Genomic DNA, 137,954 nt, shown 5'->3' on the forward strand with positions numbered 1-137,954 from the left:
GGTTTATCGGTAAGGATAATTTACCCAAAGGAGGTAATAAGAGGTCAGATATAACCCTTCAGATCCTAAGATGTATTATGCACAGCAATCTATAATATTTTATGTTACCAGGAGGAGGTAAAAGGCTTATGAGGGATGGAATGACTAAAAATATAAAAATAAGAAATAATAAAAAAAAAAATAATAAAAATTAAAATTAAGAATTAAAATTGTGAACTGTTCCTTTAAATGCAGGTTAAATTCTTTAATGATGGCTTAAAACATTACAGCATTACAGGCAGAGTGATTAAATGGTAAAATGCTAGTATTCAAAAATGATAAAAATTAGAAAATAATAAAACCTATCAGTCTGTCCCTACTCTGCCTGTGAAATTTAGAGAAGTCCCAGTTTCACTTGTCCAGAGCGAAGCCGGGTCCTCTATCCGCCAGAGCTGTTGTTATACAAACAAAAAGGTCCGCCAAGGTCCTCCGTTGTACTAGTGTGGCGAGGCCGACAGTCAGAATTCAATCAGAGTGTGAGCTCCGGAGAAGGAGAATCTGCTAGAGTATTTGGTTTTCAACACACTCGGTCCTGCTCCGGTCCTTCAGGTGTTACGCTCCGCAGCGGGGAATGACCGATGTACTGCTCCAGGGAGCTCTTTTTATAGTTTGCAAAGGGGCTTTCCTTTACCCCCACCCTTTATTATCTAATTCATTACGTCAGGCATTGAATTCGATCTAGCTCTCAGTCAAGCATAGAATTCTATCTAATTCATTACATCACCCTGAGTTCGCATTCATGCTTGGGCATGTCCCTAAGGGCACCTGTTGTTATGTCTACTAGACATACTTATCACTCTCCTGCTCATACTGGACTCAAGGCCACTTCTTATTGTGGACTTATACAATTCTTTTCTATTTTCGTAACATAAAAATCTAGGCCTTTCTCAAAGTTAACATCTAGTACATATGGTATACAATTATCATTAGCCCACATGAATTATACAGTAAAAAATGTATATGGTGGCCTACTTCAGCAATCATTTCTGAGTAAGAATTATACAGTCAAATATTAATATGGTTTGGTTGCCTACTTCAGTATCAGTTTAACCGTTATCACTACGAGGTCCAACTAGATATGTTGACCTGGAGTCATACACTACCTTTATAATTTATTTTGTTAAGTTTTGCCTTTCGCACATACTTGAACTCATTTATCATTAACCTATTGTATATTTGACTCAACTTATCATAAATCAGTTACACACGTTTGAATCAACTTATCAGTTACACACTTTTGAATCAACTTATCATTAATCAGTGGTTATACACTTTTGATTCAACTTGTCATCAATCAGTTACACATCAAACTGGGTCATTTCATAGATCAAATCAAGGAAGGACACTTCTCCTCCATAGGCCATTCCTGCTGTGCTTAACTGGGTAACGTTGGGGATGGTGTTTAGGCCGGGAAAAGGCCATACTAATCTCGCCCTCGGCGACAGTTACAGGCAGAGTGTTAAAATGTTAAAATGATAACATTTAAAAACGATAAAACTTTGAAAATAATAAAAAAAACTATCAGTCTGTCCCTACTCTGCCTGTGAAATTTAGAGAAGTCCCAGTTTCACTCCGTCGAGCGTAGCCGGTGCCTCTTTACGCCATATCTGTTGTTGTACAAACAAAGGTCCGCCAAGGTCCTCCGTTGTACTCGAGTGGCGAGTCCGTCAGTCAGAATTCAATCAAGAGTGTGAGCTCCGGTCACGGAGAACTTCTCGGGTACTAAAGCATGAGAGCTCCTGTTTCCACTCCGGGGTAAAGTTTCCAACACGCTCCGTCCTGCTCCGGTCCTTCAGGTTTTGACGCTCCTCAGCGGGGAATGACCGTTGTACGTTGTACGGGGAGCTCTTTTTATACTCTTGCTAAAAGTCCTCCAATGCGACTTCCTTTTTGTCTGACACCTCTTATGTGGCTTCCTATTCGTGTAACACCAGAGTGCAGGTACACACTTAGTGGGTTTGTGCTTGAATATTCGTGTTAAACACAGTTTGAGTGTGTTTGTGTTTTGAGTGTTAGACACAGTGTGTGTGTTTGTAAGGTCATATGAAGTGATTTTTAGGGAAGTTCTTTTTAAGGAAGTGTCTCTGTCCCTCAACTCTCAGTGTCACAAGACATATAATAATACATTTGACCTTTATAACTACTTAGCAGTCAGGCATACAATTCGATCTAGAATCCAGTACATCACCCTGGGTTCATCGTGTTTCTATTAAACATTCTTATCACACTCATGCTTGATTATGTGCACAAGGGCACTTTTTGTTGGGAATTTCCACAACCTGACCTACTTCACTCCGTAGGCCTTACACAATTAACCCTTTTTATGCCGTGATAAAACTATGTATCATCAAAATTAAACTTCAGTCCTATGGTAGCCTACTTCAGTAATCATTCCTGAGTAAGATTACACAATCAAACATTAGTACATATGGTAGCCTACTTCAGTAATCATCCCTGAGTAAGATTACACAATCAAACATTAGTATTTCTATATTCTTAGTACCTTCCGTGTTAGTAAGCTGTCATCACAATGAGGCCCAGGCAGATATGTTGACCCGGGGTCATACACTCGCATTCTAATTTCTCTTATTTAGTTATACATATTTGAATCAACTTATCATTTATAAGCAGTCATTTCCAACTGCTAGGGTCATCCCGTAGAGTAGATCAAGGAAGGTCACTTCTGAGCCGTAGGCCATTTCTGGTGGAGAATTCAGCTGTAAAATCTCTGTGTCTAGAGTAAGGGTTGGCATTTGGTCATCCTCCGGTTGCACCGGTGATTGTGTCTTCGTACGGTTATTTAGGTACCTTTAGGTGCCTTTTGGCAAACTCCAAGCGGGCTGTCATGTGCTTTTTACTGAGGAATGGCTTCCGTAGGGCCACTCTACCATAAAGGCCTGATTGGTGGAGTACTGCAGAGATGGTTGTCCTTCTGGAAGGTTCTCCCATCTCCACAGAGGACCTCTGGAGGACCTCTGGAGCTCTGTCAGAGTGACCATTGGGTTCTTGGTCACCTCCCTGGTCACCTCCCTGACAATGGCCCTTCTCCCCCTATTGCTCAGTAGAGGCGGCTAGTTCTAGGAAGAGTCTTGGTGGTTCCAAACTTCTTTGATTTAAGAATGATGGAGGCTACTGTGTTCTTGGGTACCTTCAATACTGCAGAAATGTTTTTGTACCCTTCCCCAGATCTGTGCCTCGACACAACCCTGTCTCGGAGGTCAACGGACAATTCCTTCATAGCCTGGTTTTTGCTCTGACATGCACTGTCAACTGTGGGACATTATATAGACAGGTGTGTGCCATTCTAAATCATGTCCAATCAATTGAATTTACCACAGGTGGACTCCAACCAAGTCGTAGAAACATCTCAAGGATGATCAATGGAAACAGGATGCACCTGAGCTCAATTTCGAGTGTCATAGCAAAGGGTCTGAATACTTATGTAACTGTGATATTTCAGTTTTTTATTTTTAATAAATTAGCAAACATTTCTAAAAACCTGTTTTGGCTTTGTCATGATTAAAGAGGTCCTTGGACACAGAGGCGGACTCAGTAGTTGCGCTAAGGGCAAACCCTGTTTATTAATACTGTTCCTCGTTATCATTCGCACTCATGCATCCCTTGTCGACTTTCCAGTCGCAGCTTTCCAGCCCTCCCCCCGAAAGCAGAGGCACACACATCTTAAACCATTTCGTTAACGAGGCTTCATTCGCAACAGGTGTGCAACAACACCTCGCTTCCGCACCTTGGCCACGGTCCTGTAGCTCCCTCTACAGGCCGAACGCTGCATGTCCCCCCACAGGGGTATTGTGTGTAGATTGATGAGGGAAGAATGAATTTAATCCATTTTAGAGTGAGGCTGTAACATAACAAAATGTGGAAAAAGTTAAGGGGTCTGTGTCACGACTCCGCCTCCATGATCTCTGCCGGCGGTGACTAGCACACCTGTCGGCAATCTAGTCATCGACTCCCCACTACTTATACCCTGCACCTGCTGCTAGTCAATGCCAGATCATTTGCCATTCATAGTTTGTCCTTGTGCCACGCTTCCAGCTCCAGTACCCTGCTTGTCTGACTACTCACCTGCCTGCCTGACCCCTGCCTGTCTGCCTACCTGTCTGCCCCGCCTGTTCCTTTCTATTATACCTGTCTTATTAAATCTACTTGCTTTACACTTACCTGCTTGTCCCTAGTCTGCATTTGGGTTCGGTCTCTGATTCGACACAGTCTGAATACTTTCCGAATGCACTGTAAGGCGAGTCGATGCTCAATATCTGATATCCTGATACCTCTAATTAAGGGATGTGTTCTCACAGCTATAGCAAATGGCTCCATAGCTAGCAGAAAGAGCAACAGAGAGGCTGGGCACCCCTCTGTGTTCCACGAAACAGCTTTAAAGGTTGTGAGATCAAATTGTTGGTGGCCACTTCTGCAGAAGGGTCAGTATATAATATCTCTATCCATTTACGAAAATATTCACCAAAACCAAAGCGTTTCTACACATCAAATAAATAAGACCACTCAACCCTATCAAATGCTTTTTCAGCGTTCAGTGAAAGTATTGCTGTGTCAGGGGATCCTTCACATACATGAACAATCTTAAGCACACTCTAAAAAAAAAAAAACTGGCGGTTTTTCACAAATCCATTCTGGTCTTCATGTATGAGATGGAAGAACTTTATCAAGTCTTCGAGGTATAGTAATCAAAGCACTCCTAAGCGAGGTAGGGAGACATCCTTGCAGGAAGGATTCTGAGTACATGTCGAACAGTGGGCCTACTAGCTTGTCTTTGAATATCTTATCGATATCTATTAGTAATTTACACCAAGCCAGTAATTTGCCAGTTTTTTCACCTTGGTCATAAAAAGACTGTTTAAGCCTTGTTAAGATGTTTCGGGCCTTCAATGATGAGAGCTCCTCATATTGAGCTTTGAGAGTAAACAGTTATTGACTTACTGTCTCTGAATTATCAAAAAAAAGCCTCCCTCTCCAGTTCTTTAATCTTACTATCCAACTCCCTCATTTCTAGATTGAATCTATTAGATTTTGAACTGGTGTCACTCCCACAAAATGTATGACATTTTAATCTTGAAACCATTTAGGGTGAAGGGGCCATCGAGTGAATCCTTTGACTAATTGTGAGTCCTTGTAAAGCAGTGACACTGGACAGTGGTCGGACAGTACAATGCTATCAAAATCACACCCTACTACACTTGCAAGTACTGAACATGAGATTAAAAAATAATCTATCAGAGAGAGTAAGATTTAAATGATGAATAGCAGGAGTATTCCCTTTTACTTGGGTTCTGATTTCTCCATGGATCGCAAACCTACAAGTCCTGTATAAACTGCTGTATTTTCTTTCTTCTATTCTGTGAGTGAGAAGTGCCTAAACCCGAGGAGCAATCTAAAAGAGAATTACGAGTGCAATTGAAATCACCTGCCATCAATACTTTATCAAGGAGGGATGCAATCAGTAAAAAGAGATTCTCAAAGAATTTGGGGTTATCATCATTAGGCCCATAAACATTCACCAAGTTGATATGTTCATTCAAAAGAGTGCCCTGTATCAAAATATATCTACCAGCCTTATCAGTTTGTAACGAGATCCTTAGACACAGAGGCGGACGCAGTAGTTGTGATGAGGGAAACCCCGTTTATTCAAACTGTTTCTTCTTCTCATTCGTCTCTGGTTCTGGTCGACTTTTCAGTCTCTGGCTTTCCAGCCCTCTCCCCCGAAAGTAACAGTACGAGCACCTTGTCTCCCGGTGAAAATTCTCGCAGGTTAGTTCTCCTGTCGTAGAGGCGCTTTTGACGCTTCTGGGCTTGCTGCAAATGCTCGCGTGAGATGACCCCCTAGGGCGTGGAGCTTTGTGCGCAAGTCCAGGACGTACTGGATCTCATTTTTACTGTCGTTAGACCCTTCCTCCCAATTTTCTTTAAGAAGGTCTAGGACACCCCGGGGCTTACGCCCGTAGAGTAATTCAAATGGGGAAAACCCGGTGGAAGCTTGGGGAACTTCCCGTACCGCAAACAGCAGGGGATCTAGCCATTTATGCCAATTCCGACTATCCTCGTGCACAAACTTCCGGATCATTGATTTCAAGGTCTGATTGAACCGCTCACGAAGGCCATCCGTGGCCGGGTGGTAAACACTGGTTCGAATCGCCTTGATGTTCAACAACCCGTACAGTTCCTTGAGGGTGCGTGACATAAAATTAGTGCCCTGGTCGGTGAGAATCTCTTTCGGGATTCCCACCCGGGAGATCACTTGAAACAATGCCTGCGCTACACTCCTGGCAGAAATATTGCGCAGCGGTATTGCCTCGGGGTATCGGGTTGCGTAATCTATCAAGACCAACACAAATCGATATCCCTGTGTATACCGATCAAATGGCCCGATAATATCCATGGCAATGCGGTCGAATGGGTTCTCGACCAACGGTAAGGGCCGCAACGGGGCCCAGGGAATGGCTGGGGGATTTACCAGTTGACATTCGCGACAGGAAGCGCACCATCTACGCACCTCTGCCCGAATTCCCGGCTAATAAAATCGAGCCATTATACGGTTTAGTGTCTTATCATATCCTAAATGGCCCGCCATGGAGTTGAAATGAAACCAACAACTGGGTTACTTCCTCCTGACTATGTGAGTCACGACTCACTCGATATAACCTGTCGCTGATGATCGCAAAATAGGGGTGGGCGCGCACTGTGTCTGGCCGTACCAAAGTACCATCAATCACTATCACTTGGTCATAGGCTGATCGTAGGGTCTCGTCACGAGACTGCTCGAGGGGGAAGTCTCCTAGCAGCGGGTAGTTCGGCAGGGAAATCTCGGGTTGAGACCCCCCCGCCGGCTCCGGTGCATGTCTCCGCTGCATGTCCCCCCACACAGTTATAATATTCTCCACTTGAAATGGGACCGATGAATTATGAATAAGTCACCCAGTTCGCCAACGATACTGGATTAGTTAGTCTCCTGGAAGACAATGAGAAAGAACATGACCCGGTTATCAATTATTTTCTAGACTGGTGCGATAACTCTCGGCCAAATTTAAACAGAAAAAACAAAAGAACTGGTCATTGATTTTAGGAGAGGAAATGTACCTGAACCACCCCCATAGTAATTAAAGGGGAAAACATCGACATAATAGAGGAATACAAGTATCTTGGGCTCATTATTGACAATAAATTGTCCTGGGAACAGTGCACGGATGCGATTCACAAGAAAGGACAACAGAATTCATTTTTTAAGACGTCTCAATTTTTTTTAATGTAGATCGCACCATACTTCTTCTATTCTACAAGTCATTCATAGAAACCATACTCAGTTACTGCATCACCTGCTGGTTTGGGAATTCGAAAGTCACTCAGAGAAATAAACTGGGAAAATTCGTCAAAACATGCAGTAAAATCATTGGTCTGAAACTAGCGGACTTGTCAATCATATATGAGAAACGCATTGTACAAAAAGCCGACAAAATCATCTCAGATACTTCCCACCCAGTAGAGAAAGAATTTCAGCTCCTCCCTCCCGGTCGCAGGTTTTTAGTTCCAAACTTCAAAACTAACAGAGCAAGATACTCATTCATTCCTAAGTGACTTTGAACGTGGCATGGTTGTTGGTGCCAAACGGGCTGGTCTGAGTATTTTAGAAACTGCTGATCTTCTGGGATTTTCACGCACAACCATCTCTAGGGTTTACAGAGAATGGTCCGAAAAAAAGAAAATATCCAGTGAGCGGCAGTTGTCTGGGCGAAAATGCCTTGTTGATGCCAGAGGTCAGAGGAGAATGGCCAGACTGGTTCGAGATGATAGAAAGGCAACAGTAACTCATATAACCACTTGTTACAACCAAGGTATGCAGAAGACCATCTCTGAACGCACAACACGTTGAACCTTGAAGCAGATGGGCTACAAAGGGGGGTCCAACCCAGTACTAGCAAGGTGTACCTAATAAAGTGGCCGGTGAGTGTATCTGTGTTGAATATGTGTGTTGTGTTTGTTTGTGACGCTGCAAACAAATTTCCTCATGGAGGATAATAAAGTTTACTACTACTACTACACCCCTCGGGAATGAGAGGAAAAGCAGGATGAAAACACTTGCCCTGGCCATCTCCTACGTACCTTGAGTAGTTAGTCTGATAGTAAAGTAGTTTCTTGTAAATAAATAAATACAATAGAAGATTGGAGTTGTTTGAGCCTAGTAATAACTTGTTTTAGCTTAGGTAATTCTCTGTAATTTCAGGATCTAAATAAAATGTTTGTGTTTAACGTCATTCAACCGTAGATGTAAACAGAAATATGCAGCATAGTATATTCATGCGAGTCATTTAAGTAACCGCAAACAATGCAAACGTTGGTCTTTGAGACAAAGCAATGTGAAGAACCATCAAAACAAACAAACAAACCCACCAAAACATGTATGAAAAACCCTTTCCCAACAGAGAGTTCCCAAACAAAACGTCAACAACTCCCCCTCATCCTAATCGAAGGGTGCATTATGGTACACGACTGATCCAAAACACAAGGGAGCAGTCTAACGGAAGTGGGTCAAAACAAAATAGAGCTCTCTACCTGTCTTCCATCGGCAATTACCCAAAATACATATTGACATTATTATCAAAATTAGGCTATTTGCATTTACCCACTCAAAAATAAGTCTGAGAGAAAGAAATATATATATATATATACACACACACATACGTACAGTATATGAATGTACACACACATTAAATCATACAAATAGAATATAAAAAGGAAAGAAACAGCTTCCGTTTGTAGCCCTCAAAAGGAAGAACCAATGTACAATATCTCTGTGAATAGTTCCAACACCAATCCACATAGCAGTCATAGTTGAACATAAACAGCACAAACATCACCAGCTTTACCCAGAAAGAAAAAAGAGAAGATGCTATCCATCTCAGAATGGAAAACAATGCAAACAAAAAGAGAGATGAAAACGTCACTCAGTTGGGTCGCGTGGGCAAAACAAACAAACAACCAACGTCCATAACCCACAGGGTCACTTGCAGTCCCCAACGTCACTAAGGCCGTCCTTTGGAATAATGGTGGAATAATCCATACTGAATATCCAGGGATCTGAGTTGGCGCTTGACCCCATCAAAGCATTTCCTCTGGCGGTGTAGGTGTGCTGAAATATTGGGGAAAAACATGATTTCCTGGTCGTGGTGCATCACCCTCCCCTTGGCTCTAGCAGTATGCATGACTTGAAAGTTGAGAAACTTTTCTTTTTAATTAAGAATGATCGGGGCAGGATGCACAAACAAACACTGGGAGAAAAGGGTAAAATAAAAGTGGAGAAAACCAAGCTCCAATAAACACTTCACAAGTGGCATAACGAAGAACTAAGACAATGGTAACACGGACCGACTGGCAGACAGGGTAAACACGAACAGACGGGGAGAATCTCTGACAAGGACATGGGGAACACACAGGCTATATATACCAAACAGGGGACAGAACACACAGGTGAAACGAATCTGGGTAGATTGGGAAGCCACTGGCCCCGTACCGCCAGAGGAGGGCGCCAGAGTCACCAGACAGCAACCTCAGGCGTGACAATTCTGAAGTGTACAGAAGCATCTTGTCTGCTCGAATGCAAGCAAATGCCTCCAAATTCATTGGATGGCGCTTCATCATACAGTAAGACATACTGCCATAGCAACTAAGGAGCTTTGCAGAGCAAAAAAGTGGAAGGTTCTTAACTGGCCACGTCAATCTTCAGAATAGAACATGCATTTCATTTCCTGATGATAAGATTCTAAGCAAAAAGACCAAAAAACAAAGAACAACTGAAGATGGTTGCAGTACAGGCCTGGCAGAGCACCACCAGAGAATATACCCAGCATCTGGGGGAGGTCAATGGGTCGCAGACTTCAGGCAGTTATTGCATGCAAAGGATTGTTGACCAAATAGATTTTTTCCAATACTTTTGGAGCCCTGAAATAGGGGGAGTATGTTTAAAGAATGTTGCACTTTCTATATGGTGAACCCAATCTGAAAAAAACCCAAATTGAATTAAAGCTGAGAGTCTCTACTTTGACCCCACAGTAATTATTTGATTTCAAATCCAAACTGTTGGGGTACAGAGCTAAAATGAGATAAAATGCTTCTACCTTCAATGTGTCCATTATCGTCATTGATGGACGCCAGACACTCACACACACACAAAGATAGACACACACACTTATTCATGACGCTGATCAGGTACTTACTATTCAGGCTATTGGTCACCTGTCTTATAGCTCCCAGTCACTACACTGTGAATTTGCTGAGGAGAGAAAAAATACATAACACTGTCTTTTTGTCACACACACACATACTAAGAGGAAAAAAAAGACACACACTCAAAGATCAAACACATGACAGGGTGTGATTTCATCACACACCCAGCCCTACTAGAGAGAAGAACAAATGGAGCCAGCCCAACCTTCTCTCTCTCTCCTTTAAAACCACAAAAAAGGGAGTTCTACATTGAACAGTATAGTATAATGTATGTTCCAATAGTCAGCAACTCAACTGTGGGTGCCCTTTACATTCTCCTGTAAATTGAAAATAATAAGCTTTGGAATTGAATTCCAGTTTCAAAACACTTCCTGAATTGAAAGGAATTTGCACCAACCCTGTTCTAAAAGAATCAGTTACAGTTATGTCATAAGTTACTGTATGTATGCAATGTCATTTCTCTAATGCAACACTAAAAACGCTTTGAGGAACTAAACGGTCAATATCAATTTCAAGTTCAAAGTGGCAGTTCTTTGTTGTTTGATGTGACATCTAACATTCGACAACAGGATTGGATGACTGGCTACTCAAGTAGACGAGGAAACTCTCACACACACACAGAGGATGCATTACATAAAGCTCTCAGGTTACTGGCTGTAGGGCAACTGAGGAGGGTATGTCTATGTTGATTACTACATGGAGTCTTTGTGGAGGCAGGCATTCATCTGTTCACAACTTTACAGACACACACACACACACGCTTACTTGCTTATGGTAGTCCATCGTGGCCGATGGTGACTACTGTTTGTGGGTCCGTTGATGACTGTATAGTCCAATGCGGAATGCTCACTGTCTGCCACAGACAGGGCATATGAAGGCCTGACCCACTGGGTCCTTCTCTCCTCTGCTAGCTGCACTCCTTGGTGGCAGAATCCACGCCAGGTGGAGCGATCTGCAGAAGCAGCCTCCAGGCTGGTAGGGTTCATACCGCACTTCTTTAGGGAAGTCTTCAGTTGGTCCTTCAGCGGCTTGTTCTGACCTGTGGAGCGATGGCCCAGTTGTAACTGTCTGTACAAGATCTTCCATCAGCTGGCAGTTGGTGGTGGGTGATGGTCGCCTCTATGCTCCTACAGTTGGACAGTTGGATCTCTGAGTGCAACACACGGTCCTGCCAGGTCACTTTCAGGATGTGCTGGAGGCATTTCATTTGATCCGGTTCTGCACATCCTGGTCAATGCTGTAGTCTTCTGAAAGGATGCTTCCAAGGTACTTGAAGTGTGGTACGATGGCAAGTGGGGAATCTGAGATGGAGAATGCGGGTGGCTGCTGTGGGGGAACCAATGACCACTGGCATAGGACCTCTGTTTTAGGAATGTTGACAGAGAGCCCAATTCTGCTGTATGCTCTCAGCAGCTGTGAGAGTGGATTGTAGGTCTTCTGCTGAATGTGCCACAAGAGAGCAGTTGTCCACATACTGCAGCTTGAGCATGCGTACAGACTGAAGCTTTGTTGCAGCTTTGAGCCCCCTGATGTTGAAGAGGCTCCCATCCAACCTGAAGTCTAGGGTTACTCCGCTCTCATCTTCCATGTCCTGGTGCAACAGTGTTGTAACACACAGGAGGAAGATGTTGAAGAGGACTGGTGCAAGAACACAGCCTTGCCTCACACCAGAACCTCCTCCAAATTGGTCAGATTCTTGTCCACCTACTGTTACCCTGGCCATCATCCCATCGTGGAACTGTCGCAGGATGTTGACAAATTTCCTCGGGCAGCCATACTGCAGGAGGACATCACAGTGTACTTTGTCAAACGTTTTGGAGAGGTCCAAAAAGGCCATGAATAGATCTTGCTTTTGTTTATGGCAGTTTTCCTGCAGTTGGTGTGTGGTGAAAATCATGTCCACAGTGCTCTTGTTCTTCCTGAAGCCACACTGGAATTCCGGAAGCAGGTCTTCAGTGACGATGGTTATGAGTCTGCGGAGCATGATTTTCGCAAAGACTTTGCCAGCAACTGAAAGGAGCGATATATGCCCCTGTTGTTGCTGCATGGATCTGTCCCCCTTGTTTATATAAATGGTGACAATGTTTGCATCCCTCCATTGATGGGGGACACCATCTCTCTTGACACCATATCAGGGAGATGAACTGGTGGATTGCTCTGTGGCAGAGATAGCCCCCCCTGTTTCATGATCTCAGCAGGGATGGAGTCAGGTCCCGAAGCCTTGTTATTTTTTAAAGATTTTATGGCGGGGCAGACCTTAGGGAAGGCAGGTGGCAGGTCGAGGCTCTGGATGGTGGGGAGAGTTGGAAGCTCCTCCAGGACTGAGAAGTCAACTGGGTTTGGCTGGTTTAAAAGGGCCTCAAAATGTTCACCCCACCTCTGGACTATCTTAATTTGGTCCTTAATGAACCATCGGTACTTCTAAGGGGGAAGAGAGAACAAGTTCTAGGGCCATGGGTGGTCTTTACAGCATCATACAAATTATGCATGTTGTATCTGTCCGCATAGGATTGAATTTCATGTGCTTTGGAGACCAACCCCTCCTTCGGTCTTGCCATTGCCCTTTAAGGGCCTCAGAAGACGGGTTGTTGAGTGTAGCCTTATGTGCTGTGTGCATACTGTCGAGGAGCGTGGTGATGTGTGTGGAGTTCTCATCGAACCAGTCCTGGTGTTTCTTCCTGCTGTAGCCGATTGAATGGGCTGCTGCCTCAAAGTGATGCACTAGGGGAGGACCATTTGTCGTCAATGGTCGCCTCTGTGCCCAGGAGAGACTCAATGTTCTTTAGCTGTTCTGCTAACAGTAAGTTAGTTGTAAGTTGTTTCACACCTGTTTCCTGCAGCCTGGCGCAGTGCTGCCTTTTCTTGGCGGACTTCCTGAGGCGGAAAGCTGGGCGAACCCTCATTTTGAGCATAGTCATGATCATCCGATGATCCGTCCAGCACTCCGCCCCTCTCATGGGTTGTGTAGAAAGGACGTCCCTGACGAGTGCCTGACAATGATGTAGTCTAAGAGGTGCCAGTGCTTTGAATGTGGGTGCATCCAGGAGGTTTTGTACTTGATCTTCAATTCGAATATGGTGTTGGTGACCGTGAGTTTGTGTTCAGCACAAAGGCTTAGCAGGCTCAACCCATTTGCATTGGTATGGCCAATGCCGTGACGTCCAATAATTCCTTCCCAGATCTCACTGTCCTACCCCACTCTTGCGTCCCCCTACAGCAAGATTGTGTCATTCTTGGGGACTCTGTGGAGGGCCTCATCCAACACCTTGTAGAAGCGGTCCTTCACTTCATCTTCAGATGGAGTGAAACTTAATACATTTGGGATTGAGTGAGTGGTGAAGCCTGTTCTCCAGTCTAAGTAAGTTAGTTTAATCTTGTTTAAAGTCAACCTGCTGTTGGTACCTGTTTATTTTGCTGTGTCTATCCTGCCTTAAGCTCAAAACCTAGTTTCTATTGGAAGCCATCTGTTTGAAGTCAATTGCTGTGAAGTGCTGTCAATCTCCAGTGTGTCGCCGAGGGCGAGTCTAGTATGGCCTTTCCCCGGCCTGAACACCATTCCCAACGTTACCCAGTTAAGCACGGCAGGATTGGCCCAAGGTTCAAGTGGAACCGTCACCCTGTCAAAGGTTGGTGGAGTGCTGATACGGGGAAGCAACAAGGAGCAAGGACCTCAGGGGGCTCCGGTACTAGGGAAAGCAACCTTGATGAATCACCACGACACGGCGAGAAAGAGAAAAGGCTTAGCAGTTGGGGGCCTAACCGTAAGAGGACACAATCACCACGCTCTAAGAAGGGTAGCAATATGAAAACTATACCACCACGAATGGAGGATGAGGTCACTCAGACAAAGGAGAAAGAGAGGACGTCTGGGACCCAGAAGATGGCGCCAAAGGCTACGAACGCAACAGCCAACAAGCATGAGTTAAGGCCTCTTCAACAACACAGTGGACTAATCTGTGCCACTGGTTCTGAGACCGAGACTGCCGAGTCCGAGACCGAGGCCGCCGAAGCTAAGCCTGAGACTACCTACTATCGACGAAGCCTATTCTCAAGAGGCGTAGCAGTGTGGCGACTAGCGCGACTCGAACCTCCAAGAAGAAGGTGAAGTTCGTTGCTCCAGAGAGACCCACAGGAGGCCAAGGGGCGCATGAGAAGAGGGTGATTTCACCGCCACCGCCACCAACACCACAGGAGCCGTTAGACCTGGAGGATAAAGGTGTCGTCCGCCTTGACTCCCCGGAGCCACCGGAGGAGATCTCAACCAACGGCACCATACCCCGGGAAGAAGGTGACGAGCCCACCGACTGTGAGAAAATACAGCTGCCGCCCGGCTGGGTGATATTGGACGAAGCACCTTTTTCCCCCTACTCGCCTCTCACAACAACAGAGTTAGCCATCCTGGAGCCAATGGCTCAAGCTACGATTCCTGCTGATCCGATCCTACCAAACCTGATGAGGGACACCGTGGCTGCGGACACCGTGGCCGGTGATAGATCTTCGATCTATCACTGGTGCAACCGGAGGATGACCAAATGCCAACCCTTACTCTAGAAACGGAAACCTTACTACTGAGCTCTCCACCAGCGGCTGAGGAGATGCCCTGCAAGGTCAACTTCTTTGATCTACTCTACGAGCTGTCCCTACCACAGCTGGAGATGCCAACATTGGAGGAAGAGATGATGGAGTCGTTCATCAGCTCCACACTCCTGGATCCCTGAATGATAAGTTGATTCAAATAGGTGTAACTGCATAACTGCATAAGAGGAACTAGAATGTGAGTGTATGACCCCGTGTCAACATATCTGCTTAGGCCTCATTATGATGACGGCATGCTACCAATGAAAGTACTAAGAATATAAGAATACCAATGTTTGATTGTGTAATCTTACTCAGGGATGATTACTGAAGTATGATACTATATTACTGAAGTTTATTTTGGACGATACAAAGTTTTATCACTGCATAAAAGGGGTTATTGTGTAAGGCCTACGGGGTAAAGTAGGTCGGGTAGTGGGAATCCACAACAAGAAGTACTACTGTGTCCATAATCAAGTATGAAAATGATGAGAATGATTAAGAGTAACAATGTGAAGTATAGAGTGATTTACTGGTTTTGATCTATTGATATATTTGATTACTATACTGTTTTACTGTTTGGATGTATTATATTTATGAGGTCTTGTAACACTGAGAGTTGAGGGACAGAGAAAGTTCCTTAAAAGGACTTCCCTAAAAGCACTTCCTTATTTCTTTAGAAGCTTAGCCGCTTAGCGGCTAACCTAGAATGACTACTTAGCTACCTGCTTAGATTAGCCATGGTTCTGATCACCTGCTCAAATACACAAACAAAGATGATGTCATATGGGAGGAGTTTTGGATCAGAAACAGAGTCTAAGAAGAGCTTCCCGGAGCAGTACATCGGTCATTCCCCGCTGAGGAGCGTTAAAACCTGAAGGACCGGAGCAGGAAGGAGTGTGTTGGATACCTTACCCCGGGGTGAAACTGGAGCTCTCATAGTCTGGTGCCCGAGAGGTAGTCCGTGGCCGGAGCCCACACTCTGATCAAATCCTGACTCACGGTCTCGCCACTGGATTGCAACAGAGGATCAGGCAAAGCTGTCTCCAGGCGAGCTACACGAGACCGAAGGCTAAGCTGTCTCCAGGCGAGCTACATGAGACCAAAGGCTAAGCTGTCTCCAGGCGAGCTACACGAGACCGAAGGCTAAGCTGTCTCCAGGCGAGCTACACGAGACCAAAGGCTAAGCTGTCTCCAGGCGAGCTACACGAGATCGAAGGCTAAGCTGTCTCCAGGCGAGCTACACGAGATCGAAGGCTAAGCTGTCTCCAGGTGAGCTACACGAGACCAAAGGCTAAGCTGTTTCCAGACGAGCTACACGAGACCAAAGGCTAAGCTGTCTCCAGGCGAGCTACACGAGACTAAAGGCAAAGCTGTCTCCAGGCGAGCTACACGAGACCAAAGGCAAAGCTGTCTCCAGGCGAGCTGTACGAGACTCAAGGCAAAGCAGAGACCCTCGGCCAGGGGAGCATAGCGCTGGCCCTTTACCACAACCGTGGCGGAAAGAGGAACCGGCTTCACTCGACGGAGCGAAACTGGGACTTCTCTAAATTTCAGAGATAAGTAGATTAGGCAGAGTAGGGAAAGAGGTAAAGTTTTATTCTTTTCTGATTTTTATCATTTTTATTTTTATCATTTTAACATTTTAATACTCTGTCTGTAACCCATTTTTATGATAACTTAGCTACGCTGTAATGCTTTAAACCATTATTAAAAATCTAACCTGCATTTAAAGTAACAGTTTTCTAAACTCAATTTAAAATTGTTATTTTTATTGTATTATTCCATTCATCGTAAGTATTTTACCACCTCCTGGTGGCATAAAAGGTTATAGATTACTGTTCATATTTCATCATTGGATCTGAATGGTTATATCTAGCCCATTATTACCTCCTTTGGGTAAATTGTACTTACAGATAAACACCTTTCCGCAACCACACCAACTTGCACTCATATAAGATTAGAGCAGTCGTTAACCATAGAGGTTACCCACTGCTGTGTACGGTTTTCGGGTGAGTTTTCAGTTCAACTGAAGTGGGTAAAGGAAGTCAAGGGAGGAACTATGGGACGTGGACTGTTAACAGCGGAGTGAGTCTAATCGACACCAACCTACACAGGACCTTTTTGGGAGAAGCTCACAGGGTGAGACCCTGCAGGCTGAGGTCCATACCTGTTAGACAGAGGGTTGGTCCGGGGCACCTGTACAGGGCCTGAATTGCCGGGAGACATTTTTGGCGCCCAACGTGGGGCTCTCAGGAGAAGCTATAAGCCCGCATATCCAAGGAGCAGCACAGCTTTATCTTGTCAGCTCTTGACAAAGGACTGAAGAACTCAGGGGCCAGTGAGGGAGAACTCACTGTTGGAGGACAGTCTTGAGGAACGTCGACCCGGGAGAGGAAGAGAGAAGTAGTCGCTGGTGTTGAGCAAGGTAGACATTGCGAGCGAAAACAGCTGGGGTCTGAGAAACAGGCTCTGCAGCAGACCGCGGGTACACCCAGGAAGGGGTACCTTAGCAGACCGCGGTTTACACCCAGGAAGGGGTACCTTAGCAGAACAGCCCACAAAACCTCCACGGCCGGCCCAGTATTCACTGGGAAGGGGGAACAGACAGACTGAGACAGGAGAGCTCAGCCTGCTGTGTGTGTGTAAGACAAAAGGGAGCAAAAGGGGAAGTAGCCGTGACCAGGGCTTCTCTGTCCCGAAGAAAATAACCCAAAGCAGGGGAGAGAGCGAAAATACAGGTAACCACAAGAATACCGGGGAAAGTGAGTGAACTATCAGAAGGGTGATAAGCCATTCGAAATGAGCTACTGGACTAGACAATGAGACAAGTGGGAAGCTGCTGATCTATCCCAGCCGGCTGGGACATGTCGGAACGACAGCAGTATAGGACTGGTTGAAATGGTGGATAGAGGTATTAACTCAATACGGGGGGAGCACCCAATACAGGTTGGCCTGCCTGGCAAGTCCACACGTGAGGTGGGATCCCATGATAAAAATGGTATCCAACTCTTCAAAAGTGGAAAGGTTATTGAGAGAAGAGGCCACCAGGGCCGCTCCCAGATCAGCACACACGGAGGAACTAAGGAAAACTATCCACCACCTCGAACAGGACCTAAAGGGGCCAGGAGGTGCAGCCCTGTCTCCTGCACCACCTAAGACCAAGCCCCCACCCACCTTGCTGAAGTCCCTACTCACCCCAGCACGGGGTAATCCTACACCCAGACCAAGTGTGGACCTCACGGACTGGTTGAAGTACCTGTCCCAGGGTCTCAGACGAATTTCGTACAGGGATTTGATAGGGCAGCTTGAGAATCCGGACCCAGGAGCAGGAAAGGAGGCGAACCAACCCTCATGGGAAGAACTAGGAGCTAAGCCGAAGGTCCTACGAAGGGAACTACCAACAACCTCAGGGGACCGCTCAGATGGACACGACGGTGGGGATGTGCTCCAGGAGTCCCCAGAAGAAGCATACACTAGCCTGCCAAGTCTAACCCGAGGGCTACTGGCACCCCTGAAAGCACTGGGAGAGAACAATGTGCAAAAGCGGAAATTCTCAAGGGGGTCCCTATGCTACTATGTGGGAGACCTGTGGGAAATCCAAACAGACGGGCTGGTTGTAAGAACCAACCACCGACTCAAACCCGTAAGTAAGAAGTTTGAAAAAGAGCTCCACAAACGAGCTGGGGAAAAACATGTGCAAACAAGCAAGAAGCACCAGCGCAAACGAGAGAGGGCTAACTGTGCTGGAGAAAATTATCAAAGGATTGTTGATGGAGGATGCTTGCAGGCCCACACAGTGGTCTACAGTAGTGTGGGGCCGCTGGAGGAGCAAACCCCAGAGACCCTGGCCTACTTCGCCGTACTGTCGCAGAGGGCGAGTCTTGTATGGCCTTTACCCGGCCTCAACACCACACTCAGAGTTACCCAGGCTATAGTAATAAATCGGGATATGTGCTGTGGGTGTGTACCCCGGAGGAAATGCCAAAGGATGGGGGAGCCGGGGACACCTACCGTATTGTACCGGGGCCACTTGAGATGGACGGGGCACCGGTTGGGCTTAGTAAGCAGAGGGCATCCACTGAGGGAGAGAAATTACCCGTACACACCCAGGAGATGGAGCCAGACTCAGCTGAAAGCAAGGCCATAGATACTAAGCAGGTAAGCAGTGGACGAGAGTTGAGACCACGTCCAGCTTGGGTGCCACGACATTCTAGTGAACTGACCTCCACCACTGATACTGACACCGAGTCGACTGACTCTGGATCTGCTTCTGATGTTTCTGAATATAGGCCAGGGGCTAGGCCCAGCGGGCAAAGGTTAGATAAACGTATGGGTCGTTACATGCGTAAAATAGATAAATGTATGGGTTACAAACCTCCTGGGAAACTACCTAAAAGCCGGGGGGTTCAGGAAAGGAAGGTGGATACACCACCACCCCCACCAGGCTCACCAGCCTCCTTGGGCACGCCAGAGGATTTAATCAGACACCTCGTATACCACCCCGCCGAGGGGGAGGAAATGGAGAGTGTAGAACTGCCACCCGGCTGGGTGGTATTGGACGAAGTAACCTCCCGTCACGGTTCACCTGTCCAAAACAATGGGACTCGGGATACCCCGGTAGCGACTGGACCCCTTAGTGTGTCTCTTGCCTCTCTCCTCTGTCCTCTCTCTCCTGACCCGCCTCCCCCTCTCAAAAGTGGACTGTTTAAAATGGACAATATACTGTTGTGTCATTTGAGGCTGAGGTTCAGGCTGCGTTGCAGGACCCCATTCCCGAAAGAGAGGTTACTATAGAAGCGGAGACCTTAGAGGAGGCTATGCTGCAGACCCCCCCTCCCGAAGAAGACGTGTCTTGCGATATCGATCTCTCTGACATCTATGAGTTTTTCCTACCACAGCTGGATATGCCGGTCCTGGACATGGAAGACAGGATGGATCCGTTCATCAGCCCTACCTTCCCGGATCAATAGAATGATAAGTTGGCAAAAAATATATATATATATATCCATAATTGCTTATAGAAAGTATAATGATTTAGAAGTAGTGCAACTATGTACTTTGCCTACAGATAATGAGTTGATTCAACTATGTATAAACTGCTTAAACTGTTTAGAGATGACTAGGACTTGAGAGTATGACCCTGAGTCATCATATCTGCTTAGGCCTCATGTAAGAAGTGGGCCCGCTAACAAAGAAAGTGCTAGAAATAACCATGTTTAACGGTTTGATCTTGCTCAGAGTTGATCGCTGAGGCAAGGCAATACAGTCATGAGAAAAAGTTAGGACACCCCCCAAAATATTAAGTTATTCTCTTAAAAATATGGACATATCAATATGTTATCTTCTTTCTAACAATGTCTATAGATAAAGGGGATGTAATTGAACAAAAAACTATGAAAATGTAACTCTGTAATCATTTATTTAACGAAAAATTAACAATAATGCCAATTCCTACTGAGGAAAAAGTTAGGACACCCTATGCCCTAATAGCTAGTATTGCCCCCCTTGGCTGAAATAACCTCAATTAGACGTTTCTTATAACTGTCTACAGGTCTCTGACATCAATTGGGAGAAAGTTTTTCCCACTCCTCCTTGCAGAATTCTTTCAGCTGTGTGATGTTCGAGGGGTGTCTTGAATGCACAGCCAGTTTCAAATCAATCCACAGCATCTCAATAAGATTAAGATCCGGGCTTTGACTTGACCATTCCAGAACTCTCAATTTATTTTTCTTGAGCCATTCCTTGGTAGATTTACTGGAATGTTTTGGGTCATTGTCATGTTGCATGGTCCACATCTGCTTCAGCTTCAACTTTCGAACAGATGGTCTCACATTTTCCTCAAGCACCCTCTGAGACAATACAAAATTCATAGTGGATTCTATGATGGTGAGCTGACCAGGCCCTGCTGCAGAAAAGCAGCCCCAAACCATGACATTTCCACCCCCATGCTTCACAGTTGGTATGAGGTTCTTGTTCTCAAATGCTGTCTTGGTTTTGCGCCAAACATGTCTACTCTTACTGTGCCCAAATAGTTCAACTTTGGATTCATCTGTCCAAAGCACATTGTTCCAGAAGTTCTGGTCTTTCTCTAGGTGTTCTCTGGCAAACTTTAGTCTTGCCCTGATGTTTTTTTTTTACAGCAGGGGTTTCCTCCTTGCACACCTCCCATGTAATGCAAACTTGTTCAGTCTCTTTCTTATGGTGGATGCATGTACTTTGACATCAATTGTGGCAAGAGATACCTGTAGGTCTCGTGATGACATTCTGGGATTGTTGGAGACTTCTTTAAGCATCTTTCGGTCAGCTCTTAGGCTGAACTTGCTTGGGCGGCCTGACCTGGCCATGTTGGTGGTGGTTTTAAATGTTCTCCACTTGTAAATTATTTTCCGGACAGTGGAATGGCCAATTTCGAATAGTTTGGAGATCTTTTTATATCCCTTCCCAGACTCATATGCATCTACAATTTTTCTTCTGAAGGCCTCAGAGAGCTCTTTTGATCTCGCCATGGTGATGCAACTCACTTCAACAATCAAGAGCAAACCAAACTAAATATCTGAGGTTTAAATAGGACAGGCTCCTCCAAAATCCTCTGTAACGCTGTTCTAATCATTTGCACCTGATGTGGTGCTCTTTATTATAATTTTAGGCATTTTAAGTGGAACTAAATGTGGGGGTGTCCTAACTTTTTCCTCACAAGAAGATTGCATTTCTATTAATTACATTTTACCAATCATTTTTTAAATAATTTGTTTCAGTTGTATTTGTTTAGTTATATTACCTCAATTTTTCAATATTGTTCAAATGAATATCAAATGTCCATATGTTTGAATATGTTGAAGAAGACAAAGGTTTTCATAGGGTGTCCTAATTTTTTCTCATGACTGTATATCTTTGAAAAGTTGAAGTCATGTGTATAAAGTGCAACTACTGTAGGAAAGGAAATATGAAGTGAGACTCGTCGAAAGGTCAGGTCAGGTGATGGATAGTCCCTAACAGGAAAAGTACCATGGCGTCCGAAATCAAGTGTGAACATGTTAAGAGATGTGTGATGCTAATGATATAGAGAATAGAGTGATTTGCTGGTTTTAAGGCTTTTAAAATTATTGATTACTATATGGTCATACGGTAGGAGAGTGTGTTAGTAATAGGGCCTGGAAGCCATACTTGTTGGGGGAAGGGAAATGGCCTAACCACAGAGTTGCTACATTTGGAGCTGTAGCAGCCCCCACCTTCTGGTCTTGTGATCTCTGGAGAGGAAGCATTGCAGGCCTGCTGTGTGCCAACCAGAGATGCACACTATGCATAGTGTGTAATAAAATGTGTAATAGTGTAATAGATACACTGTAAACAAAGCATAGATGTACAACAAACAGAGATGTTCTACATGCAAAACATAGATATGTACTGGGCAAGCAGACATCGACACACAATGTTCAGACATAGACGCAATGTGCAGACATAGACGCAATGTGCAGTCATAGGCAAAAACACCCAAGATAGGGAGGTACCTTAGCCAGGGTATAAAACATGCTTTTTGGGGCATTTCGCTGGCGTGCACCCCGCTGAGGAGCGTATGAACCTGATGCATCAGAGCATCGTTGGAGACCAAGCCCGGAGCTCATACTCTGATCATATTCTGACTTACGGATTGCAACCGCTGAACAACTTTTGGAGACGAGTTTTCTTGACAAGTATTTGGAGATCATTTTAGTGACTAGACCACACTCTGAGAACTCCACAGTTCCTCTCTCAGCACGGGGCTGGACCCATAGCTATTGGGGCTGTGGCAGCGAGTAACACCGAGGAGCATTTATTATAGGTTTTCACACCGAGGAGCATTTATTATAGGTTTTCACACCGAGGAGCATTTATTACAGGTTTTGTTCTTTTCTAATTTTTATCGTTTTCAGAGGAGCACCTTTAGATATAGTATTATTATAGGAGTTTACATCAGATTCACGGATAATACTTGGACACAGGATTTCAGGATCATCGGGATTTCAGGATCATCCAGAGTTCCGGATCATCGAGATTTCAGGTTCGTCCAGAATTCAGGATTCTTTAATCAATTCCAAAGGAAAATAATTTTAGTAGTTTTTCTAGATTTCACTTGTCAGGGGCAAGGCTGAGGCATCAGAGCCTCTTGGCTGGGTAGAGGAAACTCGAGCTTACCACAAACATGGCGGATAGAGGAAACGGACCTAACTCGACGGGGTTTGGAATCGGAGCCTCTCCAAATCATCACTGAGCAATAGTAAGACAGATTGATAGGTTTTGTTCTTTTCTAATTTTTATCGTTTTTACTATTATCATGTTAACAGTTTAATCAAATTGTCTGTAACCCCATTTTATGATATTTTAGCTATGCTGTAATGCTTTGAATATTAATTAAACATCATATCCTGCATTTAAAGCAACAGTGTCACGAAATTTAATGGTTTATTATTTTTACTCTAAATTGTAGAACTCAGTATAAGTCACATTTCTCTTCCTGGTAATGTAAAAAGTTATAGGCTACTGTGCATGTGATATCATAGGATCTGAAAGGTTATATTTGGCCCATTATTATTACCTCCATTGGGTATATTTTCCATACCCGTATATCCGCAACCACACCAACTGGCACTCATAAAAGGTTAGAGCAGCCGTACAACCATAGAGATTGCCCGCTTCTGTGCACGGTTTTATAGGGGTGACTTTTCAGTGCATTTGAAGTGAGTGAAGGAAGCTTTTATGGAGGAACTATGGGATTTTTTAGGCTGTTAACAGCGGAGTGAATCTAACCACCACCGACCTACACCGGACCCCGAGGTCCAAACCTGTTACTAGAGGGTTGGTACCGGAGCCCTGTATAGGGCTTTGAGTTCTGTTTGTGAATTTTATATTTTTAAACTGAAACTCAACTTTTGCCGGGAGACAGTACTAGATGCATTAAAAGCTGCACATGAAGTAGGAATGAGGAGAATAGTGATCAGCCTGGATGCAGTAAAAACCCCAGAGGACAGTATTACTCAAACCGAACAGGGGATCCTAAGGGCGGCCCTTAAGCAATTACTGGACGAAGAGTACCCACAGGATAAGGGATATCAGATAGTGGTGGTGTACACCCCCAATCAATGGCAAATTTGCCATGGTAACCAAACAGAATACCCTGAGCAACAGGGAAGTACCAACCTAAAGGCTCGATCCCTAGAAAAAAGGACTACTCAGTCCACACCTAGGCCCGAGGAAAGGCGGCGGACCATGCCGAGTCCTAGGGCCCTCCCAGATGATGATATGTGGGTACCAGGGACGGAAGTGTTTCACACACCGGTCAATAGCTCTACCCCCAAAGAACCGAACAAAAACAGGTTACGGGAGTCCAAAAACCTGAAAGACACCCATGTAGGACCGGAGCCCGGCTCAGAGGGGTCACAGGGACGACGCTCTGGCGGAGGTCATGAGAAAAGGAGGAACGGGCTAAAGGATGGACCAATCCCCATACCAACCGATTACATGAATGACGAGGATGACGAGGACGACACCAGTCCGTCCCAGAATGAATGGCCACAGGCTCAGGAGAGGAGACCTCTGAAGTCAGGGCAATATAAAACCCAGGCACCCAAGAAAGAGGCAAATATGGTAGAGCCTCTGAAAGCCTCCGAAAAGCTGGCCAGGGACATAAGCCTGGGATCCATCGAGACCAGGGATGGTCGAAAAATCTATGTACCAGAGGTGGGCCAAAGAGAGGCTCAAATACCGGCGGGTTGGGGTGAGGATGAGACTAAGGTGGAGGTGGGGTTGATGTTTCCACTAAGAGAAGTGGCAAATATCTTAAACATGCCCCCCTACCCACGAATCATGAATCACCCAGACCTTAACCAGCCATTTAAGGGGGCATAGCTCATGTTTTGCTGAGACGATGTAAGAAAGGGGCAAAGAAATACCTGGATGCCTATAGAAAGAATGAAGCCAAGGAGGCTAACTTGCTGGATGACTACTCTGATGAGGAGGAACCGGCACCGGCACCCCAGGTAAAATCAGTAACATTTACCGAACCACCCGTTGAAGGTGGTGTGGGCCGAGGTGCGACAGTAAGGGACCAAGGAGAAGTGGGACAAAATGAACCCACAACACACTCTACACCCAGGGGTGGCCCCCCTGAGGCACCGCAAACTCCCGGCTGGGACCAGCCGGTAGCCCACGCAAAGGACCATACCTATGGGGAATCCTACTCATTGGCAACGGGGCATACCACCGGAGGCTCTAGCTCAATGCGGGGGAACACGGACCCCATGAAAGCATTAAAATGCATTGATATACTTGTGCCGTTCAAACAGCCAAACGAGGTCATGAAAGACTATCTGATAGAATGGTACCCCCAGGTAAAAGAGCACAGGGAGGACGCTCAAAAGCTTTGGCTGAGACGAGTAACGAAGGCACCGAACACAGAGCATGCAGTACTCTACCCAGAAGGACATAGAAACAACAATCAATAGGTGGGAATTGATCCACGAGCATTATGAGCAGAAGAAAAAACAAGGCGAGAAGCCCAGGTCATACTCAGCTCCCACTACTCCACGAAGCCCATGGAGCGAGAACTCCCCACGGTCAGGACCTGCTGCGCCCCGTGCCGCTTGGAGTGCACCTACCAGGGACACAGGAGGCCCACGAGGGCCAACTAATGTAACACCTGATAAAAGGATGGACAACCCACAAAGAGGAGAATTCACCCAAGGCAGGGTAACCGAGTGGAGGTACACTCTACCAGACCCGAGGGGAAGCCAGCGTGAGGGAAACTATGACTGCTGATCAGAAACAAGCCCTCTTCCAGTCCCGACAGCCTAAGGGACAGGGGGGGGCAAAGCAGTAATGGCTGTCAGCTTGCGGGTCACATTGGAGCATGCCTACTGGGTGGGGAAAGACATATACACTGACATCTTAGGTGTCCCCGACCTGGTGGACTCCAGGGCCGAGGTGTCCATGACCTGCAGGAAGCTGAAACCTAAGGGATACCTCAAAGTGATATTGGCGGATGGGACGATACGGAGAGTACCGTATGGGGTCTGTAATGGAATCATATGGTTATTAGGACCACACAATCTAATAACGATAAAGGACATGGAGGAAGTACATGGAGGAGGCAGACAACGAACCCCGTTGAGGGGAAGGCTGGAACAGCTAAATGCCAGAATGGTGCGCGCAGGCCCGACACGGCCTGACTGGTATAAACCAGTAAATGTACCAGAGGTTATGGAAGAAAAAATCAAGGAAAGTGACCTCTCAACTAAAGGAAAAGAACGGCTGGGCCAGATGCTGGCTAAAGCACAGGTAGCAAGGTTAAAAAATGACTGTGGAAGATTGGGGACAGAATATACACACACGATCGAAGGAGGAGTACACCCTGAGGCACGACAATACCCATTGAATCCAGGAGCGGTGAAGGAGATGGATACAATAGTTAGGGAGCTCCTAACACTCGGAATCCTCCGGGTCGAACCAAATCCAATCACTAACAGTCCTATCCAGGCCGTAAAAAAGCCTGAAGCAGCCGGAGGAGGCTGGAGGCCAGTTATCAACTTTAAGGCCTTAAACCGACGGACCATAGCTAACAAAGCGAGCCTAATCAATCCACAAGGTACATTGAAAACCCTAGCGGTCAAGAAATACAAATCATGCATCGACCTGGCGAATGGATTTTTCAGCCTACCCTTGGCACGGGTTTCACAGGCCAAGACAGCCTTCACGCACCGAGGGAAGTCATACGTTTGGCAGGTCTTGCCACAGGGGTACAAAAACTCCCTTAACGTCTTCCAATCGGCCATGATGAACGTCTTAAACGGCCTAGATGCCACGGTGTACATAGGCGACATATTCATTGCAGATGACACAGAGGAGGAACACCTGGGGCGGCTGTAACAGGTGATGGAAAGGCTGACAAAAGCAGGCCTGAAGCTGAACTTGAAAAAGTGTCAGCTGGGGAAGTATCAAGTCAACTATTTGGGGTTTGAAGTTTCAACAACTCTGGGGTTGTCTGAAGGATACAAGGAAAAACTTGCACTGATACAACCCCCCACCAATAAGCGGGAGCTTCAAAGCATCCTGGGGCTCTGTAACTACGTACGAGACCATGTGGAGGGCTATCAGAAATATGCAAGGCCTCTGTACTCCAGACTAAAGGATGAGAAGGACTCGGAAGGAAACTCAAAGCCTAACAAATGGACCTGGACAGCGAATGATCAGGAAAACCTGGAGAACCTCCGCAAAGCCATACTCACAGCGGTCAGACTCGAGCCCAGAGGCCTTGAGAGTCGCCTGGAAATCGAAGTCCGCTGCGAGGACGTGAACGCAGTGGTAAGGGTGAAAAATGAAGGAGGAGGGTTAGTGGCTCTATGGAGCTATGTGCTACCTTCAGTGGAACGAAAATACCCACCTGAGGAGAAGGAACTAGCAGTGCTGGCCAAATACTGGAAGCATCTAAAGGAGTTGGCCCAAGGCCAAGGTATAAAGGTTAGCACGCAAAGCCAAGTCCATCGTTTTCTGAGAAAAGGAACTGTGGAAAGCACTAAGGCAACCAACACAAGGTGGGGAAGGTGGGAAGATATCCTGCTTGACCCAGACCTAGAGATTGGGCCTATAGATGTGGTAAGGCATAGAAAACCAAAATCGGACGGGACAGGAATTGAGTCACATGAGTGGGAGCTGTACACCGATGGCTCAAAGAAAGGAGGAGACGACTGAGCCTACTGGGGGTTTATTCTCCTGAACAACAACAAGGAGATATTCCGACAGAGAGGTCGAGTCCCAGGTACAGCACAGACGGGGGAAGTAGCAGCAGTGCTGGAAGGACTGCTGGAACTGGAACAAAGGAAAATCAAAAGGGTGAGGCTAATCACCAATAGTTACTATTGTGCACAAGCTCTGAAGGAGGATCTAGACATATGGCAGGAGAATGGGTTCAAAGGAGCTAAGGGCAAAGAGGTAGCTCACCGGGACCTATGGAAAAAGATAGCTGAAGTAAGGCTAAAAATAACACGCATACAACACAAGGAGAGCACTGGCGAGGAAACGCAGAAGTGGACCGTTATGTGCAACTCCGCAGAGTCATCATGGTCGGTAGTGGGAAGTGGGAAAAAATACCTAAGGGCAAGGTGGTCCCACCAGAGAGCGTGAAAGAGGTAGTGCAGGCTGTGCACGAGAATGTGGGCCACGCTGGCCTGCTACCTACACGCAAAGAATTGGAAAAACTGCAACTTTGGATCCCAGAGCGCCATATCCGTAACGTCCTAAAAAGCTGCGATGTATGTGGTCAATATAACGCAGGCCGAAGAGGGCAACGGGTGGCAGGACAAACTATTAAAAGCATCATCCCATGGGGATCCGTCTGCATGGACGTGGCCGGGCCCATGGGGGTGAATGGAAAAAAGAGAGAGAAGTATCTCCTAGTACTCGTGGACTCGAAGTCAGGGTATGTGATAGTAAAGGCCGTCAGAAAGGCCAATGGGAGCAGTGTGGTAGGTATGTTGGATCAGACCTGTGGTATTATGGGGGTGTCTAAGGAATTGAGGACGGACAACGGATCACACTTCTGTAATGCCCAGGTGGACACCTGGTGCCAGCAAAAGGCAGTAATGAGGGTTTACTCTCCTCCATACACGCCACAAGCCAACGGAGTGGTCGAAAGGACGATAGCCTAGTCAAAGGGTGGATCGCTAAAAATGCCAACTCAAAGGAGTGGAGCACGAAAGCATTGCTGGGGGAGGCTCTGAGCGACAGATGTCGAGAAGGCCGACCCTCCCCAGCAGAAGAATTAAACCGACGCCCTTTCCGGTCGGAGGAGATAGGGAGGGGCACCCTAGCAGATAAACCAGAGCCCAAGCCGAAAGTACCATTCAAGGTGGGACAGAGGGTCTGGATAAGAGCAAAATACCATCCAACAGATGCTGCAGTGAAAACGAAGTACGAGAAGTCAGACATAGTAGTACAGATACTTGACAGTAATACCTTGTTATTACAGAGTACGGGGGTCCAAGGAGTGGAGCAGTTGAAACCATTTTTTTAGCTAGATAAAACCAGGATCCTGAAATGGCCACGAATGCACAGAATCTACCACCCTGGGTCCGTGTGGCTACGGTTAAGGGGGTGGTTGTTACCAGGAGAGATGCAAAAGGGCTCAGAGCAGGCCGAGCCCTCAACATATTGAAACTAGCCAAGGATGGCTTCTTATCACACGATAAAGAGGTGTTGGAGTGGAAACGCATTGGGAATGCATGTGTGGTCTGCCTAAAACCAACCACTCTGGAAGAAAGATGGGTAGGTCCAGGAAAGGACAAACCAGTAAGAGTAGACACAAAAGATACAGCAATGACAGAATTATTGCTGAAACCAGTGAAGGTCCTCGACGCCTTTGTGTGTGGGGTATGCCGGTACAGGGATCTGGCCCGGCTGAAATTCTTCGCACAATGGGATCTGGGGACATGGACAGGCCATGAAAGGTGCTGGTGCCAATGGGACAGGGCCACACTGAGCAAATGTGCGAGCTGTAAACTGGGGACCGAAACGGGGCAGCTGACTGTCCAGAAAATTCGTGGACCCCCTGCTGTCTCTTACCCCTCCGGACATGAAAGTCTACGAGCTTCCTAGCTCGACCCCTGAGAGAATGGGAGCCCTGTGGTCAGGGGGGCAAGAAGGACCAACGGCCCCAGAGCTCTATCGTGACCTCTATGACCTACTCGACCCCGAGGGGGGTCTGACTAACAAATGGAAACTGGGACTAAGGGGATGCTGGCCATACGCTGAGGGGAGCGGAAGAGTTCACTCTCCTCCGATGTCCACCAGCCAGACCCCGCTAACATTCAGGGTCTACCGTGACCCCGCCGACCCCAAGGCTCCGCAAGCGGCGGCTTTGCCCGACTATCTGGGAGTGAGGGCCCGTGAAGGAGGATGGGATGGTCCTTGGGAGCTAATTACGAAGGAACACTGACCTGCCCTACAGTGTCACCAGCCTGGATGGCTGCGGACGCTCAGGGTTGGTGATGAAAGAGAAAATGGCAATCAAGCGAATCACGCCAGAGGACTGGCGTTGAGAAGGGCAGATGCAATTCCCAGGGACTCACGTGTCAAGGGCTGCAACCCCAACTTACCCAGAGGAAACCATAGACGTAGAAATCAGGGTGGGGTTTGCAACAGTGCCCTTCGTGGGCGTGTACACCCTGGGGGTGGAGATAGTACAAGTAGAGACAGAGGTGCCAGAGCCCTTGGACGGGAGCTCAGAGGGAGAGAACTCAGTGAAAGATTCCACTTCCTCTAAAAATAACAAAGCACCATTAAAAGGGCGACTGAGGAAAATATTCAGTAGAAAGAAGTAGGATGTTGAGTAAGATGTCACAAGAAGCGGGGAGAGGTCTGTTGCATTGGTCAGTACCAACAGAGGATCAAAAGGAACGTCGGTCAAGATTAACACAGGTAGATAAAGAATTCGAGAAGTCCCAAGATGACAAAGTGAAGATATTCCAGGACCCCCGGAGAGAATTTGATCCAACCAAACAATACAAGCTGAATCAAAGGACCAGGAAAGGATGTGGAGTAGTGAGATGGAATTATGAAAATCAACAGAACACCCAAAGTTACTTTTGTAGCCGCTGGACGGAGGAAAGGAGCCCTGTAACCGATGAGGTTAATTTAAGTCTAAATACCAAAGAAAGAAAAAATTTGCAAGTCTCCTAAGTGGTACTGCACGGAGGGATGCATTCCAGCACCTGGAAACAACCATAAGAGACAAGGATACTGGATGAAAGACAAAGTGTTTAGCGCGCCCTATAAAAATGAGTCATGTGTAATGATACTTCCAAAGCAAGGACCGTTCTGGGGCACCTATAATCTGTCCTGTGACCAGGCCCTCCGACCTCTGTCCTGTGACCAGGCCCTCCGACGGCCTAACGATACGAGAAAGCAACCAAGCCAGAATTCAACCAGTACTGCTAATCAGACAGCTGAGGGAAGAGCGGAACCCCTCACCCTGACTCTGCTAGGTGTCAACACCGCGGACACCGCGGAGAGGACACAAGCAAGGATCAGTAAAGATAAGGACCTGGCCGTGCAATGTTTTAGAGAAAAGATGATGCCCCTAACCGAACCACCCTGCTATTGGAACCTAGGTACGTTGGGACGAAATTGTTCCAGGGCACAACATCGGTTGGTGCTAAGTCAAGTAAACAAACCAGTCTTTTATCTAGACAAAGCAACTTATATAAATGCACCGTGGGTATTCTATGACGATTGGCTGAACAACACTCTCCCTTGGGTATGGATAACTAAAGTTAAACATTTGGAAACGGACTACCAACCCGGAACAAGGGTAACGGGCAGTAGCCTAGCAGGCCTCGTAGAACAGGAGATGTTCGTGCAAACCATGCCAACACCAGACGAGCTAATGGAGGTGCCCTCAGGAGACTTCAAAAGTATCGACGAATGTACGGCAGAGAAACTATTTGAAGCAATGAATGGGACTGAATTCGTCAGCAATGGGGCCTCACCGAGGTGTGAGTTGTGGCAGATCTGGGAAGGCCTGTGGGGAACCTGGAAGAATGACTGCTCCTATGTTAAAGGCAACAAAACAGTGAAGGGGGTAATGCAAGCTTGGTTTGAGGGTTACAAACGAGACACTACTAGTACTTGGTGGGGCTTTCAAGAGGAAGAGGTTAAAGCGTGGGTAAAACCATGTTTAGACAAATCCAGTAACTACTGGGTGAAGTACCAGTACCTAGCAACCGTGTTCTCTAGGTCTAGGGCTATCCAACCGGGACTGTGGTCTAGTTACTGACCAGAGCCCTCTGTGATGCCTAGACCATGGAAAATGACCTGTGACAGAGCAAACACCACATGCCTAATCGAGCTGGCTAGAGGTGACTGTTCGGAGGTGCCAGGTTGGGAGAGGACATGCGACATTCATTACCACCAACAGTATACGACCTATCGACAAGGGGCGGTGTGGAGGAAAGAAAAAGGCCAGTGGATTCACTCGATCCCTAGGAAAGCAGGGTGCGCGAAAAGCCTGTTGGACCTCATGATCACCAGAACAACGTTCAAAAATGGAGAGATTGTTCCCTATGTGGGAAACCCACTCTATGTACTGGCCGAAGGACACGCTTTTCGGAAAAATCTATGCGAAGGCAAGGAAATCAAAGGGTACGAGTGGCTGGGGCCTAATCGTATCTACAACAACGGGACGTGTTACTCACCATCTGAGCACTGGCTACATTGTAGCTCTATGCTAGCCAAGGACCATGAGTGCACCTGGATGGAGCTGGCGGGAGCATCAGTGAAGGGGTTAGAAGTCGAGGCTGTGAACGAAGTGGTAGAGAAAATAGGAGAAGGGGTTGAGGTGGTAACAGGATGGGTAAGAAAGATTCTTGCCCAAATGTGGCCATATCTCCTGATACTGTTGGGATTGATGATTGTGGGTGCGGTTATTCTGGTGATGGTGAAAGGAGGAGCAACGGCTCTGTTAAAATCCATGACGGAACAAAAAATAGATAGGGAAGGGCTTCTCCAGGGGGAGGAGCTCGCACAAGTGTAAAACCAGCGGGCAACAGCACAGAAGCTCATAACAGGTTCCGCAATCTCCGACTACCCTTAAAGGATAAGAGGCGCATCGAAGTTAGTATCCATTTGTACCGCTTTATCAGATTGACCATGACATCCAATACTACCACCTGGGATACTACCACACCAAATGTAACTGAAAGGACCCTGTTACCATTCTACAAGACGGCCCGCCCGGCCTGCGACCACTGCAGCCTGGGTCTTTGGAGGGCGAAAAGCCTGTGGCAGGTGGATGAGAAGATGTGGTGCTCCGCCTGCTATGATGGTATGTTCCCCTATGACACTGCGCAAGCTGTGCTTTGTACCTACAGCCAGTGGGAGCCTGACTGTCCTGGGGATACAGTCATGGGGAACCTGGAGGAGACGGCGAAGATGACCTGGACATCGGTGTCGGTCAAGGGCTGGATTGGAGCCGGGGGATGACGCACGTTCTACCGGAACGGGATCCTACGCCCTCTCACGATCCGAGAGTGGTAACTCAGAAAGGGGGGCCTACGTACTACGCAACACCTATGTAATGGGAGAGTGGTTAAGTATGGACAGTTTATGCCCGATGCGGAGGCTGCAAGGGCAGCCAGACAGCTCGGAGTGACGTCTTGGTGGGAGGAGACAGGCGTGAGTCGATGACAAGAACAGGGGGATTCTTCGGTCCAGAAAGAGGATGTTCAGAGCCGGGATTCAGGCCATAGAGGGGGTGTCGCCGAGGGCGAGTCTAGTATGGCCTTTCCCCGGCCTGAATACCATTCCCAACGTTACCCAGTTAAGCACGGCAGGATTGGCCCAAGGTTCGAGTGGAACTGTCACCCTGTCAAAGGTTGGTGGAGTGCCGATACGGGGAATCGAATCACCACGACACGGCGAGAAAGAGAAAAGGCTTAGCAGTTGGGGGCCTAACCGTAAGAGGACACAATCACCATGTTCTAAGAAGGGTAGCAATATGAAAACTATACAACCACGAATGGAGGATGAGGTCACTCAGACAAAGGAGAAAGAGAGGACGTCTGGGACCCAGAAGATGGCGCCAAAAGCTACGAACACCGCTACAACAGCCAACAAGCGTGAGTTAAGGCCTCCTCGATGACACAGTGGACTAATCTGTGCCACTGGTTCTGAGACCGAGACTGCCGAGTCCGAGACCGAGGCCGCCGAAGCTAAGCCTGAGACTACCTACTATCGACCAAAGCCTATTCTCAAGAGGCATAGCAGTGTGGCGACTAGCGCGACTCGAACCTCCAAGAAGAAGGTGAAGTTCGTTGCTCCAGAGAGACCCACAAGAGGCCAAGGGGCGCATGAGAAGAGGGTGGTTTCACCGCCACCGCCACCAACACCACAGGAGCCGTTAGACCTGGAGGATAAAGGTGTCGTCCGCCTTGACTCCCCGGAGCCACCGGAGGAGATCTCAACCAACGGCACCATACCCCGGGAAGAAGGTGACGAGCCCACCGACTGTGAGAAAATCCAGCTGCCTGTTACGCCTGAGGTTGCTGTCTGGTGACTCTGGCGCCCTCCTCTGGCGATACGGGGCCAGTGGCCTCCCAATCTACCAGTATTGGTTTCACTTGTGTGTTCTGTCCCCTGTTTGTTATTTATAGCCTGTGTGTTTCCCCATGTCCTTGTCAGAGATTCTCCCTGTCTGTCTGTAAGTACCCTGTCTGCCCGTCTGTTCCGCCATTTCCAGTTGTTACCCCGTTGTGCTAGTTATTCCACTTATTAAGTGTGTACCTTGGTTTATGGAGCTTGTTTTCTCCACCCTTGTTTTACCCTTTGGTCCCAGTGTTTGTTTGTATGCCGTTCCCCAGTTTTTCATAATTAAAACCCCCATTGAAATATACTTTACGCTGTCGTCTGAGTATCTCTCCGCACTTGGGTCCACCGCACTACCACCCGATAACAGCTGCCGCCCGGCTGGGTGATATTGGACGAAGCACCTTTTCCCCCCTACTCGCCTCTCACAACAACAGAGTTAGCCATCCTGGAGCCAATGGCTCAAGCTACGATTCCTGCTGATCCGATCTTACCAAACCTGATGAGGGACACCGCGGCTGCGGATGTTTCTGAAACAGTTTTCATCTTCGATCTATCACCGGTGCAACCGGAGGATGACAAAATGCCAACCCTTACTCTAGAAACGGAAACCTTACGACTGAGCTCTCCACCAGCGGCTGAGGAGATGCCCTGCGAGGTCAACTTCTTTGATCTACTCTACGAGCTGTCCCTACCACAGCTGGAGATGCCGACATTGGAGGAAGAGGTGATGGAGTCATTCATCAGCTCCACACTCCTGGATCCCTGAATGATAAGTTTATTCAAATATGTGTAACTGCATAACTGCATAAGAGGAACTAGAATGTGAGTGTATGACCCTGTGTCAACATATCTGCTTAGGCCTCATTATGATGACGGCATGCTACCAATGAAAGTACTAAGAATATAAGAATACCAATGTTTGATTGTGTAATCTTACTCAGGGATGATTACTGAAGTATGATACTATATTACTGAAGTTTATTTTGGATGATACAAAGTTTTATCACTGCATAAAAGGGGTAATTGTGTAAGGCCTACGAGGTAAAGTAGGTTGGGTAGTGGGAATCCACAACAAGAAGTACTACTGTGTCCATAATCAAGTATGAAAATGATGAGAATGATTAAGAGTAACAATGTGAAGTATAGAGTGATTTACTGGTTTTGATCTATTGATATATTTGATTACTATACTGTTTTACTGTTTGGATGTATTATATTTATGAGGTCTTGTAACACTGAGAGTTGAGGGACAGAGAAAGTTCCTTAAAAGGACTTCCCTAAAAGCACTTCCTTATTTCTTTAGAAGCTTAGCCGCTTAGCGGCTAACCTAGAATGACTACTTAGCTACCTGCTTAGATTAGCCATGGTTCTGATCACCTGCTCAAATACACAAACAAAGATGATGTCATATGGGAGGAGTTTTGGATCAGAAACAGAGTCTAAGAAGAGCTTCCCGGAGCAGTACATCGGTCATTCCCCGCTGAGGAGCGTTAAAACCTGAAGGACCGGAGCAGGAAGGAGTGTGTTGGATACCTTACCCCGGGGTGAAACTGGAGCTCTCATAGTCTGGTGCCCGAGAGGTAGTCCGTGGCCGGAGCCCAAATCCTGACTCACGGTCTCGCCGCTGGATTGCAACAGAGGATCAGGCAAAGCTGTCTCCAGGCGAGCTACACGAGACCGAAGGCTAAGCTGTCTCCAGGCGAGCTACACGAGACCGAAGGCTAAGCTGTCTCCAGGCGAGCTACACGAGACCAAAGGCTAAGCTGTCTCCAGGCGAGCTACACGAGACCAAAGGCTAAGCTGTCTCCAGGCGAGCTACACGAGACTAAAGGCAAAGCTGTCTCCAGTCGAGCTACACGAGACTAAAGGCAAAGCTGTCTCCAGGCGAGCTACACGAGACCAAAGGCTAAGCTGTCTCCAGGCGAGCTACACGAGACTAAAGGCAAAGCTGTCTCCAGGCGAGCTACACGAGACTAAAGGCAAAGCTGTCTCCAGGCGAGCTATATGAGACTCAAGGCAAAGCTGTCTCCAGGCGAGCTGTACGAGACTCAAGGCAAAGCTGAGTCACTCTGCGGGAATCAGAGACCCTCGGCCAGGGGAGCATAGCGCCGGCCCTTTACCACAACCGTGGCGGAAAGAGGAACCGGCTTCACTCGACGGAGCGAAACTGGGACTTCTCTAAATTTCAGAGATAAGTAGATTAGGCAGAGGAGGGAAAGAGGTAAAGTTTTATTCTTTTCTGATTTTTATCATTTTTAACTGAAGAGTTCAACTGAAGTGGGTAAAGGAAGTCAAGGGAGGAACTATGGGACGTGGACTGTTAACAGCGGAGTGAGTCTAATCGACACCAACCTACACAGGACCTTTTTGGAAGAAGCTCACAGGGTGAGACCCTGCAGGCTGAGGTCCATACCTGTTAGACAGAGGGTTGGTCCGGGCACCTGTACAGGGCCTGAATTGCCGGGAGACAAGTGGGAGGGCCTAACACTATCCTGAAAGGTATTTAACTCCTGCTCACCTTGGACCAGGACTAATACATTTGGGATTGAGTGAGTGGTGAAACCTCGTTAACTGATCGTCAGGTGGGAGGGGCTGCTACCCTGCTAGTCATCAGTAATCACAGAATCTGCATTTATATCGATCACAGAGCGACAGCCTTTGCGACAGCCTCCTGACATGAAGACGCTTGACACAAAGATGAAGGAGTCTATCTGTGGACTCCATCGAGGAAGGCCTGAAAGGAAGGCCAAACTAGAAAGTATCTTTATTCTACTACTTTGTTTTTTCACTACTCTGAGTGTACTGAGTGCTACCTAAATCTTGTATTTCCCACAAATCCTCTCTCTCTATACCGGCAAACATCACAATGTGCTTCCTCCCCATTCCTGTTATTTCATCCATCAGGAGGACACATCGACGCTACACCCCCTCAAGGTTGATGACATTAGCAGCTCTTTCCCTCTACCTCTCACCAACACTGCTACCTTTCCTCCCAAACCCACTGTGCTACACCTGGTCTCTGGTTTATCACATCCAAGCGGGCAACCACCTGCCCCCTCGATCCTATCCCCTCCCCCTTTCTCCAATCCATCTCCAAAGACCTCCTTCCGTTCCTTACCACCTTAATCAATTCCTCTCTATCCACAGGATCTGTCCCAGCTGCCTTCAAGACAGCCAGAGTCAAGCCTCTTCTCAAGAAACCAACTCTTGACCCGTCTGCTGTCCATAACTACAGACCGGTATCCCTTCTCTCCTTCTTATCTAAAACCCTTGAGCGTGCTGTCGCTAACCAACTGTCTCACGACCTCCTTCAAAACAACCTCCTTGACCCTCATCAATCTGGCTTTAAGGCTGGGCACTCTACTGAGACTGCTCTCCTTGCTGTCACAGAGGCCCTCCACTCTGCTCGAGCTCCCTCTCCTCTGTTCTCATTCTTCTGGACCTGTCCGCTGCGTTCGACACAGTAAAGCACCCTCCTTCTCTCCACCCTCTGAAAATTGGGCATCTCTGGCTCTGCACTCTCCTGGTTTGCATCCTACCTGGCCGACCGCTCATACCAGGTGACATGGAGAGGATCGCTGTCCTCTCCACGAGCCCTCACCACTGGGGTCCCCCAGGGCTCTGTCCTAAAGCCCTTATTGTTCTCCCTCTATACCAAATGTCTTGCCTCTGTAATTTCCTCACATGGTTTCTCCTACCACAGCTACGCAGATGACACTCAACTCTTTCTCTCTTTCCCCCCTGTTGACTCACAGGTGGCAAAATGTGTCTCAGCATGTCTTGCAGACATGTCTGATTGGATGTCAGCCCACCACCTCAAGCTCAACCTTGATAAGACTGAGCTGCTCTTCCTCCCAGGGAAAGCCTGCCCTCTCCAAGACTTCTCCATCACAGTAGAGAACTCTACTGTGACCTCCTCCCATACAGCCAAGAACCTTGGGGTGATCCTTGACAACCACTTATCCTGTGTGGTGAACATCACAGCGACAGCACGCTCTTGTAGATTCTTCCTCTACAACATCAGAAGGATACGTCTATTCCTCACCAGAGAAGCAGCACAGCTTTTGGTCCAAACACTTGTGATCTCTCGCCTTGACTACTGCAACGCACTCTTGGCCTCCACCATCAGGCCTCTGCAGCTCATCCAGAACGCTGCCGCCCGTCTGGTGTTCAATCTCCCCAAATTCTCCCATGTCACGCCCCTCCTCCGCACCCTCCACTGGCTCCCGGTAGCAGCTCGCATCAGATTCAAGACCCTGGTGCTCACCTACCGGGCGGCAAAGGGAACAGTCCCTCCCTACTTACATTTACATTTGTGGCATTTAGCAAACGCCTTTATCCAAAGCGACTTACAACAATACAAACAATTGGGGGCTGACCACTTGCAAGCAATGGTCAGCAGCCCCCAAAACCCTGCACAATCAGTCCGCTCTTCCACCTCGGCTGGCCGCCAGGCACCGCCGCCTCTACGTGGATGCAGCAGCCGCACTACTCGGTCACGGCTTTTCACTGTCCTGGCGCCCGCTGGTGGAATGAGCTTCCCGCTGCTGTCATGACTGCGGAGTCACTACCAATCTTCCGCCGTAGATTGAAAACCCATCTCTTCAGGCTCCATCATAACAGTTCCTCCTAAAGACACCTCTTCACCCCCACTACCCCCCTGTACTAACCCTAACCCTAAAGACCTCTTCACCCCCACTACCCCCCTGTACAAGTTTTTCGCCTGTTAAAAAAAAAATGAAAATCTTCTTCTGGCATTGTGACTGCCAATGGCCCCTGGTCTGAGCATTGATTACTTTATCTTACGATGACTGATGGATAGATGATTCACTTACTGAAACAAATGTGTAAGTCGCTTTGGATAAAGGCGTCTGCTAAATGCCATAAATGAAATGAATGAAAATGAAGGGTGGGTGCATAAGCACTGAAGAGAGTGGCACACTGCTTCTCAAGGAGAGGGAGACGGATTGACATAAGTCTTTCACTTTTATGGCCGTTGGTGTCTCTGTGAGATTTGGCAGGAGGCAGTTCTTTATGGCAAAGTCCACACCATGCTGGTGTTGTCTTTCTGGGGGGTATCCCTTCCAAAAAAAAGGTGTAGCCTTCACCTTCCTCCCTGATTGAGCCTTGTCCACCCAGGAGTCTCGTCTCACTTAGAGCAGCGATGTCAATGTCATATCGCTTCAGATCTGCTGTGATAAGCGGAGTCCTTCATCTGGGCCTGTCGGTGCTGTGGCTGGAGTCCAAAAGAGTCCTTATGTTCCATGTTGCGAGTCTTAAAGGTACATTTGTTTTATTTTTTTTTAAATGACTAGGCGGAATGTCCTGATAGGTGTGGTAGCCTATCCAGGAGAATTAGAGTGGGCAATGTTTAGGTCGCCTTCTCTAGACCTTTCCCCAGCTGGGGTGAGCAGTGTGGATCCTTAATAGGGCTGGTCAGACACACAGGGGTCTGCCGGAAGCAGCTGCCACTCAAACACCACAGCTGCAGTAGGCTGCTGGAGCTCCAGTCTTTCGGAAGACCGCCTATGGACCTGCCAGCACTTGCTTTAGGGGTGTGCTCCCCTAGCCTTTGTCCTCCTGGACTTACCCACAAGGCAGCGGGACAGTGGTTGGCCGATGCCAGGCCTGCGCATCGCACCTCTGGGGACCACTGCAGCTCCGAGATCCCCAGCCAAGTTAGCCTGGGGCCGCGAGGATACCCAGTTATCTGCAAGGAGGCCTCGCAGGAGTCTTGGTGCAGGGGAGGCTGTGTACTGGCAAAGGAAGACGCACAAAGCTGCTTCCTGGTTCACAACAAGGGCTAGTCAGCAGCAGCGAGCTGTAAGTGGGAGGGTTGCAAGCAGGTGGGAAGTAGGCATACACCTTCCCTCTAACTACGCACTACTGCACTAGACGCACCACAACACCCTGTGTGCCTGACACACACACAAAGCGCATATAGGAAAGCGCATATACACTATCTTTTCTGTTTATGGAAGTGGATTGAGATTTACACTCACTGGACATTTTTTTAGGAACACCTGTACACCTTCTCATGGTGGAGGTGGTGTTATGGTGTGGGAAATGTTTTCTTGGCACACTTTGGGCCCATTAATACCAATCAATCATTGCTTGAATGCCACAGCCTGTTTGAATATTGTTGCTGACCATGGGCATCCCTTCATGGCCACTATTTACCCATCTTCTAATGGCTACTTCCAGCATGATAATGCCCCATGTCACAAAGTAAAAGTCGTCTCAAACTGGTTTCATGAACATGGCAATGATTTCAGTGTTCTTCAGTGGCCTTCCCAGTCACCGGATCTGAATCCAATAGAACACCTTTGGGATGTGGTAGAATGGGAGATTCACAGCTTGAAAGTGCACCTGAAAAGTCTGCAGGAATTGCGTGATGCAATCATGTCATCATGGACCAGAATCTCAAAGAAATGTTTCCAACATCTTGTGGAATCAATGCCACAAAGAATTGAGGCTATTTTGAGAGCAAAGGGAGGCCCTACCCAGTATTAGTATAGTGTTCCTCATAAAGTGTTCGGTGAGTGTATATGAGATTTGTATGAGACCACTTGGGACCACTACTGAAACTCCCCCAAGACACACACACAGACACACATGCGTCTCTTTCTCTCACCTCTTTGATGGTCTCCTGGTTTGAGAATATGCTGATGTCCTCCACCGCCTGTATTAGCAGATCTAAGAGAAAGACAAAAGGAGAAAATGTGTGAAGTGTGTGAATGAAGAATAAATTGAGACATGTTCTGCCAATGAATGAACAAATGAATAGGACAATCAACTCAGAGAGTAAACACACTTTACACAGGACAGGCATCAGACCGTTAAAGACTGTGTGGAGATCAGGTGTCACATTTTACATCACCCCTCTGAACTCTGATCTTTCTCCCTCCCTCTCTCTCAATTGAATAGGCTTTATTGGCATGCATGAAGAAAAAAAAGTGTGTCCATTGTCAAAGCAGATATCGCATACTATATTACAACAATAACATTCAGAAAATCACGACATATGTAATGATATCCATTGTGGTAATAATGATGGAAATAATTAAATACATTGTAAATCAAATATGTCCACTCAGGCAAACTTGCCAGATGTCAGAGACCTGACACTACAACACAAAAAGTCCAGGTTTATAAAATAAGGCAATGGTGGAGAATTAAGCTTCTGTCTCTTCAAGCTCTTCATTCTTCAAGCTGTGAGGAAAATGCCCTGTGAGTATCTTTTGTCAGTGAGCTTTACCTCTGATATATAACTGTGTTAGAAAGTCCACAGCCAATCCTATGGACAATAGGAGAACTTCATCCAGAGAAAAGCTGTGTTGAAACTCTGATTCTGATGACATTCAACAGTGTAGGGAAACTGGTTCACCAGCTGGCGACCTAACTGGCAAGCTCCCAGTCTTAGTGAGGGGAATAGTAAATCTACCTCTTAGCCCTGATACCAGGCACATGGCCAGAGAGAGGTTTTAGAGAATGTTCAAACGGAAGCTGCAGTGGGTGTATCAGAGTTGGGGTCAGTGGAATTTCTGTTCAGTCAATTGTCAAGTGCCTGCAAGTTTGAGCAAGTGTTCATTGTCTGGCACATCAAAATAATGATGTATATGAGGGTATAGAAAGAAGCTTCAACACAGAGACACTAACAGCCATCGATCATTCATAAGACAACCAATATTATCCAGAACATAATCCATCCAGAACGACTTACTACTCATAGTACCAATTTGAGAGTTTTCTGACCTATGACGTATTTCACCTGAGCAAAGGTCAGTAGTCTGTGTGTCTGAGGGACCTTCTCTGTTGTTTGTTCATTAAAATCAATACCAATCAGGAAGCAACCAGTACAACATAGAGCTGACTCTGAAACCATAAAGTTATTGAATGTGTAGGTAAAACATAAGGTGGTGGAGCAACTTTGTCAGAGTGACACGCTGTAGTGGGCTATTGTAGAGGTTTTGGCCACAGCACAAGTATATGAGTCACTCAGTACTTAAGAAACACCATTTCCAACATTATCTGACAAGTTAAACATTGACAGTTTGACTGATTGATCTGCACAACACACAAGCATTCCCAGGGACTGATTAGCTAAAGTCATCACCAGTTTCTATGGGTTAAACTGAATCCATTTGGGTGAACAGTCCAGGTTAGCTCTAATGCTTCACCCGACAGGTAAACACAATCCCACGGCAGGATGGTGGTACACAGGCAAAAAGCATTCAGGCATCAAATAATTGTACTGTTCCAAGTCACAATCTGAACTACCTAAATCTAAATGTACTGACAGTACTACTGTCAGATGAGTAAACTTGGTCAAATTGCTCCCCAAAATGGTTCCAGCTTATTTCTATCAAAGAAGTATCAATTAAAGACTGGGAGATTCTAGATACACTAGATACATTACATTAGCTCACTAAAAACCTCACCAAAAGCTTTCAGTGGGTCACAGTGAGAGGATATTTGAGAGACCTCTCAGACTGGGCTGGATTGTGTGGAGGAAGGACTGGACGAACCCAGACATGAAGCCCACTCCCGTGTCCAGCTCAGGGGTCTTCTGATACTGGGGCTGGGTCACACCCAGAGGGGTGTGTCTATTGGGGCAGGGCTCCAGAGCAGGCTGAGCCCCAGGAGCAGTGCCCCTACTCAGGCCCAAACCATCCCAGCATGGCCCCCCAGCCTCCACCTCCATACACTCCCACATACTCCCATTACTGCAGCTGAAACAGACTGGGGAAGGCTTGGCAGAATAGAGCAGAATGAGGAGCGATCACCTCATGGCACTATCTCTATCTCACTGATGCTGGGCATGGAAACACACAAAGCAGAGAGACTGGATTGATCACAGTAGTATGCACGCACACGCACACACACAAACACACACGTGTGCGCACACACACACGCACGCACACGCACACACACACACACACAGAGTAAATGAAGAGATAATAGAGAAAGAGTACAGGCTCTAGAAAGGAGAACTGGTGTTGTAGGCCTACAGTGGTTATGAAAAAGACTGTGATGATGGGACAAACATTAATGGTGGTTAATACATGTAGCATTATTATGACAGTCAAGGTGAAGCATTATTCTTACTTACTAGTAACATGGCCTACTATCATTCATGAGTACTGTACATGTTTTTATATGTATAAATATTGGCACATCTACAGCTTACGGATTTGAAAAGTGATGACATTTTCAAAATGTCAAAAAATTCAGTGTCAGATGATCACATGACAGGTCACCACAAACATGAAATCATTTGATAACTTAACGCACTGTATTCTACAGTAGTCAGGGTATTGGGCAATGGGCAGTGTACAGACTTCAAACATTGTACATCATATCTGTTTAGCCAAACAGAGACAGGGCAGGCAAATATAGGAAGGTGAAACCGGAGACTAGTCTGCTTACTAAGGACATACTTACTGTGACTGAACATACATCACCCTACATAACCTCCAAACACATGTCACATTTAATGATGGTTTGTTACACTCAGTACATTGCATTTCTTTCTCCATGTTTGAAACACTGGAGAGAGAGAGAAAACACTAAAAGCTCTCTATTCCCACAATGTAAACAAAAGCTGTTCATAGCAGAGAGAAGGGGGTGCTTGGCTCCATTGTACACACTCTTGGAGCACACAGCCAGTCCTGCAGTCCAACACTCTACCAACGACTTGACCTACACTACAGCTCCGGGATCAAACTCTCACAGAGCAGAGAGTTCTACTACTATCCCTCTCCCTGTGTGAGTGTGCAGGAGAGGGAGAGAAGGAAGGAGAAAAGAGGAGACAGGAGGGGAGTTAAAGTAGAGAGAGGGGAGAGGAGAGTGAAAGAGGATAGAAGATAGAGAAAAAGTGGGAATGTACCTGTTGTACTGTCAGTTGAGCCAGGACAGGTGAGCCAGGGAAGCTGAAGTGTGTGTGTGTGTGTGTGTATGTGTGTGTGTGTGTGTGTGTGTGTGTGTGTGTGTGTGTTTCTGGTCTACACAAATAAGTGTGTGTGAGTGTTCCTCCCTTGAGAAACCTGATATAGATGGAGGGATCACTGGAGGGAGAAAGGGAGGGTTTATACAAAGACAGAGAAACAGAGAGTGCTGTGGAAAGGATGGGGAGGGTGGGAGCAAAACAAATAGTTTGAGGGGGGTGCTTGCTTAGCAGTTAAAGGTTAGCAAACAAAAATGTTTTTAATTTCCTGTCAAAAATCAAAGTGGTCAAGAAGTGGTCAAGAAAATGTCTATGAGCTTCAAAGTGCATACTAAAGTCAGTTTGTGGGGGGACATGCAGCGTTCGGCCTGTAGAGGGAGCTACAGGACCGTGGCCAGGGTTATGGAAGCGAGGCTTCGTTGCGCACCTGTTGCGAATGAAGCCTCGTTAACGAAAGGGTTTAAGATGTGTGTGCCTCTGCTTTCGGGAGGAGGGCTGGAAAGCCAAAGACTGGAAAGTCAAAAACAATAGAGCGAAATAAACTACCATTCCCTCATCCCAACACTGCGTCTGCCTCTGTGTGTTACGAACATTGTTACACAGTTTGAACATCATTTTTAGTCACTCTGGAAAAAAGAGAAGGAAGTGTTACTGTATGTCAGATAATGTTTCGAGAAAACTGGCCCTGTTTTTTTTTAAATAGTTTCAGTGGAATCAAATGACTGCCCTGTCCATGACACAGGCTCCCTTGAGAAAGAGTTATGTTGACCTCATATGGGACTGGATAAATAAAGATTAAACTAAATAAAAACAGGCTGGTGAATTAGAAAGAACACTAGGGCGTAGTTTGGGTGTGCGTACTATTGTAGTTGTTCTATTTCACTTTCTTATCTGTCTCATGTAGTTGACAAGGACGGTGCACAGTCATCATTTCATCATTTAACAGTGCGGGAATAAGCTCTAGTGCCAGTATTCATCTATGACCAGTAGCAGACTGGCCATCTGGAGCACCAGGAGAATTCCTGGTGGGCCGGTCTGTTGTGTGTGGTGACCGATGATAATGATGATTTTGTGTTTTATGTGGCTGTTTTTATGTGGCTTGTGAGCCAAAGACACATTTCCATCCCTGGATGGACAATACAGTCGTATCGTATCTAATCTAATCAATTCAGGAAGTGTTTTGAAACTCCAATTCAATTCCAAATTTTCAATTTAAAGTAGTGTGAATTTAAAGTAGTACTGAAGACATTCACCCATTTTAATATACTCATTCAATTATGTAAAACTGTAAAGAGCAAGAGTTTTGTGTTTCATGTACAATTTATCAACCTTCCAGTCATTGTTCATTTTGAACCATTTCATTCAGGTGTTAATTGTATTCCTATTGGTTAAAGCTAGATTGGTGGCTACCTTACATGGCTGATTTTATTTGAGATAATTAGGGCACCTGCCATTTTAAATAGATGTGTTACTAATGCTTTTCAGTTGATTTTTCTTTACCAAGGTGAGCCACAGGATTTTAGCTGCTAATGTTTTGTTGTTTTTACTTGCGCTGCATTTGCAATTTAAAAATAAATCTACTATTTATGAATGTTTATAGTTCAGGTCTGATATGACTAGATAATACATGTTTTTAGATAAGACATTTTATAAAGATTATGATAAAACAGTGAAATCAAATGAGCAGCTAAAGTAATCTCCCATGATGTCCTTATATCAACAGTTAAACACAAACAGTATCATATCCTCCTCACAGTAACACCTCAGGCAGGTCAGATACACATTAACCCAAACCACAGGGGCCATCTCATCACAGACTGAGGAAAGAATCAGAGCCAATACAACAGGCTTTGCCTACTACTCTTACTGCTCCATCATTTGTCTTTGATGCAATATGAGACTATGTAAATGTTCATCATAAAAAAAACATTGACAGGAGTAATGGATCTTTTATTGAGGAGCGCACACATTACCAGTAGCTGAGAGGTTGAACTGTGTCTAGCAACAGGGACAAGAGCAGAAACGCTCTGTGCCCAGATCATGATAATGACACAGAGGGTGTTTTTAGTGAGTCCTTACCTGTGAGAGGTTCATTGTGCTTCTGAAGCAGTCCAAACTGGAGAGGGGAATGAAGAGCAAGTGAGAACAAGACTGTTGTCGATACTGAGGTGGCATTAAATATGTCAATCAAACAAAGACTAAATTTTGCACTTGGCATCCCCTCTACCATAAAAATCTGAAATGTTGCATTTCCTTCCTTCAAAAACACCAAACTAAACACTAAGGGGGTTGTTATGCGAAGACTGTCGTGTGGAACCAATAACGGCACAGGGAGCGGTATTGCCAGAAGGCGTCTTTAATTATAATAATAAATAGGGAACAGGGGGAATGGGGACGAGTGGAGAATCCGAAGAGAGTAGTCCAGGGTCGGTCCAGGGTCGGCAGGAGAACGGGTAGTCAGACAGGCAGGCGGTCGGGCAGGCAGACGGGTAGTCAGACAGGCGAGAGGTCCAGTAACAGGCAAGGGGCTAGGTCCGTGGGAGGGTCGACAAGGGGGAACCAAGGAGGTTGGGACTGCAGGAGGGGAAACACAGGAGACAAGGGGTGAGGCAACGACGAGGAGACGGAAAACACTGGAGGGCTGAAGCGTAGCGATGAGCATACTCAAGAGGTTACCGTATGGTCACAGTACGTTCTGGCACTGGACTGAAGCTTAGGCAGGGTTTAAGTAGGCCGTTGATTGGGGATGGGTGCGTTGATTGGGGATCGGGTCCAGGTGCGCTGTCGACTGGGAAGACGCTCCAGTGATGACCACCGCGGCCTCGAGGTGGTGCCAGAGGGTCGGTTAGGAGGGGGAACCGTAACAGGGGTAAGGGCAAACTGAATCGAGCACAGCCAGTGTAACTTTTAAATTACATATCCTATCTAATTTGAAAGTTACACTGGCTGTGCTCGATTCAGCTGCTTCTCAGTGTTTGTCACATACACAGTTCCCAATAATCTGTCTATCACTCCCTCCCTCCGATCCCTAGCTCAGCGTTTCCCAACCGCTGTGCCGCGGCACACTAGTGTGCCGTGAGAGATCGTTGGGTGTGCCGTGAGAAATTATCCAATTTCACTTTTTTTTAATTAACATTTATTAATAATTATCTGCAAATAATATGCCATTGTCGAGTGTCTGTACTGTAATATAGTGACTGGCAGAGTAATGTAATATTCGTCCGGGTGGCAGCAGGTAGGTAATTGCCTCGTTCCTTCTTAGAGACAAGAGGATTAGTGACGCATGAGACAGGTCGTGGTGACAGTGATGGAGAAGTTTTTAAAAAGGAAAAATGCAAACTCCGAACTGGGCCCTGGACAAGATTCTGACCCAGGTAAAGGCCCTAGTATGAGTGGTGGTAAAAAGAAAGCAAAGACGGTGAGCTTGAGGCAATACAGCGAAAGCTATCTTTCGTTCGGATTTACTTTCACCGGGGATGAGACGACATCGACTCCATTATGCTTGGTGTGTGGCGAGAAGCTGTCCAACAGCGCCATGGTGCCAAGCAAGTTTAAACGCCATCTCCAAACGAAACACCCGTCGCTTCAAAACAAACCGATGGACTATTTTGTTCGCCTGCGTGAAAACACAGAGAAACAGGCAACTTTTATGAGGAAAAACCACAAAGGTAAATGAGAAAGCCCTCAAAGCTAGTTACCTAGTTGCTGAACTCGTAGCTAAATCAAAAAAGTCCCACTCTGTGGCAGAGACATTAATACTACCTGCCTGCAAAGCCATTGTCAACGAGATGCTCGGCCCTGACGCGGTTAAAGACATAGCTAAAGTCCCGCTCTCAGATAACACAATTGCCAGGCGTATTGATGACATGTCTACAGACATCGAAAGTCATGTTTTGGGAAAGATACGCATCAGTAGGAAATTTGCGTTGCAACTTGATGAGTCTACGGATATTATTGTATCAGGCTACAGAGTGTCATTTTGTAAAATTTTTGGTTGGTGGTGTGCCGCAAGATTCTTTCAATGTAAAAAATGTGCCGTGGCTAAAAAAAGGTTGAAAAACACTGCCCTAGCTAACCTCCATAAACCAATTATTGTACATGCTAATCCCTTAATATGCCCTGAACCATTTCGCAGAAGCCACAGCTGTGACCTTTGATCCAACTGTGTCCTCCAGACACCTGCCAGGTGAGTGGGTATGTTGTCGATGATTTCCTGGGCTGGTGGCTTGTTCTAATAGAGAAGTCAGCCAGCTTTCTACTCCAATCCTGGTCTGAATCATAGTGGCTCTAGCTGAAATGTCAGCAAAAGTCTTCTTTTAAGGTCCCCCATCTTTGCCTTTTTCAAATCGTATGCAGCCTACATACGAAGGTTTGAGTCATAGGCTTGACAATGAACATCTTCCGCACTTAACCTCCTGTTCCTAACCAAAGTTGATGAAATAATCTACATCATGTTAATTACCGTCATCATACTTCCTATTACTCAGTAATATCATCTCCCACATCACCTCTGCTAAAACCACAAATTAGCTTTAGTTTGGCTAAGCTCTCAAATTCAGAATTCTAATAGGTGCCTGCCATGTTAGCAACAGGTCGCTCATATATGATTCTATGAATCACAGTGATTCTACTCAATGACTAGACTCTAACAGTTTGTCTGTACATCTTTGGCTCTGCCCTGGAGCCTGTTTGTGAAACACCCACCCATCCAAGCCATCATTATGTAAGAAAGTACACAGAGCAAAAAAAGCTGAAAAGCAGTGCTAAAGTGAAAATTCATATTTATTGATGAATTGACATGAATTATCAATGGCAGAAACTAGGCAAAATATATACAGTGCCCTCCATAAGTATTGGAAAGAAGAAGCATTTTGTCTACTCCAACAGTTTAGATTTGAAATCGAGCAATTACTATGAAGTTAACCCTAACCCTAGAGATTCTCAGTTCTCTTTCATTCAATGTCTTTCATTCACTTTTTTATCTTTTTTTCAGATTGGTTTCACCATTTAGAAATTACAAGCCTTTTTATACATAGTCCCTCTATTTCAGGGCACCAAAAGTTGGCTTGACAGGTGTTTCTGGTTAGTCAGGTGTGTTCCGTCACATAATTTGTGCAGGCATAAAGAGAGCTGTCAATGTCTAATATTGACTCTAGGCTTCGCATTTGCCTTTGGAGTCTGTCAACATGAGGACCAAAGAGACGTCAATAAAAGTCAAGGAAGCCATTATGAGGCTGAAATGTCAGAAAAATCTAATCAGAAACATAGCCAAAACTTTAGACTTACCAAAATCAACAGTTTGTGACATCATTAAAAAAGAAAGAAAGCACTGGTGAGCTCAGCAATTGCAAACGAACTGGTAGGCCAAGGAAGATTTCTACAGTGGATGACCAAAGAATGCTCACCATAATTAAGAAAAAAAAACAACAACAACTGTCCCACAGATCAGGAACACTCTCCAGGAGGTAGGCTTGAATGTGTCAGAGACTACCATCAACAGAATACGTCACCAGCCCAACTACAGAGGCTTCACTGCAAGGTGGAAACCACAAGTTATCCTCAAAAAGGATGGTTAGGTTACAGTTTGCTAAAAAGTACCTAAAAAGCCTGCAGAGGTCTGGAAAATGTGGACTTGTGGACAGATAAGAGGAATATTATCATGGACCAGAGTGGTTGTAAGAGGAAAGTTTGTAGATTTACAGCATACCACCTCATCTGTAAAACATGGTGGAGGTGTTGCTATGGTTTGGGCATGTACAGCTGCCACAAGAACTGGCTAACTTGTCAAGTGTACAGAAACATCTTGTCTGCTTAAGTACAAGCAAATGCCTCCAAATTCATTGGATGGCTCTTCATCATACCATAAGACAATGACCCCAAACATACTGCCATAACAACTAGGGAGTTTTTCAGGGCCAAAAAGCGGAAAGCTCTTGACTGGCCAAGTCAATCTTCAGATTTTAGTACTTTATTTGGACATTATATGATTTTTGCCAATACATTGGAGCCCTGAAATAGGGGGAGTATGTTTAAAAAAAGTGCTGTACTTTCTAAATGGTGAACCCAATCTGAAAAATACCCCCATTTAATTAAAGCTGACAATCTCTACTTTGACCCTATAATAATTGTTTGATTTAAAATCCAAACTGTTGGAGTATCGAGCTAAAAGAAGACAAAATGCTTCCTCTTTCCAAAACTTACTGTATACCAGTGTAAGTAATGGGATAATGAAGCATTTTTTTTATTTATTTCAAATCCAAACCTTTTAAGTGTACAGCCAAAAGAACAATTAATGAGGTTAAAGTAGAGATTCTCAGCTTTTATTTGATGGTATTTGTGTACATAATGGTCTCACCATTCTGAAATTACAACACTTTTTATGCATAGTCCCCCTATTTCAGGGTACCCATTGATGGGGCAGATTTATGAAATGCCCAAATTAAGCACTCATGTTTATTATTTGGTCAAAAATCCATTGCATGCAATAACTGCCTGAAGTCTGCGACCCGTTGACCCCACCAGACACTGGGTATCTTCTCTGGGGATGTTCTGCCAGGCCTGTACTGCATCAATCTTCAGTTGTTTTGAGGATGTTTTGCCGTAAGTCTCCTCTTCAGCGAATGAAATGCATGTTCAATTGGATTTAAATCTGGAGATTGACTTAGCCAGACAACAACTTTCCACTTTTCGGGCCTGAAAACATCCCTAATTGCTATGGCAGTATTTTTTGTAGTTTACCAGAACTCTGCAGGCTCTTTTAGGTACTTATTAGCAAACTGTAATCTTTGGTGAAGTCTTCTGCGGATGGTAGTCTCTGACGGATTCACGCCTATCGCCTGTCGTTTTGGGGGTTTTCTTCATTATGGTGAACATTCTTCGGTCATCCACTGTAGAAGTTTTCCTTGGCCTACCAGGCCGTTGGCGATTTCTGAGCTCACCAGTGCTTTCTGTCCTTTTAATGATGTACCAAACTGTTGATTTTGGTAGGTTAAAGGTTTTGGTAATGTTTCTGATTAATTCTTTCTGATATTTCAGCCTCATAATGGCTTCCCTGACTTCCATTTATGTCACTTTGGTCCTCATGTTCACAGACACCAATAGCAGACTCCAAAGGCTTACACAAAGCCTCGAATCTATACTAGACATTGATAGATCTCTTATGACTGCACAAATGATGTGACGGAACACATCTAAAGAACCAGAAACACCGGTCAAGACAAGTGTCCCATCACTTTTAGGTACCCTGAAATAGGGGGACTGTGTGTGTAGAGCCAAAAGAAGAAAAAAAATACTTCACTGTTCCATTACTTATGCAGGGCTTTGTCTGGAGCCCAGGGAGACCTCCGGTGGTAAAACTACAAGGCAGGCCCGTAGCACCCATTCTACCACCAAGGCAAAGCAACAAGATCATAACGTATGAATTAAAATCATGGCAAAAGAGAAACCTGTCACCTTATGTTACATGACATCAGAATATTGATGGGGTGACACTGATGTGTGTTGTTGATAGGGTAAAGTACAGTTGAGATGACATCCCACAGCCCAACCCACCATGGTCCACTAAATGATATTATGGACACTGTACATGTTAACAGGTCAGGTCAAATGACACACTATAGAAAAATAAATACAGTGTATGTTGAACCAAATATAGCCAAATTTCTGTTGTAAAATGGTGATTGTGCCCTTATGTTTAAATCGTTTAGAAAGAGGGATGTATTTTTTACATTAGACAGGGATGCCTTAGGGTGCTTTTAGGAGGAATACATAGAATTATAGTATATATATAGTTATACAGAAATTACTACCTAAAATATACAAGCACAAAGACACAAAAACATGAGGGGAATAAGCCCACAAAATATTCTTCATAAACAAATAGCATATTGGGGTCCATATTTAAAACGATAGATCCTTGGTCTGTAGATTTCAAAATTGTGATTAGAAATGTTCTTGGGAAATTCACGCAATACAATAAAAATGTTCTTCATCTTACAATGTTGTCCAAAAAATTTGCAAATTGGAGAAACAATAATTGTTGAGGTACTGAGCAGTTGGGACAAATCAAACAGATAGTTTAATTACATTTAACAGTTCCACATCATAGTGACTATCAAAGCTAGTGAGGACAGTCTGATCTAGTGAGGCGCTTTTGATGTTTGTTTAAAGTCACGTCGTATCCTACCCTAACATTGCCTGACATGTCGCAACACAGTCCTCATTTGCGTTGCATTGTGCGTTGCATCATAATAACAATTATACAAATGATCTAACAGTAATATTTATGCATTATATACCGTAGATTCTCATCTCCAACCACAGGTTTCAGATGTTTCACATTTCTTATAATCAGCAATAATAAAAAAGAACACTAATACACCAAATACAAATACACCATCAATTCATAAGAAAAATAGATTGGAGTTACAGTGGAAAACAGTGCAAAGAATATTCTGGGGTCTTTTTTGTTTGTTTGTATGTTTGATTGCTTGCCTGTTTATCTTTAGAAATGTTTATAAAAATAAAAAATTTAAACAAATTCAAAACATAGAAGATAAAAAAACACTTCTGTAGCGTCTGGTGCTCTGGTCCAGACCTGATGAGCACGACCTCTCTCCAGTACTTCAATGCTTTACGCTGTGTGTGTGTGTGTATGTATGTATGTATGTATGTATGTATGTATGTATGTATATATACATGTGTGTGTCTGTGTCTGTGTGTATTGTTAGCGTAGTGGTTCTCAACTCCGGTCCTCAAGCTCCGGCACTGTACAGGTTTTTGTTCCAACCAGGTCCTACAAAACAAATAATTTAGTTTTTAAAAACTGAGTGTTGGATTTATGCTGCAGTGCACACAACAACTGATACCGTTTTTATACTGACTAGTCGGAAAGATTAAATAAAGCTAAGCATTCCTTCCCTGTGAGGTGAGCACAACAGAAACAGAGGTGCATTGTAAAGTTAACACACACAGAGACCCGAGGTTGGAACAAGAACCAGCCAACATGGCTAGCACTGAGATCAAAGGCCCAACCCAGCTTTGATTGTGAGCAGCAATGGCAAAGTAACACACACACACACAAAATGGCCTTTCAGTCCTAACAGAGACGAGAGTGGGGAGACACGGACCGGGGCCGAGCACCACTGAGCAAGTGCGAGAGCAAGAGTGGGATTCTGCAGGTAGATAAGCATGTTGAAACTTCAAAACTGTCCTTAAAGCGACCACACATGTGTCATCACCCCCCCCCCCCCCCCCCACATCCCTTTCCCAGTCTGTTGGCTCAGCTGGACCCCAGAGGGACTTGGAGCTCTACTGGGAAGACTGGGAGTTGGGGTTGTCGTTCTTGCTCTCCTGGCTGGAGGGGGCCTTGTTGTTCCAGGGGGAGTGTGCTCCCAGCACAGGCGAGCTGTTGAAACTGTCCTCATCCTCCAGGCCATTCACCCCATCGAACTGCGTGTTCTCCAGCCGGGTGATCAGACGCTCGTCCTCGTCACCAAACTCCCCTCCCATCAGAGTGGGCTCTCCCACCATCATCACGTCCTAGAGGGGACAGCAAGGGCCGCAACACATTATCCCTGCATCATCCCCAGGGGGGGCAGGGCCTAACTGGCCGTCTAACTGGACGCAGGGATGGGGCTGGAGCTGCCGTGGATAGTCGGGTGTAGTGGGCTCTGGACTAGGTGAGACCGAGAGGTTGCCCTGGCCAATCATTTTTTATTAAATAGCAAACTTTGTGTGATTAATGCATATAGACTACTTTGGGGACTGGCAGGGCTCAAATTACATGGACATTGCAGAGAAAGGCTTCAGAGCTTCAGGTAGGCTATCAACTTGTTAGAAACAGTTAGACAATGATAGTGTCCTCTTTCTATGCTTGCCCACTCACAACCAGACACAGCTCTATCTCCCAGGCACCAGATAGGCATCAGAACCCCCAACCTGGATCAACACAGTATCCCATCCAATACAGGACCAACCACAGCCTCTGCTCCAAGGACTGGGGGTTGTGTCACCCTTCCCTATTGGTCAGCAACGGTGGGCATCCCTGATCCTTGAGTGCTGCATCATGGGGGTTTTCATTCCACCTCGGGTCTCATTCACTCACTCAACCGACCAGTGGCTGCTGATCTGCGTGTGAGTCATGTGCTCTGATAGGCTCAGTGATTATAGGTCATATAAGACTTGAATGCATGTCTAACCCATGTGACAAAGTTGCCCCATAACACAGATCCAGAATCAGATTACCCTACCTATTCCTAACCTTAACCATTAGAGGGAGGAGGACACTTCTGACCCTGTATCAGTGGTTAGGGGCAACTTGTGTGTGACCCCGTAGGCCTGTGGCCCTAGAGGACCAGGAAGTGCCAATCACTGGTTTACATCATTGGGTGTCTCTGAACTCTGGCTTTGGCTTCATGAACAAATACTACCTCATCACATCACCATTAACAACATCCCCTTTTACCTAAAGCCTAGCTCCATCCTTACTTCCCCAACTGTCAGTTATTATGTTCCCTAACTCCAAACCCCAGCCCTAGCCTTCCTTCCCTTGTCCCAACCCCCTGTCCAAGCCTTCTTTCCCTAACCCAAAACCCCTGTCTAAGCCCTAGCCCCATCCTAACTCCCCCAGCCCTATCCTAACTCCCTCTGCCCTATCCTAACTACCTCAGCCCTGTCCTAACTCCCCCAACCCTACCCTCACCTGCTTACTGAGGTATATACAGATATAGGTCATGTAGAAGGGATCTGGTACCTGGGTGGAGAGAGCAAAGCTGCTAGCTGGGCTTTTCTTCTTGCTGTTGTTGTTGGTGCCTCCTCCGGCACTCATGGTGCTGCCCCCAGACATCTTCCTTTTCCTCCGCTTGTTGGGCGCCTGTCTCGCTGGCTCAGCTGGAGAGGCAGGGAGAGATGGAGCTGAAAATGTTTGGGTCAGTGTGAATAAACAAATGTATGCAGTGTGTGTGTGTGTGTGTGTGTGTGTGTGTGTGTTACCTGGTGGGGCCACCATCCTCTGCCACTTCTGGAAGAGGCAGGTCTTGAGACAGTCTCTGGGGCTGAGGCTGTAGGTCTTATGCCTGGACATCAGCTCCTGCATGGGCTCCAGAATCACACACAACTGGATGGAAAGAGGGAGGGAAAAGGTGAGAGTGGGAGAGACAGAAAGGGAGAAGCCAAGACACAGTCAGAGAACTAATATCACAAGTCCTGTAATACACACCACTAAGCATGACCATTATATAAAATGCTATCGTCCTAACTTTAAGAATAATCAAATGAATGATTTACTTTTCCCAATCTAACCGTTTGGCAGAGAGCATGGGGACAGTGGGGGCACTTACTCTGAGGTAGTTGAGTGTGGAGTTGGACAGGCCGCATCTTGTTATGTTTTTAGCCAGCTGATCCAGCATCTGGGGGTCCTGCACCTTGGAAGAGAGACAGAGCCAACAACATAAGGGAAGGTGGTTAATAACACCATTGACTTTGGCTAAGTGCATCAGATCAGCATGTGTGTGTGCGTCACTCACGTGCATGGCCAGGATGTTCCTAGGCAAGACCTCTCTGTGCTGTCGTATGCTGAAGTGCCAAGTCTTGATCCTCATCATGTCATCAAACATGAACTCCAGGTACAGACGGCCCTCCACACACACCTAGGCCAGGGGGAGAAGGCAGAGGTCGCACACCTGAGGAATATGGGTCAGGGTTGGGGCATGCAGCCTTCTTCTTCTATGAAGCATTATAGTTCTTGTTGCAAGAGAGGATAGTGGAATATGTATTTGCGAATGGACAGTAGAGGAGAGGGACGGTGGTGGTGGTGCTTCTGTAACTATACCTGTGTGAACATGGGTTTGCCATTCTGAGTGACCATGGTGCACTGGTCACAGTCCAGAGAGAGAAAGTTACTGTGGAAGGACTCTTTGGGGTGCTTCAGTATGTAGAAGAGCTCAGTGGCTCCCCCTTCAAAGATACTCCTGAAGTACCGTGGAATCAACGTCCTGCCAATGGCTGTAAAGACAAACATTGTATTGTTTCAATGGCAAAACAAAAAAATCACATTCAGATGTGTACATGGGCAAAATATTCCCTGAACAACATCCTTGTAAAAATGGCATTATAAAATCCCTTTCAAAAATACCATGTCATCAGTTGAATTCTAAAGGTAGGCGAAAGAACAGTCTTACTGTATCGTTTGGGTCCATCCTCCAGGCAGAAGGTGACGGTGAGCATGGCATCATCCTCGAAGAACTCTGTGGTGAAGGCATCCCACCAGAGGTTATCACAGTCCTACCAGGGCACAGGGGAGACAACATTAAAACACTATGTAGTCAATCAATCAATCAATTAAGTAATTAATCAATTAACTAACCAATCCATCAATCTCTATTTCAAAGTCACGTTCAATAAACACCCAGAGCTAAGATGCCAAAGCTAATGGAATGGGCATGGTTGTCTCTTATACCTCTGTCCAGTTCTGTAGCCGTTTGTTGAGCTCAAATATCCTGTAGTCTGTCTGGTTGCCGTATGGTGTGTGTCTCCTGGAATAGGGCACAGATGAGTCAAGGGAGGGGGGGGGGACTGAAAACCTTGGAAACATAAAACAAACAATGTAGACCCACAGGTCAGTGTACTCACCCCATTCCAGGCTCCAGGTATGACGGGGGGTACATTGGTGTAGGCCTGTAAAGAGAAGCACAAGTGTTTAAATAAGCATGTGTACCTGACAGGACACACCATATTATCCGACTGTAACCGATTGTGTGTGTCAATTTGTTTGTGTAAACTATACTTTTCCTATCAATTTTCATCTATGGGAGTGAACAGAGAAGTTTCTTCCTCAGAACAGGAACTTAGGAAATTGACAAAAAGCATTCATTAATTTCTTCTCTGTTAGCTATAGTTTAACTCCATAGAATATAATGTTAGATGAGGTATACAGTGTTAGAAGACCCGCTCCAGGTTTGCCCCAGACAACCTTACCCCACGTCTCTGTCCAGCATGGTGCCTGGGTGGAAGGGGGGGAAGGCGCTGCCTTTGGGGCCCTGCTCCTTCGGGGAGTACAGCTTGAACGACTTTGACGAACAGCCTGCAAACAGAGACAAAAATACCAATGTTTATTTTCTTTGTGTGAAGTAAGGGCTAGTTACATACATCATGTTTTCATTGGGACTGTCTTAACTAAAAGCTAGTCATCCAAATGATACCTTTTGTTTTCACAAAAAAATGGTAGATTGTAGATATGCATCGAGAGAAACAAGAATACAGATCATCTGAAAGGCAATGGTTCCCGTCTTTTTTCAGTGGTCTAAAAAAGAAAACCCTGTCTTGTTTTTCATGGTAAGCTAGCTCCTATGAGGAAATCCTGGATTTGTCCACCGTATCCAATTTGTCCCTAGCTCGTCCTCATTATAGGAAACCTTTCCTCTCTCGCAAACACAGCCTCATATGATCCTGTTCTTTCTATGTGTGTGTGTCCCTCTGTTAGCCTCCCCTGCCCATTCCCCCACTCTCTCCCTCTACTCGGCTGCTGTTGTTAACCCTTGCCTGCCCAAATGAGCCATATATACATTTAGACCTAGGCTATACTGTGGGGACTTCTTTTCTCATGCTAATGTCATAGTCCTACAAACATGGAATGGGGGGGGGGGGGGGGGGGGGTTGTTGAGCCACAAAACAAAAGCACATAACCACTGCCTGACACACAGACACACACACACCATTCTCTCTCTCTTTCGTTTCACTGCACCGCAGAGTCAGGTCAGGTCTTCTCCTCCCCCTCACTCTCGGGGTGAACCTCCTCTAAAGGGGCTAGATCACAGCAGTTCTATAGGCTTGACCTTTAACATATCAAACACTGCCCCCAAAACCATAGAAATAGAATACTAGCTCTATACACAATACACCAGCACAAGACAGCATTCACCCCCTACTCCTAATCCTATATTCAACTAGGTATGTCATACAGAGCAGCTTCTCCTTTAGTCAGGGGGTGAACTTGTTCACAACTGTTTTTTTAACAAACAGATCAACAAGAGTGGGAGTCTCTCCATAAGCACATGAAAACAAGCCACTGGTTAAATGAGGGAGAGCAATCTGTGTGATTGAATAGAATAAGCTCTCGGTGCAGTTAATCAACATTCATCCACACTGTAAAAAATAGTGTGCTTGCTTTACTTAAAAAAAAATGTTTTAAAGGCAACTATATGCATCAGCTTTTTAAGAGTTGTATGTATGGTATACTTATGCTTTTAGTGTAAAACAACTTCGTTCTATCAGTTCCAGAGTCAAGTAAGTCTGATTAGTTATTTATCGTAACCAGATTCATGAAATATATTTTATTTAAGTTCTTAATGTAATTTATTTTATTTACATCCGATTCAAAAAGCTGATGCAAATAGTTGCCTCATTTTTCTTCTGTACATGTTACTCTATATAGTTAATATAGAGTTCAACATGGAACCTAAAAGGGTTCTTCAAAGGGTGCCCCCATATACAGTTGTGGTCAGAAGTTTACATACACTTGTAAAGAACATGTATGTCATGGCAGTCTTGAGTTTCCAATAATTTCTACAACTCTTATTTTTCTGTGATGGATTGATTGGAGCACATACTTCTTTGTCACAAAAAACATTCATGAAGTTTGGTTCTTTTATGAATTTATTATGGGTCTTCTGAAAATGTGACAAAATCTGCTGGGTCACACCGGCCATTTTATTAGGTACACCTGTTCAACTGCTCGTTAACGCAAATATCTAATGGTGTGGGGGATATTGCACAATTTCTGTGTGCCTCCCAAAGTACAAAATAACAAGAATATAGATTCAGGAGTATACGGTATTGGCAGGAAGCCATCGTTTTCTCTTAGAGGAAATATTTGATATGTGATAAAACATTCGTCAAAATAAGAACACCAGATAGAAGAGGCAACCGTTGGCCAGTTGTGATAAAAGCTGTAAGAGACACAGTGGAAACTGACTTTAGGAGACAAAGATAAAATAGATAAGATAGAATAGACCATCTGAAAGAAAAGAAGGGCTGTGCGCCATCTTGGGTCATCACTCAAGTGCGACAGTAACAATCTCGAAGGGGAGGGAGTAATTAAAAGAAATAGTTCAAGAGTCTTTGTAACGATACAATACCCAGTGTGCTGAGCTGTTTCTGCATTCTAGGATTTAAAGCAGTTAGTTTTAGGTGGAAAACTAAAACATTCTTATTGTGTAATATATGCTGTGTGAAAGTTTTTGACTTGTCGAAGCTCAGATTGATTTATTTCACTCTCTAAGGTACCATACACACACACACACACACACACATTCTCACACTTTCATACACATACACACATATACACACATACACACAGTTGTTAATCTTACCCAGTATTGTCTTCCAGGGTGTTATACACCAAATGTGAAAAGGATAGCTCAAGTTGATTCCAAAGCTGCTTCCTAACATATTTGTTTAGTCTTACAGTAATATCCTAGACAACCAATAATACAAAATTGCTCTTTTGTAATAAAATCATATTCCTTAAAAAGAAAGGGGGAAGGCTTATGTTGTTCCTAGCTGATCTGATAGAGGCAAAACGCAGGAAAGGGTGGAAACTAGGAGATTTTACGATCACCATAAAAACAATTACTGCAAGAGGACAGTGTACAATACCAATAAATAAGAGCTCCAGAAATACCAGACTAATAGACGGAGTGAGATTCACTCATCGGGTAGAGATAAAGTTGGGGCAAGAGTTTGGCAAGAAAGTAAAATAAAGGGAAGGATATTTAAAGAATATGAGAAGGGGATAAGACGGCAAGTAGTATTACTGCGCCCCGCAGAGTATTTTAAAAGGGTATGCAAAGCAACACTGTTGAGAGAGGTACACTCTCAAAAAAAGAGGAAAAAAAAACTGTGTGATAGACCATTTAATAGGCAGAAGAGAACAGCAAATGAGATTGTTGTCTTATTCAATAAAAACAGAAACTGAGTGTCAAATACAGTTGTGGGGAATATTAATTGAAGTAAAGATAAAAGAAATTGAGAGTGACTTGGAAACAGTGGAAGGATATCCACAGCTGTCTTCCCTATATGTGCATGTCCCTCACTTTAATATAAAACCACGACCCAAATTAACAATAGTTGTCATAAGCAAAGGGATAAAAAGAAGAAGAGCACGGTCAACACCTTGCCCTATCACAGTGGTAACCACAGACACTCAGAGGTCGGTTAGGTAAATGATTCAAGCTCCAAGAACAGGAACTAATAGAGTAAAAACAGTGGGAAAAATGGAGAAAGGGACTACCATGACAACTCCAGTAGACATACTAGCGAGAAAAAAAACAAAAACCTTTTTAGATAAAGAAATAAAAAAGATGGGAATAACGAACTAGTAAATTTCCCACAAAATGGCCTCAGAAAGGGACATTTGATATTGCAGTGTGTAGGGAAATGGGGAAAAAAGAGACAGGACAAAAGAAAGAGAGAAACAGACATGTTGAAATTATTCAAGACAGAAGGAGAAGCAATGTTAAAAGGTGCTAAGGAAATAAGAAGGTTGAAAAAGAATACAGAGGGAAGTGAAAAGGAGGAAAAGACAATGCCTCCACCCTATAATCAGGGGGAATTTCCTCTAATAACAGGAAAGATCTACCTGGATGAAGAAGTGGAGATAGGACCAGACAAAAAGGAGGAAGAGAAGGAACATGAAGCAAAAAGTGAAAGAGGGAAACCCATAGAACTTGATTGCTATGCAAAGATTAAAGAAGCCCTAAAACAGGTAGAGAAAGGCATATGGAAGCCAGAGTCAGAACAAAGAAAGAGAAACGAACCGTTGGAGGAAGAAATAGACTGGAAGATAGAAGAAATGAAGAAACAAATTACACACAGAAAAGAGAAACAGTCACACAGCTCACCCAGATATGAGGGGGCGACCGCCTGGTCACCCACCAATCCAAGAGACGACGCAGAGCCTGATGAAGGGGTCCAGTGGGGGCAGGTGAGGGGGACGAGCCAGAGGGAGAAAGATCTAAGAGAATGGGAGGAGAGTATACAAACAAGAGTTATGCAGGAGATAAACCAAACTATCAGGGAACTGGGTAATCATAGTGGCCAGAGTAGTAGAGAGAAAAGATATGAGGAAGACAAAAGACCAACAACACGAGTGTTGAGAGATAGGGAAAAGTTATGTCCATCAGATTCATTACAGTGCCCAATCCTGATAAAAGGAAGACAAGGACACTGTGCCCTATCCCCTGAATGCAAGACATGCAGGGGATAATTAGCAGATTACCTGACATACAGGTAATAGCAACAGACGGTGCCACACTCGATGGGATTTGATCGAGCCAGACCCTTGATGTGGGATACCCTGAGAAAAGAATATCCACAAAGGCTGGATCCTAAGACTTTGAAGGGAGACCCACTGGGAGAAACTGAGAACCCTGCCACATACCTGCACAAGCAACTGAAGAAGTGGAAACAAGAAACTGAAGCAGACCCAGAGGGAGACCCACTGATGACAACTCTGTTTAGAACTGCAGTGGTGGAAGCCATGTCCCCTCAGGTGAGAAGCAGGATGTGGTGGGACTCACGTCAAAAACACACAAAGAGTTCTGTGATCATCTAGTCCATGCGGTGGAAAAATACCGGAAGGATGAACTGAGGCAAAAGGAGAAAGAAAAGGAGATCCAGAGAAAATTGACGCAGCTCCAGCTGGGGAAACTCACAGAACAAAGCAAAAAGAAGATACAAGGGGTAATGTCCGCCGAAACCGGGAAACCAGTTCCACACGTGGCCACACCAGAACCACCTCCAGTGCCGAGGCCTCAGGGACAAGAGCAATCATCCGTACCTGTAATCAATGTGTATACCCAGCAGCCCCAGCAGTCTCAGCCATGGAGAGGAAGACAGAGACCCCAAGGAAGGTTCCAAAGAACAGACCCACCAGGCCCACCCGGCGTGTGTTGGGGATGTCAACAAGCAGGACACACCCGAAGGAATTGTATAACTAATCCATGGCAGCCAAGGGAGAATAGACAACAGGGCTATGGCCAGCAACAGCAGCAGCCTCCACAAGGACCAGCCAATCCCTTTAGGGGACCAAATTACGGTTACTAGGGATGCCCAGAGTATCCTAATGGCGAGGGTCAGTTTCCAGTGTTAACCACAGAAGCTGATCAAGAACAAATGCTGCAGGTTCAAATAGAAAATAGAGACATACCCATGATGATAGACACTGGAGCCACCTACACTTGTGTAGGTCCAAGATATGCCTCTCACCTCCCCCTGTCAGGGAAATTTGTTAAAACAGTAGGATTCTACAAGTGCAGCTAATAATGTCACAACACATCATAGTGGGAAAACAGGGAGCAGCTATGCAAGTGGATGAATCAGAATTCATGAAAAAGTGGTATAATGTATCTAACGCCGCTCCTCATGTGTCATTAATGGTAAACAAAGGATATAGAGCAAGAGACTTGGGACCAATGATGAATGGAAAGAAACAAGCAACCCCCTGATAAAACATTCTGCAGATAAAGAATTCATAAAAATAATATGTGCCACGCCTATGAATGGAATACCACAGGAAGTAGCCATACCGGTCAAACAACAAGTTCAGGTGAAAGAGAAATTAGACAATCAGCTGAAAGATGACATGGAAAAACAGATTCCAGAAGGTCTCTGGTCAAAACATGACACTGATGTGGGCTTAGTAAAATCAGCAAGCCCTATAACCATAACCCCTAAACAGGGCAGTGTGTTACCCAGAAAAGCCCAATATCCTAAAACCTGAAGCTGAGGAAGGAATAAGCAAAACAATAGAGGGATTGATAGCAGCGGGAGTCTTAGAAAGAACAAACAGCCCATGCAATACCCCCCTTCTTCCAATTCTAAAAGCAGACAAGTCAAAATGGAGATTGGTACATGACCCAAGAGCAGTAAATGATGTAGTAGAGGATTGGCCAGCAGAAGTACCAAATCCTCACACACTGTTGACAAATGTCCCTCCAACGGCCAAATACTATACAGTGATAGATTTATGCTCAGCCTTTTTCAGTGTACCATTGGCAGAAGAAAGTCAGTACCTGTTTGCATTTACCTACAGAGGAAAACAATACACTTATACTAGAATACCTCAAGGATTCAAACATTCGCCTCATGTATTCAACCAGGTGTTAAAAGCTGATCTAGAAAACCTGGAGCTAAACAGCACTGTAATCCAATATGTGGATGATTTGTTAATCTGTTCACCCACATTGGAACAGTGTCATGAGGACTCCATGAAGTTCTCCAACAATTGGCAGTAGGGGGACACAAGCTGTCAAAAACAAAACTGCAGTATTGCTTACCCCAGGTCGAATATCTGGGAAGAACAATAGCACATGGGTCAAAAGCAATATCACCAGGACAGTTAGAACACATAAGCAAAGCACCAAAACCAGTAACTGTGGGCCAAATGATGACATTTCTGGGAATGACAGGATTCAGTGGAGATTGGATAGAGGACTATGCGATAAAAACAGCAGCCCTGAGGGAGCTGATGAAAACAGCCGATCGGCAGAACTTAAAAGCCCCTTTGACATGGACAAAAGATGCAACAATAGCATTCGAGACGTTGAAAAAGGAAATGCAACGGGCGCCAGCATTGGCTGTGCCCGACTATAACAAACCATTCCTGTTATATGTGGTGAACAGAAGAAATGGGTATGCTTCAGCAGTGCTAGCACAGGACACATGCAGTGGTAGGAAAAAGCAAGCCCTAACCGACTATAGCACCAAATTAGACAGTGTGGCCCAAGGGTACCTGCCATGCTTTCAGGGAGTGGCGGCCATGCATTATGCCTATGAGAAGGCTTCGTCAGTCACAATGGGATACCCAATAACAATATACACACATCACAAGACAGTGGAACTGTTAGAGCAGGGAAGGTTTGTTCTAACGCAGGCTAGGAACCTGTCGTTATTAACATACCCAGACATCACTATTAAGAGATGCAGCATAGAGATCACTTAGGAAATCATGCAGGGTATGGCACAGTTGGACAAATCGGGCAGACTTTCCAAGAAGAAAAGGTAGACAGTTGCCCACAACCATGCTCTGCCCAATTGGCAGAACTAAAAGCACTGACAGAAGCCTGTAGATTGGGCAGGCAAAACAGTGACTATTTTTACTGACTCAGCGTATGCACATGGAGTCTGTCATCTGTTTGGAGCAGTATGGAAACAGAGAGGGTTTTTGAAAAGTGATGGATCACCCATACAACATTTTGAACAAATCAAATAATTTTTTTTTAGATTAGATTCAACTTTATTGTCATTGTGCAGAGTACAAGTACAGAGACAACAAAATGCAGTTAGTCTAACCAGAAGTGCAAAAAAGCAGAAAAGTGCAGTGTGAACAGTATATACAGGTAGTGCAGTATATGAGCAGTGTAGTAGTGCAGTATATGAATTAGCAGTAGCATTATAAGCAGAATAAATAGGATGCAGTATGAACAGTGTAAGCAGCATATGAGCTGTATAGGCAATGCAGTCTAGCAGTATATATGTATTAACAGTAACATTAGAGTAAATAGCAGAATAAATATGGAATGCCGTATGAACAGTATAAACAGGTATGTACAGTGTATTAACAGTAGTATTAAAAGAAAAATAAGGATATGTGCATTATGAACAGTATAGACAGATTATGAACAGTATAAACAGATATGTACAGAAGAGCAGTGGTATGGAGTAAGAGCAGTGTGTACTGTAGGAGTAGTGCAATTGTCCGGGGGGGGGGGGGGGGGGGCTGCAGGGGTTGGTAGGTTGTCACCTAGGTGCAGAGTTGGAGTTCAGTAGGGTGACAGCCGCAGGGAAGAAGCTACCTCTGAACCTGCTGGTTCGGGTGCGGAGAGACCTGTAGTGCCTTCCGGAGGGGAGTGGGGTGAACAGTCTATGATTGGGGTGAGAAATGTCCTTGACGATGCTGCGTGCCTTACGCAAGCATCGTTTGCCCTGGACAGCCTCAATGGAGGGGAGTGAGGAACCAGTGATGCGTTGGGCAGTTTTCACCACCCTCTGCAGTGCTTTCCGGTCAGATGCAGAGCAGTTGCCATACCATACTGTGACACAGTTGGTGAGGATGCTCTCGATGGTGCAGCGGTAGAAGTTCACCAGGATCTGAGGAGACAGATGGACCTTCTTTAGTCTCCTCAGGAAGAAGAGACGCTGGTGAGCCTTCTTAATCAGGGTAGAGGTGTTGAGGGTCCAGGAGAGATCCTCAGAGATGTGGACACCCAGAAACTTGAAGCTGGTGACTCGCTCCACCTCAGTCCCGTTGATGAGGATGGGGGTGTGTGTGCCAGCTTTTGACTTCCTGAAGTCCACAATGAGCTCTTTGGTCTTCCTGGTGTTGAGAGCCAGGTTGTTGTCGTTGCACCACACTGTTAGGTGCTGGACCTCCTCCCTGTAGGCCGACTCATCGTTGTTGCTGATGAGACCAATCACCGTTGTGTCGTCTGCGAACTTAACAATGGTGTTTGAGCCATGTACAGGTGTGCAGTCGTAGGTGAAGAGGGAGTAAAAGAGGGGGCTCAATACACAGCCTTGTGGAACGCCGGTGTTCAGGGTGAGGGTTGAGGAGGTGTGGTTGTGTAGCCTAACAGACTGCGGCCTGTTGGTTAGGAAGTCATTCATGTTGACTATGATGAAACCAAAGCGATTAGCCATCATTAAATGTCAGGCGCACCGGAAAGGCAATGATTACATTATTCAGGGAAACAATGCTGCTGATGAAGCGGCAAAACGAGCATTAAAATGTGCGGTGGCTGTATTGGCCCCAATGGTATTGGTAGAACCAATACCGCAGCCAGAGGACATCATACACATGCAACAGATTGCGGGGCCATATGAGCAATCCATGTGGCTCCAAAGTGGGGCAAAGGCCGACTCTACAGGACTGTGGAGATCACATGAGGGAACAATAGTAGCACCTAGGGCAGACATGTAAAACTCAAGGCCCGCGGGCCACATCCGGCCCCCTGGACAATTGTATCCGGCCCGCGAGATAGCTGGCGCTTTGGATTCAGCTATTGGTTGAGACGTCAATCAGCGGCAAGCTTCTTTATTGACAAACTCATCAGTCTCACACTCATTCTGTCACTTCGGCTCAACTTTTAGCTAACTCTAGCTAGCCTTTCCAAAAATGGCCAAACGAAAAGTGGACTTTGAAAACAGAGACTTTCAAGACAGATGGGAGGCAGAGTATATGTTCACTAACATAAGGGGCAAACCTGTTTGTCTTGTGTGTGGAGCTGTTGTGGCCGTAGTTAAAGAATACAACATAAGACGACACTATGAAACGAAACATGGGGACGGGTACAAGGAGCTGGACACGCAGCAGAAGCTCCAGAAGGTAGAAGAGTTTAAAAAAAGTCTGGTGTCACAGCAGGCTATGTTAAAAAAAGCAAAATCTCAAAGTGAGGCTGCTGTTAAAGCTAGTTTTATTGTGGCGGAAGAAATAGCTAAATCGGCCCGGCCATTTACCGAGGGAGAGTTTGTGAAGCGATGCATGATTAAAGTGTGCGAAGTCGTGTGTCCTGACAAAAAGCAAGCCTTTTTAAATGTAAGCCTTACCAGAAACACCGTTGCTGACCGGACATGTGAGCTTGCTACCAATATACAAAATCAGCTGATGGAAAAAGGAAAAGACTTTATTGCATATTCCCTTGCTGTGGATGAGAGCAGTGACACAACAGATACTGCCCAGCTGTCAATCTTCATTCGTGGAGTGGACTCTGACTTATGCGTTACAGAAGAACTTTTCGGAATAAAATCAATGCACGGCACAACCACAGGAAAAGACATATTTGAAGAAGTATCCAGTTGTGGAAATGAAATGAAGCTGCCTTGGGACAAACTGGTAGGACTGACAACAGATGGAGCGCCTGCAATGTGCGGTAAAAAGAGTGGATTAGTGGGCAGAATGCGGGAGGAGAATTGCGCAGGTGAGCTGACAGTTTACCACTGCATTATACACCAGGAAACATTGTGCGGCAAAGCGCTCAAAATGGAACATGTAATGAGCACCGTTACACAGACTGTTAACTTTATAAGAGCCAAAGGTTTAAACCACCGCCAGTTTAAGGCTTTTCTGGCTGAAATCGATTCTAAAAATGGGGACGTGCCCTATCACACAGAGGTGCGCTGGCTAAGTCGAGGGATTTTGAGTTACGTGAAGATATCTGTCAGTTTATGGAAAGTAAAGGGAAAGACACCACAGAGCTCCATGATGAAAAGTGGCTGTGTGAGCTGGCATTTCTGTGTGATATAACGAACCATCTCAATGCGCTAAACCTCCAGCTTTAGGGAAGAGACCGTGTGATCACAGACATGCATGCTGCAGTGAGAGCTTTTAAAGCCAAGCTGCATCTGTGGGAGACGCAGATGTTGGAAGGAAACTTGGGTCACTTTCCGTTTTGTCTGTCGATGAAGAACAAGGTTTCTGCCGCTATTTTTCCGAGTGCACAATTTGCTGAAAAACTAAGCATACTTAGTAGCGAGTTCACATGGAGATTTGCCGACTTTGAAGCTCAAAAAACCAAGTTTGAATTTCTCAGTAATCCGTTTGCGGTTGATGCGGAAAAGGAAAGTATGAACATCCAAATGGAGCTGCTTGACCTCCAAAGTAGTGACACACTTAGGGCGAAATATGACTCTGTGGGCACTGCACAGTTCCCACATTTCATCCCTGAAACGATGCCCCAACTCCACCTACAAGCTGCTAAAATGCTCTGCATGTTTGGTAGCACATACCTATGTGAGCAACTTTTCTCTGTGATGAAGATGAACAAAACACCACACAGGAGTCGTCTCAGTGACGAACACCTTCACTCCATCCTGAGAATTGCCACAGCTCAGAGCCTTAGTCCAGACATTGATGAACTTGCAGCTAAGAAAAGATGCCAATCATCTGGCTTGGGCTAATATGCATCAGAGCAAAATGTACTTAAATGTTGTTGTTATTATCTTGTTCAGAGTCCCAACCATCCCCTGTGTCCCTTAAATCTTTAGATTTTAGACTTATGATAATAAACTTATTTAATTATAAAAAAAAATCTTTTAAGTGAAATCTGACATTTTCATCAGAAATGACTCAGTGGACCTGACAGAGAGGAACACAAAAAAACAATGCCATAGATATGTCTTTTATTTGAAATTTGATCTCATTACTTTTGTTAAATCTGTAAGTTTGGTTTGGTCTGAATTCTCTACGGTGAATTTGGAAAAGTTAAGTTAATTGGTGATAATACATTAGAAAAAATATGTTATTATCTTATTTTCAATAAATATCGACTTTGTTTGGCCCGCGACTTGGGCCCAAATTTAATTTTTGGCCCCCTCTGTGATTGAGTTTGACACCACTGACCTAGGGTGCTGCTGGGGATTTTGATCACTGATGCGCATGGTTTTGACCATTGCGCAAGGGGGGAAGTTGTGATAAAAATAAAACTTCAAGGGTATTGGTCACCCTATCTACAGGCAATGGTAGACAACGCATTAGCAGAATGCACAGTATGCGCACAAAACAATGTAAGAAAGGGAATCACAACACCTTTAGGGCACATACCGGTACCAGATGGGTCATTCAAACATTTAGTAATGGACTATGTAGACATGATAAAAAAGGTAAATGGGAAAATATACATGCTTGTTGTCATAGATCGATTCAGCAGATGGGTAGAAGCAACGCCATCAGCCGACTTAGGGGCAGGAACAGTGGTCAAATTCCGAACAAGAGAAGTAATACCCAGATTTGGAATACCTAATGAGATTAGCTCAGATAACGGTGCAGCATTTATTCAGAAAACTGTGAAACAAGTCATACAACAGTTAAGAATAAAACAAAGACTGGGTTGTGTCTACCATCCACAATCACAAGGAATGGTAGAAAGAATGAATGGTACCCTCAAAACAAAGCTGAACAAGATATGTGCCAGCACAAAGCTTAACTGGGTCGATGCCTTGCCACTTGCATTAATGAGGTACCGCATGCAGACTAACAGAAACACACACTTAACACCGCATGAAATGCTTACGGGTCGACCCATGCCGGTGCCAACACTAAGAGGACCTTACAAAGGACCCCCACTGGAACAACTCCAGATGGAACGAAAGCAATACATGAAACAATTAACTGAGATACACAAAGTTATATATTCACAGGAAAAAGACAAGCAGCCGGAGCCGGAGCCACCCCTGCCCAATCCAATTACACCAGGGGACCAGGTGTACATCAAAGTCTTCCGGAGGAAGTGGAACGAGCCAAGGAGAGAGGGACCATGAGGCAGTGCGAGCCACCCCCACTGTAATACAGGTCAGAGGGAGTCTAACCTGGTACCATCTGAACCACTGCACCAGGGTCCCGAGGCAAGTACTCGGCCAGACTAGAGACGAGGACGAAGGGACGGGTGAGATCGCACAGGAGGACCTGGAAAATGAAGAAACAGGTACAAAGGCTGTACAGGGGCCAGAAACCCAGCCCCCAGCTGGACGGGAAGGACAGTAGAGCCCGGGGGATCCCGGGGAAGGGACTAGTGCTTATATAAAATAATAGTACTAATGTATTTGCTGTCCCAAGTAGAACAGGCCCTGTCGATAGAATTGATTCAGGAAGTGGAGCACAGGTTAATACAAAAATTGATGACGACAGAGTAGACAAGGAAAATCCATTATGGGAGCAGGCTAGGCAAAATGATAAATGAGAAGAGTTATATCAATGGGTAGAGTTTACAGCCCAGTCAGTAACAGAAAGAGATTGCTTCATGTGTAGTTCATCACCACTTAAAAAACTACGAGTTGTACCTAACCCGCACACATACCAGACTTGTGCACAGTTTAATCAAAAGTCCCGTCCGATAGAAGAGTCAAAACGACCCTATTGTCCAGCCGAATGTTTGGGTATCTTAAGCAACACCAGATATCATAAATTTTATGATCAGACTTTTAGAGACCAATGCAGAAAGATAGATGTGAGAATAGATGAGAAAAAGAGGGAGATTCCAGGACCCTATTCAATAGATTGGATGTAAAGGTTTGAGTGCTCTGACAAACCATTCAACACAACATACCACAAACCTGGGGAAATTTAAAAGGGCACTGTTACATCACATGGCGTATTGTACCATGGAATATGGAGTAACCTAGGCCATAAATACCTGATAACCAGGCAATAGGGACATATACAAATGCTACCCGTAAGGTTGTGCTAAAATGTTTGAGACAGTAGAAGAGGTAACTAATAAGAGGTGCAGGCTAAAACAAGATAGGCAAAGAAACTGTTCTGGACCACTGGTAATAAGATTAGGGGCTCCAAGAGGAATACCCCTAATCGATATATATCTCAGCCAGAATGAGGCAGTGGCAGATTACTATTGGATATGTGGAGGAGGAAGGCTAATGGCGGCATTACCCGCTGATTGGTCAGGGATATGTGCTCAGGTTAAGTTAGCCAAGTCGGTAACTATTTTGATGGTAAATGACACCAAGTCATGGGCAGACCAGCAAGAAATTAGACCAGATCAGGGTGAAGTTAAACAAGGAAGCAGGAGAAAAGGGGTATATCTGTCAGACCCAGCAGTTTATATAGATGCCATAGGTGTACCTAGAGGGGTACCTGACGAGTACAAGGCAAGAAGCCAGATACTGGCAGGATTGGAATGAATTTTCCTTTGGCCCACGATAAATAAAAATGTAGATTGGATAAACGCCATTTATTACAATCAACAGAGGTTCATCAATTACACAGATGATGCCTTATCAGCCCGAGGAGAGCAGGTCAGAGAGACAAGTAGAATGACATAGCAGAACAGACAGGCATTACATTTTCTGATGGCCGCTCAAGGTGGGGTGTGTAAAATGTTTGGGGACCAATGCTGTACATACATTCCTAATAATACCGATCCTGCAGGAAGTTTTGCCAGAGCAATGACTAAAGTCAAAAAACTTGGGACAGGAAGTGAGAGACAATGCAGGCACAGACTTTGGGAAATTAGACTGGTTGGAAAACACCCAAGGAAAGTGGGGAGCAATGTTGGCAAAAATGGGAATAATGATTACGATAGTGATTGTAGTGTTAGGACTAATGTTTTGTATAATGCCTCTCTTGAGATCTTTCTTTATACAGAGTAGTTAAGCAGAAGAGTGTGACAGCAAGGACAGCGCCGATAGCAGTCAACAGAGTTGGAGAACAACCAGACCTACAGTGGGGGAAATAATTATTTGATCCCCTGCTGATTTTGTTAGTTTGCCCGATTACAAAGACATGAGCGGTTTATAATTTTTATGGAACTTTTAGTTTAACACAGGGGTTCTCAACCTTTTGCAAGCTGGGCCCCCCCGAAGCTGGTTCATTGCAGTTGGGGCCCCCCCTCCTCCCGGCGCCACCCCCCCCCCCCCTTCCCGGCGCCACCCCCACTACACCACCTTGCATAGATAGATAGATAGATAGATAGCCCTAGGCTAGGCTATTATTGTTAGGCCCACACTATTATTATTATTATTATTATTATTATTATTATTATCATCATCATCAGTAGCGGTAGGTAGGCCTATTATCATTACTAGGCTATTGTTATAATTGGCAGTAGCACCAGACTTCTAATGTGAGCTTGCAGGCATTATTATTATTATGAGTAGTGGTAGGCCTATTATCATTACTAGGCTATTGCTATATAATTATATGAGGTTACATGCTTTATTGTTGTTGTTATTATTATTATTATCATTATCATCAGTAGGCCTATTATCATTACTAGGCTACTGCTATAATTGGGAATTGGCACCAGACCTCTGATATGAATTTATGCTTTATTATTGTTATTATTACTAGGCCTAATAGTAGGCATATCATCTGCATTTTTTACAAAAGCTTGCAGGTTGGCGATGTTAATGTGAGACCTGAGCCTGCTTTGCCTTGCAAAGATCCTCAATTCTTGGCGCAATGTCTGATAAACATAGCCTCAAATCATCCTTGATTTGTGCACGATTGCGGTATTTCATTCATCGTACCTTCGAAGCTTTTTTGCAGCTGGTGGTGCGTCGGTTGCCTTGTTGGTCCTCACTAGAAATCTCTCCATTTTTGTTTGGTTTTGAAATAATTTGGATGTGGATTAGTTGTGTTTTCAATAAAGTTTAGGCTATGATGTAACGATGTGTGCGTGTGTGGCTATGTTGAGAGACTAGTATCGGGGGCTAATCAGTCGGGACTTAGGCACGATCTTTAATACAACAGTACACAATAACGATTTTGCAGGCAATGCAGATTTTATTTTAAGACTTAACAATTGTAGTCCTTTGTGAGTGGGTGAGTGTGTGTGTGTCTTAGTCGCGTGGGTCCTATAGTTGTGTTGCAACACGGTGAAAAAGTTGCTAGCTAGTTAGCTAAGTGCACGCCTAGCAGTTAAAAAAATTACTGGCTAGGGCTGAGATGGGGATAATCTTTAAAAAGACTGTTTGGGTTTTGAAGTATAGGCCTAAGTAAATCGATATCGAGATTGATAACAGATAGACTAGCGAGAGTTGGCACAAGCGAACTTGGCAAGAGACTAGAGTGAATGGAGCTACGACGCGTGTGCGGACGCTTATATAGTAGCACTTACGTGACGTCGCGTCACAGGCTCAAAATACTACCCCCTGTATTGGTAGATTTGAAATGAAACTGTGTGGTTGATTTGTTTGTGTGTTATAATAGTCCAACCACTTGCATTTCGACATGGGGGGGGGAATCTGTTGCATCTCATTTGTAGGTCTACTAATAGCCAGTGAGTCCGTGATTTTTCGTGTTTTTTTGGGGGGGGTTTTTTCCCCTCCCATCATGTAGCCTACTCGCGCCCACCCGGGAAAGTGTCCACGCCCCCCACCGGTTGAGAACCACTGTTTTAACAAATAGAGACAATATCAACAAAGAAGTCCAGAAAAAACACATTATATAAAGTTATAAATTCATTTGCATTTGATCGAAGGAAATAAGTATTTGATCCCCTACAAACCAGCAAGAATTCTGGCTCATACAGACCGGTTATATGCCCATGAGGCACACAGATTACTCCTGTCACTTTAAGAAAGTACTCCTAATCTCTGCTTGTTATGGGTATAAAAGACACCTGTCATTAGAATTAATCTCTTCCATTCCAACCTCTCCACCACCATGGGCAAGACCAAAGAACATTCAAAGGACATCAGGGTAAGAGTTGTAGACCTGCACAAGGCTGGAATGGGCTACAAGACCACCAGCAAGAAGCTTGGTGAGAAGGAGACAACTGTTGGTGCAATTATTAGAAAATGGAAGAAATACAAAATAACCATCAATTGCCCTCGGCCTGGAGCTCCATGCAAGATCTCGCCTCGTGGGGTAAGGATGATCATGAGAAGGGTGAGGGATCAGCCCAGAACTACACGGGAGGAGCTTGGTAATGGCAGCTGGGACCACAGTCACCAAGAAAACCATTGGTAACACACTACACCGTAACGGATTGAAGTCCTGCAGTGCCCGCAAGGTCCCCCTGCTCAAGAAGGCACATGTACAGGCCCATCTGAAGTTTGCCAATGAACACTTAAATGATTCAGAGAAGGCTTGGGAGAAGGTAATGTGGTCAGATGAGACCAAAATTGAACTCTTTGGCATAAATTCGACTCGTCGTGTTTGGAGGGAGAGAAATGCTGAATGCTACAATCCCAAGAACACCATCCCCACCGTCAAACACGGAGGTGGAAACATTATGCTTTGGGGTTGTTTCTCTGCTAAGGGTACAGGACGACTTCACTGCAATGAGGGGCCAATGGACGGGGCCATGTACCGTAAGATCTTGGACGAGAACCTCCTTCCCTCAGCCAGAGCACTGAGGATGGGTCGTGGATGGGTCTTCCAGCATGACAATGACCCAAAACATACGGCCAAGGCAACAAAGGAGTGGCTCAAGAAGAAGCACACTAAGGTCATGGAGTGGCCTAGCTAGTCTCCAGACCTTAATCCTATAGAAAATTTGTGGAGGGAGCTGAAGCTTCGAGTTGCCAAGCAAAAGCCTTGAAACCTTCAGGATTTGGAGAGGATCTGTAAAGAGGAGTGGACCAAAATCCCTCCTGAGATGTGTGCAAACCTGGTGACCAACTACAAGAAACGTCTGACTTCTGTGCTTGCCAACAAGGGTTTCTCCACCAAGTACTAAGTCATGTTTTGCTTGGGGATCAAATGCAAATTAATTTATAACTTTATATAATATGTTTTTCTGGACTTTTTTTGTTGATGTTCTGTGTCTATTTGTTAAAATAAAAGTACCATAAAAATTATAGACCGCTCATTTCTTTGTAATCAGGCAAACTAACAAAATCAGCAGGGGATCAAATAATTATTTCCCCCACTGTATATCCTGTTTCTGACTGGGAGAAGGAGGACAGTGAGTCTTCTGCCCCCTCAGACGACAACAGGATCGTCTAGACTCCCAGCCATGACTCTCGAGCTCCAACAGTTACACCTACTCGAGAGTACCACTGCTCCACTCATTAAAAAAGAAAAACCCCTGGCATATGAGGACTACGTTCCCCTTGGAAATATTATGTGTTTTATGGTATCATGTATAACAACTATTGTTTGTATTACTGATAAAATGTCCATATTGAAAGTGTGTAAAGAGGCAACAATGGGAAGGTCTTAGATTCAGGGACACAACGGATGATCCCTTATAATGAATAAGTATTGGCCTCATTACAGGTTGATTTATTATATAGTATTTTACTTTTTGTTAACAACTGTGTTACCATATAAGTATGAAGGAAGTTGTTGCTCATGGGGACAGGTGCTCAGTTACAGACTTGTACAGTAGGTTGCTCAAGGTTGGCTGGATGGTATGAGAGCCGCAGGGGAATTTTCCTGGAAGATTGATAAGATAAGAGTCCAGGTTTTTCGCCCCTGCCTGTAAAAGGGACGTGTCCCCAGGAGTTTATTGTAATGATGATGTAATTCATGTTATTTTTCACTTATATGATTCATATATAAAGAAAGAAAGAAAGAAAGACTGTTTATTTGCCATGCAATCAATTCACATCAATTGTTGGAATGGGTCTTTTTGCAAAAAAAATATCTTAACTAAAAGAATTAGTTAAGATAGCTACACGTGACAAACTTTGCAATCTAGCTAGTTGGCTAGCTAGCTAGCTGTGTTGATTTGTCTTGCTCCGTGGTGCTGGCATCTCTCAAAGAGCCTGCACAAAGTATTTTGTATTTTGTAGTTGATGAATTGGTTGTTAATTTGCTAATATTGATGATTACTTTTCACTTGTTGACCTTGCATGATGAAAATGTCATGTTAATATAGCTGTATTTTGAGGCTAGATGCTTGTTGTAGATCACCTTTAGTGAGGAATTGCCTTTCTTGATTCTCTCCCTCTGGGCTTTCGAAACTGCAAGTTTTCACATCCAAATCAAAACGGACTCCTGAAACATTAGAGACTGAAGCACTGGCATCACTAGAATAACAGCAAACAATAGTAAACTATGTTATGTGTGCAGACCACAGACATCAGCAAGCACCGAAGGTGCATGGCAGTGAGAGGTCTTCCCTTTTACCTATGGGAGTACACTGCCCTAGTGAAGACCTGCCTGGTAAGTGCCTTTAAACCTAAAGTGTAAAACCACTCTTTACTTTGTTTATCATTGATTTGTCAATGTGTCAATCATGTCCCAGCAGTCTACTCCAGAGAACTGATGCAATGGAGACCCACACCAGAGGGGTGAAGATGGCTATCGTCGAGGGCGCAACAGACCCCAACACAGTTGTTCTTGAAGGCATCGAAGACTTCCCTACTGCATTCGGACTGCTCTTTGGCCTGATGTACGTTGTCAACATAGAATATCCCAAGGAGTGGAATTACACTTTTAAAGCTATACAAAAACTCTTCTTGCATGTCAAGGAGGAGGAATGCTCAGCTCGAATTCAGTCACTGAAAAACAGACTGGTAAACGCATAGATTTCATCTAATGGAAATGCTTAAATGGACACTTCACTTTTTAATATAATTACCTTTCTCTCATAATCTATCAAAACACTGAACAACTAACCAGAACAGTCAGACTGCTTTGAATGTGTCAACAGCCCTAACTTGTATAATTCTTGTTTTGTGGTGGTAGGTTCACTGTTATTTAGGTTTGCAACAAAACTAATGCATTCATTGCAGGCAGGTTTTTGCTAGTAGTCTACCTACTTCATGTAGAGGAACGTTTTGAATGATATAAGGGTAGTTGATCTCATTGCCAGCTGGAGGGACAATTCACAATTTCCAATCTCATATTCATTATCTCTAGCACCATACCAGTGTTTTCATATGTGAATACAGAATGTAGAAAATCAGTTGTCAAAAAGATCAGAAGAACCGGTCCTATGGAAATTACCCCCGATGATGTCATCGGAGGCCATTCAGGATTCAGTGATTTTCAGAAACTACAGCCACGAACGCACTCCCCCTGGCTGGAAACTCTTAGTTGAATTTCCAGCCAGGAGGAGTGTGTTTGTGGCTGTAGTTTGAAAGTCACTGAATCCTTTGTAAAAAATGATGATACCATAGGGAGTCATTTCCTTCGGACCTTATCTTATCTGTTTGACTACAGAACACAGTAAATAACAGTTCTCACATATGTAGACACTGTATGCTGCTGGAAATGAGGTTGAAAATGGTAACGTGCCTTGACATCCCGTTTGCCGGTTGTATCTGAAGAGACCTATTTTGTTTGCGACTTGAGTAAGGACCAATCTAAGGATGCTTTTTGTTTAGGTACCCTGATTGACATTCAGACAACGGAGATGTAAGTAATTTATTCATATGTTACTTTATCTTTTTGGGGATGAAAACAATTGAAATGTGTCCTAAAAATCTAAAATGTGTCTATGAAAAAAATGTGTCAAAGGAAGGCAGAAATGTATTAAATGTTAACATAATAAATGTTTAATGGTATTCTGTGTCTGAGTTATCTTTTTATTGCAACAAAAATGGCCAAAAATTGTATTGTAGTCCATAATTTAATACTGTAAGTTACTGGCTGTAACGTACAAATATTTAGTAACTGGTCCCAATTTCTTTTCTGAGTTGAGGTGTCAAACATATCATTTGGAGTAAGATGAACTTTAAGATCAGATTTGCACTACTTGCTTTCCTAAGTGTTGGCAAAAACAATTAAACTTGCCATTAGTTGAACCAAAACTAAGTTACTCAAAATGTTCATTCCATTCAATAATGTATCCAAGAAGTTGAGTTAACTCAAGAAAGGAATTGGGGGGCACTCAAGTGGTGTAGCACACTAAGGCGCATACCATATCATCGCAAGGTCCCTGGTTCGATTCCGGCCATCGACATATCCTGCATGTCATCCCTCCTCTCTCTCACCCATCCTTCCTTCCTGTCAATCTCTACTCTCTCTATCCCAATAAAGCAGAAATGCCCTAAAAACATATAAAAAAAATAAAATAATTGGGACCAGTTACTAAAGGATTTTAAGTTTTGCCAAGCAGTACATTTTTTTTTTAAAGTGCATATTGGTTAAGTGTGTTTTTTCTGGGGGGTTTTATTCCTTTTATTTAAGTGATTTTATTTCAATTATTGAGTTGAACAGCGCTTATGGCTGCCTAATGTTTAATTGGATAAATACTGTAGTGATTCTCTACATTACATAAAGCTATACAAACGCGTATTAGCTAAATTACACCCGAAAACATCCATTAAATACACGTACACTGATACTTCTAATTATACGATTTACCTGGAAACAGCTGCTACCAGAATAGATTTTCACACCAAGTCGGATTTTCGCTCACATGTTCCGTATGAATTTACTTCATTGTTTAACGTGACGTGAACACAAAGTCAACGTGATGTATGACGTCACGCCTACGCGACGTGAATAGGGCGGCAACGTGACGCTTGGGGGGAAAACACTCATTAATTGAAAATCCATGACTGTGTTCTAAAATGCGTTCTTGCGTATACCAAGTTGGGATATGCTCTAGAAAGAGCTCAAGAACGCATTTTGGAATACAGCCCATGTACGGTTTCTTGACGGTTTTTCAGGCGTTCAGTCAAACGTTAGGTGACTTGGTGAGCAGTATCACTCACCCCCTGCGGGTCATTAAAGGCACTATTATCCCCTCATACATGTCCGCACAGAAGCGCAGCATAGTAAGGTCTCTGAAAATAGCTTCTTATTACATAGGCGCAGGAAAATGAGCACGTACGTCAGCGTTTAAGTTTCTTTGAAAATTACCCCGATCATCTCAATTGTGTACTATATTTTAAGCATAGCCTAAGACCCTGACATAGCCAATATGGAAAGTGTAATCATGCAATGTATGTGATAAAGGGAAACGCGATATATTGCAACAAAATGAATTCTAATGCAGCCTCAAGCTAGTACTGTACCTGAAAAGTGTGCACCTAATCGTGGTGTTTATTTCAACACCCCAATCCTGTGTTAGCTGGCTAGCTTCGGCGCAGTCGTTATTCAGTCTTCTTCTCCGAACAAGACGGAAAGCAATACAAAGTGAAGCCAATGCGTATATTATTAGTCTTGTTTGATTTGCTCTTGCAGAGTATGTTTTTAACTGGCCTAAATCTTGAAAACTATGGAGGTAGCCAGCTAGCGATGGAACCAAACCCTTTGTTCCAAAACAGATACGAACAATGGCCCCCGTCCGATCTTGCTTCCTTCATTAGCGCATTCCCTCTGCTCTGCACTACCAACAGTGTTCAATCACACCGTAATCCGTATGTAGCGTACTAAACCTTTCCCCTGCTAGCCCCACTTCCAAAAACGGATTATTGTTGGCCAGTCTATGTTTGCAGAATAAAATGTCATCATGTTCATGAGTTTGATGTGTTTTGATAATAGCTTTCCAAGATGTAGCTATGTAAAGTCGATGTATGCTACATCTCATAATGTCAGTAAAATTACATGCTGTTTGCTAGTTCACTTTTTTATTGTATTACAGTGACATTGCATATGGCACTATCCTATCATCAGTAAATTAAAGGATATGACAATTCAGTTTTTAGATTAGAACAATTATGGGTAGGTTGTTGTGGGTAGGTATTCTAGACAAGGTGCTCCTCTGATAGCTATCTATTAATTATTCATTCCTATGTTGAAGGCTAGAGAAAGGCCCATAGCACTTAAGTAGTATTGGAATTACGGAATTAGGCCTGGACTACCTACCTTCATCATTCTGCTGTCAAAACGAAGGGTGATAGAACAGATCTACTGCCCTTACAACCACGGCGTGGGTAGCTGCTGCAGAGCCACAGTAGTCACGATATGACCATATGGAGGACACAACTGAAAGTAGCCTACATTTGTTAGGTTAGGGTAGAGGTTGAAATGGCATTTGTGTTCTACGCATTCAAGTTATGTGGGTTACTGAGGGGGAGGGTTACTGAGATGGCTGTTCCCACACGGCCAAAGTACTAAAACTCTCACCTACATTCTTAGAAATAAAGGGTTCCAAAGAGTGAAACCTAAAAGGGTTCTTCCACAGGAAGAGCCGAAGAAGTTTCGGATAAGCAAGGAGGTGAGCAGAGTAAGCTGTTTCTGAGTACAACTGGGGCCCAATCCAGTCCCATCTCCACTACCCCCCTGTCATCCCCACTACCCCCCTGTGCAAGTTTCTCTCCTGAAAATAAATAAAAAATGTAAAAAAATCTTCCTTTCTTCTAGCATTGTGACTGCCAATAGCCTCTGGTCCGAGCATAGATTACTTTTTCTTATGATGACTGATGGATAGATGATTCACTTACTTAGACAAATGTATTTGTTGTAAGTCGCTTTGGATAAAGATGTCTGCTAAATGCCATAAATGTAAAATGTAAATGTCCAGCATCCCCTTTTAGTTAATTCCCTGAACAGTGTTGCCACTGAGGGAGAGAGCAGGGGAGAAAGGAGGGGAGGAGAGAGAGAGGGGGGGGGGATATTCACAGAACACCACCACCCTCTACTGGTGCAGATCAAGAACAACCTCTCCACTCCACTTATCCTTTTATCCTGTTGTACTGCACTGTACTCAAAATGTGGGTCAGATTACGTAATCATGTGTTGACTTTTCGGTATGCCAAATGTATGCTATGTATAATAAAAAATGGTGCCTGTCTTATTCTTTTTTTCTTTTGGTTTTAAGATGTTGCTGACAGACATGCTGAAAAACCAGTCATACAAACGGCTCTCTCTACACAGACTTAGCCATACAAAGTACTGATGTCAGTAGACAGTCTCCCTCTCTTTCCCACATGGTCTGGGGGTGCTGCAGAGGCAGTGGATAACAACATTGTGACCGCAAAGCCATTAATCCCCACGTCCAACACAAAAAGCAGTCTGCTAGCAAAGGCTAAGCACTACGCTGAATTCATATTATGTACAGTGCCTTCAGAAAGTATTCAGACCCCTTCACTTTATACACATTTTGTTGTGTTATAGACTCAATTTAAAATGGATTAAATTAAAAGAATTTGCCATCAATCCACACACAATACCCCAAGCGAAAACACGTTTTTTGAAGTTTCAGTAAATTCATTAAAATTGAAGTACAGAAATACCTCATGTACAGAAGTATTCAGACCCTTTGCTATGACACTCTTAAAATTAGCTAAAATACAAAAATCATCAACCATCAACAAATCACTCAATAAGTTGAATTGAGTCCATCTTAATGCAAGGATAATAGTTCATGTAATTTTGGAATTAATATCTTTGTTTTTATAGGGTCTCTGATTTGCATATAAATCAATTACACACTGTGTAGATTAGGATGTCACTACCAACTCAGCAAATTTCATAATTTTCTCTTGATCCTGACAAACTCTACCGTCCCTGCCAGTGACAAACATACCCATAACTTGATGCAACTTGGTAATTTCCTCACATGGTTTCTCCTACCACAGCTACGCAGATGACACTCAACTCTTTCTCTCTTTCCCCCCTTCTGACTCACAGGTGGCAACATGTGTCTCTGCGTGTCTTGCAGACATTTCTGCTTGGATGTCAGCCCACAACCTCAAGCTCAACCTTAACAAGACTGAGCTGCTCTTCCTCCCAGGGAACGTTCTCCATCACAGTAGAGAACTCTACTGTGACCTCCTCCCATACAGCCAAGAACCTTGGGGTGATCTTTGACAGCCACTTATCCTGCGTGACGAACATCACAGCGACAGCACGCTCCTGTAGATTCTTCCTCTACAACATCAGAAGGATACGTCCATTCCTCACCAGAGAAGCAGCACAACTTTTGGTCCAAACACTTGTGATCTCTAGCCTTGACTACTGCAATACACTCTTGGCCGGTCTCCCCGCCTCCACTATCAGGCCTCTGCAGCTCATCCAGAATGCTGCCGTCCATCTGGTGTTCAATCTCCCCAAATTCTCCCATGTCACTCCCCTCCTCCGCACCCTTCACTGGCTCCCGGTAGCAGCTCGCATCAGATTCAAGACCCTGGTGCTCGCCTACCGGGCGGCAAAGGGAACAGCCCCTCCCTACTTGCAAGCAATGGTCAGCCCCCAAACCCCTGCCTGATCAGTCCGCTCTTCCACCTCGGCTGGCTGCCTGGCACCGCCGCCTCTATGTGGATGCAGCAGCCGCACTATTCGGTCACAGCTTTTTTTTTTTCACTGTCCTGGTGCCCCGCTGGTGGAACGAGCTTCCCACTGCTGTCATGACCACAGAGTCACTACCAATCTTCTGCCGTAGATTGAAGACCCATCTCTTCAGGCTACATCTTAACAGTCCCTCCTAAAGACCTCTTCACCCACACTACCCCCCTGTACAAAACAAAATCATTCTTCTAGCATTGAGACTGCCAATGGCCTCTGGTCTGAGCATTGATTACTTTATCTTATGATGACTGATGGATAGATGATTCACTTACTTAAACAAATGTATTTGTTGTAAGTCGCTTTGGATAAAGGTGTCTGCTAAATGCAATAAATGTAAATGTAAATGCAGTTACCACTATTCTTCACACGAGAGATGGTGCGGAAACTGCATTGCATGTTGCTGGATTTGCACTAATCTTTAAAGCTTTGTAGTAAAACCAAATAAACACATTTCCAGCCATATCATTTGAATTCATTGTTGCAAACACAATTATGGATATGAGATTGAGATTATTTTCCATTAAGGGATTCTTTTTGGCCACTTGGTTATAGACCAATTTTGTAGAGTGACTCAGATGATGTTGTCCCATCGACTGTGCTTTTTCCTCTGCAACATTCAACTTTGTAGATTCTTGTAAGTCTCCCCAGGCCTCAGGGTCGCATTCCTGAGCAGTTTTGTTCCTCTCCATTTGCTCAGTTTTTAATGACAACCTGATCCACACAATGTGTAATTGATTTATATGCAAATCAGAGATCCTATAAAAGCAAAGATATTAATTCCAAAATTATATGAACTATTATCCTTGCATTAAGATGGACTCAATTCAACTTACTGAGTGATTTGTTGATGACATTTTTGCATTTTAGCTAATTTTAAGAGTGTCATAGCAAAGGGCCTGAATACTTATGTACACAAGGTATTTCTGTGTTTCAATTTTAATAAATTTACTGAAATTTCTAAAAACCTGTTTTCGCTTTGTCATTCTGGGGTATTGTGTGTGGATTGATGGCAAATTCTTTTAATTTAATCCATTTTAAATTGAGTCTATAACACAACAAAATGTAGAAAAAGTGAAGGGGTCTGAATACTCTCCGAAGGCACTGTGTTCCAGAATGCATTCCATTTTTAGTTTGAGGGTTTTTTATTTCTCAATCAAACGTTTCCCATAGCAGACCAATAGAAATATTTTGGGTTGATTATTTGTATGAATTTGGAGACATTCATTGACGACAACAATTCCAGTATGCCGTACATTGATAGCAGTCCTTGGATTTGAATGAAGCAAAAATAAATGGTTTGATGCCCTCTTGTGGTTGTCGTACAAAACGCCATACAGCAAATCTGCAGCTGATGATGAATGCTGTCTCTGCTGATCAGGATGTTTAACATTATGGCGCTTTCTTTTACTCAATAATACAACTGAAGACCTTCTGTGTCATACACCAAGTTTAGGGTGAACCATTCAAATTAATTTGATATAGGATATGAATTGCATTTACTTTTTTCCAAAGGGATTTTTAAATTAATCCATTTTCAAGTTACTTCCTGCACTGCCATTACCTTCACCCTAAATGACTCAGCCTTTTATTTAAAAATGTGCGCACACACACATACAGTGGGGGAAATAATTATTTGATCCCTTGCTGATTTTGTTAGTTTGCCCGATTACAAAGAAATGAACGGTCTATAATTTTTATGGTACTTTTATTTTAACAAATAGAGACAGAATATCAACAAAGAAGTCCAGAAAAAACACATAAAATAAAGTTATAAATTCATTTGCATTTGATCGAAGGAAATAAGTATTTGATCCCCAAACAAAACATGACTCAGTACTTGGTGGAGAAACCCTTGCTGGCAAGAACAGAAGTCAGACGTTTCTTATAGTTGGTCACCAGGTTTGCACACATCTCAGGAGGGATTTTGGTCCACTCCTCTTTACAGATCCTCTCCAAATCCTGAAGGTTTCAAGGCTTTTGCTTGGCAACTCGAAGCTTCAGCTCCCTCCACAAATTTTCTATAGGATTAAGGTCTGGAGACTAGCTAGGCCACTCCATGACCTTAGTGTGCTTCTTCTTGAGCCACTCCTTTGTTGCCTTGGCTGTATGTTTTGGGTCATTGTCATGCTGGAAGACCCATCCACGACCCATCCTCAGTGCTCTGGCTGAGGGAAGGAGGTTCTCGTCCAAGATCTTTTGGTACATGGCCCCGTCCATTGGCCCCTCAATGCAGTGAAGTCGTCCTGTACCCTTAGCAGAGAAACAACCCCAAAGCATAATGTTTCCACCTCCGTGTTTGACGGTGGGGATGGTGTTCTTGGGATTGTAGCATTCAGCATTTCTCTCCCTCCAAACACAAAGAGTCGAATTTATGCCAAAGAGTTCAATTTTGGTCTCATCTGACCACATCACCTTCTCCCAAGCCTTCTCTGAATCATTTAGGTGTTCATTGGCAAACTTCAGATGGGCCTGTACATGTGCCTTCTTGAGCAGGGGGACCTTGCGGGCACTGCAGGATTTCAATCCGTTACGGTGTAGTGTGTTACCAATGGTTTTCTTGGTGACTGTGGTCCCAGCTGCCTTGAGATCATTACCAAGCTCCTCCCGTGTAGTTCTGGGCTGATCCCTCACCCTTCTCATGATCATCCTTACCCCACGAGGCAAGATCTTGCATGGAGCTCCAGGCCGAGGGCGATTGATGGTTATTTTGTATTTCTTCCATTTTCTAATAATTGCACCAACAGTTGTCTCCTTCTCACCAAGCTTCTTGCTGATGGTCTTGTAGCCCATTCCAGCCTTGTGCAGGTCTACAACTCTTACCCTGATGTCCTTTGAATGTTCTTTGGTCTTGCCCATGGTGATGGAGAGGTTGGAATGGAAGAGATTGATTCTATTGACAGGTGTCTTTTATACCCATAACAAGCAGAGATTAGGAGTACTTTTCCTAAAGTGACAGGACTAATCTGTGTGCCTCATGGGCATATAACCGGTCTGTATGAGCCAGAATTCTTGCTGGTTTTAGGAGATCAAATACTTATTTCCTTCGATCAAATGCAAATGAATTTATAACTTTATATAATGTGTTTTTTCTGGACTTCTTTGTTGATATTCTGTCTCTATTTGTTAAAATAAAAGTACCATAAAAATTATAGACCGCTCATTTCTTTGTAATCGGGCAAACTAACAAAATCAGCAGGGGATCAAATAATTCTTTCCCCCACTGTATGTTATTCTTAAAGATGCTGTCTCTTTAGCCTCATGAGCCTTTTTCTGAGTCATTGTTTTGAAAGAAAAAACACATACAGACCTCACTCCTTTGACACCCCCCCCCCATCTTCTCTCCCCTCCTCTACAGACTGGCTGGGTGGCACTTGTCAGCTTTCCTATGCCATTCTCTCTGCCTGCAGCTGACACACGACATCACAATTACAGCTCCTCTCTCTCTCTCTCTCCAGAAGCTTTCTAAAAGCTTCCTAATGGTTGTAATGACTTTGTTTAATCGGTAGAGATCAGGGAATGAGATCCCTTGAAAGCAATATTTCATTTACGAATGCTGTTTTGGCCTGGAAAAAGCGCTTTCTAAAATGGACTGTCCTACTCAGTTTGCATGTGAACATGTTGTTACTGCCAGTGGTGTTCTAGGGGAGTGGACTCGCCGATTTTTGCCTTTGCGTCTCTGTTGGCTGCCTCTTTGAATCGTGCGTGCATGCAAAAACACAACAGCTAATGTCCAACACTGCACGTCCATTTCAGGGGGTTATATTCATATTAAGGAGGATGTTGTTGTTGGAATTCAAATAGAATGTCACCGCGGTGGCCAGAGATGGCAGATTTCCAACAAACTTATGCCCTGCTCCTTTAAGTAATTTTCCTCTAATCAGGACCCATGTGACTTTCTGCATGAGGTAGCAGCGCTGCTGCTGCGCACAGCACTGAGGGAGAGACAGAGGGAGGGAGACAGAGAGAGTGACAGGAATGAGACAGAGGAGAGGGGAGAAAGTGAGGGGTTAGAGGAGAAGGGGGGCATATTTAGTACACAAGCAATCTATTTTTTACCATTTAACCTCCACAAAGGCTGTGATTGCCTCCACTGTGACACAACAAATCTATTCCATAATTAATGCATTTCACTGGGTCATTCACAGCACTTAGATCTCATAGTCAGTGAGCCTTTCCACATCTCCTTTCCACACCTTCTTTCCTTCATGTGTACTAAAAGATAACTTATTTAAGTGAAAAAAATAACTCTAAACACTATTATACAGTTAGGTCCAGAAATATTTGGACAGTGACACAATTTTCATAATTTTGGCTCTGTACGCCACCACAATGGATTTGAAATGAAACAATCCAGATGCAATTGAAGGGCAGACTTTCAGCTTCAAGGGGTTGAACATGAAACGTTTAGGAATTGCAACCATTTTTATACACAGCCCCCCATTTTCAGGGGCTCAAATGTAATTGGACAAATTAACATAATCATAAATAAAATGTTCATTTTTAATACTTTGTCAAGAATCCTTTGCAGGCAATGACTGCCTGAAGTCTGGAACCCATGGACATCACCAAATGCTGGGTTTCCTCCTTTGTGATGCTTTGCCAGGCCTTTACTGCAGCTATCTTCAGTTGTTGTTTGTTCGTGGGTCTTTCTGCCTTTAGTTTTGTCTTCAGCAAGTGAAATGCATGTTCGATCGGGTTGAGATCAGGTGATTGACTCGGCCATTGCAGAATATACCACGTCTTTGCCTTAAAAAACTCCTGGGTTGCTTTCGCAGTATGTTTTGGGTCATTGTCCATCTGTAGTGTGAAGCACCGTCCAATCAACTTTGCTGAATTTGGCTGAATCTGAGCAGACAGTTGTAACGAGGTCCTAAACACAGAGGCGGACTCGGTGGTGGTGATAAGGGAAAACCCCGTTTATTTAGAATGTTGCGTCTTTTCATTCGTTTCAGGTTGAGGTCGACTTTCCAGTCTTCAGCTTTTCAGCCTTCCTCCCTCCAAAGCAGAGGCACACACATCTTAAACCATTTCGTTAACGAGGCTTCATTCGCAACAGGTGCGCAACGAAGCCTCGCTTCCGTAACCCTTGCCACGGTCCTGTAGCTCCCCCTACAGGCCGAACACTGCATGTCCCCCCACATACCCCCACCGCCCGACACAGGCCGGGGACACGACGGCCGACAACCTACTCCCCCCCCCCTGCACGGGAGAGGAAGTCTGCCACGACCATCTGCGCCCCCGGTCTGTGCACGACCGAAAAGTTGAAGGGCTGCAACGCGAGATACCACCGGGTGATCCTCGCGTTCACATCCTTCATGCGGTGGAGCCACTGGAGGGGAGCATGGTCGGAATAGAGGGTGAAAGCGCGACCCAGCAGGTAGTAGCGGAGGGCGCCGACCGCCCACTTGATGGCGAGGCACTCCTTCTCCACCGTGCTGTACCGGCCCTCCCTCTCCGACAGTTTGCGGCTCAGGTACAGCACCGGCCGGTCAGCCCCCTCCACCCGCTGGGTCAGCACTGCTCCCAGGCCTCTATCCGACGCGTCCGTCTGTAGGGAGAAAGGGAGGTTAAAATCAGGCGCATACAGGACCGTTTCTCCACAAAGAGCGCCCTTAAGGGCCTCGAACGACCCCTGGCACTGGCCAGCCAGCCCCAGGAACGCCCTCACCTCCTTCTTAGTCTTGGGCCGCGGAGAGGCGGCGATGGCCGCAGTCTTTTCAACCTGCGGCCGCACCTCCCCTCGACCCAAGTGGTACCCCAGATAACGGATCTCCCTCCGCCCGATCACGCACTTTTTCGGGTTGGCCGTCAGCCCCGCCTGCCTCAGGGACCGCAGAACAGCAGCCACACCCTGCATATGCTGCGCCCAGGTGTCACTGTAAATGACAATGTCATCCAGATAGGCAGCAGCATAGGCAGAGTGCGGACGCAGAATGCGGTCCATGAGGCGCTGGAAAGTGGCTGGGGCCTTGCTTTCACACACACCCACACACACACACACAAAACCTGCCCATCACAACACAGACCATTCAGAGAGGAATACATCCACCACCCTCTTACAAGTTAAACACTGAAATTAGTCAGTTTTGGACATGTTTTTGTTGCCATAAGGCTTTGAGGTGAAGTGGGATTCACCTCAATAGCCTTATGCCTACAAAACATGTTAAAAACTGACTAATATCAGTGTTTCAATATTTGTCTTTTTTCCCCCCAATACTATTTCAATAGATAAGCAGCATGTATAGACACATTATTATCCTCAGGGTCCTGTACTGAAGCTGATACATCACATGATGTTCGTCCTCAGAAATCACACTGGAAACAAAATCAATATGATTGAATTCAAAGTTTATTGGCAATTCAGAACCAGTGACCGAAAGTAATTCAGTTCAGATTTCCACCACTCCAGACAGTGTGTGGGTACACTCAACCAACCACACAATAACCAAGTGTAGAACCAAGTGGAAGTGATTTCCATTACGAGAAAACACTATACACTATACACTCACCGGCCACTTTATTAGGTACACCTTGCTAGTACCGGGTTGGACCCCCTTTTGCCTTCAGAACTGCCTTAATTCTTTGTGGCATAGATTCAACAAGGTGCTGGAAACATTCCTCAGAGATTTTGGTCCATATTGACATGATAGCATCATTGCTACAGATTTGTCGGCTGCACATCCATGATGCGAATCTCCCGTTCTACCACATCCCAAAGGTGCTCTATTGGATTGAGATCTGGTGACTGCGGAGGCCATTGGAGTACAGTGAACTCATTGTCATGTTCAAGAAACCCAGTTTGAGATGATGTGAGCTTTGTGACATGGTGCGTTATCCTGCTGGAAGTAGCCATCAGAAGATGGGTACACTGTGGTCATAAAGGTATGGACATGGTCGGCAACAATACTCAGGTAGGCTGTGGTGTTTAAACGATGCTCAATTGGTACTAAGGGGCCCAAAGTGTGCCAAGAAAATATGCCCCACACCATTAGATATTTGCATGAACGAGCAGCTGAACAGGTGTACCTAATAAAGTGGCCGGTGAGTGTATGTTACACTATGACACATCCGATAACCCCCTTTCTCACTGTCCCAAACATGTTGTTCAATACTGCAATCTCACTGGGGAAACATTCCCTCAACTAAGTCCAAATATAGCCTAACTAATGAACAACAGCATAGCAAAATGACGACCGTATCTCAGTGGCACACAGCCACCGTGAAAATGCCTCAGAGAGTTTGTGTGTATGTCACTAACATTTTTCCAGAGTATCAGCGAATCTGAAAGCATGACATGTACCTCCTGAACAACGTTAATGTGCCCTGACAAGCAGCTCTACCTCTCTATCTCTCTTCCCCCTCTCTCTGCAAGCTCCACACAGGTCCTATAGGCACCAATACCACACACACACACACGCACACACACAAAAGCTCCCTTTCTGCAAACCCCACACAGGCCCAAGGCATCTCTGCAACACCTTTACATTAATCAGATTTCTGACAACAGCACTGAATGCAAGGAGAGAGAACGGAGAAAGAGCAAGAGAGAGTGAAAAAGAGAGAGAGAGGGAGAAAGAGAGAGAGAGAAAGAAAGAAAGAGGTACTTACCAGGGCAAGCACAACCTCCAACAGACATCTTCTCACATGTTGGGTTCTGCTCTGCATGAAACAGCTGCCTTCAGTCCACACTTTGCTCGCATGGGCTACCTATGAAGAAATCAGAGAGAGAGAGGAGGTGGAGAGTGGGAGGGAGGGGTAGAAAAACTGGGAATGTAAAACAGAAATGTGCAGTCTCTCTCTCTCTCTCTCTCTTTCTTTCTCTGTCTGTCTCTCTTTCCTTCTCTCTCTCAAACTCTCTTTCTCGCTCTTCTCTTTCTGAGAAGCAGGAAGCAGGCTACATCGTTAATATGCAAATTGCAATACTGGTGGGAGGAGAACAAAAAGAGAGAGAGGAGTGGAGAGTGGGGGGAAAGGGGAGGGAGAGAAGGGAGTGTTGTGTGTGTGTGTGTGTGTGTGTGAGAGAGAGAGAGAGAGAGAGAGAGAAGGGAGGAGGGAGACCGAGAGAGGGGAGGTGGGAGACAGAGAGGGGAAAGGGGGGGGGGGGGGGAGGAAATACGAACCAGAGAGAAAGTGGGATAGGAGGGGGGTCAGAGTGACCAGAGAGGCTGGTTTGGGTGAGTCGTGTGTGTGTGTGTGTGTGTGTGTGTGTGTGTGTGTGTGTGTGTGTGTTTATGTGTGTATCTGTGAGTGTTGTTGCAGAGATGTTTGCCTGGTGCTGCTGAGGAAGTTAAACACACACTGCGACAATACACACACACACACACGCACCCCCCCCCCCCCCACACACACACACACGCAACCACCCACCCCCCCCCCCCCCCCCCCCCCCCCCACACACACACACACACACTCACACACACACACACACACACTCACACACACACACACACACACACGCCCAGAGTGCAAGTCTAATTCATTTTTTCTCCCCCATCTACCTCTACCCTCTTCTCCTTTCCTTTCCTCACCTCCCCTTAGTCCTCCCTTCACCTCTCTCCCTCAAACCAAATAATCTCACACTCCACACATACACACACACACTCCCATGAGTGGTCCTCCTCGCTCCGCTGCCTTAAGGAGCTCTGGCACGGTGGGAAAAACACTCTTGATCCCACCATGTATGTACACACACACACACACACACACACACACACACACACACACACAGAGAGAGACAAACAAGCAGTGAGAGCAGAGCTTCACTATACAAACCCCAGTTCTTTGTTGTCCATCACTCAGAATCAATACACTGACATAAAGGTACAACATGCTGTCAGACTGTAACAAGGTTCGGACACAGAGGTAGTGGTATGGGACTCAACCCTTTTATTGTTCGGTCTTAGTTATTATTCTTCGTATTTTGTCTTCTTCACGGCGACTTTCCAGTCCCCCTCGCTGCTCTCCCGGCCCTCCTACTGAAAGCAGAGGCACACACATCTTACACCATTCGTTAACGAGGCTTCATTCGCAACAGGTGTGCGACAAAGCCTCGCTCCCGCACCCTGGCCACGGTCCTGTAGCACCCTCTACAGGCCGAACGCTGCATGTCCCCCCACATACCCCCACCACCCGACACAGGCCGGGGACACGACGGCCGACAACCTACTCCCCCCCCCCTGCACGGGAGAGGAAGTCTGCCACGACCATCTGCGCCCCCGGTCTGTGCACGACCGAAAAGTTGAAGGGCTGCAACGCGAGATACCACCGGGTGATCCTCGCGTTCACATCCTTCATGCGGTGGAGCCACTGGAGGGGAGCATGGTCAGAATAGAGGGTGAAAGCGCGACCCAGCAGGTAGTAGCGGAGGGCGCCGACCGCCCACTTGATGGCAAGGCACTCCTTCTCCACCGTGCTGTACCGGCCCTCCCTCTCCGATAGTCTTTTCAATCTGCGGCCGCACCTCCCCTCGACCCAAGTGGTACCCCTGTCGCCGGGGGCGAGATTAGTATGGCCTTTTCCTGGCCTGAACACCACACCCAAAGTTACCAAGTCACAACTGACAAACCATCAACTAAGAGGACCACAACTGACAGGGCATCAGCTAAAAAGACCACAACTGAAAAAGCTTCAACTAAAAGGACCACAACTGAAAAGGCATCAACTACAAAGATCACAACTGAAAAAGCTTCAACTAAAAGGACCACAACTGAAAAGGCATCAACTACAAAAATCACAACTAAAAAAGCTTTAACAAAGGGGACTTCAACGATAAAGAGAGCATTAATAAGGGAGGAAGAGGACACGTCTGAGACGACAACGGTGTTAATCTATACCCCCTGTGGACGGAAGGCCTCTGAAGACACCAAGACTGAGGCCAACAGACCTAGGCCTGACACTACACAAACCCCTAGCAAAATGGCAAAGTACAGTGTGCAGAGGCCCACAGGAGGCAGAGGTGTGCATGAGAAGAAGGAGGTCATGCCAGCACCACCCAAAGTATCACAGGGCCCATCGGAGCCAGGGGATATCTCCTCAACGGAGTTACCAGAGCTAGAGATACCGCCTGACTGGGTGGTGTTGGACGAGGCCCTCAGCTCTCCCTGCTCACCTCAGTCCCCATACTCGCCGCTCACAAAAACAGAATTGATCATACTGGAGCCAATGGCTGAGGTTCCTGACGATCCTGTCATGCCAAACATGATGGGACGGTGCACCTCCGAGGAGGCTCCTGAAACAGTCTTCAGCTTCGATTTAACCCATGACATAGAGATACAGAGGTATGACCCGATGCCGATCATTACCCTAGACACAGAGGATTTACAGTTAGATTCCCCACCAGATATGGCCTATGGAGGAGAGGTGTCCTTCCTTGATTTTCTCTATGAAATGACCCTGGTTAATGTGTGAAACTGATTAATGATAAGTTGATTCGAATGTGTGTAACTGATTAATGATAAGTTGATTCAAATGTGTGTAACTGATTAATGATAAGTTGATTCAAATATATATAATTGGTTAATGATAAATGAGTTCAAATATGTGCAAAAGGCAAAACTGAATAAGAGAAATTATAAGGGTAGTGTATGACTCCGGGTCAACATATCTGGTTGGACCTCGTGGTGATAACGGTTTAACTGATACTGAAGTAGGCAACCAAATGCACTAATGTTTGACTGTATAAATTCTTACTCAGAAATGATTACTGAAGTAGGCAACCAAATGCACTAATGTTTGACGGTATAATTCTTACTCAGAAATGATTACTGAAGTAGGCCACCATACTAATGTTTGACTGTATAATTCTTACTCAGAAATGATTACTGAAGTAGGCCACCATACTAATGTTGATTGTGTAATTCTTACTCAGGGATGATTACTGAAGTAGGCTAATCATGTGTGCTAATGTTGATTGTATACCATATGTACTAAATGTTAACTTTGAGAAATGCCTAGATTAGTATGGCACAAGAAGGGTTGATAGTGTAGGATCTGCGGGATGTAGTGGGTCAGGTTGCAGAAGTCCACAACAAAAAGTGTCCTTGATTCCATGTTTAAGCATGAGTGTGATAAGTATGTCTAGTAGACATAACAACAGGTGCCCTTATGCCCATGATTAAGCATGGGTGCGAACTCAGGGTGATGTACTAGTTGCTAGATCGAATTCTATGCCTGACTGAATGAACTAGATGGAATTCTATGCCTGACTGAATGAACTAGATCGAATTCTATGCCTGACTGAGTTGCTAGATCGAATTCTATGCCTGACTAAGTGAGTATAAAAGTTAAAGTGTATGATTATATGTTTTGTGACCCTGAGAGTTGAGGGACAGAGATACTTCCTAAAAAGAACTTCCCTAAAAACACTTAATATGACCTTACAAACACAGACACTGTGTCTAACACAGAAATACAAGCATGAATAAAAAAAAACCACACTATGTGTATATTTAGGGACAAACACACAAAGCACCTGCACTCTGGTGTTAGATGAACAGGAAGCCCCATAAGAGAGGGTGGGGGTAAAGAGAAGCCCCATTGAAGGTATTATTGAGAATATAAAAAGAGCTCCCCGGAGCGGTACAACGGTCATTCCCCGCTGCGGAGCGTAACACCTGAAGGACCGGAGCAGGACTGAGTGTGTTGAAGACTACCCCGGAGTGGAAACTGAAGCTTCCATACTCTAGCACCCGAGCAGATTCTCCGTGACCGGAGCTCACACTCGGATGGAATTCTGACTGACGGCCACCGGCTACGCTCGACGGAGTGAAACTGGGACTTCTCTAAATTTCACAGGCAGAGTTGGGACAGACTGATAGGTTTTATTCTTTTCTAATTTTTATCGTTTTTGAATACTAGCATTTTACCATTTAATCACTCTGCCTGTAATGCTGCAATGCTTTAAGCCATCATTAAAGAATTTAACCTGCAGTTTTCTCAATTTTAATTTTTAATTTTAATTTTTTTTTATTTTTCGTCATTCCATCCCTCATAAGCCTTTTTACCTCCTCCTGGTAACATAAAATATTATAGACTACTGTGCATATTACATCTTAGGATCTGAAGGGTTATATCTGGCCCCTTATTACCTCCTTTGGGTAAATTATCCTTACCGATAAACCCTTTTATCCGCAACCACACCAACTGGCACTCATATCAGATTAGAGTGGTCGTTAACCATAGAGATTACCCACTTCTGTGTACGGTTTTATTTGGGGTGACTTTTCAGTGCAGCTGAGGTGGGTAGAGGAAGTCATGGGAGGAACTATGGGACGTAGACCGTTAACAGCGGAGTGAGTCTAATCGACACCAACCGACATAGGACCAGTCAGCATCTGACAGGGTAAGACCCCTCAGGCTGAGGATCCACACCTGTTATCAGATGGTTGGTCGGGGGCTGCTGTACAAGGCCCTCCGCCCGATCACGCACTTTTTCGGGTTGGCTGTCAGCCCCGCCTGCCTCAGGGACCGCAGAACAGCAGCCACACTCTGCACATGCTGCGCCCAGGTGTCACTGTGAACGACAATGTCATCCAAGTAGGCAGCAGCATAGGCAGAGTGCGGCCGCAGAATGCGGTCCATGAGGCGCTGGAAAGTGGCTGGGGCTCCGAACAACCCGAAAGGGAGCACCGTGAACTGGTATAACCCGAGCGGAGTGGAGAATGCAGTCTTTTCCCGGGAGACCGGCGAGAGTGGAATCTGCCAGTATCCCTTCGTACAATCCAATGTCGTAAAATATTTGGCCGTGCCAAGCCGGTCCAAGAGCTCGTCAACCCGGGGCATCGGGTAGGCATCGAACTTGGAGACCGCATTAACCCTTCTATAATCCACACAGAACCGTATAGACCCATCCGGCTTGTTAACAAGCACGATGGGGCTACACCAGTCACTGCGGGACTCCTCGACCACACCCAGCTCCAGCATGGCTTCCAATTCCCTGCACACAATGTCTCGTTTGTGTACCGGCAACCTATAGGGACGCGTGCGCACCGTTAAACCCGGCTGCGTTTCTATATGGTGGTCGATAAGCGTAGTCCGACCGGGCAGGGGAGAGAACACGTCAGCAAACCTAGCTTGCAAATCTGCAACGTCCGTGGCCTGGCTAGCAGAGAGATGGTTATCAATGCCGACCGGAGTGCTAACTTTTGATTTTGGGACTTCCGGTCCGAACTCATCTCTCTCTGGAATTATTGTAGCCAGAGCAACAGTGACCACGTCGTTCCATTTTTTAAGGAGATTTATGTGATACAACTGCAAGCTATCCCCCCGGTCCGAGCGTACTGCCTCATAATCCACGTCCCCCATGCGACGTGTGACCACAAACGGCCCTTGCCACTTCGCGAGTAATTTCGTGCTGGAGGTGGGTAACAGTACGAGCACCTTGTCTCCTGGTGTAAATTCTTGCAGGTTAGTTCCCCTGTCGTAGAGGCGCTTTTGACGCTCCTGGGCTTGCTGCAAATGCTCGCATGAGATAACCCCTAGGGCGTGGAGCTTTGTACGCAAGTCCAGGACGTATTGACCCTTCCTCCCAATTTTCTTTAAGAAGGTCTAGGACACCCGTAGAGTAATTCAAACGGGGAAAACCCGGTGGAAGCTTGGGGAACTTCCGTACCGCAAACAGCAGGGGATCTAGCCATTTATGCCAATTCCGGCTATCCTCGTGTACAAACTTCCGGATCATTGATTAACAGCTCACAAAGGCCATCGGTGGCCGGGTGGTACACACTGGTTCGAATCGCCTTGATGTTCAACAACCCGTATAGTTCCCTGAGAGTGCGTGACATAAAATTAGTGCCCTGGTCAGTGAGAATCTCTTTCGGGATTCCCACGCGGGAGATTACTTGAAACAATGCCTGTGCTACACTCCTGGCAGAAATATTGCGTAGCGGTATTGCCTCGGGGTATCGGGTTGCGTAATCTATCAAGACCAACACAAATCGATATCCCTGTGTACACCGATCAAATGGCCCGATAATATCCATGGCAATGCGGTCGAATGGGTTCTCGACCAATGGTAAGGGCCGCAAGGGGGCCCGTGGAATGGCTGGGGGATTTACCAACTGACATTCGCGACAAGAAGCGCACCACCTACGCACCTCTGCCCGAATTCCCGGCCAATAAAATCGAGCCATTATACGGTTTAGTGTCTTATCATAACCTAAATGGCCCGCCATGGGGTTGAAATGAGCCGCCTGGAAGACCATTTCCCGGCGGCTACGGGGAACCAACAACTGGGTTACTTCCTTCTGGCTATGTGAGTCACGACTTACTCGGTATAACCTGTCGCTGATAACCGCAAAATAGGGGTGGGCGCGCACTGTGTCTGGCGGGGAAATCTCGGGTTGAGACCCCCCCGCCGGCTCCGGCTCCTCGGCAGTGTCGCGAGGCACCGCCTCAGCACAGAGCACATTACACGCCTCACACCTCCCTCTCTGTCGTGCACGCACCCTGGTAGCCCGCTTTACTGCTTGAGGAAACCCCTCCCAATCGACATCCAGAATCAGGGGATGCGTGAGGCGCGTTTTTTTTTCCCTCATAATGAATTTCGATAGCGACCACAGGGTATTCGTGGATGTCCCCATGCACACACTTCACCAACACCCTCGATGCCTTTAACAATGCCCCCGGTCGAACCAGGCGCTCCTGGATCATGGACTGCATGCAGCCCGAATCCAAGAACGCCTGGTGCGTATCATGTTGTATCCTTACCGGAACACGATACGCCGCTCCTGGTCCGGGGGGAGGGCCCGGTATGTCACCGATGCGGACAACCTGCCCCACCTCCATCACTGGGCACTCGGCCTGAACATGGCCCGGCTGTCCGCATCGCCAACACACCCCCCCTGTCGCTCGGGGTGCTTCCTGCGGGGCCAGGGCTGGCTCTCGATATGCGCGCCCCTGCCATCTCGTCCTCGGAGCGGGCGCCGGCCTCTCTCCTTCCGGTGCCACGGCTCCTTCGGGGCGCCGGGGTTGGTCGTCGTGGCTCCCGCGGTGGGAGGGAGAGATGGTCCTCTGCCAAGCTCACGGCGGCCGCGAGATCCTGGGGCCGGTGGTACTGGACCCAGGCGGCGGTTCGGGCCGGGAGCCCCGTAAGGAACTGTTCCAAGACCACCCGGTCCCCGACCTCCTCCGCCGAGCTGTTCCTCGGGTTCAGCCACCGCCACACGCTGTCCCGCAGCCGCTGGGCGTAGGCAAAGGGCCGGCTCCCCTCCTCCATCGTCAGGGCCCGGAACCGGCGACGGTGTTCCTCCGGTGTGAGGCCCAGGCGGTCTCGAATTGCCCGGGCCAGGGAGGGATAATCCCGTTGGGCGGCCGCTGGTAGGCTGTGGGCAGCGAGCTGCGACTCACCTGACAGGAGGGGCAGCAGATTGTATGCCCACTCGCCGTCCGGCCACCCCGAGATCCTCGCCGTCCCCTCGAACACCGCCAAGAACGCCTCCGGGTCGTCCAGGTCCCCCATTTTCTGGAGGTGGACCTTGGGGGGACCTTGTGCCGACCCGGGCGCCGGCCCCGCCTTGATGGCCCCGACGAGCTCCCGGAGGAGGGTACGGTCCTCAGCCCTCGCCGTCGCCATCTCCTCCACCGCGGCCTGGTGCCCCTGCTGCAGGTGGGCCTGCTGTTCGAGGATCATCGTCATCCTAGCAATGGCCGTAGTTAGTGTCTCCATTTCCTCTGTCCCAGGTTGGGCGCCAATGTAACAAGGTTCGGACACAGAGGTAGTGGTATGGGACTCAACCCTTTTATTGTTCGGTCTTCATTATTATTCTTCGTATTTTGTCTTCTTCACGGCGACTTTCCAGTCCCCCTCGCTGCTCTCCCGGCCCTCCTACTGAAAGCAGAGGCACACACATCTTACACCATTCGTTAACGAGGCTTCATTCGCAACAGGTGTGCGACAAAGCCTCGCTCCCGCACCCTGGCCACGGTCCTGTAGCACCCTCTACATGCCGAACGCTGCATGTCCCCCCACACAGACACATGTCTGAGGATTAAGCAACACTCAACAGCCCCTAAGGCCTCTCTCTCTCTCTCACACACTCTCACTCTCTCTCTCTCTCTTACTGTCTCTGAGGTTCCTCACCCTCTCAATTCTATATTTCTGCTCTCTTCTCAGTCTGGTGTGACCTCTCCACACAGCGTCTGCATCTGACATTTTCTCTGCTTCTATAAAATGGCGAACTGTGAACAAAAGCAGGTATGAGAGAGTTGTCTCACACAGCCAGGCAGTGTGTGTGCGTGTGTGTGTGTGTGTGTGTGTTTTGTGAAATGGCTTCTGTTTCCAGCGCCAGAGATTTGGCTTTGAAGCCATGAGCCTCAGGAAATTTGCTTCACTACTGAATGCACACTCTCTCTTTCTCTCTCTCTCTCAGACACACACAAACACACGCACATACACAAACAAACAAACACACACACACACACACACACACACACACACACACACACACAGATACACACTCTCTCTCTTGCTCACTCCAGCTTTCTGAAAACCTCTCCCTCTCACTCACTGTTGAAAAGACACGCAGCAGCAGTTCAACAGCATTGTCAGAGGAGGACTCAAACAACTGTGCACACACACGCACACACTTGAACATGTTGACCTCTGGAAAAAAAAAACACATTGTAAACAAGATATCTCACGTTCAGACACACACACACACACACACACACACACACACACACACACACACACACACAAACACGTCATCCATGCTGACCTTGCTCTGCCTTTTGTCTCTGCCCTCGCAGCACACACACCACAGCCTGTTCCCAAAGTCCACCCGGGTCAACGAAAGAGAGAGATAACACACTGGACCACGAGAATGAGATGGAGAAGCAGAGAAAGAGGAGGCAAGGAGGAGAGAGACAGCTCTCCCAGCTCTCTGAGATCCACGGGTATGAATATGACGCAGAGGCAGCAGCCAGAGTCACTTCTCTACTCTCCCACCCCATCCCTCCGTACCCACGAAGAGAGAGAGAGAGAGAGAGAGAGAGAGAGAGGGCACTGTATCCATGGCAACACCAGAGCAGTGGTGGGTAGCTCTTAAGTGAGTGCGCTGGGGCACAGCAGTGTTCTTGGGGCTGTCAGTTCGAAGCAGGTTTTCCAAGAGAAACAGGTAGTCAGAGCAACAGGCTGTCAGAGAGACAAGGAGCCAAGACAGATCTTAAGGGGAGTAGCAAAAGAAAGAAGTAGCAATCCACAGGATCTGTCCCAGCTGCCTTCAAGACAGCCAGAGTCAAGCCTCTTCTCAAGAAACCAACTCTTGACCCGTCTGCTGTCCATAACTACAGATCGGTATCCCATCTCTCCTTCTTATCTAAAACCCTTGAACGAGCTGTCTCTAACCAACTGTCTCACTACCTCCTTCAGAACAACCTCCTTGACCCTCACCAATCTGGCTTTAAGGCTGGGCACTCAACCTTAACAAGATTGAGCTGCTCTTCCTCCCAGGGAAAGCCTGCCCTCTCCAAGACTTCTCCATCACAGTAGAGAACTCTACTGTGACCTCCTCCCATACAGCCAAGAATCTTGGGGTGATCCTTGACAACCACTTATCCTGTGTGGCGAACATCACACCTCGGCTGGCCGCCTGGCACCGCCGCCTCTATGTGGATGCAGCAGCCGCACTACTCGGTCATGGCTTTTCATTGTTCTGGCACCCTGCTGGTGGAACGAGCTTCCCACTGCTGTCATCTTCCGCCGTTGATTGAAGACCCATCTCTTCAGGCTACATCTTAACGGTCCCTCCTAAAGACCTCTTCACCCCCACTACCCCCCTGTACAAGTTTCTCTCCTGTTAAAAAATAAATAAAAACTCCTTTTTCTAGCATTGTGACTGCCTATGGCCCCTGGTCTGTGCATTGATTACTTTATCTTATGATGACTGATGGATAGATGATTCACTTACTTAAACAAATGTATTTGTTGTAAGTCGCTTTGGATAAAGGCGTCTGCTAAATGCCATAAATGTAAATGTAGATCGTACTGAAGAGCTCAGTGACTTTCAACGTGGCACTGTCATAGGATGCCACCTTTCCAACAAGTCAGTTTGGCAAATTTCTGCCCTGCTAGAGCTTCCCTGGTCAACTGTAAGTGCTGTTATTGTGAAGAGAAAACGTCTAGGAGAAATAACAGCTCAGCCGTGAAGCGGTAGACCACACAAGCTCACAGAACGGGGCCGCCGAGTGCTGAAGCGCGTCACGTGTAAAAATTGTCTGTCCTCGGTTGCAACAGTCACTACTGAGTTCCAAACTGCCTCTGGAAGCAACGTCAGCACAAGAACTGTTCGTCGAGAGCGTCATGAAATGGGTTTCCATGGCCGAGCAGCCGCACACAAGCCTAACATGCGCAATGCTAAGCATCGGCTGGAGTGGTGTAAAGCACACCGCCATTGGACTCTGGAGCAGTGGAAACGCGTTCTCTGGAGTGATGAATCACGCTCACTATCTGGCAGTCTCGATGAATCTGGGTTTGGCGGATGCCAGGAGAACGCTACCTGCCTGAATGCATAGTGCCAACTGTAAAGTTTGGTGGAGGAGGAATTATGATCTGGGGCTGTTTTTCATGGTTTGGGCTAGGCCCCTTAGTTCCAGTGAAGGGAAGTCTTAATGCTACAGCATACAATGAGATTCTAGAGAATTGTATGCTTCCAACTTTGTGGCAACAGTTTGGGGAAGGTCCTTTCCTGTTTCAGCATGACAATGTCCCCATGCACAAAGTGAGGTCCATAATGACATGGTTTGCCGAATTTGGTGTGGAAGAACTTGACTTGCCTGCACAGTGGTCCGGAAAGCAGAGGCTATCTCAGCCTATGCCTGCTTCATGTCTCTCCACTTCCTTGCCCTCACAGAGACATGGATTACACTAGAAAACACAGCTACCTCAACCCCATCGAACACCTTTGGGATGAATTGGAATGCTGACTGCGAGCCAGGCTTTCTCGCCCAACATCAGTAATGCTCTTGTGGCTGAATGTGAGCAAATCCCCGAAACCATGTTCCAAAATCTAGTGGAAAGCCTTCCCAGAAGAGTGGAGGCTGTTATAGCAGCAATGGGGGGACCAACTCCATATTAATGCCCATGGTTTTGGAATGAGATGTTCAACAAGCATGTATGGGTGTGATGTTCGGGTGTCCACATACTTTTGGCCATGTAGTGTGTCTTTAATCCGAGTCGGATCTCCGCTTACACCGTGACATCATATACACTTGTTGCCTCCCTTTCTTAGATGTCCCTACTCTTTCACGTGTGATGTGCAGGGTTGGCTCAGGGTAGCTGCTTGGAGCATGTTTTGGGGGGGATTTAAGTGATTTCATTTTAATGATCGAATTGAACAGCACTTCTGACTGCCTAATGTTTAATTGGATAAACACTGTAGTGACTCTCTACATACAGCTCGATACAAATAAATATTAGCTAAATTACACCTAATTTACGATCCATAAAGCTAGCTTGATACAAACGCATATTAGCTACATTAAACCTCAAGGCCGATTCATGCTTCATCGACAACAACGCAACCAGGGGTCTGCGTAGGTTCTGTTGCAGAGGAGGTTGCACATGCGTGACGCGCACCTCTCTCGATATCTCGACAAGCGACTGGCTGCATAGATGTTGCACACCATTGATTGGTTGGTTCGTGAATGGAGGTAGTTCAGTACTGGAAGAAGATTCGGGAGAAGTTTGTGCGAATGAAAAGAAAAGTGGAGAAAAGTGGAGCTGCGACTGGGAATCAAACAAAGCCCACCTTCTTTGTTATGCTCTCCTGGCTGGAAGTATTCATAAAGCACAGCGAGACAAACTATTCTGAGGTAAATACAGGCAGCCTTTGTTTACTAGCTAGCTACAGTACAGTCAGTACACTTCTGCTATCCTACTTTGACTGCAGCTGTTCTCAACCATTAATTATGTAATCGGTAATATCAAAGCCACCAGAAGTGTGTACAGAAGTGTTATCACACCATTGCGCACAGGCTACACAGAAGTATGAATTATAGAGTGTTTGCGACAGTGTTGCACAATGTGAACCGCGTACCAGTCGCACAAGTAACACAGAAGCATGTAGAGGCCTTAATATATATCAGCCTATACACTTGCTGCCTCCCTTTCTCATAGATATGTCCCTGCTCTTTTACACGTGTGGAGCATGTTTTTTGGGGGGGATGTAAGTGATTTCATTTTAATGATCGAGTTGAACAGATGCTTATGGCTGTGAAAGACCTCTATCACGTCTGGAGCATGTTTTTTTTTTTGGGGGGGGGGGGGGGTTTAAGTGATTTTATTTTAATGATCGGGTTAAGGTTAGGCTTATGCCTGCCTCATGTTTAATTGGATAAATACTGTCGTGATTCTCTACATTACATAAAGCTAGGTCGATACAAACGCATATTCACGTTTGATATTATTGTGCAATATCAAAACCCGGAAATGACCCGGAAATAGACTCTACCCGAGTAGATCTTCACACCGAGTCGGATTTCGGCCCACACCGGGCTTCTTCCCAATGCACATTTTCACACAGCCAGAGCGAGCTGCGAGCATAGTTGTAAGATGGCGGCGCGGTGGGGAGCAGGCGAGGAGATTTTAACTTCCAGCAATATGCAGTTCTTCTCCACCAATACACTAGATGAGGTAAAGTACATTGTGGTCTGATGTTATTACATGTCGTATTATTGGTATAATCATGCGTGTTATTGTGCAGTATGTTTGTGTCCGGTGCAATCTGTTGAAAAGGATGCGCTGGGAAAAGTGACACGTGGACAGAGCAAGGCAGTCTCATGGCATGATTAGCAGCCGATTTGCGCACTTGTCTTTGTTGATGTGTAGGACTATTGTTTTTTTGACATTGGCCAGGGTTTGCTATTTATGTATGGTTTATGTTCGCTAGATGTCTGTCATTTTTAACTAACGTGCTCGGCTCATGAAAGAAAGACTGTTTATTTGCCATGCAATCAATGAATCACAATTCACAATTGTTGGAATGGGTCTTTTTGCACACACCCCCCCTGAGACAACACACACGCACTGCACACCCCCCCTCCGAGACAACACACCCCCCCAGGGAGAACAGAGCGCTGGGCTCTGGGCACAGGGTCAGCCAAGTCAGCGCCCCTGGAGCAATTCGGGGTTAAGTGCCTTGCTCAAGGGCACAACGGCAGTGGTAGGGACCTGGATATGATGCCAGCAACCCTCCAGTCACCAGCTCACATCCAGATCCCTCCTGGAGCGGGGATCGAACCAGCAACCTTCCGATTGCTGGCCGGCCTCTTTAACCTCCAGGCTACCTGCCGCCCCGCTAGCCTGCTCTGTCTGACCAACTTGGCTAGGAGGCTAGCTAGCCCGGATGTGTGCTTCTGTGTATTCTTGTGGTTTATTCATTGATACCAGCTACAACATTGGCAATAAGCAATAGTTTTACCAGTGGATAATCGCTACCTAGTGCCATGACTGGCCATTTTAGGATGTCTAGTAAGTTACCAGTTTTGCACACTTGACAAGCTTGGCATGTGTGAACTAACTGGGAGTTTTCCAGTTGTTTTTTAAAAAGGCCATTGTTAGCTTCATGTACATTTTTAGTGACATGGCGGTGCCAACAAATATGACTATAGTTAAATCTACTTTCAGTTTTCTGAAGGTCTGTAATGTAGCCAGCTAGTTTTACACATTGATGGATAGACTAGCCCTAGCTATTTTGTTTAGGCCTGTTTCTATCATCGATTCATTCACAGGTTGTTTAAAATGTGACGTAAGCCAATTTAATCGTGACTGCAAGTGTATTTTAGGTAAACACGTTACATTTGTCTGACTATTTTATTTGTCAGCTTGGTCGCTGCAAAGTTCTAATTTACAACTGTTTTAGTGTTGACACTATCATCTTCCAACATTTGTTTGAGGAATGGCACTGTCTTGAGTCATTTGACCATCTGATATAATTTGAGGACTTGTGATGAGATTGTAACTAACGTTATAAAGCTAACAAAGTACAAGTTGCCACCATGATTACCAAGCTCATTCGTATGCTGAACACGTGGGTTAGTAGTGCAGTGGTGAATCACGTTGTTGATGGCTTTACATATTGCTCCATTTGCTCAGTAGTCCAAAAACTCTTTCTTAACCGTTTCAACACCATTTTTGTAGAGGTTTGACTGTCCTTATATGAATGTGAATATTTCAATGACTACGACGTTACAAGCATGGTTCAATGCTTGATTTGAAGGGGACACCTTTACATATCATAATAATAAATTAAAAAAAAACTACCCATGTCAGAGCATTAATAAAAAATATATCTTATTATTGATAAGAAAAATTGACAGAAAAAGCCAAAACGCCTTATCTTGTGTATTTTATTGAATATATCACCAACATAGACATGTACGAAGCAAAATATTATTTTGAATGGTACCCAAACAACACATGCTATAAGTTTGAAGTAAATATCTTTCCAATAGCATTCCAGTTGAGGTTATTTATGAACTCTGACCTAGGCGTCTAAAGATGTCATTTCTGCCTGTTTTTGACTGTTCTTATATAAATGTGGATATAACAAAGTATGGTTGAATGCTTGATTTGAAGAGAACAACTGTACCATTCATAATAGTGAATAACAGACAACCTGTGTGAGAGCAGTAATACAAGGGTCATATATTATCAAAAAGAAAAATAGACAGAAAAAGCAAATTACCCTTAATCTTGTCTCTTATTGAATATATAGACGTAGGAAGCAAAATATTATTGAGTGGTACCCAAAAATGTTGCCAACACATGCTAAAAGTTTGAAGTAAAAATCTTCAGGCATTCCAGTTGTGCAAGGTTATTTATTAACTCTGATCCAGGTGTCCCAAAGCCCTTGAAACATTTCTAAAATTATAAATCATGTCCATATTCATGCCTGCAAACTCAGATATCTAAGCTTTTTTAAACATCAACACATGACTGCACGTACAAGAACATGTTTATCAACTGAGGTCTGTATTTTGTTTGTTTGGGGGCATTTGTACAAGGACATAGAGAAATTGTATAGTAAATCATGCCCCAAAACCCCTGTCACATTTATCTTTTTGTCTTCAACTGCCCTTAGCACTACTAGGATTACAGTATTACTTCAAACCATACATGCCCTGTTTGCCAGCTAACTTACAGGTGGGTCCAATGCTCCTACTGGTGAGGGAAATATCACCTGTCATTTTTACATTTCCGCCTCCTACGACGTGGACAAGGGTTTGGATTTTAGAAGTCAAACATCAACAACTCTCAAAAAACATAACTATTTACAAAAAGGCTGAACTGTCTTCTGAACTGATTTTGGTGCCCCACTTTGAAACCACTTCACAGTTTTCTGGGCCACTGTGTAGCTGTGAAGGGCATCAGACATGTCCACAGCCCCCATGAATTTGTTGTAGGCCTTCACTGGTGCTGGGATAGGGATGCGGCAGGGGGTCCAGGTCCTGTCATGGTTCCGTACTCTCCTCTGCACAGAGTCCTCTCCAAACACCTTGTGGATGGTGGAGCACATGGTGACCTCTCTGGTGTCCATCCATTTCACACAGACCATGGGGCCATCACGGATCCACTAGACAGCTCCTCGGTCAGCCCTCTTCGGCATGGCATTCCCCCTGTTCCATGGAAACCCAATGCGGTTCTCCCTCACTGTGCCACAAGCCCCATACCTCAGCCGGTGTAGATGGCGGAACAGGGCTGTGCTGGTGTGGAAATTGTCTACATAGACATGGAATCCCGTTCCCAGATAGGCCAACCACAGCAGCTCCATGATAGTGTCGTGGCTAAGCCCCCTTCCTGTGGCTGAGAAAAGCTTACCTTGATGGATATTGAAATCACAATATCCATCAAGATATTCAGCTTGAAGCCCCATTTGGTGGGCTTGGCCTTGATGTCTTGCTTGAGGCTGATCCGGTTCTTTGATGCCACCATTCGCTTGTCAATGGAGAGTTGTTGAGGGTGGTAGAAGGCCCTGCATGCCACAATGATGTCATCAAGCAGGGGACGGTGTGGAAGAGGCGGTTGTATCCAGGTGTCCCCTTCTTACGTCGTTCTCCACATCCGTTCTATAATATTATAGTCCCTCTCTTAACATAATGTTACTTTCGATATTACCAGCAAAAAGGCAAAAGTCGTCTCAAACTGGTTTCATGAACATGACAATGAGTTCAGTGGCCTTCCCAGTCACCGGATCTGAATCCAATAGAACATCTTTGGAATGTGGTTGTAACAATGTCCGATGGTACACAGAGGCAGACGCAGTGTAGGGGTTAGGGATTGCTCCCGTTTATTCAAGGTAATAGTGATAATAGCGATAATGTTCTGTCTTGGCTTTCCAGCCGTCATGCACTCGGTAACTTTCCAGTTGCCTGTCGAGTTCTCCTTCTCTCGCTCCCAGCCCACCTCTCCTACTGAAATGGCAGAAGCACACACATCTTAAACATTCGCCGGCGAGACTTAATTCGCAGCAGGTGTGCAACCAAAGTCTCGCCGACACAACCCCGGCCACGGTCCTGTAGCTCCCTCTACAGGCCGAACGCTGCATGTCCCCCCACAGTGGTAGAACGGGAGATTTCACAGCTTGAAAGTGCACCTGGAAAAATCTGCAGGAATTGTGTGATGTCATCATGGACCAGAATCCAACATCTTGTGGAATCAATGTCACAAAGAATTGAGGCTGTTTTGAGAGCAAAGGGAGGCCCTACCCAGTATTAGTATAGTGTTCCTAATAAAGTGTTTCGTGAGTGTATGTAGCTTGCAGTAGCTTGTTTGTGATGCCCCTTATTGTCAGTCATGTTGTGGCATTTTAGTAAGCATTGAGTGTCTATGCAACATAGCTCGGACATGTTGTACACCAAATACATGTAATCTGATAACTAGAAGGCATTTACGCCATGTGCTGGGTGTGTGAGCATGAGGTCCATGTAGGTGATCATTGCGAACAAGGAGACATGGCAATATACACTCACCGGCCACTTTATTAGGTACACCTTGCTTGTACTGGTTTGGACCCCATTTTGTAGCCCATCTGCTTTAAGGTTCGATGTGTTGTGCGTTCAGAGATGGTCTTCTGCATACCTTGGTTGTCACAAGTGGTTATTTGAGTTACTGTTGCCTTTCTATCATCTCCAACCAGTCTGGCCATTCTCCTCTGACCTCTGGCATCAACAAGGCATTTTCGCCCAGACAACTGCCGCTCACTGGATATTTTCTCTTTTTCGGACCATTCTCTGTAAACCCAAGAGATGGTTGTGCGTGAAAATCCCAGTAGATCAGCAGTTTCTGAAATACTCAGACCAGCCCTTCTGGCACCAACAACCATGCCACGTTCAAAGTCACTTAAATCACCTTTCTCCCCCATTCTGATGCTCTGTTTGAACTTCAGCAGTTCAAGTTGCTGCCATATGATTGGCTGATTAGATATTTGCGTTACCGAGCAGTTGAACAGGTGTACCTAATAAAGTGGCCGGTGAGTGTATTGTCAAGTTGAATTGCGCTGAAAACTAGGAGAGAAACAAAAGTCAGTATTTCATTATTTGAGTAGTAGTTTGCTTTTTCTGTAATGTATTTTCTTGCGTTGATATGTCATGTGAGCAAACAAATAAATGGTTATGATTTTGGTGGCGCCAGTCTTGATCTTAATCTGTATAACAATTTACAGTTGAATGAGCCTGGCAGAGATCTTGAAGAAGTCGCACCCTCGCCATTTGTCAATTCCTTTGCGATTGTAATGTATCTCACACCTTGTCCTTTGTTGGGAATGATATTTACAGTGCCTATAGAAAGTCATCATACCCATTTTGAAATAGTTACTATATTTATTGTACAGCCTGAAATCAAAACCCATTAAAAAATCAACTTTTTCCAGCTTTATGTACAAATTTAGCCATGCAGCATCAAACTAATGAAAAAAAAGGTTTATAAATAATGAAAAACAAGAATAACAGGTTTGGAAAAGTCATCAGTCCCCTGATTTAACCTTTTGCTGCAATTACAGCCATCAGTCTGTTTGGATATGTCTCTACTAGCTTTGCACACCAAGATTGGAGAATATTTGCCCATTCTTCCTTGCAGAATTGTTCGAGTTCAGTCAAATTCCGTGGTGAGCAGCAATGGACTGCTCTCTTCAAGTCCATCCACAGATTTTCTGTCGGATTCAAGTCAGGGCTCTGACTTGGCCACTCAAGGACATTCACCTTTCTATCCTTAAGCCACTGCGTTGTTCTTTTGGTGGTATGTTTAGGATCGTTGTCGTGTTGGAAGGTGAATGACCTGCCCATCTTCAGCTGTCTAGCAGAGGGACGCAGGTTGTCCTCAAGAATTTGGGTGTACTTGGCAGCATCCATTTTCCCTTCAATCCTGACCAATTGCCCAGTCCCCACTGAAGAGAAACATCCCCACAACATAATGTTGCCACCACCATGCTTCACAGTAGGTATGGTGTGTTTTGGGTGGTGTGCTGTGTTTGGTTTTCGCCAAACATAGCGCTTGGAGTTCAGTCCAAAAAGTTCCATCTTAGTCTCGTCTGACCATAAAACCTTTTTCCACATGGCAACAGAATCTTCCAGGTGTGTTTTTGCATAGCACAAACGAGACTGACTGTGGCACTTTTTCAGAAAAGGCTTCTTTCTTGCTACCCTGCCATACAGGCCAGCTTTGTGTAAAGCTTGTGAGATTGTTGTCACATGCACAGACAGACCAGTCCCAGCCATAAAGACTTGTAAGTCCTTCAAAGTTGCCTTTGGCCACTTGGTAGCTTCTTTGATCCTCCTGGCTCGGTCATCCAGTTTGGACGGACGGCCTGATCTAGGCAAGGTGTTGGTGGTGCCATACGCCTTCCACTTCTTAATGATGCTCTGAACGGTACTCAGAGGGATAGCTAAAGCCTTCGAAATCTTTTTGTAGCCTTCACCTAACTTGTGCCTTCCTACAACTTTATCCCGGAGGCCTTTTGAAAGTACTTTTCTAACCATGGTGAATTCTTTGCACTTCTAGTAGTGGAATCCTCAAGAAACAGCTGGTTTTATTCTGAAGTAATCAAAACCACTACAATTGATGTCAGGTGGTGTTTGATCTGGAAGTTGATTGGTTGCACCTGAGCAAGTTTATAATGGTATACTCTAAGGGGCTGATAACTTAACCAAACCAGGTATTTCACTAATTAATTTAATAATTGTCCAGAATTTAAAAAAAAAAAATATTTTCACTTTGATGAGGGTTATAATGTGTACATACAGCTCAAAAAAGTTAGATTTGATTTATTTTAATTTCCAGGGTGTAATGTGACAAAAGGTAAAGATTTCACAGGGTATGATGACTTTCTTTTGGCACTGTAAGGAGAGGGACAGCGAGATATTCTTTGAGTTTTGGGTTAGGCCCGTCACGGGCACCATTCTCCTGTTGTCCTTGACGCACATTAACATATGGTTAAAACTTATAGTCATATGTTGCTTTGAAACTGTTAAATTGTTTATTTTGTTGATACTCTATTCTCATTCGTCCTATGTGCATTAATATGATGTTGTGTGCTAGATAAAGGTTCTGTTAATACAGCACAACATAATCGTGACCAGGTTCTCCCATTTAATGTCTAATGTTAACATGCATCGTTAACGACACGTAGAGTGAGTCATCAGCTTGAGATATTGGCCTGAGTGTAAACTCCTCACAATCTGATTTATCTTAACTTGAGGGCATGGTAAAAATTGCATTTTGGGTATTCTAGGATCCGATATGATCGATTGTCTGTCACACAGGGATGAGCAAAGCATTATCAGTCATTATTAATCATGAAATGTCTTTTCGAGTCAGATATAATGTCTACATCTCCCATGTTACTCCCCTCCTCCGCACCCTTCACTAGCTCCCGGTAGCAGCTCGCATCAGATTCAAGACCCTGGTGCTCACCTACCGGGCGGCAAAGGGAACAGCCCCTCCCTACTTGCTAGCAATGGTCAGCCCCCAAACCCCTGCCCAATCACTCCGCCCTTCCATCTCGGCTGGCCACCTGGCACTGCCGCCTCTACGTGGATGCAGCAGCTGCACTACTCGGTCACAGCTTTTCACTGTCCTGTCGCCCCGCTGGTGGAACGAGCTTCCCACTTGTTACGAACCCCCCCCAGATACTGTCTAGGGATATAAAAGGGGGGAGAAATGTAACATACAGTGTCTGTATATGCTGCTGAGAACTGCTGGTGTGGTGGTAGTGCAACACACACAACGACTGAGTAAAGTGGGAAACAAGACAGGTCACTTACTTAAACAAATGTATTTGTAAGTCGCTTTGGATAAAGGCGTCTGCTGAATGTAAAATGTAAATAACGTAATGTTAACTTGTGTTAGTTGGTCATGTGACCACTGGTGTTGAGTTTGTTCGACTAATAATAATAATAATAATGCATTTTATTTGGAGGCGCCTTTCAGGTCACCCAAGGTCACCTTACAGAAAAGAAGCAAAAGCAGAAGTGCAGAGTGTCCAATTTATGGATAGTATGCCAGTTTGAAAAGGTGGGTTTTGAGTTGGGACTTGAATGTTGTGATGGACTCTGACTGTCTTATGTGTGGGGGGAGAGAATTCCAGAGCTTGGGTGCTGAGCAGCTGAAGGCTCGGGCACCCATGGTGCTGAGGCGTGACATGGGGATGGTTAGCAGTCCAGCAGAGGTTGAGCGAAGGGAGCGGGAGGGAGTGTATTCATGGAGGAGGTCACGGAGGTAAGTGGGGGCTAGATTGTGGAGGGATTTGTAGGTGAGGAGAAGGTTTTTGTACTGGATGCGGTAATGTACCGGGAGCCAGTGAAGTTGGATGAGGACAGGGGTGATGTGGTCAGATGATTTAGTGTGTGTGATGATCCGGGCGGCCGAGTTCTGAATGATCTGCAGTCTGTTGATGAGTTTGGTGGGGAGTCCGGTAAGGAGGGCATTACAGTAGTCGATGCGTGGTATGACAAGTGAGTTGACCAGGATTTCAGTGCTGGATTGGGTCAGTGATGGACGGAGTCTGGAGATGTTGCGGAGGTGGAAGAATGCAGTCCGGGTGATGTTCTGAATATGGGAAGTAAATGACAAGGTGTTGTCCAAGATGACGCCGAGGCTCTTGACTTGGGGGGAGAAGGGTACGGGGAATCCATCGATGATGATGGGTGGAGCTGGGGTGTGTTGTGATTTGGTGAGGGTGGATTTGGAGCCGATGAGCAGTACCTCAGTTTTGTTGCCGTTAAGTTTCAAGAAGTTCCTGCTCATCCAGCTCCGGATGTCTTCCAGGCAGGTGATGAGGGAAGTGGGAGGGATGGCGGCAGTGGGTTTGGAGGAGATGTAGACCTGTGTGTCATCAGCGTAGCAGTGAAAATGGACCCCATGGTGACGGAGGAGTGTGCCCAGGGGGAGGAGGTAAATGGTGAACAGGAGTGGACCCAAGACTGACCCCTGGGGGACACCCAGTGAGACACCCGAACACCCAGACTTGTGGTTGCTTAGTTGAACGAATTGTTGGCGGTTAGTGAGGTATGACGTGAACCAGGACAGTGCAGCACCAGTGATCCCAATGCCAGCCAGGCGGTCCAGGAGCAGAGGGTGGGAGATGGTATCGAAAGCTGCGCTGAGATTGAGGAGGATGAGAATGGTGAGTAGTCCGGAGTCAGCTGCACGGAGGAGGTCGTTGGTGATTTTGACTAGGGCTGCTTCAGTGCTATGTTTTGGACGGAAGCCAGATTGGAAGGGGTCGTGGAGATTGTTTGTGTCAAGGGTGGGACTGTAGTTGTGCGGCGACCGCCCTTTCAAGTGTTTTGGAGATGAAGGGGAGGTTGGAGATGGGCCGATAATGGTTGAGGTCGGCTGGGTCAGCACCAGGTTTTTTCAGGATGGGTGTAATGGCAGCCAGTTTGAGAGTGGGGGGTACAGTACCAGTAGAGAGGGATGAGTTAATTATGTTGGTGATCATGGGGGAGATGGACGGCAGACATGCTTTGACAAGGGAGGTGGGAAGAGGGTCGAGCTGACAGGTGGTGGTTTTGGCTTTGTGGGTGAGTTCTGTGACGGTGTGTTCTGATACTGGGGTGAAGTCAGAGAGGGGGCTGATGAAAGGTTGGCCAGTGGTGATCATCCAGGGCGGATCGTTTGAGATGCAAGATGAGGCCAGTTGTTGGTGAATAGTGTTGATCTTAGAGCTGAAGAAGTCCAGAAAGGCAGTGCACTGATTGGTGGAAATGTCTGGAGGGAGGGTTTTAGGAGGCTGAAGTAAGTGACTTACTGTTGAGAAGAGGACTCTGTTGTTACCTGAACCAGTGTTGATGAGGTTGGAATAGTATGAGGATTTGGCAGTGGTGAGGGCATTCTTGTAGTGATGGAGGTGGTCTGAGTACATTTGGCTGTGTACAGTGAGTCCAGTCTTTTTGTAGAGTCGCTCCAGTCGACGGCCAGTGGTTTTGAGCTGGCGAAGTTCAGGGGTGAACCAGGGAGCAGTGTGAGTGAATGAGACTGAACGGGTTTTCAGGGGAGCCAGGGTGGTGAGGGAAGAGGAGAGGCAGTTGTTATAGTGAGTCACCAGGTCAGCTGAGGAGGATGCTGGGGGAGGGTTGGGGTAGGAGCTGATCAGGGTGGAGAGGTCTGTGGTGTTGATATGTTTGATGTTTCTGAAGGAGATGGTCCGTTGTTCCTTGACTTTGTGTAGTTGGGTGTGAATGTCAAAAAGTACAGCTTTGTGGTCGGAGATGGGGAAATCAGTGACATCAAGGTTGGTGGGAGTGATGTCAGTACAGCAGATTAAATCCAGTATGTGACCTTTGTTGTGGGTTGGGAGGTTGACGTGTTGTGTGATACCAAGACAGTCCAGGAGTGATGTGAAGTCGTTAGCAAAGGTACAGGATGGGTTGTCAACGTGGATGTTGAAATCACCGAGGAGGATCACAGTGGGGGACATTGCGCATACGGCTGTAAGTAGTGATGAGAATTCGTTGAGGAAAACAGCAGAGGGTTTTGGTGGTCTGTAGATTGTAACAATGAAGGTGGGTTTGGGGCCTGTGAGTTTTACAGCTAGACATTCAAAAGAGGAGTGATGGGGGACTGTGACGGCAGTGACTTTGATGTTCTCACGGTGAAGAAGAGCGAGGCCACCCCCTCTCCCAGTAACACGGGGTTTACTAAAAAAAGAATATCCTGGTGGGACGGCCTCATTAAGATGGGAGAAGTCATTTGGCTGTTGCCAGGTTTCAGTGAGGCAGAGAATGTCCAGGTTGTGGTCAACAATAAAGTCAGTGATCAGAAGAGCCTTGTTACTGAGGGATCTGGTGTTCAATAAACAGAGTTTCAGACAGGTGAGTGGAGTGTAGGAGGTTGCTTTAAGCAGGGGGGACAGTACACTGTGATTGACAGGACTGGCAGAACGGGCAGTGTGAGGAGGGGGGCGGGGCCCAGTGGACCAGAAGGAGCGGATATTTACGTTGCTGTTGTGTTGGGTGTACTGAAAGTTCCGTTCAGAGCCACGGTGGATGTACCTTGGTCGTTTGAGGATGTAATGGTGGGATGCAAGCTGAGGAGGGGGGATCCTTGAGAAGGTCCGGAGACGTAACAACTCCGTTACCGAGTACTGGAGCGGCAGAGATGCGCTCGTGAGAGTCAGACAGAGCGCAATCCAGAGAAACAAATTAAAGATCCACATGGTGTGAGATCGGCAACGACGTAATCCAGTGGTGGGTGGTCCAGGTGATGGCGAGCTTCACTGGAGACGGCTAGCCGGCCGGCAGGTGAACACGGTCGGGTAGAGGTGTAGCAGGGAGGCGGCGTCCTCCGCGGTGACAGCAATCCGCGGTCGCAGGTAAACGTCCGAGAGTGCTGGCAGTGTGGCAGCGGACCGGTCCGAACGGGCGTGCTTCGTGGGGCACACCAGAGCAGGCTATCCAGCCACAGAGTGCGGAGAGGAGCCACGGGAGTCCCGACAGGTGAGCCCTGTACCGGCGAAGCTAGCCTCCGGCTAACGCGTGACGAGGCAGTAGCAGTAGACAGGTAGAGACCGATGTTTTGGTGTCGCAGAGTGACGAATCGAGGAAGCCGAATTGAGCAGAGGGACTTTAAGTCCAACATTCGTGACAGACAAGCTTGATGGATCGATTTGAAGCATCCAAAATAGTGATAGTAGTGCGAACAACGCGGAGGCGCGGCAGCAGCTTGCCAGCGATCCCTACACACATGCACAGACTAGTCATCTATTCTTCAGTGTTTATTTTTCCTTCATATTCTATAGTTATCCTGTTACATATGCAACAATTGGAATTTCTATTCTTATTCTTATGAGACCACAATTTTTTTTAGATGAAAAGCTGAGCTGAACATCAAACATTTTGCTTCTTTATTGTTGGAGACTGGAGGACGTGTCAGTCAACAAGGGGTGGGCTAATTGATTGCCCACGCTGCCAGAAAGTGTAGCTGTTAATGATCGCATTGGCTGTGTTGGCAAGCTAAAATGCTAAACCTGGCACTGAGATGGGAATTGTGTGTCATTTCCAGTGTTGAAATTTCAAATGGAAGGAAAAATAGTACTTATAAGAATTTGCAAATCTGTGTCTCAATCACTAGGGGGCCGTGTTGAAAGGGTTAAATTAGGCCTTCAGGTTTTTTTATTGCTGTTTTTAGCTGCAGTGATCATCTGGAATAGTTGAAGAGAGCGAGAGAGACGCACACACACAACCTGCCTCTCTCCTTCACTCCAGATGGTGGACAGTGTGGGGCTGGACTCTGGGGAAGCCCTGGAGGCCCTCCACAGATGCCTGGACCCCTCCATCCTGTCCATCTTTGAAGATGCTCCCACAGGAGAGGTAAGGGCACTAACAATTACTTTGTTATTGAAAACTGCCTGTATCATGGGACGACTGTTAATTGATGTCAGTGTACCCTCTCTCGGCTAGTAACCACTGATCTATAGCTTAGTTGATTTACACACACTACTGCTTACTACAGGTACTACATAACTAACTTGTGTATATTTTTCCAGACTAAAGGATTGGACGAGGAGAGTGAGGCGACACTGCTCACATCTCTGACAGAGATCCTGGATAACGTAGATGATGAGAACCTGTCCCCCTTTGACACATTGCCTGATTCAGTCCTGCTGTCGGGTCAGAAGGACAGGGAACACTCTCCGGTTAGTCCCCAGCTGCTCCACACACAAACGTATGTTCCTGGACGTCAGACATATTCTCACACAAACACACACATTCGCCTCACCTGGCCCCAGGCTTCACACACAGTTGAGGTGGGGCGGTCGCAGCTGTTCCAAATAAGATACTGAAGCCAGGTGTGCTAGCCAGTATTTGTTTAGGCTTTTTATTCCAATTTAGTAGTAATTTATTTAGATTTTGTCTTGACACAGCTTTTGTTTTGACTTGGCTTTTCTGATGTTTTTATTATGTTCCTCTTCCTGTAGCTGAGGAGAATGATGTGTCTGTCCCGGTCTCCTCCAGAGAAAGACACACTTTGCAACACAATATCATTTTCCACTGGCAAGGTAATTAAAACCAACCCTGTTTCATTTGATGAACTAACCCTAGTAAATGTAGTGTTTTAGTATTGAGAGAGTAAAAGTATCATAGACCAGTTCACTCAATGTATAGTTATATTTCATAACTCAAAGCTGACCAGAGAAAGTTGGTTTCTGGAATCTGACCCAAGGTCTGTTTCTCTCAGAGCATCCCCAGGCCACAGGCATCCTCTGTCCAGAGGAGTGATGGAGAGGCTATTTCCCTCACTCTTAGCCCAGAGAGCCAGCCCTTATCGCCAGAGGAAGAGCTGCTTTGCTGGGGAGGCCTGTCCCTCCCTCTCCGCCTAACCCTGGAGCAGGAAACAGAGGATGGAGAGAGTGTGTCCTTCAGCCTTGGGGATCTGGTCAGACATATGCACCCCTACTGTATGGCTGTGTGTGTGGAGGGAGAGGAAGAACAGATGCTACCTGAAGGAGGAATATTCTTAGAGATGGTGGACCAGGGGGAGCATGGAGAGCCTATACTGGCCATTTCTGACATGGGCCTCCCGCTCTCTATTCCTCATCTCTCTCTGCCGATAGCAGATGACTCCTCTGAAGGGGAGCAGAGGGTCCCGGAAGTTTCATATGCGTCTATCTTGGAGATGTCAGAGCCGGTGCTTGTTGTCACAGCTGAGGAAGCTCCAGTGGACGTTGGCAGCCCTGTGACCTTGAGGTCAGAGGTCAAGGATGAGAAGGGGATCATCAGGAGACCCAAGGAGGAGATGGAGGAGAAAAGCCCCTCTTGGTGGAAAAAGAAACGGAGAAACAAAGTGGTCCTACCTGTGGCGAGAAGTTGCTCTGCTAGGAAAGCAGCACCGGAGCCACCCAAGAAACCTGGGAAAGAGACCATCACATCTGAGAAGGAGAAGAAAAAGAAGAAAGTGATGTTTGCCCCTGCTCTCTCAGTCCCAGCCCCTGTCACCCTGAGATGTAAGACCAGGCCAAACATTCAACATGCTGAAACACACTCAGAAATCACCACCCTAACACTACCAACACACCCCAGCATTACGGTCACAGTGCCTGTGGCCTCTGTTCCTGTGCCAAAGGGCATGACTTCTGACCTGTTGCCAGTGAAGACAACCCCTGAGAAGTCCCAACCCAGCTTTCCTCCTTCAGTAACCACAGCTGAGGGACCTTCCCAACCCACTAAAGCCCCAGCCTGCAAGAAGCTCCAAGACTTCCCAGTGACGACTGCTGCGCTTAAGGCAATCCCCCAGCCCAGCGCTCAACCCCCAGTTCCTCAGGAATCTCTGGCCCCCCAAGTGACAATGATCTCCCAGGCAACCCCCCAGCCCAGTGAGTCACCGCCTCCAGCCCTGGAGCCTAAGCCCAAATCTCTCAGTCTACAACAATACCGCCTGCTCCGCCAGCAGAAGAAGCCTGCTCCGGTGGAGACACAGGAAGGCCACAGTACCAAGTGGCCAAGTCTTCCGGAGCACCATAAAGAGCTGCCCCTTTTCCCCTGCTTGCCGGACCCCAGGGACCCACACCGCCCCAACTCCCTTGTTGAGATCAAACCTGTATGGCAGCCCATGGGTCCTGGTGCACCACCTACACCCACGGCACGACTGGTACCCCCAGACTACATGGTGGCCTCATCTAGCAAGGTTGCTCGTGCCACCCCTGTCCTCAAGCCCGTGTCTGCCTCAGCCCAGCAAGTGGTTGCCTCGCACCCAACTAAAGCTTCCCAGCCCCCTGTGGCTACTGCCTCCAGCCCTGTCAAGTCATTACCCCCAACATCCAAGACTCACTCAGCCTCACCCAAGACCCCCTCTGCCAAGCATATTTTGCCCCACACCTCTGGTTCTCTGTCTGCCTCCTGGCTTGTAGCTCCAGCAGAGAAACCAAGTCCCGTAGACAGCAGGGCAGCATTGCTACAGAGCAGCCCTACACTCATCCCAGCAGAGACGCAAGTTGTCTTCCAACAGCAGTTGACCCTGTCCCGCTCTGCACCCTCAGCACGCCTGTCTATAATTCGAGCGAGTTCCCAACCTCAACCTGCCGCCTCTAAACCTGTGGTCCCCATTGAAGTCCTTTCTAAAACCACTACAAACATCCATAAACTCACCACCGCTGCTGCTGCATCTTCCCAGAAAACAACTACTTCTACCCTTAAGGTGCCTCAGCTTGCTGCTGGTACTCTGTCTCACTCAACAAAGGCTTCCAGCCAGACCTTCAAACCCCCAGCCTCAGGCCCCCAGTCATCCCCTGTCCTGGCTGCCTGCGCCCTCATCCCTTCACAATGCCGGATAGAGAAGCCTGTGGGGCCTGTAGCTCCAGTAAGAACCACCCCAGCACGGGAGGCTCCTAAGGCTAAGAGCCCCACACAGGAACTGATTGAGGCCTTCACCACTGAGATCGGTGAGCAGCCACAATCTCAGGTAGCTCATAACGATGGCAGCCTTGATGGCAGATTGTGATCGATTAAGGGCTACTTAGTATGTGAACAGTCCTCATTGCACCTTTTGTATTCCTCCATAGTAGTACACTCACTGAGGACTTTATTAGGAACACCTGTACACCTTCTCATGGTGGAGGTGGTGTAATGGTGTGGGGAATGTCTTCTTGGCACACTTTGGGCCCGTTAATACCAAATATCAATCATCGCTTGAATGCCACAGCCTATTTGAGTATTGTTGCTGACCATGTGCATCCCTTTATGGCCACAATTTACCCATCTTCTAATGGCTACTTCCAGCATGATAATACACCATGTCACAAAACAAAAGTCGTCTCAAACTGGTTTCGTGAACATGACAATGAGTTCAGTGTTCTTCAGTGGCCTTACCAGTTACCGGATCTGAATCCAATAGAACACCTTTGGGATGTGGTAGAACGGGAGATTCACAGCTTGAAAGTGCACCTGAAAAATCTGCAGGAATTGTGTGACGCAATCATGTCATCATGGACCAGAGTCTCTCAGGAATGTTTCCAACATCTTGTGGAATCAATGTCACGAAGAATTGAGGCTGTTTTGAGAGCAAAGGGAGGTGTCTCCCGGGTTTATATGCTCAATACAGAACCCCCGACCAACCTCAGATCTTACCCTGTCAGATGCTGACTGGTCCTATGTAGGTTGGTGTCGATTAGATTCACTCCGCTGTTAACGGTCTACATCCCATAGTTCCTCCCATATCTTCCTCTACCCACCTCAGCTGAACTGAAAAATCTCCCCAAACCTAAAAACTGTACACCGAAGTGGGTAGTCTCTATGGTTAACGACCGCTCTAATCTTATGTGAGTGCCAGTTGGTGTGGTTGCGGATAAAGGGTTTATCGGTAAGGATAATTTACCCAAAGGAGGTAATAAGAGGTCAGATATAACCCTTCAGATCCTAAGATGTATTATGCACAGCAATCTATAATATTTTATGTTACCAGGAGGAGGTAAAAGGCTTATGAGGGATGGAATGACTAAAAATATAAAAATAAGAAATAATAAAAAAATAATAATAAAAATAAAAATTAAGAATTAAAATTGTGAACTGTTCCTTTAAATGCAGGTTAAATTCTTTAATGATGGCTTAAAACATTACAGCATTACAGGCAAAGTAATTAAATGGTAAAATGCTAGTATTCAAAAATGATAAAAATTAGAAAATAATAAAACCTATCAGTCTGTCCCTACTCTGCCTGTGAAATTTAGAGAAGTCCCAGTTTCACCCCGTCGAGCATAGCCGGTTCCTCTATCCGCCAGAGCTGTTGTTATACAAACAAAAAGGTCCGCCAAGGTCCTTCGTTGTACTAGTGTGGCGAGGCCGACAGTCAGAATTCAATCAGAGTGTGAGCTCCGGACGAGGAGAATCTGCTAGAGTATTTGGTTTTCAACACACTCGGTCCTGCTCCGGTCCTTCAGGTGTTACGCTCCGCAGCGGGGAATGACCGTTGTACTGCTCCAGGGAGCTCTTTTTATAGTTTGCAATGGGGCTTTCCTTTACCCCCACCCTTATCTAATTCATCAGGCATTGAATTCGATCTCGTTCTCAGTCAAGCATAGAATTCTATCTAATTCATTACGTCACCCTGAATTCGCATTCATGCTTAGTCATGGGCCTAAGGGCACCTGTTGTTATGTCTACTAGACCAGCGTTTCCCAACCGCTGTGCCGCGGCACACTAGTGTGCCGTGAGAGATCGTTGGGTGTGCCGTGAGAAATTATCCAATTTCACTTTTTTTTTTAAATTAACATTTATTAATTATTATCTGCAAATAAAATGCCATTGTCGAGTGTCTGTGCTGTAATATAGTGACTGGCAGAGTAATGTAATATTCGTCCGGGTGGCAGCAGGTAGCTAATTGCCTCGTTCCTTCTTAGAGACAAGAGAATTAGTGACGCATGCGACAGGTCGTGGTGACAGTGATGGAGAAGTTTTTAAAAAGGAAAAATTTAAACTCCGAACTGGGCCCTGGACAAGATTCTGACCCAGGTGAAGGCCCTAGTATGAGTGGTGGTAAAAAGAAAGCAAAGACGGTGAGCTCGAGGCAATACAGCGAAAGCTATCTTCCAACAGCGCCATGGTGCCAAGCAGCTTAAACGCCATCTCCAAACGAAACACCCGTCGCTTCAAAACAAGCCGATGGACTATTTTGTTCGCCTGCGTGTGAACACAGAGAAACAGGCAACCTTTATGAGAAAAACCACAAAGGTAAATGAGAAAGCCCTCAATGCTAGTTACCTAGTTGCTGAACTCGTAGCTAAATCAAAAAAGTCCCACTCTGTGGCAGAGACATTAATACTACCTGCCTGCAAAGCCATTGTCAACGAGATGCTCGGCCCTGACGCGGTTAAAGACACAGCTAAAGTCCCGCTCTCAGATAACACAATTGCCAGGCGTATTGATGACATGTCTACAGACATCGAAAGTCATGTTTTGGGAAAGATACGTATCAGTAGGAAATTTGCGTTGCAACTTGATGAGTCTACGGATATTAGTGGACATTCTCAGCTCTTGGCCAATGTGCGTTTTGTGGATGGAGATGCCATTAGAGAAAACTTCCTATTTTGCAAGGCACTGCCAGAAAAAACAACAGGAGAGGAAATGTATATCATATTGTAATTATATATACTGTATCAGGCTACAGAGTGTCATTTTGTAACATTTTTGGTTGGTGGTGTGCCGCAAGATTCTTCCAATGTAAAAAATGTGCCGTGGCTCAAAAAAGGTTGAAAAACACTGTACTAGACATACTTATCACTCTCCTGCTCAAACTGGACTCAAGGCCACTTCTTATTGTGGACTTCTGCAATTCTATTCTATTTTCGTAACATAATAATCTAGGCCTTTCTCAAAGTTAATATCTAGTACATATGGTATACAATTATCATTAGCCCACATGAATTATACAGTAAAACATTAGTATGATGGCCTACTTCAGCAATCATCTCTGAGTAGGAATTATACAGTCAAACATTAATGCATTTGGTTGCCTACTCTAGTATCAGTTAAACCGTTATCACTACGAGGTCCAACCAGATATGTTGACCCGGAGTCATACACTACCTTTATAATTTCTTTTGTTAAGTTTTGCCTTTTGCACATATTTGAACTCATTTATCATTAACCAATTGTATATTTGACTCAACTTATCATAAATCAGTTACACACATTTGAATCAACTTGTCAGTTACACACTTTTGAATCAACTTGTCATCAATTAGTGGTTATACACTTTTGATTCAACTTGTCATCAATCAGTTACACATCAAACTGGGTCATTTCATAGATCAAATCAAGGAAGGACACTTCTCCTCCATAGGCCATTCCTGCTGTGCTTAACTGGGTAACGTTGGGAATGATGTTTAGGCCGGGAAAAGGCCATACTAATCTCGCCCTCGGCGACAGAGGCCCTACCCAGTATTAGTATAGTGTTCCTAATATAGTGCTCAGTGAGTATATATCACTGATGTGGTGGTGTTGTCGTCTCAGGTATTGAAGCTGCTGATCTGACCAGCCTGCTGGAGCAGTTTGAAGAGACCCAAGGTGAGTGACACTAACGCTCAGCGTGTGTGTGTACGTCCCCTCCATAATAATACAACCCGAAATTCCACTCAAAAGGGTTGTCTGTTTTCCCGCGATGATGAAACCCTACAGGCCCACTGTTACCGTAATGGTCATAGTGTTGGCTAACTGCCAGGGGATCACTTTTACTCACCAGTTTCCTAATGGAGGGAAGTGAGATTGCAAGGACTGATGGAATGTGGAGGGTACAACTCCTGTGGTTATTGGGCGGGCACCTGGCAACTGGAGCAGTCAGATTTTGTCTGTGTTGTGCCACAGGTTAATTCAAGATAAACTCTGATTCGTTTTGATTTTAAATTAATTTGATTGTTAAAATGCACAATATTTTACTATTGTCCTGAGACCTGTACGAGCCAAGGATCATCAGATGAACGTGTATGCATCAGGATGCCGATGGTGTCATGGCACAGATCTGTTTCATAATCACCTGTTCAATTGTTGTAATGTTAGATGGATAGGTAGGTACTTTATTGATCCCTGAGTGGAATGCCCCCCCCAGCATACCACCGTGTACAGCACTGCGCTGGCCACTATTGGTAGAACATGTTCAGCAGAGTCCTGCACACGTCAAAGGACCTGAGCCTCTTCAGGAAATAAAGCTGGCTCTGGCCCCTTTTGTACAGGACATCTGTGTTACCAGTCCAGTCCAGTTTATTGTCCCTGCAGCCATGCAAACTGTGGCCTGTTGGTCAGGTAGTTTGTAATCCAGGAAACAATGGGGGAGTCCACCTGCATCCTCAGCAGCTTTTCGCAAGTAGTAAGGGCTGTATGGTGTTAAATGCACTGGAGAAGTCAAAGAACATGACCCTCACAGTGCTGCCAGCATTATCGAGGCAAGGCAAGTTTATTTATATAGCACATTTCATACACAGAGGCAATTCAAAGTGCTTTACATAAAATAGATAAAAAGGAAAGCATAAAAAAAGCATAAAACACAAAAGAATAAAAGTCACAGTGCATTTTAGGGTCAGAGTGCAATTATTAGCAGCAATTTAGTTTTCTTTACCTTAGAATACCTGTTCCCCCGGTGTTTGGGACTCTAACCCAAATCTGTATTTGGGACTCTAACCCAAATACCTTAGGCCAGGGGTTCTCAACCTTTTGCAAGCTGGGCCCCCCCAAAGCTGGTTCATTGCAGTTGGGGCCCCCCCTCCTCCCGGCGCCACCCCCACTACACCACCTTGCATAGATAGATAGATAGATAGCCCTAGGCTATTATTGTTAGGCCCACACATTATTATTATTATTATCATCATCAGTAGCGGTAGGTAGGCCTATTATCATTACTAGGCTATTGTTATAATTGGCAGTAGCACCAGACTTCTAATGTGAGCTTGCAGGCATTATTATTATTATGAGTAGTGGTAGGCCTATTATCATTACTAGGCTATTGCTATATAATTATATGAGGTTACATGCTTTATTGTTGTTGTTATTATTATTATTATCATTATCATCAGTAGGCCTATTATCATTACTAGGCTACTGCTATAATTGGGAATTGGCACCAGACCTCTGATATGAATTTATGCTTTATTATTGTTATTATTACTAGGCCTAATAGTAGGCATATCATCTGCATTTTTTATAGAAGCTTGCAGGTTGGCGATGTTAATGTGAGACCTGAGCCTGCTTTGCCTTGCAAAGATTCAAGATTCAAGATATTTATTAGTCATATGCACAGTAAACAGACAGTTACACCACACAATGAAAATCTTACTTTGCTAGTCCCCCCTAACACAACAGACTAAACTAAAGAAAAAAAACTAGTCCATATATACATATACAAATTCTATATTGCACCTGGTGGATCACAGTTATAAAGTTATAAAGTGCGCTTATGCATTGTTGCAAATTGCATGAGGTATTTAGTGCAAACAGTAGTAGTGCAAACAGTAGTGAAGTCACAGCAGCAGTCAGAATGTCTGTCGAGTTCACAGTTGATCAGTCAAGTCAAGTAATGCAAGTGGTGTGGGGGGGTGGAAGGGGGAGGGCTTTGTGAGGTAGCTTGTTCACAAGCCTGATGGCCTGTGGATAGAAACTGTTTGTCAGTCTGGTGGTCCTAGATTTCAGACTCCTGTAGCGCCTGCCTGATGGTAGGAGAGTGAAGAGTCTGTGCTGGGGGTGTGTACAGTCCCTGATGATGTTGTGTGTTCTCCTGGTGACCCTGGTGTTGTAAATGTCCTGAAGTGAGGGGAAGGCTGCTCCTGAGATATACTGTGCAGTTTTTATCACACGCTGGAGTGCCTTCCTGTCCTGGGCTGTACAGTTTCCATACCAGACTGTGATGGAACTGGTAAGGGTGCTCTCAACTGTACATCTATAGAAGTTGCTGAGAACTTTGGATGGCATGCCAAATTTCTTCAGCCTTCTTAAGAAGTACAGTCGCTGCTGGGATTTCTTAATGTTCTGTTGTGCATTGTGAGACCAGGTAAGATCCTCGCTGATGTAAGTTCCGAGGAATTTGAAGGTTTTCACCCTATCCACCTCTGTCTCATCTATATGCAGTGGTGTGTGCTGCACACTCTTCTTTCGTGGATCAATAATCATCTCCTTGGTCTTGTCTGCGTTCAGGGAGAGATTATTGTCCTGACACCAGGCTACCAGATCCGCCACCTCTCTTCTGTATGCCGCCTCAGCCCCCCCGGTGATCAGTCCAATGACTGTCGTATCATCCGCAAACTTGATGATGCTGGTGTTATCCTGGGAGGCCACGCAGTCATATGTGAAGAGGGTGTACAGCAGGGGGCTCAGCACGCAGCCCTGGGGGGTCCCTGTGCTTGTGGTTCTTGTGCCTGATGTGCGGTTGCCTACTCTGACTGACTGGGGTCTGTCTGATAGGAAGTCCAGCACCCAGTTACAGAGAGCAGGTGTCAGTCCAAGAGTGAGGAGTTTTGCACAGAGTTTGTGTGGGATAACTGTGTTAAATGCTGAACTGTAGTCAATAAATAGTAGTCTTACGTATGTGTCCTTTCCCTCTAAGTGTGTGAGGGTGGTGTGGATGACGGCGTTGACTGCATCGTCGGTGGACCGGTTCTGACGGTACGCAAACTGTAGAGGGTCCAAGGTGTTTGGGATGGTCCTCTTGATGTGCGTCATGACTATCCTCTCAAAGCACTTCATCACTATTGGGGTGAGTGCGACGGGTCGATAGTCATTCAGGCAGGTCACGGTGTTTTTCTTTGGTAGGGGCACGATGGTGGTTGTCTTGAAGCAGGTGGGCACCAAAGCTTGTGCTAGTGACATGTTATAAATATCAGCCAGCACCTCAGCCAGCTCTGATGAGCAGACCCTGAGGGCACGCCCGGAGATGTTGTCTGGGCCAGCTGCCTTCCGTGGGTTTATTCTCCTCAGAGCCGTACACACCTCTGCTGATGTCACAGTGAGTGATGAGTCCTGTGTGTGCTCCGTGGTCGAAATCCCTCTCTGTTGGTTGGTGTTGAGGGTATCGAAGCGTGCATAGAACTCGTTCAGCTCATCTGGCAGTGTGAGTTGGCTGGTTGTGGCCCCCCTGCTCCTCTGCCGGTAGCCTGTGATGTGTTGCAGGCCTTGCCACATGCGTCGGGAATCTGCGGTGGAATAGAATCCCTCCAGCTTCAGTCTGTATTGCCTCTTGGCCTCTTTAATGGATCTACGCAGGTCATATCTGGCCTTCTTGTAGTCCTCAGCGTTGCCTGAAGCAAATGCAGTGGAGCGAGCGCATAGCATGGACCGAACTTCGCAGTTAATCCAGGGCTTTTGGTTGGGATATGTCCTGCAACAATATTTTCAACACATGTACTGATGTAACCAGTTACACTGGAAGCATATTCCTCTAAATCCACAGTAGAGTCATCCCTCAGAGCAGCAGTTTTAAACACATCCCAGTTTGTTCTGTCAAAGCAGTCCTGCAACACCAGTTCAGTTTCCTCAGTCCACACTTTAACATTTTTACTCACTGGGGGGGCTTGCTTGAGGAGTTGTCTGTACGCTGGATAGAGGAACGTTGAGATGTGGTCGGACTGTCCGAAGTGTGGCCGGGGCACAGCTTTGTAGGCTCCTCTCACGTTGCTGTAGACGTGGTCAAGAGTATTTTTCTCCCTCGTCGGAAAGTTCACGTATTGATGGTATTTCGGGAGTACACTCTTAAGGTTGCGGTGGTTGAAATCTCCGACTACGGTGATCAACTTTGCAAACCTGACACGGCTTCTTTCTCTGTGAATAAAGTCTTTGAATGCATCAACAGCTCCGGTTTAACGGTATGTTATTTCAAAATACCATTACTTAAATTCTACGACATAATTGGCGTCACGAACAGGATTGGATAAATAAGGCTCGCATCTTGAACTATCGTTGAGGAGGAGCCCGGACGATTTATACAAATTTAATGAGCTCAAAAACCAGGTAAGCAGAATTCCTGCTTTAGCATAGAGAATTTGTGTAGATCGCTCTGGACCTTTGGCCTCCGTGACCGTGCATGAAGTCTTACCAAACAAAGAAACCAAATTTAGGATTTGAACTAGAGCTGTTGAGGATTTCAGAAAACGTGCATGCTGTAATTGTTAACAATAAGGTGAATCCCGTGGATAAACACTGTGATATTAAATAAATATTACAGGGCTGTACGGACGGAAGAGCTTAGGATAAACGCCAAATCAGATCAATATTTTAGGCCTGCTCGGGTAAATGTACATTTATGGAATACCGCTGAAATTGAAATTGATTGATTTGGGGCTGGACGGTAAGCTAAAGAGTTAGAGCGATATTTGAGGTCTGTATAGGTGTATACTAATCTGTGGATGCCGCTGTCATATTAAATAAATATTACAGGTCTGAACGGGTAGATTATTGCATGAATAACGCTGAAATATCGTTGTTGTGTAGTTTAGGGAAATATTGCGTTGTATATTAGTATTGTGACGTAACGGACGTAGTAAACATTGCTATGTTGTGAGTGTTTGTGAAAAGCGCTGAGTTATGTTGAGAGAGTGATATTTCGTTGTGCTGGCTTGTGTTGAGAGAGAGATATTCTGTATAAACACTGTTGGTCGGGAATTGAGGACTACAGTTAGTATATAACATATGAGAGAAGACAAAAGTTTAATTAATTAGATATATTATAGAAATTAGGTATAGAAGAATAAAGAGTATACATTTTTAGAGAACGGGTCAATGTGTGAACTTTTTAGGCCTCCCAGAGTACAGAATAATGAGAATACTGTGTGATATATAGTATATCTGTGTATACGGAATTGGAAGAAAGCCATCGGTGCCTCTTAAAGGAAACGTAAGATACTTCTTGTAAAAGCCAAATAATCAAAAGTAAGAATTGGGAGAGACGTTAACTTAAAAACGGGAAGACCGCCATCTTGAAACGTCATTCGAGTTGGGCGGTATTATTGTAAAAGGGGGAGGGAATCAACTGAGTGGGTTGAGTGCGTATTATAACGATAGACTCCACAGCAGTTAGGTTTAGGATGAATGAATGAATGAATAAATAGATAAGAAATAAATAAATAAGATAAAATAAGAATATTTTATTATAAGTATATGCAGAGTGAAAGTGATTCTTGAATGAAGAGATTCTTGTCTAAGCTCACACTGATTTAATTCACATTCTGGGCACACACACACACACCCCACATTCACACCCACTCTACACACACATACCCCTCCCCCTCATCCCCACTCAAACACATAGACACACATACACACATCTATACTCACACACACACACACACACTCACACACATAGACACAGACATCTTATATACTCACACACACACACACACACACATCTTATATACTCACACACACATCACACTCACACACACAGACACACACATCTTATACTCATACACACATCACATACTACTCTCATACATAAATTACACACAGTGACACATACACATAACTATACCAATATAGATACACACTCATTCATACATTGTCATACATACAAATACACTCTCAAGCACACATACATACATGCAAATACACACAGTGTTGGTTATATCTATATTTGATTCCCAGGGTGTAAGACACCAATTGTGATTAGGATATCTCAGGTTGATTCCAAAGTGGTTGCCTAACATATTTCTTTAATTTTACAGTGATATCCTTGATAACCAATAATACAATATTGTTCTCTTTTGACAAAATTACAGAAAAGAGTGAAAATTAAGACATTTTACAATAACCCTAAAAATAATTACCACTAAAGGAAAATAAAAGGAAAAATGGAGAAAGGGATTACCATGGTAACTCCAGTAGAAGTATTAGAGAATAAAAACCCTCTCTTAAAGAACCAAATAAAAGAGATGTCAGTAAAATGGGAAAAACGAACCCGTAAGAATTATACTAAGTGGCCTAAGGAGGGGACATTTGATGTTGCAATGTGTAAGGAAATGGGAACACTGATAAGAAACCACAAACCTCGAGAAAATTCAAGAAAGAGACAGGAGAAAAGAAAGAGAGAAATAGACATGTTGAAACTGTTCAAAGCAGAAGGGGAAGCAATGTTAAAGGAGGCTAGAGAGCTAAGAAGGTTGGAGAAGGGCAAAGGGGAAGGAAATGAGGAAGAAAAGGTGATGCCCCCACCCTATAACCATGGGGAATTCCCTGTGTTATCAGCAAAGATACACCTGGATGGGAATATAAAGGTGGATGAAGAAGATGAGGAAGAAGAGAAGGGGAGTACAGAGAGAAGGGGATCAAGAAGCCCCATAGGGCTTGATTGTTACGCAGAATTAAAAGAGGCCTTAAATCAGGTAGACAAAGGCGGGTGGAGGTCGGAGTTAAGACAAGAGAAGAGGACTACACCAAGCGCACGCCGACCAGAGAGACAGCTACACAGCACGCCCAGAGATGAGGGGGCAACCGCCTGGGGACCCAAAGATGACCCAAGAGATGACCCGAGGTCCGGTGACGAGGGACAGGAGGAGAGGAGGTCTGGGATAAGCCAGAGGGAGATATACCAAGCAAAAACAGTAGATGAAATACTTCATGACTTGGAAACAGAGAGTAGAATAAGACAGAGGGAAGAATCCAGGAATACTGAACGAGAGTTGAGAGATAGGGGAAAGATAGGTCACCCAGATAGATATCATTGCCCCATCCTGGTAAAAGGAAATCAAGGACACTATGTGCCCTGGGGTATGCAGGACTTACAGGGAATAGTTAGCAGATTACCTGACATACATGATGGAGCAGGTAAATGGATTAGAAGCTTTGAGGAAGAGACTGCAGGGAAACTGCTGGCGGTGGGAGACCTCAAAGCCCTGTTGGCCAAGGTACTGGGGGTGGCAAAGATGGAAGACATCTTCATAAGTTGTGGACTGGGAGGAGCCATGGGCAATACCAGAGCCGATGGGATGTCATTTGACCAGACCAGAAATGAGATGTGGACAACCCTGAGAGACGAGTATCCACAGAGGCTGGATATTAAGACCCTGAAGGGAGACCCACTGGGAGAGACTGAGAATCCTGCCACATACCTGCACCAGCAACTAAAGAAGTGGAAACTAGAGACTGAAGCAGACCCAGAGGGAGACCCACTGATGACAACACTGTTCAGAATCGCAGTGATAGATGCCATGTCCCCTCCGGTGAAAAGCAGGTTAGAGGATGTGGTGGGACTCACGTCCAAAACACATAAGGAATTCTGTGATCATCTGGTCCATGCAGTGGAAAAATACCGGAAAGATGAGTCTAGGCTAAAGGAGCAAGAAAAGGAGAACCAGAGAAAGTTAACACAGCTCCAGCTGGGGGAACTCACAGAACGAAACAAAAAGAAGGTACAAAGCGTAATGAGCGCCGAAACCAGGAAACCAGTTCCATACAGAGCCACACCAGAACCACTTCCAGTGCCGAGACCTCAGGGACAAGAGCAACCCACCGTACCTGTAGTTCAGGTGTATACCCAGCAGCCCCAGCAGTTTCAGCCATGGACAGGCAGACAGAGACCCCAAGGACGGTTCCAAAGAACAAGCCCACAAGGTCCATCTGACGTGTGCTGGAGATGTCAAATACCAGGACATTTCCGAAGGGATTGCCCTAATCCATGAAAACCGAGGGAAAAGAGTCAACAGGGCTATGGTCAGCAACAGCAGAAGCCTCCACAAGGACCAGCCAATCCATATAGGGGACTAAATTATGGTTATTAGGGGTGCCCAGAGAATCCGAAAAGGGAGGGTCAGCTTCCAGTGTTAACCACAGAAGCTGATCAAGAACCAATGCTGCAGGTTCAAATAGAAGATAGAGACATACCCATGATGATAGATACAGGAGCTACCTACACTTGTGTAGGTCTAAATTATGCGTCTCACCTCCCCAGGTCAGGAAAATTTGTTAAAACAGTAGGATTCTCGGGACAAGTGCAGCTAATTCCAATGCCAACTCCAGTAAGTCTGAAGATAGGAGACAGAGCCACAACCCTGCCCATAATGATCTCTGACCAGACTCCGGTGAATCTCTTGGTGAGGGATGCATTATGCATGCTGGGGATGAAAATATGGTGTTCCCCAGAAGGTGAAAATGTAGATAATATGGCAATAAAGACACAAGAAATACCCATAACTGCAAGCACAAATGTTTATTGGTTAGGGGAAATAAATCATGACATAGAGCAAAATTGGTTAAAATGGAGAAAATATATTGAAGCCCAATTGCCAGATGCAAGGAGGCCACGATTTGACTATCACTGCACTGTGCAGTTTGACCCAAATTGCAACTCCTGCCAAGAACAAATCTGGCAGGAGCAAACCAAAAATCTGGTTGTTCCTTTAATGTCACAATATATTATAGTGGGAAAACAGGGAGCAGCTATGCAAATAGATGAATCAGAATTTGTACAAAAATGGTATAACATACCTAATGCTGCTCCTCATGTGTCATTAATGGTAAATAAAGGGTATAGAACAAGAGACTTGGGACCAATGATGAGAACCGCATTAAAATGTGATTGGAAAGAAACTAGTAACCCATTAGTAAAACAGTCGGCAGACAAGGAATTCATAAAAATAATATGTGCCACGCCTATGAATGGTATACCACAGGAAGTAGCCATATTGGTTAAACAACAGGTTCAGATAAAAGAAAAGTCAGATAATCAATTAAGAGATAACATGGAGGAACAGATCCCGGAAAGTCTCTGGTTAAAACATGACATTGATGTGGGCTTAGTAAAATCAGCAAGCCCTATAATTATAAGAACAAAACAGGGTAGTGTATTACCAAGAAAAGCCCAATATCCTATGAAACCTGAAGCTGAGGAAGGAATAAGCAAAACAATAGAGGGTTTGATAGCAGCGGGAGTTTTAGAAAAAACAAACAGCCCGTGCAATACCCCCCCTTCTCCCAATTCTAAAAGCAGACAAGTCCAAATGGAGATTGGTACATGACTTAAGGGCAGTAAATGAGGTGGTACAGGATTGGCCAGCAGAAGTACCAAATCCTCATACATTGTTAACAAATGTTCCTCCAACAGCCAAATACTATACAGTGATAGATTTATCTTCAGCTTTTTTCAGTGTACCATTAGCAGAAGAAAGTCGGTACTTGTTTGCATTTACCTACAGAGGACAACAGTACACTTACACTAGAATACCTCAAGGGTTTAAACATTCACCTCATGTGTTCAACCAAGTGCTAAAAGCAGATTTAGAAGACCTAGAGATAAACAGCACAGGAATCCAATACGTAGATGACTTGCTAATTTGTTCAACCACATTGGAACAATGTCATATCTTCCTCTACCCACCTCAGCTGCACTGAAAAGTCACCCCAGATAAAACCGTACACAGAAGTGGGTAATCTCTATGGTTAACGACCGCTCTAATCTGATATGAGTGCCAGTTGGTGTGGTTGCGGATAAAAGGGTTTATCGGTAAGGATAATTTACCCAAAGGAGGTAATAAGGGGCCAGATATAACCCTTCAGATCCTAAGATGTATTATGCAGAGTAGTCTATAATATTTTATGTTACCAGGAGGAGGTAAAAAGGCTTATGAGGGATGGAATGACTAAAAAAAATAAAATAATAATAATATATATTTTTTTTTGTTGTTGTTTTTTTTTGTTGAGAAAACTGTTCCTTTAAATGCAGGTTAAATTCTTTAATGATGGCTTAAAGCATTGCAGCATTACAGGCAGAGTGATTAAATGGTAAAATGCTAGTATTCAAAAACGATAAAAATTTGAAAATAATAAAACCTATCAGTCTGTCCCTACTCTGCCTGTGAAAAGTCCCAGTTTCACTTGTCCAGAGCGAAGCCGGTTCCTCTATCCGCCATGGCTGTTGTTATACAAACAAAGGTCCGCCAAGGTCCTCCGTTGTGCTTGTGTGGCAAGGCCGTCAGTCAGAATTCAATCAGAGTGTGAGCTCTGGACAAGGAGAATCTGCTCGGGTGCTAGAGTATGAAAGCTCCAGTTTCCACTCCGGGGTAGTCTTCAACACACTCAGTCCTGCTCCGGTCCTTCAGGTGTTACGCTCCGCAGCGGGGAATGACCGTTGTACTGCTCCAGGGAGCTCTTTTTATAATCTTGCAATGGGGCTTTTTGTTACCCCCACCCTCTCTTATGTCTAGTTCATTCAGTCAGGCATAGAATTCAATCTAGTTCATTTAGTCAGGCACAGAATTCGATCTAGTTCATTTAGTCAGCACTCTGAGTTCGCACCCATGCTTAATCATGGGCATAAGAGCACCTGTTGTTATGTCTACTAGACGTACTTATCACACTCATGCTTAACCATGGACTCAAGGACACTTTTTGTTGTGGACTTCTGCAACCTGACCCACTACATCCCGCAGATCCTACACTATTAATCCTTTTTGTGCCATACTAATCTAGGCATTTCTCAAAGTTAACATTTAGTACATATGGTATACAATCAACATTAGCACACATGATTAGCCTACTTCAGTAATCATCCCTGAGTAAGAATTACACAATCAACATTAGTATGGTGGCCTACTTCAGTAATAATTTCTGAGTTAGAATTATACAGTCAAACATTAGTATGGTGGCCTACTTCAGTAATCATTTCTGAGTTAGAATTATACAGTCAAACATTAGTATGGTGGCCTACTTCATTAATCATTTCTGAGTAAGAATTATACAGTCAAACATAAGTGCATTTGGTTGCCTACTTCAGTATCAGTTAAACCGTTATCACCACTGGGTCCAATCAGATATGTTGACCCGGAGTCATACACTACCCTTATAATTTCTCTTATCCAGTTTTGCTTTTGCACATATTTGAACTCATTTATCATTAATCAATTATATATATTTGACTCAACTTATCATTAATCAGTTTCACACATTTGAATCAACTTATCAGTTACACACTTTTGAATCAACTTATCAGTTACACACTTTTGAATCAACTTATCATTAATCAGTTACACACATTTGAATCAACTTATCATTAATCAGTTACACACATTTGAATCAACTTATCATTTATAAGCAGTAATGCAGTTTACACCTATTTTAATCAACTTATCATTCATAAGCAGTTATGCAGTTGCACCTATTTGAAGGATAGATCAAAGATAAAATGTGTTTCAGGAACATCCGCAGCCGCGGTATCCCTCGTCAGGTTGGGCCCCCAGCTGCTAAGCTTTTTCTCTTTCTAGCAGTATCGTGGTGATTCACCAAGGTTGCTCTCAAACCTCGGGCCAATCCTGCTGTGCTTAACTGGGTAACGTTGGGAATGGTGTTTAGGCCGGGAAAAGGCCATACTAATCTCGCCCCCGGCGACATAACGCAAGCTAGGAACCTGTCATATTTGTCATTATTAACATACCCAGATATCACTATCAAGAGATGTAGTACAGTAAATCCAGCTGAGTTAATACCACTGGCAGATGAAGGGGAAGAACATGATTGTATAGCACACTCGCTAACATTCACTAGGTTAAGACCAGACTTAGAATCAACACCCTTACCATATGCAGAAGACACATATTTTGTAGATGGTTCATGTTACAGAGATCATTTAGGTAATCATGCAGGGTACGGCATAGTCAAACAAGTAGGGCAGACGTTTCGAGAAGAGAAGATAGACAGCTGTCCACAACCATGTTCGGCCCAGTTGGCAGAACTAAGAGCGCTGACAGAAGCCTGTAAAATAGGAGAAGGCAAAGCAGTGAACATTTTTACTGACTCAGCGTATGCGCACGGAGTCTGTCATCTGTTTGGAGCAGTATGGAAACAGAGAGGTTTTTTGAGAAGTGATGGATCACCTATACAGCATTGTGAGCAAATTAAGGAATTGATGTCGACCATGATGAAATTATTAAATGTCAGGCGCACCAGAAAGGTAATGATTACATTATTCAGGGCAATAATGCTGCCGATGAAGCGGCAAAGAGAGCGTCTAAGTGTGAGGTGGCCGTGTTGGCCCCAATGGTATTAATAGAACCTATAACGCAGCTAGAGGATATGAATACGCATGCAACAGATTGCAGGGCCGTATGAGCAATCCATGTGGCTCCAAAGGGGGGCAAAGGTAGACTCTACAGGATTGTGGAGGTCGCATGAAGGTTGTGGGGGGGACATGCAGCGTTCGGCCTGTAGAGGGAGCTACAGGGTTGCGTCGGCGAGACTTTTGTTGCACACCTGCTGCGAATTAAGTCTCGTCGGCGAATGTTTAAGATGTGTGTGCTTCTGTCATTTCAGTAGGCGAGGTGAGCTGGGAACGGCAAGACGTAAGAGAGACTTTCGCCAGAGGCTGGAAAGCCCAAACATTGGACAATTGACTATATGAATAAACGGGAAGCTATTCCCTCAAACCAAACGCTGCGTCTGCCTCTGTGTACAACGGACATTGTTACAATTGGCGCCCAACGTGGGGCACAGAATAAAGGCGGAAGATGGAGACGCTAACAGCAGCACTATCGAGGATAACGCTCGTCCTCGAGCAACAGACGGCCCTGCAGCAGACCCAGCAGGCGACGCTGGAGGAGCTGGCGGCGGCGAGGGTCGCGGACAGGGCCCTCCTCCAGGACTTCACCAGGGCCGGCGGGCCGGCGCCGGGGACCGGAGCGGCACCAGGTCCCCCCAAGGTCCAGCTGCAGAAGATGGGGGACCTGGACGACCCAGAGGCGTTCCTCGCGGTGTTCGAGGGGACGGCGAGGATCTCGGGGTGGCCGGACCGAGAGTGGGCCTACCATCTGCTGCCCCTCCTGTCAGGGGAGGCGCAGCTCGCGGCCCACAGTTTGCCGGCGGCCGCCCAACGGGATTACCTGTCCCTGGCCCGGGCGATTCGGGACCGCCTGGGCCTGACACCGGAGGAACACCGGCGCCGGTTTCGGGCCATGACAATGGAGGAGGGGTGCCGGCCCTTCGCCTTCGCCCAGCGGCTGGGGGACAGCGCATGGCGGTGGCTGGACCCCGAGAACAACTCGGCGGTGGAGGTCGGGAACCGGGTGGTAATGGAGCAGTTCCTCGCGGGGCTCCCGGCCCGCACCGCCGCCTGGGTCCAGTACCACCGCCCCCAGGACCTAAAGACCGCCGTGGGACTGGCCGAGGACCATCTCTCCCTCCCACCGCGGGGGCCACAACGACCAACCCCGGCCCCGCGGCAAGGGGGGGGGGGGCCAACGCCCAGGAGGAGCCGGGGGAGCAGAAGGAGAGAGGCCGGCGCCCGCCCCGAGAACGAGATGGCAGGAGCACACCTATCCGGAACCAACCCCGGCCCCACAGAGAGCACCTCGAGCGACAGGGGCGGTGTGTTGGCGGTGCGGACGGCCGGGCCACGTGCAGGCCGAGTGTCGGGCGATGGACGTGGGACAGGTCGTCCGCATCGGCGACATACCGGGCCCTCCCCCTCCAAGGAGCGGCGTATCATATTCCGGTAAGGATACAACATGATACGCACCAGGCATTCTTGGATTCGGGCTGCATGCAGTCCATGATCCAGGAGCGCCTGGTTCAGCCGGGGGCACTGTTGAAGGCATCGAGGGTGCGGGTGAGGTGTGTGCATGGGGACATTCACGAATATCCGGTGGTCGCTATCGAAATTCATTTTGAGGGAAAAACCCATAGTGTACAGGCGGCGGTTAGCCCACGCCTCACGCATCCCCTGATTCTAGGTGTGGATTGGGAGGGGTTTCCTCAAGCGGTAAAGAGGGCTACCGGGATGCGTGCACGACAGCTAGGGAGGTGTGTGGCGTGTAGTGTGCTCTGTGCCGAGGCGGCGCCTCGCGACACTGCCGGGGAGCCGGAGCCGGCGGGGGCGCCTCACCCCGAGACTTCCCCGCCGAACTATCCGCTGCTAGGCGACTTCCCCCTCGAGCAGTCTCGTGACGAGACCCTAAGATCAGCCTTTGACCAAGTGATAGCAATTGATGGTACTTTGATACGGCCAGACACGGTGCGCGCCCACCCCTATTTTGCGATTATCAGCGACAGGTTATATCGAGTAAGTCGTGACTCACATAGTCAGGAGGAAGTAACCCAGTTGCTGGTTCCCCGCAGCCGCCGCGAAATGGTCTTCCAGGCGGCTCATTTCAACCCCATGGCGGGCCATCTAGGGTATGACAAAACACTGCACCGTATAATGGCTCGATTTTATTGGCCGGGGATTCGGGCAGAGGTGCGTAGGTGGTGCGCTTCCTGTCGGGAATGTCAGTTAGTAAATCCCCCGGCCATTCCACGGGCCCCCTTGCGGCCCTTACCATTGGTCGAGAACCCGTTCGACCGCATTGCGATGGATATTATCGGGCCATTTGACCGGAGCACACGGGGTTATCGATTTGTGTTGGTCTTGATAGATTACGCCACCCGATACCCCGAGGCAATACCTCTGCGCAATATCTCTTCCGGGAGTGTAGCGCAAGCATTGTTTCAAGTCATCTCCCGCGTGGGAATCCCGAAAGAGATTCTCACCGATCAGGGCACTAATTTTATGTCACGCACCCTCAAGGAACTGTATGGCTTGTTGAACATCAAGGCGATTCGAACCAGTGTTTACCACCCGGCCACTGACGGCCTTTGTGAGCGGTTCAATCGGACCTTGAAGTCAATGATCCGGAAGTTTGTCCACGAGGATAGTCGGAATTGGCATAAATGGCTAGATCCCCTGTTGTTTGCGGTGCGGGAAGTTCCCCAAGCTTCCACCGGGTTTTCCCCGTTTGAATTACTCTACGGGCGTAAGCCCCGGGGTGTCCTAGACCTGCTTAAAGAAAATTGGGAGGAAGGGTCTAGCGACAGTAAGAGTGAGATCCAGTACGTCCTCGACTTGCGCACAAAGCTCCACGCCCTAGGGGCTATCTCACGTGAGCATTTGCTGCAAGCCCAGGAGCGTCAGAAACGCCTGTATGACAGGGGGACTACCCTACGAGAGTTTACACCGGGAGACAAGGTGCTCGTACTGTTACCCACCTCCAGCACGAAATTACTCGCGAAGTGGCAAGGGCCGTTTGTGGTCACACGTCGCATGGGGGACGTGGATTATGAGGTTATACGCTCGGACCGGGGGGATAGCTTGCAGGTGTATCACGTCAATCTCCTAAAAAAATGGAACGACGTGGTCACTGTTGCTCTGGCTACGATAGTTCCAGAGAGAGAGGAGTTCGGTCCGGAAGTCCCAAAATCGAAAGGCAGCACTCCGGTCGATATTGATAACCATCTCTCTGCTAGCCAGGCCGCGGACGTTGCAGATTTGCAGCTTAAGTTCGCCGACGTGTTCTCTCCCCTGCCCGGTCGGACTACCCTCATCGACCACCATATAGAAACGCAGCCGGGTTTAACGGTGCGCACGCGTCCCTATAGGTTGCCGGTGCACAAACTAGACGTTGTGTGCCGGGAGTTGGAAGCCATGCTGGAGCTGGGTGTGGTCGAGGAGTCCCGCAGTGATTGGTGTAGCCCCATCGTGCTTGTCAACAAGCCAGATGGGGCTATACGGTTCTGTGTGGATTATAGACGGGTTAATGCGGTCTCCAAATTCGATGCATGTCCGATGCCCCGGGTCGACGAGCTCTTGGACCGGCTTGGTACGGCCAGGTACTTTACGACATTGGATTGCACGAAGGGATACTGGCAGATTCCACTCTCGCCGGCGTCCCGGGAGAAAACGGCATTCTCCACTCCGCTCGGGTTATTCCAGTTCACCGTGCTCCCTTTCGGGTTGTTCGGAGCCCCAGCCACTTTTCAGCGCCTCATGGACCGTATTCTGCGGCCGCACGCCGCCTATGCTGCGGCCTACCTAGATGACATTGTCATTCACAGTGACACCTGGCCGCAGCATGGGCGGAGGGTGGCTGCTGTTCTGCGGTCCCTGAAGCAGGCGGGGCTGACGGCCAACCCGAAAAAGTGCGTGATCGGGCGGAGGGAGATGCGGTATCTGGGGTACCACTTGGGACGGGGGGAGGTGCGACCGCAGATTGAAAAGACTGCGGCCATCGCCGCCTCTCCCCGGCCCAAGACAAAAAAGGAGGTGAGGGCCTTCCTGGGGCTGGCGGGATACTACCGACAGTTCGTACCAGGGTTTTCCGAGCTGGCCAGTCCCTTGACGGACCTCACCCGGAAGGGTGCCCCGGATCCGGTCCAATGGTCGGGCCAGTGCCAGGGGTCGTTCGAGGCCCTTAAGGGCGCTCTTTGTGGAGAAACGGTCCTGTATGCGCCTGATTTTAACCTCCCTTTCTCCCTACAGACGGACGCGTCAGATAGAGGCCTGGGAGAAGTGCTGACCCAGCGGGTGGAGGGGGCTGACCGGCCGGTGCTGTACCTGAGCCGCAAACTATCGGAGAGGGAGGGCCGGTACAGCACGGTGGAGAAGGAGTGCCTCGCCATCAAGTGGGCGGTTGGCGCCCTCCGCTACTACCTGCTGGGTCGCGCTTTCACCCTCTATTCCGACAATGCTCCCCT

At 45.9% G+C, this 137,954-nt stretch overlaps 2 protein-coding genes across 10 annotated transcripts; one reads left to right on the forward strand and one right to left on the reverse strand.

Annotated features, from left to right (window-relative positions):
• Nucleotides 1–51,690: 51,690 nt before the first annotated feature.
• Nucleotides 51,691–89,241, reverse strand: LOC310823798 (LIM domain-binding protein 1-A-like; the record flags this gene model as incomplete). 9 transcript variants are annotated; one of them, XM_083696663.1, is made up of 12 exons in its annotated part: nucleotides 89,178–89,241; nucleotides 60,823–60,935; nucleotides 56,900–57,005; nucleotides 56,555–56,599; nucleotides 56,382–56,457; nucleotides 56,104–56,206; nucleotides 55,755–55,927; nucleotides 55,450–55,572; nucleotides 55,264–55,347; nucleotides 54,917–55,040; nucleotides 54,678–54,838; nucleotides 51,691–52,718 (listed from the first exon to the last, which is right to left on the reverse strand). In XM_083696663.1, the coding sequence occupies exons 3-12, from the start codon at nucleotides 56,917–56,919 to the stop codon at nucleotides 52,665–52,667; spliced, it is 963 nt and encodes a 320-aa protein (XP_083552789.1). In that variant the 5' UTR covers nucleotides 56,920–57,005; nucleotides 60,823–60,935; nucleotides 89,178–89,241. The 9 variants fall into 9 exon arrangements, with proteins under 9 accessions (XP_083552789.1, XP_083552790.1, XP_083552783.1 ...); XM_083696664.1 differs by lacking the exon at nucleotides 89,178–89,241 and adding an exon at nucleotides 78,353–78,621 and having other exon boundaries at nucleotides 55,264–55,341; XM_083696657.1 differs by lacking the exon at nucleotides 51,691–52,718 and adding an exon at nucleotides 53,234–53,464 and having other exon boundaries at nucleotides 55,264–55,341.
• Nucleotides 89,242–102,117: 12,876 nt separating this feature from the next.
• Nucleotides 102,118–121,360, forward strand: LOC310824012 (uncharacterized protein; the record flags this gene model as incomplete). Its single annotated transcript, XM_083696917.1, has 7 exons — nucleotides 102,118–102,198; nucleotides 114,267–114,371; nucleotides 114,548–114,697; nucleotides 114,980–115,060; nucleotides 115,240–117,439; nucleotides 121,005–121,058; nucleotides 121,356–121,360. 7 exons carry the CDS (start codon nucleotides 102,118–102,120, stop codon nucleotides 121,358–121,360), a joined length of 2,676 nt encoding a protein of 891 aa, XP_083553043.1.
• Between the last annotated feature and the right edge of the window lie 16,594 nt (nucleotides 121,361–137,954).

Source organism: Argentina silus, assembly GCF_951799395.1.
Source record: "Argentina silus genome assembly, chromosome: Y".
Taxonomy (NCBI): Eukaryota; Metazoa; Chordata; class Actinopteri; order Argentiniformes; family Argentinidae; genus Argentina; species Argentina silus.